This window comes from Fistularia commersonii, chromosome 14 (assembly GCF_037954325.1).
Source record: "Fistularia commersonii isolate RoL2024-O1a breed Wild chromosome 14, RoL_Fcom_v1.0, whole genome shotgun sequence".
Taxonomy (NCBI): domain Eukaryota; kingdom Metazoa; phylum Chordata; class Actinopteri; order Syngnathiformes; family Fistulariidae; genus Fistularia; species Fistularia commersonii.
The window spans coordinates 26,776-166,939 of NC_141297.1; the positions used below are offsets into that span (position 1 = coordinate 26,776).

At 48.0% G+C, this 140,164-nt stretch overlaps 9 protein-coding genes across 14 annotated transcripts; 3 read left to right on the forward strand and 6 right to left on the reverse strand.

Annotated features, from left to right (window-relative positions):
- Nucleotides 1–13,403: 13,403 nt before the first annotated feature.
- LOC147226750 (ephrin type-B receptor 2-like) lies at nt 13,404–48,520 on the reverse strand. 2 transcript variants are annotated; one of them, XM_086159289.1, is made up of 16 exons: nt 48,263–48,520; nt 29,952–30,016; nt 28,564–29,248; nt 25,058–25,213; nt 24,099–24,434; nt 23,900–24,024; nt 23,654–23,816; nt 20,564–20,672; nt 19,414–19,478; nt 18,467–18,589; nt 17,322–17,569; nt 16,111–16,326; nt 15,259–15,408; nt 14,295–14,488; nt 14,044–14,199; nt 13,404–13,654 (listed from the first exon to the last, which is right to left on the reverse strand). In XM_086159289.1, exons 1-16 carry the CDS (start codon nt 48,360–48,362, stop codon nt 13,546–13,548), a joined length of 3,000 nt encoding a protein of 999 aa, XP_086015415.1. In that variant the 5' UTR covers nt 48,363–48,520; the 3' UTR covers nt 13,404–13,545. The 2 variants fall into 2 exon arrangements, with proteins under 2 accessions (XP_086015415.1, XP_086015414.1); XM_086159288.1 differs by having other exon boundaries at nt 19,414–19,481.
- Nucleotides 48,521–56,084: 7,564 nt separating this feature from the next.
- LOC147226751 (beta-lactamase-like protein 1) lies at nt 56,085–63,510 on the forward strand. The gene is made up of 7 exons (XM_086159841.1): nt 56,085–56,512; nt 56,594–56,718; nt 57,609–57,712; nt 57,786–57,943; nt 58,298–58,506; nt 61,333–61,438; nt 61,914–63,510. Exons 2-7 carry the CDS (start codon nt 56,613–56,615, stop codon nt 62,890–62,892), a joined length of 1,662 nt encoding a protein of 553 aa, XP_086015967.1. The 5' UTR covers nt 56,085–56,512; nt 56,594–56,612; the 3' UTR covers nt 62,893–63,510.
- A 447-nt stretch (nt 63,511–63,957) lies between these two features.
- LOC147226752 (guanylin-like) lies at nt 63,958–66,563 on the forward strand. Its single transcript, XM_086159842.1, has 4 exons — nt 63,958–63,985; nt 64,931–65,058; nt 65,729–65,924; nt 66,356–66,563. The coding sequence occupies exons 1-4, from the start codon at nt 63,967–63,969 to the stop codon at nt 66,418–66,420; spliced, it is 408 nt and encodes a 135-aa protein (XP_086015968.1). The 5' UTR covers nt 63,958–63,966; the 3' UTR covers nt 66,421–66,563.
- A 550-nt stretch (nt 66,564–67,113) lies between these two features.
- Nucleotides 67,114–70,363, reverse strand: trappc6b (trafficking protein particle complex subunit 6B). Of its 2 annotated transcripts, none has more exons than XM_086159154.1 (6): nt 70,149–70,363; nt 69,990–70,057; nt 68,917–69,034; nt 68,764–68,829; nt 68,220–68,313; nt 67,114–67,646 (listed from the first exon to the last, which is right to left on the reverse strand). In XM_086159154.1, exons 1-6 carry the CDS (start codon nt 70,227–70,229, stop codon nt 67,615–67,617), a joined length of 459 nt encoding a protein of 152 aa, XP_086015280.1. In that variant the 5' UTR covers nt 70,230–70,363; the 3' UTR covers nt 67,114–67,614. The 2 variants fall into 2 exon arrangements, with proteins under 2 accessions (XP_086015280.1, XP_086015279.1); XM_086159153.1 differs by having other exon boundaries at nt 68,764–68,847.
- A 1,747-nt stretch (nt 70,364–72,110) lies between these two features.
- On the reverse strand, nt 72,111–89,393 carry foxp3b (forkhead box P3b). Of its 2 annotated transcripts, XM_086159224.1 has the most exons (12): nt 89,379–89,393; nt 89,068–89,215; nt 83,591–83,681; nt 82,462–82,630; nt 81,556–81,648; nt 80,953–81,040; nt 80,659–80,733; nt 79,457–79,616; nt 78,823–78,899; nt 73,806–73,907; nt 72,940–73,061; nt 72,111–72,301 (listed from the first exon to the last, which is right to left on the reverse strand). In XM_086159224.1, the coding sequence occupies exons 3-12, from the start codon at nt 83,667–83,669 to the stop codon at nt 72,244–72,246; spliced, it is 1,023 nt and encodes a 340-aa protein (XP_086015350.1). In that variant the 5' UTR covers nt 83,670–83,681; nt 89,068–89,215; nt 89,379–89,393; the 3' UTR covers nt 72,111–72,243. The 2 variants fall into 2 exon arrangements, with proteins under 2 accessions (XP_086015350.1, XP_086015349.1); XM_086159223.1 differs by lacking the exon at nt 72,111–72,301 and having other exon boundaries at nt 72,657–73,061.
- A 10,696-nt stretch (nt 89,394–100,089) lies between these two features.
- Nucleotides 100,090–108,623, forward strand: gpr173 (G protein-coupled receptor 173). Its single transcript, XM_086159553.1, has 2 exons — nt 100,090–100,638; nt 105,359–108,623. Exon 2 carries the CDS (start codon nt 105,533–105,535, stop codon nt 106,715–106,717), a length of 1,185 nt encoding a protein of 394 aa, XP_086015679.1. The 5' UTR covers nt 100,090–100,638; nt 105,359–105,532; the 3' UTR covers nt 106,718–108,623.
- Nucleotides 108,624–113,523: 4,900 nt separating this feature from the next.
- Nucleotides 113,524–122,120, reverse strand: LOC147226756 (histone-lysine N-methyltransferase SUV39H1-like). 2 transcript variants are annotated; one of them, XM_086159550.1, is made up of 6 exons: nt 122,058–122,120; nt 120,961–121,106; nt 119,549–120,208; nt 116,989–117,135; nt 114,274–114,403; nt 113,524–114,015 (listed from the first exon to the last, which is right to left on the reverse strand). In XM_086159550.1, exons 1-6 carry the CDS (start codon nt 122,074–122,076, stop codon nt 113,882–113,884), a joined length of 1,236 nt encoding a protein of 411 aa, XP_086015676.1. In that variant the 5' UTR covers nt 122,077–122,120; the 3' UTR covers nt 113,524–113,881. The 2 variants fall into 2 exon arrangements, with proteins under 2 accessions (XP_086015676.1, XP_086015677.1); XM_086159551.1 differs by lacking the exons at nt 113,524–114,015; nt 114,274–114,403 and adding an exon at nt 116,049–116,447.
- A 714-nt stretch (nt 122,121–122,834) lies between these two features.
- LOC147226757 (organic solute transporter subunit alpha) lies at nt 122,835–129,271 on the reverse strand. Its single transcript, XM_086159961.1, has 7 exons — nt 128,970–129,271; nt 126,673–126,824; nt 126,527–126,600; nt 126,304–126,462; nt 125,399–125,510; nt 123,574–123,826; nt 122,835–123,226 (listed from the first exon to the last, which is right to left on the reverse strand). Exons 1-7 carry the CDS (start codon nt 129,247–129,249, stop codon nt 122,835–122,837), a joined length of 1,422 nt encoding a protein of 473 aa, XP_086016087.1. The 5' UTR covers nt 129,250–129,271.
- A 1,557-nt stretch (nt 129,272–130,828) lies between these two features.
- Nucleotides 130,829–138,640, reverse strand: LOC147226758 (protein-serine O-palmitoleoyltransferase porcupine-like). Of its 2 annotated transcripts, none has more exons than XM_086159769.1 (13): nt 138,489–138,640; nt 136,924–137,066; nt 136,405–136,597; nt 134,794–134,837; nt 134,139–134,320; nt 133,934–134,064; nt 133,683–133,808; nt 133,454–133,554; nt 132,190–132,266; nt 131,994–132,057; nt 131,689–131,774; nt 131,289–131,399; nt 130,829–131,177 (listed from the first exon to the last, which is right to left on the reverse strand). In XM_086159769.1, the coding sequence occupies exons 2-13, from the start codon at nt 137,057–137,059 to the stop codon at nt 131,076–131,078; spliced, it is 1,353 nt and encodes a 450-aa protein (XP_086015895.1). In that variant the 5' UTR covers nt 137,060–137,066; nt 138,489–138,640; the 3' UTR covers nt 130,829–131,075. The 2 variants fall into 2 exon arrangements, with proteins under 2 accessions (XP_086015895.1, XP_086015894.1); XM_086159768.1 differs by having other exon boundaries at nt 138,473–138,611.
- Nucleotides 138,641–140,164: the final 1,524 nt, after the last annotated feature.

Here is a 140,164-nt window from a genome sequence, read left to right on the forward strand (position 1 = left end):
TATCTGTTTCGCCAACCTGTATAGAAAATTCTCACCCTCCATACTATCCAACCAAGCATACAAGTCATCATAAGCCCTTTGTTTTGCCTTTGCTACCTCTATCTTTACCTTTCGCCGCATCTCCCTGAACTCCTGTCTGTTCTCTTCAGTCCTCTCAGTATCCCACTTCTTCTTCGCTAACCGCTTTCTCTGTATACACTCCTTTCACTTCCTCATTCCACCACCAAGTCTCCTTATCTACTTTCCTTCCAGATGACACACCAAGTACTCTTCTACCTGTCTCCCTGATAACACAAGCTGTTGTTGTCCAATCATCTGGAAGCTCACCCTGACCACCCAGACCCTTTCTCAACTCCTCCCTGAAAACCATGCAACACTCCTCCCTTTTCAGCTTCCACCATTTTGTCCTCTGCTCTGCCTTTGTCCTCTTCATCTTCCTTGTCACCAGAGTCATCCTACAAACCAGCATCCTATGCTGTCTGGCTACACTCTCACCTACAACTACTTTGCAGTCACTGATCTCTTTCAGGTTACCTCGTCTATACAAGATGTAGTCTACCTGCGTGCTCCTACCTCCGCTGTTATTAGTTACCCTATGTTCCTGTTTTTTCTGGAAAAAGGTGTTCACTACAGCCATTTCCATCCTTTTTGCAAAATCTACCACCATGCCCTGCTGAACAGGAAGCTTCTGGACATGCAGGTAGATGCTCCACTCGCGGCCTGGATCAACAACTACCTCACAGGCCGGCCGCAGTACGTGAGGCTGGGGAACATCACGTCGGACACCATTGTGAGCAGCACGGGGGCGCCACAGGGGACAGTCCTGTCTCCCTTCCTGTTCACGCTCTACACCTCAGACTTCAGGTTCTCCTCGCAGTCCTGCCACCTGCAGAAATTCTCAGATGACTCTGCCATCGTGGGCTGCATCAACGGAGGCCAGGAGGAGGAGTACAGGAGCATGGTGGACAGGTTTGTGGAGTGGTGTGGACTGAACCACCTCCAGCTCAATGTCACAAAGACAAAGGAGCTGGTGGTGGATTTCAGGAAACAGAGGACCCATCCGACCCCAGTCACCATCAGGGGTACAGAGGTGGACATTGTGGACAGTTATAAGTACCTGGGTGTCCACTTGGACAATAAACTGGACTGGACTATTAACACCAACACCTGCTTCAAGAAGGGTCAGAGCCGCCTGTTCTTCCTCAGGAGGCTCAGATCTTTCAACGTCTGCAGGACCATGCTGCAGATGTTCTACCACTCGGTGGTGTCCAGCGTCATCTTCTACGCTGTTGTGTGCTGGGGCAGCAGGCTCAAGACAGCTGATGCGAACAGACTCAACAAGCTCATCAGGAGAGCTGGGTCTGTCCTGGGCGTGGAGCTGGAGTCTGTGGTGCAGGTGTCAGAGAGGAGGATGCTGAAGAAGCTCCTCAGCATCATGGACAACATCCATCACCCCCTGCATGCCACACTGACGTCCTGTAAGAGCTCTTTCAGCCGTAGACTGATACCACCGAGGAGCTCCACTGAACGCCACAGGAGGTCTTTCCTCCCCGAGGCGATCAGACTTTTTAATTCCTCTCCATTCAGCCGCCGGCAACCATAACAACCTATCTTTAACTTAAAAACAAACAAAAATGTGCAATATCTCATTTCTGTGCAATATTCAGAAACTGTGCATTATTTCATCTCATAACAGCTACACTGTGCAATATTTCATCTCATCCCATAACTGCTACATTATAATGTTAAGACACTTATAGGTTTATCACTGCTAACTAAGACACTTTATAGTTTCACTGAAACACTTTATAGTTTATAGTTTATTTTTATTTCTAATTCTGCCTTTCTTTTATTATTTATTACTGTTTTATATTCTGTAACTCTGGCACTGCAATTTCCTTCGGGATTAATAAAGTTGTTCTTATTCTTATTCTTATCTGTCCCTCTGCGTTCCTATCCTGGATACCAAATCTGCCCATCACTTCTTCATCCCCTCTATTGCCTTCACCCACATGTCCATTGAAGTCTGCACCAATTATCACTCTCTCATTTCTGGGAATATTCTGCATTATTTCATCTAACTCATTCCAGAACTTCTCCTTCTCTTCAGATTCACATCCCACCTGTGGGGCATAGCCACTAACAACATTGAGCATCACACCTTCAATTTCCAGTTTCAGACTCATAAGTCTATCTGACATTCTTTTCACCTCTAGGACGTTCCTTATGAACTCCTCCTTCAAGATAACTCCGACTCCATGTATCTTCTTGTCAGTACCATAGTAGTACAATTTAAAGCCTGCTCCTGAGCTTCTCGCCTTACTACCTTTCCACCTGGTCTCCTGGACACACAGTATATCCACCTTTCTACTCTGCATCGTGTCGACCAACTCTCTACCTTTTCCTGTCATAGTCCCAATATTCAAAGTCCCTACTCTCAGTTCCAGACTCTTTCCTTTCCTCCTCTCTCTCTGCTTCCGAACACGCACTCCTCCTCTTCTTCTTGTCCTTGTTCTTCGACCCACAGTAGCCCAATTTCCATTAGTACCCTGTAGGTCATCAGTACCAATGGCGGTCGTTGTTAACCCGGTCCGCGACCAATCCGGTATGGTATAGTTTTGGTTGACTCCCAGGTTTGGTTTTGGCAAAAGTTTTACGCCAGATGCCCTTCCTGACGCAACCCTCTGCATTTATCCGGGCTTGGGACCGGCACAGGGAGACACTGCTCCGTGCCCCCCAAAGGCAGGCTTGGAGAGACATGGGCCAGTGCCGCCCTGAGGCTTCATTTTTGGTCAAAATCTTAATGACTATAAATATTTTTCAAATTCTGCCAATTTTTAAACTTTTCCCAATATATTTAACTCGTTTAATATTTTCGTCATACTTTATAGTTTTCAAAATTTTATCTAATTTGATGACCTGTGACAGTTTTTTTCAAAATTTTCATGAATATACACATATCACATTTTGCCAATTTTTTAGTTTTTCTAATAGTTTTTACATTTTAAATATTTATTTCCAAACTTAATGGTTTTCATGTTTTTTTCCAAATTTACTGACGTTTGACTTTTTGTAAAAAATGTTATGAATATCCACAGTATATTGTCACATTTTGCCACTTTTCCCAATATTTTCACTTTGTCAACCATTTTTTCAATACTTTATGATTTTCACATTTTTTCCAACATTAGTGACCTTTGACATTTTTGGTCAAAATTATCATAAATACATATATCCCTAACCCATATATCTGCCAATTTTTAAACTTTTCCCAATTTATTTTCACTTTGTCTTCAATTTTCGTCGTACTAAAATTTTCCCATTTTTTCCAATTTGCTGACCTTTGACATTTTTTGTCAAAATTTTCATGAATATACATATTTTGACTTTTTTCCAATTTTTTGTTTTTCCCAATACTTTTCACTTACAATTTTTTCAATACTTAATTGTTTTCACATTTTTTGCAATTTCACTTACCTTTGATATTTTTTGTCAAAATGTTCATGAATATATTTCTACATTTTAGCAATTTTTCATTTTTCCCAATATTTTTCACTTTATCAACAATTTTCATCATACTTTACAATTTTTGCATTTTTTCCAATGCTACTGATCTTTGACCTTATTGGTTAAAAATTTCACGAATATATTTAGTGTGACATTTTGCCAATTTTTCACTTTTCGCAATACTTTTTCACTTTGTCAACAACTTTCATCATACTTTATAATTTTCAAATTTTTTCTAATGTTACTGATCTTTGACATTTTTTGTTAAAAATTTCATGAATATCTATATTGTCTATAGTTTTTCAATACTTTATAGTTTTAACATTTTTTCCCCAAATTGCTGGCCTTTGACATTTTTGTCAAAATTATTCTGAATACATCTATATATATATATATATATATATATATATATATATATATATAGATTATTGCTGGCCTGGAATAGGCCAGCAACAATGCACTAAATAACAAACTAACCCCTAACCCTCGGGACTACATTTACCCAAATATTTACTTGAACATTTTTAAAGAGTGCGGTTCAGACCTGCTCTACATGGAAAGTGTCACAAGACACTTTGACGCTCTCTAAATAAAATCTGACTTGACATGACGAAAAAACAAAATATCATGTCTTTCCTTTGTTTTAGTGTAAAGAAGTACAAGAACTTTTGGAAAATCTTGAAATTTAATGAACAATCCTTTTACAAAACATTTCATGAAACACCTCATATATTTCCTTAGACAAGCGTGCAATTTACTTTTATCATTCACATGTTTGCATTGTAACTGATCCCACTGATCGTATAAAGGCACAAACCTTTAACAAGTAATTGGTATTGAAAAATATAGTAATGCACTTTAAGATTAAATGAGACTTATAAAGAAAGGGATTTTTAAACCATTTACACATTTGCATATAAAATCTGAATTGAATCCCTGCCTACACCTTACAAACTAAAGAGAGTGCTATTAAATGTGTAAGGAAGAAAGTATTCACCTGTCCTGTAAATGTGTAAACTTCATACATGAAACATGCAAACACATACATTAATACTGGAATGTATGGAGTTGCATGAACAGTAGAATTCCACTCAGCTCTTTTATAGTGAAGCTGGTGACTGACATTAAATTGCACATATTTGTTAGCAATTAGCTAGCTGGCTTTTACCGCTGCTTCACTGGGTGAAAGTGAACGCTGTTTCCTCAGACCCGCCAGTGATTTGCTGATCTTATCTCTTCTCAGTTTCTTTGCAAGCTGTCATATTTTTCACTCTGATGAGTCTCGTAGTGGCGCCGAATATTATATTCCTTAAATACCAAAACTTGTTGCAAACACACCAAGCACAAAGGCTTCCCGTGCGTCTCCGTAAATAAATAGGACGTAGTCCATTTTTCTTTGAAAATTCTACACTCTTTCTCTACTTTTCTCTGTTTGATAACGACATTTTGGCTAATAAGTAGAGGGGAGGTAGAGAATAGGGTGCGCCTTATATAAGGTTCAATACTGAGCCGCAAGAGGTCTCGCAACTACAGGAAGCAGCCGCCGACTACATTTTCTCCCATGGAAGAAGTAGCGTGCAGTGCATGCTGGTGTGTGTCCATTTGTGTGTGTGTGTGTGTGTGTGTATGTGTGTGTACGTGTGTGTGTGTGTGTGTGTGTGTGTGTGTGTGTGTGTGTGTGTAAAGACCCCAAAACAGCTCCTTTCAAGAGACAGGCTTACAATGCAGAGTTTAAACTTAAGGCTATCAGTCATGCAGTAGCGCACGGGTACAGAGCAGCAGCAAGAGAATTCAACATTAACAAATCAATGGAGCAGAAGTCGAGGAAGCAACAAGATGACCGGCGCCAAGAAAAGAAGACCAAACAGAGTTTCCAAGGGATCAAAACGAGATGGCAACAGTAAGAGGACAAACTTGAACAGTGGGTTGTTGAACAGAGAGCAGCAAATAGTAGTGTCACCCCAGTCACTATTCAAATAAAGGCAACAGTGCTAGCATACGAACTTAACATCAATGAACTTGGAGGCAATCCCTCTTGGTGCTTTCGTTTTATTAAGAGCTTTGAACTGTGACAAATGGAGTTGGAAATGCATTGTTTTCAATGAAGGCGGCGCAAATATCGATAACAGCTACCGGTACGTACGGTGCCGTATTGTGAATGCACCCACTTGTTTTGGGAGTGAACGGAGTTGTCAGAACGTTGGTTTGTATTCTATTAATAAAGTTTGACTGACTTATCTGACTGTTTTGTTGGCATTCCCTTTAATGCAGCTTCATCTCGTGCAGGGTTCGGCAACCCGCAGCTCCGGAGCAGTATGCGGCGCTTTCATCCTTACACTGCGGCTCCGAGTGGCTTGGGAAAAGAAATTATAAGTATTTAATTGAAGTGTTTCTTTATTTGTGTTAGTTCCTTTTTTAAATTCTAGTTCTAAATTGGAAGATTGTTGTGATCTTGAAATATTAAAATGAAATTCTATTTATTATTTTTCTACGCTTAAAACACACAGTGTCAATTGATCAAGACTTTAAACCACAGGTAGTCAAAATATGAAAAAGCGATACATACAGTGGTACCCTTATTTTAGACATCAAAAAGTAACTGCGGCTCCCAGTGTTTCCTTTGCGTGGAAACCGGGTCCAAATGGCTCTTTGGGTGTTAAAGGTTGCCGACCCTGATCTAGTGGATATATAACACAACCCAAGCCACTACTGTAGCTTCTCTTCTTTGCGCCATATAAAGTGGTGCGCCTTATATATGAAAAAAGTTTTAAAAAAGGCCACTCATTGAAGGTCCGTCTTATAAACCAGTGCGCCTTATTGTGTGGTTTGGTTTGGTTAAGTTAGGCCCATGACACCTCAAGAAGGCAAGACAACCCTGCCTTAGCTACCTCCCTAGCTACCACGCTTCCTCCTTAACAACAACCACTCATTTGCTCATTGTGCTGCCAGAGGCATGTTGCTGACTGCAAGATTCAGGCTCAAGCTGAATGCCCAACTCAGTTTGTAGGTCAATTACAGACTTTGCCACAAAACCACTGCAGCCTGCCTCTATAGGCCGCACTAAAGCCCTCCTACTTTGCTGATCTACAACTGCTGCCATTTCAGCATACCCAGCTCAACTCGATCCTCCCAGGGGACAATAAGTTTGATAAAACAGACTATCCATTCTACCCCAGAGCAGAGTAACATATCTGACTGCAGCCGGGTGCTAACTGTATGTAACTATTCTCCCTCACAAACAAATTTCATTTGTCTCGCCTCCTGACTAGCAATTACAGAATTTACCTCTTCATGTTTTTCCTCAACTGCTGCTGGCAAACATTTTAGCAACTGGTTATGACGCCAAGTGTACCACCCCCAGTACCTTTCATGCTGACATTATATGCTTATAAGTGTGCAAACACCAAACACAATGGAAAGGCGGTATCCTCGCCAACCACTAATTAAGGTTCAGGGGAGACGGTAGCACATAAGTGTACCCAATGATAAATCTGATTCTATTAGTCTCCATACTCCCTGCTCCCCGCTCCACTTCAACTTTCCTTTCTCTGCATTCTCCCAGTTCACCCACTGTCCTTGCTTTGCCTGCAACACTGCCTTAGTACAGCTTACTGCCTCCTCTTGCCTATGGTGCAAAATCATGCTGGTGAGCTCTAAGCATCTGGAGAAGCTGGGAATTAAAAAACTTTACCTGGTAACTGATGAGCAAGTACAGAAAATCATTATGAACTTTTGGAGCAGAGATACTGATCTATTCCGCCACATGTACACCTATCTTCTGTAATAACTTAATAAAATAAAATAAAAACAAATATTTAGTTTAATCATTATCTCATTGCATAATTTTTGATGTACAGTCAAAATGTCCCAATGAGACTGTTGGAATCTGTAGCATCTTCCCAGTTTCTATTTACTGAGGCATTTGAAAAGTACAATCAATCATTATAAGTTAAGGAAAAAAGCTGTCTTTCTCCATCGCTTCCAATGGTTTGTTATGAACCATACCTGGACACCAGCATGTTTTCTTCATTGGTCTTGCAGAGAGGACGGAGCAGAAATTAATTGGTAAATGGAGACCAGTGGTACAAAAATGTGTTGCTTTTCTCTCTCTTTGTCTTTTTATCGGCCACACATATTTAATCATTTTATTTTATTTTTTTTAATTTTTTTACAAAATAAACTGATAACAGTATAACAAATATTTCAAAATGGCACGCCATTCACAAGTATACAACAAATATACATTTATACAAGAATAACAAAAGCCTGACAGAAAAAAAAAATTGTGATGACTGGCTAGGACGGAGCACAAGTGTCCAGCAGTCAGAACCCGTACCATCAGCCGAAGGGCTCTTGTCCTGTTCTTAATGGAAAAACCTTCCAATACATGCCTTCTGACGAATCGTCTTTTCAGTTAAGAGGTCAAGTAATTGATGACACTGTAGTCTCCTTGTGTGTGTGTGTGTGTGTCTGTGTGTGTGTATGTGTGTGTGTGGGTGGGTGTGTGAGGGCGGGGGGTTATTATTTGCATGAAACACAGACTTTGGTTTGTTAAGCATCTTTAATTGTCATAAAAGAGTTTGCCACAGTCATGGAAGTAAGCTGAGGTCTAAAATTCCAACATCTCGGGCTATTTTTCTGCTGCAGTTAAAAGCCCCTCATCAGAAGCAAGAGATGGACTCAATCAGTGGGTAGAAACCAGTGAATATGGTGTGAATAATTTCGAATTCTATTTATGTTTTCATTGTTTGGGTCTTGTTCACCACTCATGCATGTAATATTAGATTAGAAGTCGTGTTGTCAAGTCCTTCCCGTGTTGAACTGCATCATTACACGTGGAAGACAAACCGTGGAAGTCTAAAATATATGAAAGCAGGGCGGCACAGTGGCGGGCGCTTCGGCCTCACAGCACAAGAACACTGGTTTGGTTCTGTCAGGGGGGGTCCCTCCCGGTCCTCCTCCCACAGTCCATGAACAGGCAGCGGGTTAATTGGAAAACCTTGGGAAAATTGCCCCGAATGAGTGAGTGAATGGTTGACTGGATCCGTGGCCCTGCCGCCGACTGGCGACCAGTCAAGGGTGAACCCCGCCTCTCGTCCCATGTTTGCTGGGATGGGCTCCGGCATCCCCCACCACCCGAGTGCAGGATGAGCGGCAGGCGATCGACGGATGGACTTTGAAAGTCCAGACATGCATGTTTTGCTTGCACCACTTTGGATTCAGCTGTGGACTGATTTCAGAATTGTGGGTCTTCACTGATGATTTAAAAACCGGACAGTTGAAAAAAGATCATACAAATATGAATATAGAAAAATATCAACCAATATCCCCTGACACCTACTGGGGAGTCTGATTCAGTTCCAGTATCTTCCATTAGCCTATATGTTGAGGAACATTTTCAACTTTACCAGAAAAAAACAAAAAACAAGGGGAGACTAATTTCTGGTAGATGTTGGTGCTGTGGCTACAAAAACTTTCTGAAAACACTCCTACACATTTTACCAATACCTTATCATGTATGAGAGAAACACACCGTCCCATGTGCTTTTAATGAAAATCTAAAACCGTAAGCATTTAGAATTTCTGTAAAACATAAGATTTGATAAGAAGTTTTCCATGGCACCTTCCTACCACCATTGGTCTATAAGATCTACAGTTGTCATGCGCTGTATCACAGCACAGTGGCTCAGGACGGAGAGTGGGCGTGTTTTCTCAGGGTTATTGGTTTGATCTCCAGCTCTGGCATACCCAATGTCACAATGACCTTGAGCAAGATGCTGAAGCCCCTGACGACGCCTGAGTCTATGTGTAAAAGTAATAATAAAGCCGGCCCACTGCAAACGGGTATGAACTTGTGTGTTAACGTGAGAACATTGCAGTGCTGTAAAAGTGCTTTGGGTAGCCAATCGACCAAAAGAAAGCACAGAAAAATGTGAAAAAATGGCACGGGTCAGTGTCTAAAAAGCGAGACCGGACAACATCCTCGGATACCACAAGTGAAAGAGGGATTGGAAGATAAGATAGGTGGAGGCTATGCAAATCCACAGAGCGACACACAGATTACACCCACAAAGTGCATGAGGAGTAATGCCCAGTGGGCATATGGAATCCATTCAAACAGAAACACGGGTCAATATTGTACAAGAAAAGCGTCTCGATGCACCCCTGTGTCCGTACAAATCCCCGATGTCTTCACGGGGAGAAAAAGCTGGTAGTCTTTGCCTCATTGTCGGCATGTTAGACACATGAAATCAACAGTTACAAAAGTGCTCGCTGTCAAGACAGGTTTGTTTGGTACTTAAAAAAACAAACAGATCATAAAGAAGCATAGTAACCCGCATAAAAAGCAAGGAAGAGATTAATTCTGTCCTTTCTGAAACAGCTTAGAGTTACAAAACACCACCTGTCAACAGGAGGAACAGTTGATGGGTCCGAAGTGCTTCAGGGCACAGTAAGAAAATCAGGAGTGTTTTAGCCCCTGTGAAGTCAAGTCACTCTGAGTGTACAAACAAGTCCATGGTGAAACGTACACACTACAGTAACAGCATGAGTGCTTCAGTGCAGTAGAAGGAAGATTTACAACATGCCAAACATCCCCGTGCTCAAGAGCGCCTCGGACTACACGTGATCCCATCAGTGAGGTAAAAAGGATTTTCATTAAAAGTATATATTTATCAAAATTCACATTGAAAAAACAAATATAGATTTCTGACATTTATTTTCTTAGACTTTGTTTGAGTGTTTTATCTATTTTTATGTTTTGTTTTTTGTGTGTCCAAAAATATAATGTTCCCTTTGATAAGCCACCTGCAGGAACAGCTTGTGCGATCGGGGTTGGAGTCTGCACAGTGCAACCAGTCAGACGGCCTCCCTTGGCTCCGCTGGAGCAAAAGACTCCAGTAAACAGACCTTTCATGAATAGCGGCAGTACAAGTCTCATATACTGTATACCGAGTGCAGGAACAACGCTTGTAATGGAGTGAAATCTGAAGTGGTGACTTACATTGTTTCAGACAGTGACAGTCATCACCATGAAAATTAGTGAAGTGTTTTAAGTAAACTTAGCAGGGGAGTCTTGTTACAAGTGAATTAATTCTTTCAAAATTGCCCGGTTTGTCTTAAACATACAGAAAAATTTGATGACACTGCACAAGAGTCAAACCTGAACCCTAACCCTGACCCTAGACCAATGTTTTCAGTCAGTAAAGACACCGTAATGCAAGGGGCGTAAGCACCACAGAGTAAAGTAAAATGGTAAAAAACTACTCTTGTTCAATAAGTTTAGTCTCGACTTAATTTGCAATGTTTGTCACTGGGGTCGATACACATTAGCTGCAGACCGTATGCTGCATTGTACATGTGCTGTTTGCTTTAAAACACTTGGGGAATTTAACACAGCAGTATCTACATCTGTTGGGGTGGTCGATGCTCCATCACAAGAAGGTATCCCTGCCCAAACCAGACTTGTGTCCCTCTTAGAGAATAATCGAGGCATCTGGTTACCTTTTAGAACTCCCCCCCCCCCCCCCCCCCCCCCACAGTCAGGCAAGAAGTATCTACTGAGTGGATACTCAAAAGATTAATAAGATGACACCTTTGAAAACTATCAAAAGAACTATCTCATGGACTCACGTCCCCAACACACACACACACACACACACACACACACACACACACACACACACATACACACACACACACACACACACACACACACACAAAGCACACACACACACACACACACAAAGCAACTCAAGGGTTATACCACAAAATAGAAAAATAGGGCACCTGCCTTTTTTTTACTGCTGGCATTTTAAAAAACACTTGCACCTTGACTTTTTTTTGGACTTCACGATAACCTTGTAACCTCATCATAACTTGCTGTCGAATGTGATATTATTTATAATTTTTGTACTTCTACACTGTGGGGCTTACAGAAACGCTATCTCAATCCTCTGTTTGTGTGAAACATTGGGTAGTACTGACAATAAAGTTGAGTTTGACTTTGACTTTAGGGTTTTAAACTTTTCCATCAAATCTTTTGTGACGTTTGCTTTTAATTCTAAAAAAAGCTGATTTTCCTTGAAATCTGCTATAATAAATCCTGTGGCATGATGAGGAAGCTTGCAAATAAGAAATAATTAATAGCAATAGCCGCTGTGATCTGTTTTATTTTTGTAACAAAGTACAAAAATTATGTTTGTTTGTGATTGAGATCTTTCAAATTCCCAAGTCGGACTTTATACTGGGACAATGGTGAGTGAGCAACAGAGCATCTTTGCGATCCTTCCTTTCATGCCTTGAAGGAATATATTTTCAAAATCATTTTGTTTTGTTCTGCCTTGTTTTGTTCTGCGTTGTTTTGTTTTGTTTTGTTTTGTTTTGTTGTATATCAGCCACTAGATTTGGTCGCACGAAGGTTATGGTGTTGGAATGTTGTGCTGACGGCTTCCGCTTTTCTCATGAGAACAACTGGAGGCTCCAGAGAGCAGTGCCCTGACAGCATAGTGCCATATTTCCATCGTGCCATAGGCCACAAGGGTTTCCTCTTTTTTTAACGTCATGGTAATTTTCTGTTTTTGCTGTAGTTGGCTTTATTCTATTTTCAAGTATTGGCTATTTGTCCAGTGTGGAATGCAATTCCATGGCCTACAGATATCCAATCAAATCAAATAACCTCTCAAAATATAGTCGATGACTAGCTTTGAGAAATATCTTTTGAACGTCGCTCCTTTTCCTACTTTTATACTTGGACTCGCTCAGCTGGTTTGAGCTGGACTCCCCTCCCCTCTGGAGAACAGTAATAGCAGCAACAGTCCCACTGAGACAAACCGTGGCAGCCTCTTAGGAATAAGGTGCCGATGGGTGTCACGTTGCATCGAGCTGGACTCACGTCTTACACTGTATATGTAATATACATATGTACACATATATATTATGTATATATGTTTGAACAAATAAAGTGTTTGCGACGGTACCACAGAAAGTAGCGTAAACACTGCAGAGGGTTTTTTTTTTGAAATCCCATGTTTCTCCTGAGGCATCAGGTAGTCAGACCCACACGCAGATCCCACTCCGTTTTGTCCATGTGAGGGTTTTTTATGAACGATGAAAAATGTTTGTTCCAATATTGATTGTTTGTTTGCAAGTGCTGACCAGATTGTCCAAAATCAAAACCTGATACTACTTCCATCACTTCTCAATTGATTATTTCCTGCCTGACCTCTGACCCACGCTGGGTTGAGGGAACCTGAGGAAACCTGCACCGCACTCAAACCAAAAATCAACACTACAGGAGACAGCTGCCCACCTTTATCCGTTACCGTTCTGTCTCCCGAGGTATCGGGAGGTGAGATTTCCTAACTACAACCGGGTGTAGTTCGGAAACTCGGGTGTTTTTGCCGAAAAGGTGTGAGGAGAGGCAAGGTATTATTTTGCCTGTCAATGCTTTGTTTCCGAGCAGGCGTGGTTCAGGATGAGGGTCTTCTTGAGTTAAATGGGACGAGTGCTTGTGAGAACAGATGAAGACAGTTGTTCAACCTTGCACACAACATCCTCCTGATTCATTGATAGACGAGTGACATCACTTAGGGAGAAATTGGAAGAAAATTACCTTTCATTCAACCCCTATGCCCAACCTCCCTCTTGTGTTCCAAAATTTCTTCAGTGCAATGCTGTGTGTGTGTGTGGGTGGGTGGCTGGGTGGGGGGGGGGGGGTATTTTTCATACTCCAAAAAATACTTTTAAAGGAAGCACCTTCTGGACAAGGATGGAATACAGAGTAGTTTTGGCTGAAGGCATCGTCCTACTCTGTGCATGTGTGTGTTACCTGAAAACACAGCAGTTTTACAAGACCACTGACAAGGACTTCCTGCTGCACCGCAGACTTATGGAAGCCTCCTGACAGCGTCGGAGGGAGGAGGTATGAAGCTGAGGGTGGAGAGTGTATGTCGATCATTAGCTCTTCTTGTAATTTCCAGGAGAACGCAGGGTGGGAAAGACTGCCGGGGTTCCCACAGGAGGCAGGGCTTGTGTGCTTCACACCTCCACTGAAGTGATCTGGTTCATCTGTGCCCTCATGGATTGGATGCTGTTGAGAATTTTCTTCTGGTGACCGGCCAACATCACTCCCACTCTGAGGATATCCCTGGAAAGGCACAGCGCCCGTTAACCTGATAACACTTGAAGCCCTTTATTTTTAGGAGTAATAGTTTTGTTTGTCCAGCTAATCTCCAGCACACTGTAAATGTCATTATTGCTCTCTCTCTTGATATCATATGTGTATATACAACTAGACAGAGAGATATATGTATCCATCCATCCATCAATTATCTGCAGCTTCTCCTACAGCAAGGGTGGCAGCTTTCTATCCAGATGTCATTGGGCGAGAGGCAGGGTTCGCTCTGGGTCGATCACAGGGCCGCAAAGTGAGGCATACAAGCGTTCAGCCTCTCCTTCAACTGTCTGACCAATGCGGGTCTACGTTTAACCTTGTGTGGTTTTGGACTGTGGTGGGAATGTCACGTTGGTACTTACTCCGTGGTCATTTGAGACACCACATCAAAGCTGGTGAAGCCTTCATTTGCAAAGTTCTCCTTGTACTGTTCCATCTTAATGGCGTCCAGCCACTCATCCACTGTGGTGAAGGAGGAGAAGTCTGGAGTGCTGCGGTCCAGCAGAGGTAAGTGGATGCTGAACAGAAGACGAGACAAGGCCATAACAGTGAGCGAGCCTAGACTTGAGGAGTAACGGCATGAAGAAGAGGAGAAGAAGGATGTTGTAATCACCTCGATGACAGGGGCGTCATGGCCTTGAGGCTGCTGGGGTTGCGTATCATCTTGTCTAGAGTGCTTACAATCTGGCTGAACTTGGGCCGGTTGTTGCGGTCCTTCTGCCAGCAGTCCAGCATCAGCTGATGCAGGGAGCTGGGGCAGTCCATGGGAGGGGGCAACCTGTAGTCCTGCTCTATGGCATTGATCACCTACAAGAATCGACAGTCTATGAAACATGTGGATGAAGGCTGGAGCAGCTCGCCAGTAGTAAGATCTGAAGACATTTTCTTTTTAGGAAAAGAGGGCAGCGTCAAAAGCACCTACAGCAAACAAGAACTTTTTTGGTTACATTTCCCTTTTTACATCCCAAGTCTTGAAAATGTCATTTTCATTTCTCCGACAACTGTGGTTGTAGGTCATTATTGTTTCTCATTTGAGTTAAAGTCTGCATGAAGTTCAAACTCCAAATGTTTAAAAAAAGTATCCTAAAGGTCGATGGCATTTTTAGTTTGTTTTAATCTTAACAATAAATGGACCTGCAGCTAAAGGGAATACATGTCAGCGTGGCCACAGCCGTTCCATGAAATGTGTTGAGAGGATTTAATAACACTGGCTTAACATTTCCTGCAGGCCAACTTCAGGGCCTCTGTTTGTGGGTCTGAGACGTTTAATATATTTCATCCTGTAGTTGTGAAGCCCATAGCTGGTCGGTTACACATGAGGCCGTGAGGTGGATGCAATGCTGTCAACACAACACAACGCAACGCAACACAACGCAACACAACACAACGAAACGCAATGCAACACAACACAACGCAATACAACACAACACAACGCAACGCAATGCAACACAACACAACACAACACAACACAACACAACACAACATAATACAACGCCACACAACTCATATATAATACTAAAATCCCGTCACTACATGCAAGGGGACAAAATCTTTGAATTTAAGATCATTTTGCTCACATCTTGATTGCTCATGTCCCAATAGGGTCTCTCTCCATAAGACATGACTTCCCACATGACAATGCCATAACTCCAGCAGTCACTGGAGGAGGTGAACTTCCTGTACTGGATGGCCTCGGGGGCTGTCCACCGAATGGGAATCTTCCCTCCCTGCAAAAAAATGTATACATGAGGATGACAGTTGCACTGCGGATGGAGATGCTTCAAGTTGTAAAGCTCAACACTGGTCCACCAATGAAGAGTCAGCCATTTGGAACAGATTGACAAACATTTAGAGATATCCCAGCATTTTGTGGCTGGGTGACCTAAATAATCGATTTTGGTCCTCTCAACTGAGGAAGTTGACAGTGAGAAAGGAAGTTTCTGGTCAACGTTTTGCAGAATATGTTCTTCTCCTTCACCACGTTACTGACATTCACTGAGCCATGGCCCCAATCTGAAGACCTTCTGCTTGGCTGTGGCATCAAAATCCATCAAAATGTATTCAATTTTTCCACTCAAAAAATGCTCATGCAACACCAGGTATCTTAAGGTTCTCAGTCCAGCAGGTCGGTCAACTGTTGTCATCTCTCCTCCTGGCAACGGCACTCTCCTTGAAGATGTGTCACCTCTAATTCTGATGCGTCTCCAGTTCCTCAGAACTGGAGAAGTGTCTTCATGGAGAAAAACTAAGTCACAATAGCATTTGACAATGACCGTCCAACTCCTTCTTCATAGAAAGCTAAGATTTGTTTGTTATGTTTTCAGTCCAAATATAAACGTGAAAGAGGCGGATTAATAACAGGATTGTTCAACTCAAGGTTACTCTGTCTAAACCCCCCAAAATAAAAGAAGGGTTCACCGTTGACTAACCAAAGCGCTTGTGTATGTCGGGTCTGAAGTATCGTCCTCCAGAAAGCGTGAAAGGCCAAAGTCGGACACTTTGCAGACCAGGTTGCTGTTAACCAGGATGTTCCTTGCTGCCAGGTCCCGGTGGACGTAGTTCATGTCACACAGATACTTCATGCCTGCTGCGATGCCCCTCAGCATCCCCACCAGCTGGATCACCGTGAACTGCCCGTCATTTTGCTTCGAATAAAAAAGACACAGATTGGAATCACGTTTTTTTTTTTCCCAAATTACAGTTTTGGATCAAGTTTGACGTCATTTGACGTCCATTTTTGCTCGAAAAACAGGAAAGTTAATTCCCAGTATTATGAGAAAAAAGACAAGTTTAGATTGATGTAGAAAGCTCTGGGTAATCTGTGAATCTCATCAAAGATTCCCCACCAGCTCTATTTGTTAACGATAGTCAATGCTATTTGTTCTTCTTTGCGGATAGAAAATCAGATAAAATGATTTGCCATTGACTTTTAGATGTATTGATTTTTCAATCTTTGTTCGACATTAATGGAGTTCTTTCATTATCTATGACGCTTATTCCCCAGTCAGTGTTGTGAAGGGTGGAGCCTCCCAGCTGTGATTGGGCGGGAGGCAGGTTCACGCTGGACCAACTGCAGGCCCCGTAGGGACATACAACCGCTCACCCTCTCAATCACACATCTGCACGATGTAGGGTCTCCGGCAAAGCTCCTGCATGTGTTTGGACTGTGTTTGGCCACGGTTTCTGACCAAATGTCAATTTTGAACAGAATTTTTCCCAATTTTGCAAATAAAATGCTCTCCTTGTGTTATTTTGTGAATATTGTATAAATACAACTAGTCTGAGACAAGAACTGTTTCTGTGGTTACTGAGTCAGACGTGAATCAGTTCCAATGTTTCCAATCAGGTCTGACGTACGCAATCCATATGTGGATATATATATGTGGATATATATGGCATTGATTGAGGGCAAAACTTCTGATGGCCTCCAACATCAGCATGATGGATTAGCAACGGGGCTGAGGACCGATTTGTAGCAGAACTTTCTGGAAAAGACATTGATTCCAGCAAGGACATTTAGAGACAGTTGTTTCAGTCATGACATTTTCAAAGAATTCTGTGTTCTGGCAAAAGCATTGTCTTAAGCCGTTTAATCTGGTGATACATTTGATGAAACCGGTTCCTACTGATGCTGCCTTACCCTGAGGAAGGAGTCCAGCGATCCATTCTCCATGTACTCAGTGATGATCATCACAGGGCTGCTCTTGGTCATCACCCCCTCCAGGTGGATGATATTGGGATGGTCAAACTGGCCCATGATGGACGCCTCACTCAAGAAGTCTCTCCTCTGGCGCTCAGTATAGCCGGCTTTTAGCGTCTTAATGGCCACCAGGATCTCTCTCTTCCCAGGGAGCCGGAGGTTCCCACTGCATACCTCGCCAAACTCACCTGACAGGGGTTCTTATGATGATTAGTCTTTTCATTTTTCTTTTTGAAAGACAATTAAGATTATTAGCTCTAAATTCAGAGCCAATTTTCCTTAATTATACTAAAAATGACTGTGTATGTCAATTTTCGCATCTTCGATCCGTTGGAAAAGGTACATCACGGGGGCCGTGTGGCGCAGGAGGTAGCGCAACCTTCATTGGAACCGCAGGTTCCTTGTCGATTCCCAGCTCCTCCTAGTGTGTCCAAGTGTTGTTGAGCGAGACACTGAACCCACTGAACCCAGTCACTGCTCATGGTTCATCCAGGATGGGTTCATTGCAGGTAATGAATTTCCCCACGGGGAATAATAAATGATTATACTTATTATCTACTCTGGCTTTAAACCGTGCTCTGTACGACCTTGGCCACAATGAAAATCATTGAATGGGGTCTTCTTACCTTTACATTCAGTTAATCTATAATTTTCCACAGTTTATGTGTCAAATATTACCCAACCTTGATATTTGATTCAGGTCTTGTGAATGACAACATGGAGTCAGAGTCAGCAGCTGGATCTTAGAGTCACTTCTAGTGAGACACCTCCTTCGCCTTCCGTGCTCCTCTTCAGCAACGACACCAAAGAGTGACCGTCCATCTGCTTCAGCGCTCAGACACATTTTCAGAGCATTCTCAGACCAAGGTAATGGGGTTGCAGCACGAGCCGCTTTGAGGGAAAATTAAAGGTGCCTTTTACAGCTCAACCTTTTGTGGGTGTGTAAAATAAATGTATGCACACGAGCAGTTTCACGATTTAGACCCCGCAGAGATGTTTGTCAGTGCCTGCTCTGTTCTCAACATTTAAGAAGACATTACGGATAAAGTTCTCATCTCAGAAGAATGACAGCCATATTCCTTTACCTGCACCGATCACTTGTTCAATCTTTACACAAGATATATCAATCTCCTTGGCAAACTCTCTCACAGCTTCATTGGGATCTTCATAGGTGAACGGGTCAATGTAGATCTTCATTCCTGGTGACACTTCAACAGAGAGACAGAAGAGACAGCAACAGCTATACACACACACACACACACACACACACACACACACACACACACACACACACACAACCAGTATACAGTGCTTATCCCTGGCCTGAGTTCTGGCAGGCTGTTGCCTAGCAGGTCGGTCCAGATCACCTTTAAAGCAGCAGCTCTGTAAATAAAATGCTTTGAGGGGGCAACAATCAGTCCTCTTGATATATAGATGGTTTGGATGCGTAGATTGTTAAGCTGTATAGATTATTTGGATCTACTGATGGTTTTGGATGTGCAGATGGTTTAAATCATTACATTACATTAAATTACATTACATTTGGCAGACGCTTTTATCCAAAGCGACTTCATTGGATATCATTGGATATCACAAATCATTGGATAGATGCATTGTGTTTCTCCCGACAGGCGGTCAGCAGCTTCAGTCATTTAAACGAGTGGAATATTTTTGACCCGCTTTCTCAAATTAAAACAATGTTGTCAAAAATAAAACATGTCATTCAGGAGCCACTTGTTCAGCACATCTGTGGGATTTTGTTTGTGGAGGATCCGTCGGATCCGTCCTGTCAGTCGAGTTGGTGGTGTAAAATAAATCCCCGGAACTGAATTTTTTGCAGTGTTTTTGACTGCTGGTATGACAACGGTTTTGGACGCCCCCCCAAGTGAAGCGGAAAACATTTTTTTTCTTTGTTTTTTTTCTTTTGTATCACATCGTCACTCAAACTAAAGCCAGAAACATCAGTCTCCTGAGTCTGAGTGAGTCTTCACTGAGACCTCGTGGTAATCTGCACGTGCATAATCTGACTTACTGTGACCACTGGTGTACTGCTGGAGTTTGTCAGTGTACTCGGAGTCCGGTCTGTCTGAACTCCTCCTGCTGAACACACAAGCACACAGCATTCAAAGCCCGTGGCGCCTGATGAAGGCCCTTTGACTTCATCTCAGAGGACCTGAAATGCTGAGAAGCACTGGATCCAATGTCCATTTGGTTTTGCTTGGATTTGTTTGGTCTGTGTTGCTTCAAAAAATATCCTCAATGTTTCCTATACAAACTGGACACGGCTTCGTTTCCCTTTGTTCAATTCAAAGTCAATTCTTATGAGTTTGCGGAAATGTTATGGTAATTCTCTGCTTATTTCAATGCCATTTCAAGTACGATTTGCACTGAGGGTACCTTACAATGTACACAATAGGGAACAGTATCAGTGCTGCTGTATCTGGTGTCTTGTATTGATACGCTTGTGAAAGGCATCTGAACAGTGGAGGCCAATGACCTTCTGTGTTCTTCACTGTGTCTGACCTCATGTTCAGTAAGAGTCCTTTTGCATGTGTGAAAGATCCAAACCAGGATTATTATCCGCTTGGGATTACAAGCTTCCAGCAACAATCAGCGGACCGCCCTGGTATTACCATTTGATGTATTCATTTATCTATATATTTTAATTGCATCTAGAATGAATCCCCCGTGTTTTCAAAGGGGAATATGACTAAGAAATAAAACCTGCAACCTTACAGAGCAATCGTGAGCACACAATGAAGGCGGAGCCTGTGGAGCTGAGGGTGAAATCTCAGTGAAAACTCACTGAAATCTGACCTCAACAAGAGGACACACCATGTCTGAGCATATCAGGGGGAAGGTTGTGTCAGTGTTAAACATAACTTTATGAAAAGACAGTGGGAAGTAAATCAAGGAACAAAAGGAAAAATAGTAAATAATATTAAATGATATCGCTAAAAGAATCCAAGAAAACATTCTGTGCCTGTTCTCTCATTGTACCAGCGGTCCAGTCCTCCAGAAGAACAGCAGGTTTCCTTCAAACTTCTTACTGGCAGACTGAGAGAATCAAAATGTGGGAGTTTCTTTTCTATTCTTTTTTTTGGTTTTCTCTTGGACGACAGGCTAAAGGTGCCTGAGTGGGTAAGGGGATGAAACACAATCAGCCATAATCACTGGCTCACCTGTGGCAGATGACAATGATCACTATGACGGCAATGATGAAGATGAGTCCTGCAGCAGCTGAGCCAATGATAAGGGGGAGTTTCTCCTGAATACTGGAGTTATATTCTTCTGCAAGGCAAAACACGAGCAAAATGAAGACGTGACAGAGTGAACCTGGTGGAATGAACACAAAATGGTGAGAAAGCAGGTTTACATCTCAGCACAGTCACTGAATTCAAAGATCGGAGGCTTGGAATGTGACGGTTCTGTGTTCGTGACGAGTGAGCTGCTCGTTCTGACATGCAAATCCAAGAATGTAGATTTGTAACCTTCTTCTTCTTCTCCCTTGGGCTTTTCCCTTCAGGGGTCTCCATAGCATCTCCACCCTCTCCATCTAACCCTATCCTCTGGATCTTCCTCTCTTGCACCAACTACCCTCATATCCTCTCTCACTCTGTCCATCCATCTTCTCTTTGGTCTTCCACTAGACCTCCAATTCCAGCATCCGTCTACCAATATATTCACTGTCTCACCTCTGTACTCCTCTGACCCAACCATTTGCTCTAGTCTGGCTTCTCTGACCTTCTCTATGAAAACCTACCATGAGCCGTCCCTCTGATGGACTCATTCCTGATCCTGTCCATCCTGGTCACTCCCAAAGAGAACCTTAGCATCTTCATCTCTTCAAGCACCAGCTTGCAACAGCAACAGCATGGCTAGTCTCACTACTGTCACCTCCAGCTTTCCTTACATTCTGGCTGATAGTCTTCTATCTCAAAGTACCCCTGACACTTTTCTCCAGCCATTCCAACCTGCTCGAACCCATTTCTTTACCTAATGTCGATTTGTAACCAAGTTTCACAAATACGCACTCAGTAGGAAGGACCTATTTCATTAAGACGTCCAATACGCTGTTTTTTCGTGATCCATTCATTACAGCTGACCTTGGGTAGGAGGAGAGGTTTGACCCTGACTAGTTACCCGGTCAATAACAGGCCACTAAAGAGGGACATTTAATCGTTTACTATCTTTTTCTACGGACAACTTAAAAGTTAGAGAAAATGCAGTGCATGTGAAAACTCCACACTCCTCAAATCCAGTGGCTCCTGGAATGGAACAAAGGTTGTCTTGCTGTGAGGGGAGAGTTGGCCCATGGAAGCACCGTCCTCCTCGCCCAGTGCATGAACTGAAGCTCAATGGACACCCTGACCTTGGGCAGATTTAAGGTCACCTGTGTTTTATATGGTTACATGTGCTGTTCGTTGATACAAGTGACAGATACAGATAGATACAGATACAGTTACAGATAAAGAGTTACCAGTTCTGAAAATCCATTCACAAAAACATCCTGAAATTACTGAAAATTTGGTGATCAAGAATATATCTCTTCAATTGCTATTCTAGCATCTCAAGACAGGCTGTCTTCAGAATAGATGATCAGGAAACTTAGCATTACTGGCGTAATTCACAAAGTTACTGCTGCCTCACGGAAATTAAACACAATATTAAAATGCCATATTTCAACAGAATGTCATTTTGCTCTTGTGTGTAAGGGAAATAGGTGTTTGACAGAATCTAACTCAATCATTTGAATTTGTTTTTTAAAGCAAGCGACATCAACCATTGTTTTTTAAGACTAAAAGGAGAGGTATGGGGCTGCACTGTCTTTCATTCTGGAGTTGCCCCCATTGAGAGGTACCAACCCTAGCCCTTCCAACCAGCTGAAAATGATCTGCCTGTTGGCGCTGTTTTCTTCAAACCTAGTTCCAGTACGAAGCAGATAATGGAGTTGTTTTTGTTGAGAAGGACAGACTCAAATAATAAAAATGATTGGTTATTCCAGTCTGTGTCACCCGACATCAACAAATGCACGGAGGATATCGGCGTTGCAAAGACCATCCCCGTCTCGTCCAACCAAAAACCAAGACTGATGCTGTACTCAAAATGCACGAGGCACCGAACTCAGCCTTCAAATGTGGCTCTGAGAGGAGCTCGAGGAAAGCTGAACCGTGCCATCAGACAAGCAAAGACCACTCAGAGTCAAAAGATCCAGGACTTTTGAGTGACACCGTTACACCAGGTATATCTGGCAAGGCATACGGGCCATCTCGAATTCGAGGACAGCCCCTCCTGCATGTGATGATCATGTGCAACACCTAATTAACTCAATGATTTCATTGGGTGGCTTGAGGCATTAAATAGCACACGTGTGGAGATGGTTGTTCCTCATCCGAATGAGAAGGCAGTCTGTCTCAACACAGTCCATGAGCAGAAGACTCTGAGGAGGGTCAGTGCTCAGAAGGTCCCACGATAACCACGCCACTGGTCAGGGGGGGACAGCAACATCTGCACCTCCTGAGCAGAATGAGGAGAGCCCACAGACGGCCCACAGAAAGCCTCCACAGATAGCCTCACTACACTCTACAGAAGTACAATCCACAGGCTCCTGAACAACTGCATCTCAGTGAGGTGTGGAGGTTGAAGTGTCTCTGAGCGGAGGAGCGTGAGGAGACAGTGCTGAGGACAGTGGAGGAAATCATCAGGACCTCTCTGCCCTTCATGCAAGACATCGTACCCTGACCGTGCATGTCCTGAGGAGGGAGTATCATGGTCGTCTGCTCCCTTTCCCAAAGAAGGACGTTGCTCCCTGTTGGCCTCTGGAGAGAGGTTCTGCAGCTTCTCATGCAGGACCATCAGGTACTGATTCAAGACGCCATGTTCTTGTGCTGGATGTCTTATCATGTGACATCATCTCTAGCTATACAAACACTTTTTGAACTTCTGTTAACTCCACAGGTCACTTTCTCCACTGCACTTTATGATACTTGGCTGCTGTATATTTTTGATAAAAAACACATTTAGTTCTGTGTGCTGAGCCATGTTCCATGAAATTTCATTCTGCGTATTCTTGTTGGACGCTGAATGACAACAAAGCCTGTATAAGTCAATGAAATACCAATTTATAAATAATGCACTGCATCTTCTGTAGGAAAATTCCACACAAAACACTGCAATACCAGTTTTATTCCAATTACAACCAGCCCCACTGTTTCTGCATTCTGCACTTCCGTCTCCTGTGCTTGGTGTTAAATAAAGGCTGCTACCCTTACCTTCAGTCATAGTTTGGAAATACATTTTTCCACTGAAGCGCCCAAATCCAGCGACCGTCCTGGCACGGACCTGAAAGACGTAGATAGTTCCCGGCTTCAGTCCTCTGACCACGGCTGTGTTCGTCTGACTCCTGGTTGAGGATGAGTTCCACTCGGCCTGGTTCTGAAACACACGCATCGCAGAGAACTGAGTGCCAAAAGGCTTTTCTAAGAGTAAGGTGCACTTGAACAGTAATGCTGCTTTACTTTCTCATAGTACTGAAGTTCATAGTCCAGGATAACTCCATTCGGCTTATCAGGCTGGGACCAGGACAAGGTGATGCTGGTCGGGTTTCTGCTGACCTGGTGTATGATGGAGACTGCCGATGGCGCTGAGAAGGACACGCGGAGGTTAGAGGCTGCTGATAAAGGGAAGCGAGAAGACCACTGGAATGAGAAGTCTTACCAGCTTGGTTGGTGGTGATGTTTACAGATGAGAAGTGTGGGGAGTAAGGACTCTGGTCAGACACTCCATTGACAGCTTGGATTTCAAAGGTGTACTGGGTGTGAGCCAGAAGGTCACTGATGTTAACTTGATTGCCGGTCAACCCAAGCTGACGGGGTACAAACTGCACATTGTCTCCACAGCGGGTGCAGCCACCTCGTCCACTGCCACAGCTCTTGCAGATGATGTTGTAGACAACATCATCACGACCGCCGGCGTCCTGCGGCGGGCTCCACTCCAGCCTCAGGGAGGTTTCATTCACAATGGAGATGACATTTTGTGGAGTTGATGGAATAGCTTAGAGGCAAAAAATAATAAGAAAATAATGGAATTGGAGCAAAGACCAATGGGAGTTGCGGAAACAGTTGAACACACTTGACCGTCATCCGATGCAACTGACGCTCCGACACTAGAGATCAAGGTCTCAGCAAAGGGTTGCATGAAAGGAATGACAGGCTACCCAACCTCAACCAGTCAGCTATCAATAAAAGGACCACATGTGGCAATGTCCGTCCACTGACTCTCAGAGAATTTAGTCCTTCACTACCCTGCTATGTTTTTGTATTTGTTTGTTTGTTTTTCTTCTGTTCCTTTTTTCCCCTTCAAGGGGGATCGTGGAGGAAGATGGAAATCTCAGAACAACCTTGCATATTCATGCTATGTGTGTACCTGCCCATCTGCTGTTCATCCTGTTCCTTGCTGTTGAGCAAGGCCTCCACTGGAAACAGCAGACATGGGAATTTAACACTGACCCCGCACTGCAAAAGCAGTTGGTATTTACAGTATCTGGACATTATATTTCACGGCTGAGTGCATCTGTCTGACATAGACATGACCGGTGTCATTCATTTTAGCGGAGAAAGGGTTCATCAGATTTCATTTCAGTGACTTTGCTGCTCGATCATCTGATTGGTACATACTTGTGCACGGCATCTGGGCTGGGTCAGAGTCTGTGCGGTAATAGCCAATGCGGCAGACGCAATTAGTGGCTCCCTCGTTGGTCGTTCTGCTGTTGATCGGGCACTGCAGACATCTGTGGTCTCCTTGTTCAGCCTTGAAGTAGCCAGATGCACAAGCTGAAAGAGGGGAGGGATGTGAGGGTGCAGAACGTAGAAAGAGAATGTGAACAATAAGCTGAGGGAGAAAAGTCATGCTGTGCAGGAAAACCCACGTGAGAAACTTGGTTTTTTATTCGATGGTTTTGTGCCGGAAGCTTACTGAGAATAACAAATAACTCGAATTACTCAGATCCTAAAAATACAGAGTCTGAGCTCTTTGGCGGTTCCACCTCCTGGCACATTTCAACTTATGTTTAGTCATGATTGTAGGGATGTCTGAAAGTCATAAAGCTCAGCTCATTGAAGTGACATGTACTGGGGCTCCATCAGATGCTGTCACTTCTCGTTCCCACAAGGACACGGAATATGAGAGAGGACTGCTGTGCTCTATTAGCTCACGACAATCTAAGTCATGATATACCTGATTGGCTGAGGGGAGGTTTGCCTGAAGCTAAAACCCACCCAGCGAATAGCTGTTTCTGTATAGATAGAGGGTCCATCCTCCAACACAATCCATCCCACTCATTTAGATGTTTACTACCGCCTTTTCCACCGCGTTTCCAGGATTGTGCAGACATTAAACTAGGTTTATGATGAGTGCTTGCACATACTCCTTACATTTAGCAAACTGGTTTCATGACATTTAAGGTGGGTTAAGGTGAGATCATAAATTATAGTGATGTAGATTTCAACCATTTTGAGAAATTAGATATTCTAACGACAGGGTTATGAATATTTAAATATATATATATATGTATATATCTGTGGAGGTTATCAGTCATCTAAGTCATGTTGTGGCAACCCAAGATTTTGACAAGAACATATATATATATATATATATATATATATATATATATATATATATATATGTATATATACACACACATATATATATGTATATATACACACACACACACACATGCACACACACACACACACACATATAAAAGCATGTTTGTTCAGTACACATAAAACTTGAATTCAGTTGAAAAATATAAATCTATGAGTAAGTCACATTAGCAATGAACTTGTTGCTGCAGTGCATCAGCATCAGTGACACTCCTTGCAGTTGGTAAGTAGGTCATGTTTTTGCTTCCATGGTTCCGTAATAGGTCAAAGTCAGCTCATCAAACAACATTTTACCGAAATGTCTTCAAGAAGAAACACGGAGTCCAGTTGCCACGATAAAAGATTGAAAATGATTGACCAGGACGCAGGACCTTGATGACAGCGAACCCTCAGGCGCTATATTAGTGTTCGACGCCCAAATATATGTGAAACACAGTTTTTCAAACTCCTTCAAGCTCAAAACATACATGAAACTATGATGTAAAAGTAATGGGATGAAAGAAGCTGAAAAGCAACACTTCCCTGCACCTCTTCTTCATAAGACGAAGCCTGTTAGAAGCTCAGCCACTGGGACATGAATCGCCACACCTCGGCATTATTTCCTGGGGCAGTGAAAGAAGCCCCACACTGACCGGCCATGAGATGGTGCCATGGAGCAAAGCTGTGTAGAAGCATCAGCTTAAAGGCCTCCCTACTTTAACGCAGCTGTATGGCTGGAATATACCTTCCTGAATGAATGAATGAATGAATGAATGAATGAATGAATGAATGTCCACTGGCTTGATGTTTGTTTGCAAAGCTTCTCGTCTCACCATAACCTTTCCAAAAAAGTGGTCTCTACAGGGTGGAAGGGGGGCCAAAAGCTCCGCCTGGACGTCCTCTTTTTCTTTCGGCTTTGGACTATTATAGCATATTAGCCCTGGACTAACATATATGAATAAGAAGATCTAATCTCCAATGATTGCATCCTTGCTTGGATAGTTTGTGATGTTCTTCTGCAGAGCGATGAGAGGGCAGAGCCAGCAGTTACCAGGCAGAATTCAGTAATTCAGTGTTTCTGATTCCGTGAACCGACCAAACCTACTAAAACTCTAAGCTCTAGTCATTTGGCTGCTTGGAAGACTGGTGATTGTAGCTCTTCAATTCTAACAGACTCTTTGGTGAGACAGATCAAGGCTGAGTATCCATCCATCCATCTTCTACTTCTCATGCAGGCTGGGATCTGCAGCCTGAGCGGAGAGGACCACACTTCCCTCTCCCCGTCCACTTGGTCCAGCTCTTCCAGGGGAATCCCAGGGTGTTCCCAGTCCAGTAGAAGGACGTGTCCCCGAGGCCGGACTTTTCTTCTGGGCCTCATCTTCCATGCAGGGCAGATCTGGAACAACTCACTAGGGAGGCATCCAGGAGACATCCTGACCTGATGTTCCCTCCTCATCTGGAGCTCTACTTTGAGTTCCTCCTGGCTGAGTTAGTCTTCCTCACGCCATCTGTTAGGGAGAGCTTGAAGACCCTGAGGAGGAAAACTCATTTCGGCCTCTTGTCTCCGTAATCTGGTTCTTTGGATCTCCACCGAAAGCTGGTTACCAGAGGTGAGGGAAGGAGCATATATACACCGGTAAATCAAGAGCCTCTGCTTTCTGCTCAGCTTCTTCTTCACCACGATGGGCCGATGCGGTCTTGATCAGTCTTTATCTCAACTAACATTGAGACTAAAGTGACATTAATTAAAAAAAAAAAAAAGCATGAAATAGGAGAGAGATTGAATATATTGTCATCTTGAAAGATGAAGATCATAAATATCCATGTCATACACACTTGATAAAGAAGTTCCATGAAATTGAATTAGCCTTAAGACTAAAGATAGCAGAGAATCATTTCTTTCAATCATCTCATCTAAACCAAGGTTCAAATGCACTCGTTTGCAGTAACCTTGTAGACTTTGTCCAGAACGCTGAGTGGTGTGTCGGGGACCCTTATCCAATATGATAAGTGGTGCTCCATTGCTCTGGAAGTGAGAGCCATCATCTCTCAGTGTCAGCCAGAATTCCTGATTTGAGCTTGTCCTAGCCTGCCTTAGCATCACTGAGCAACTTCCTCGAACCCCAACCTCTCCCGGCGCTGCTCAGCAGCTGCACCCGAACAGGGTCCATCCGTGACCGGCTCAAATGAAATTGCAGTGGCAAATTTCCCGCAATGGCTTCATCAAATATCCACAATACATGGCCCACATCTACAGACATTTAAATGTGATGTAAAGTCATGCAGTCAGCAAACAGCAGTTATGTTGCTTAGCTTGTCTTCCCTGTAGCCATGTCAGTAGTTTGGCTTGAACAGTTGCAAATATTTTTTAAACAACACGCAACTTTTTTTGCATTTGTGCTATTTGCATCCTGCACAAGACAAAAATGCCATCCACTAAGCTAGCACATATTAGCACATCCATACTAACCCTAACCCTGCTTGATGAGGCATTGTTGAACAGAAGAAAAACTCTGCAAGCACCAAAGACGAGATCTTACCTCTGCAGACCGTTCCATTGTCCACAGCCTCATGTCCAGCTTTGCACATGCATCGGCCTATCGGTACCATCCATTCTCCGTCTCCGTTGCAGTAGAGTTTGATGGGGACGTCTACCTCCTCCCCGTTAGGTACACATACGCCTCTGGCTGCCACCAGGGAGGTGCTCTCTGCTCCGGAAAGAGTCTCGGCGAAGATGGCGCCATTTTGGATTACGCTAGGACATTTTCGATAGAAGACTCGGACAGCTATTATTGACATGCAGGCACCGTAATCCTGGAAAGCAAGATAGAAGCCGTTCCGTGAAATAGGTCCGAAACTCCTGACTTCAGAGTTGATCTTCATGATGCGGCCACCAAGGTCAACCTGAGAGAAGCTCTCATCTGCTGCTATGGTGTCCACTTTTACCCAGGGATTCTCCATCCATGCGGGGGAGGTTTTGGTGGCTATGTCAGAGTCAGATTCATAGTAGTACAGATTGAAGGTCTCTTTGCAGGAGCCAGGTACATAAGGAATGGAGTTACAGTTCCGGACCGAGAACTTCATCTGTACATGGATGCGTTGAGCACCGTGGCGGCGGATGTACTTGGTGCGTACCCAGTTGTTCTGGTTACCGTCAAAGACATTACACACCTGATATGTCCGGATGGTGTTCATGTTTTCATCATAGCCACTGACCTCTTCCCACTAAAACAAACACAAGTGAGGGATGTTGATTCAGAAGCATGCATCTCATTCTCCAGCAGGAATACACCAGAAACTTCTGAAGGAGGAACAAAGTCAAGCTGCCACCATAAGACTCAACTGCAATTCCTTCAGAAACGCAAGGCAACCCTTACAGGCGTACAGCTAAAATGCTGCAGCCAGGTTACAGATTATCTGCCCATGAAATGACCCAGCCGACTCCCATTTCATCTTATTACGTTTGAACTTCTGTATCACATATTTCTATACGTCCAGCCATTCTGCCATAATTGATCTAAAAATCAACACAATCACAATAACATGAAATCATAGGTATGGATTAAACGGTGGGTGATGACATTAAATGATTATCATTAGTATATACAGGACTGTCTCAGAAAATTAGGATATGGTGATAAAGTTCTTTATCTTTTGTAATGCAATTACAAAAAAAAAAATGTCATACATTCTGGATTCATTACAAATCAAATGAAATATTGCAAGCCTTTTATTATTTCAATATTGCTGATTAGGGCTTACATCTTAAGAAAACTCAAAAATCCTATCTCAAAATATTAGAATATCATGAAAATGTAATTTTTGTTTTTTTAATTGCATTACAGAAGATAAAGAACGTTATCACAATATTCTAATTTTCTGAGACAGTCCTGTATAAATAAACTTGCATCATGGATGTCGGACTTACCCCTTGAGGTGGGTGGATGGTCCAACCTAGTTCTGCTGTTGCTGTCGTGGAATCCATCAGAACCTCTGAAACATCAAAAACGAAACGTTCTTGGTAGCTCGGTGACATGGGGACTTACAGGCGCTGATGAATCGTGCAAATCGTTATTAAACAAGCCATAAAAGGTTTCAAAAGACATATTTTACAAATATAATTACTTGTCAAGATGGTCACCAGACATGCTGTTCCAATAAAGTCTGTTTTTATAATCATGTTTTTGTAACAGCTGATTGAGACTTCAAAATATACAAAGGCATGTATGTCTACAAAATATGTTGGTGAGAAGCTTTGATGAAAGATATGGATTAAGACACACACACACACACACACACACACACACACACACACACACACACACACACACACACACACGTAAACCTAAGACTTTTCACCTCATCTTATGAAATAGAGTCATGGGGAAAGCAAACTTAGTGATGGGAGCAGGAAGAGATGAGGGCAGGCTCTTAATCCTGGTTTTACTTGCAAGTATTAGTTAAAGCTACGATATGAAACTTAATGCTCCTCGAGTCCTCTTCTAAAGGTAAATCCAAAAGTGGACATAAGTGGACGGACCCATTGTAGATTAAGACATTGAATGTTTTGGACTTGTGGAATTGTGGCTTCATTAGATAAAACAGCCACAGAGCATCACCTTAGAAGAACTACAACTTTGGAAGCAAAGATCTGGTCTTAGTCTGGAGCAACCACAAGAACTTTACATTCAAATGTATTCACCTTGATGCTGTGGAAATAGTTAAAATAAGGTGACGCTTACACAAATATGCTAAAAAAACAGCTGAGCTGTCTATGCACCAGTAGACAGTTTAGCAGAACAGAGCAGAACCTTATAAACAATAGAAAATACATAATCACACCCAGAAAGTGCTGACGCATCAAGACAAGTACATGCAGGAAGAGGACCCTCGACGGAAGCTGGCGTTTCTGAATTGGATGAAGAAGCAACAAAACCTCGCCAGATGACCCAGAACCAATGAATATTGCAGAGAATACTAAAACAAAATGTACATCTGTTTTGTTATGTTTCTCCACTCGACATACAGGGGCGCGTCCTGTCAGACGGCTGCTTAAGAACCACATGTGTATTCAGGATTGCAACTGTGCCCGAATGCTAACCAAACTGAAGTCTGGGTCTGATTCAACTGCCAAGTGTCTTCCCTTGAGAACTGAACGACACAACAACTCGGTGACCCCGACATGATATCGGGGAGACCGGAGGGTCCGACCCGCATCTTCGATCCGCTGGATAGGCAGAAATCTGTTCTTCTGCACAGTGGAAACACTGAGGTCAAGTCAGAGGGCTTTTATGACCCCTTCAATGATTCCCCTCGTGACCGACTCCAGAAAACAACGCCATTTTCTTCTGACCTTCGAAAATCCGACATCAATAATATTGATTTCTGCGTATAATTATTTAAATCCAGACTCTAAGACCTCCAGGTTTTCCATCGATGTCATATCAATGCAGCTTTTACTCACCTGACCGTCTCTGGGTAAGGATCAATGAGCAATCATCGTTGAACTTAAAGTTCCTGGTTCAATTCCCAAGCTCCTCCTAGCTTCTTGGTGTGCTCTTGAACAAGGAACTGCTCCCAGTGACTACCCACGGCCCAAGCTTTGTCCATGATCGGTTAAATGCAGATATTTAACAATGTCCTGCAAGGGATGAATATCAATAAAGTTCAAAAAAAAAAAAATTGGCATAGGAGCGTGCTGTGCCTTATTACACTTTTGGGTAAAAGAAAATAGAAAATAAAAGGTTTAGCCAGGTTGCTGGCGAGTAGCTTGCAGCTGATCATCAAACACACTCAACTTAAACGTGCACACCTGCCACTGGTGTTAACACTTCTGTGTATCTTTACATGTCCCTCCACTATTACATCAGGGGACAGAAGAATGTTTATTATTATCTATTTATGACACTTATCTGGATACGCTGTGGGCGGCAAGGTAAGAATTTAATTGTACAGGGAAACACATTTCCAGACTGTAAATATAACAAAAACAGTTTGAAGCTTGAATCTTGAAACATGGAATTCAGGATGGATATTATAGATTCCACCCCAGCTCACAGCGCTGGTCCACAGTCATGCAGTGGGCCATCTCTCTCTGCCCACCATCCATGACAGATGGCTGGCATATGCAGGGGGTTTCCAAACTATTGCCCGCAGTCCACTATTAAATTCTATGAATGAAATAGAATATGGACCGCGCTTGAAACTTCCTCCCGATTGTGTTGCACTTCTTAACACAAAGGGAAAGCTACTGTTGAGCAAGGCAGCTGCTCTGAAGAAAAGAAAGAATCACGAAAAAAAAGACCACAAGTTTGCAAACATGGCAGAGCAGAAGAAAGAAAAATATTCAAAAATAGAAAGCATTTCAGTTTGATTTGCAATGCAACTGTGGCAGTGATGAAAGTCAGTTATGAGGTCATCCCACGACATGCCAAGCCTTTCTCAGATGGAGAAAGGTATAAAAAGGTGCCTCATTAAAGTCCATGAAATAATGTGCCCAGAAAAAGTGCAGGACTTCAACAATGCGTTGTGCGACGCAGCGACAGATGTCAATAATGCGTAACATCGCTTCTGTCACCACCCCCTTCCTGCACAGCGCTTTCCTACATGTGCGTTTGTTGTGCACACACCAGTTCCCATCTCTGTCCACAAATAAAAATCAGCTGATGACAACTTTCCCTCATGTGAGGGACCTTAGATCACTTTTTTGGCACGAGTGGCATCGGCTCAGCCACCGCAGCTGGACGGTTAGCACCGCGACCGATTTAAATACCCGTCCTAGTAATTCAAATAACAAGCTTGAAATGCTCTCATCCCATTTCCCACTTTATCGTCCTTTCTCTGTTGTGACACTGTACTGTCTCTGTAAAGAAATCTGAGGCTGCTGTTCTGAGAATGAACTCCCAACCCCTTTCCTGAATAAATCCCTAAAAATCCATTCGTGCATTGAAAATCCATTAATTTTGTTCTGACTTTAATACACTAAAGGTGAGACTATGTGCTTCACCTCACGTAAGCTGCCCGGCCCCTCCTATATTTTTCTGTATGTAGCCCTCGGCCAAAAAGGTGTGGACACCCCTGGCATATGCTAAACTGAAGTAATGTTCTGTCGACCTGGAGGATGTGCAGAGCCTCGTCCCTTTAGCTGTTGTGTAGAAGAACGAGACACGGGGTCGTCGTTGTTTCAGCCATCTGTCTCTGCACAGCCTTTGGGAACTGGAGAACTTGTAATGCATGAGCAGATTCTGCATTTACATTCATACACTTTGAAGGCCAACACCAAAAGAGGTGAGCACATTGTTCCAAACAAAACCAAAATGTGATGTGATAGTGTTCAGCATAGGGTGGTTGGTCAGCACACGCTGCAGTAAATATACCTCTTCACCAAGCACTACTCTACTGATCGCACTTAGTCTCCAACCCCCCCCGGAAAAAATAAAAATAACCTGAAATGAATGTATGTATGTATATGGTTCTGAGATGGCTATTTGGTTGAGTGGTCGCTTCTAACTTCTGACTACTAGTACTTCGGATCTTTGGTGACTGAATTGCACTTTTTTCAAGTCGCTTTGGATAAAAACGTCTGCCAAATGACTGTAATGTCATGTAATGTAATGTAATGTCATGTAATGTAATGTCATGTAATGTAAAAGATTGAGTCCATCCAGCAAACTGCATTGCTCTTATGGTTCCTCTCTGGAAGGACGGCTGCAGATCCTGAGATTCTCTTCCTTCTCATCATCGAGAAAGAATGAGAACATCGATGTGATATTTACTGTCTGAGAGCCCCGGAAATTCACCAGGGAAAATCTTCTGCATCATCGTCGTCGTTGTCATCGTCAATGCCATACATTCATTCATTAACTGGGAACTCGGAGCTCAAAACTACTTTCTAACGAGACACAAAAGCCATTACTGCGTGATTATTTCACAACTAGGTCATCAGAATTAATTACCAAACTGCTTCTGTGTGCTCACATTTCACCGCTGCACGTGCTGAGGTTTCCATCCACGCATCATCATCGGACTCACGCAGTCTGGACTAGATTATCACATGAGTTCTCACTTGCCCATCCAATGTTGTGGACAAGATTAGCACCTCCAGGCTCGTTCTGCCCGAGTGACTTACTCAGATATCACACCAACACACACACACACACACACACACACACACACACACACACACACACACACACACACACATACGCTATAGACATAATGACAAGGTGGGACCCACAGCAGCCCCATGCTCTCATGATTGCTGCCTTGATGAAGATAACACAGATGGGCTGGTATCTGCGGCACAGCGAAATGGGGGCACGGTGGGCTGATGGCTCTGGGCGTGGCTGCGATGCGATTCTCTTTTTGACAAGACCTCAGTCATGGCAGCTTCTCGGGCACAACGTCCTGCAGAGCTTGCAGCCGAAAAGCACTTGACTAGAAAGAGTCGCTGATAAAATGGATTTGATAAATGTTGCAGGTCTCAAGGTTTGAGATTTGGAGAGGGCTGCATGATTGTATTTGGATTTAATATGTATGGGTGCAATTTATATTTCTGAAAAACTTGTACTTCCTTTTTTTATTGAATACTTCATGAATGTGTGTGTGTGTGTGAGTGTGCATGCGTGCGTGCATGTGTGTGTGTGTGTGTCCTTTCTCTGCAGGATTTAATAGAAAGTAGGGCAAAGAGGAGGAGAGGGTAACATACATAATCCTTGCCGGCGATGCGACGCTGTACACGACGTTGGATTAGACCCGTACCAACAAAACTCTCTTCATGGTATTCAAAGCAGTCACTTCTTCCGCTGAAAATTAAACGTGTGCTACTTTAACTGCAAAGCAGATTTCAGCCATCACACCCCGTCCACACGGTGGATCTCTGACGACATGATTCACCAGACAAAGTGGGCGAGTGTCCATTTAATCAGGTCACGATGAGTTGTCGCCGGATTCCGTGATGCATTATTGAATGTCATTATCGAATTTTAAATATGCTTGTGCAACTGTCTCGGACCTTTAGCCTTATTTAACTCGACCGCCGGTCTGTGAAAATGATTACAAAGAATAATGATGTAAAATGGCGCAGTGATTTTTTGGCTGTACTGTTTGATAAGAGTTCTTCAAAGAACCCGTGGAGAACCCCGCGTCCATGCCTCCAGAAGACCAAACCTTGTCTTTGTTCTCAGAGACAAAAACATAAAACAGACCTGACAGATGTTAATTTCGGCCGAACCGCTCGGCATTTAACATAGCTTGTCTCTTTTCTCGTTAAAACGATTTTATTCCCGACATTAATATACCAAGCAAAGTTATTTTCCAAATCTGCTTAAATCAAACCCTCGAGGTTCTCGGACCAGAGAATTATCGGATGTGTCCTATCTTCTCTGTGTTCATCTCATTATGCAGCTAAAATACTTCTGTAAACACGGTCACAACCGTGCAGCCTAACCTTCCTGTTTACAGGAATTTGACACGAAAACAGACGTTAGAAACCAAGGATAACCCAAAGAGCAAGGCTTGGCCTGCCGGCCTGGTCACTGCTTTCTGTGCCAGGATGAGAAGGTGCAACCACATAAGCCAAGTGCGGCCGTATTAGACACAAATCGGGATTTTCAGAAACCAGGAAATGAACTGTGGAGACAAATTAAAAGCACTTCAATCTCATTACACAAATGTGTGCAGCAAGAAGTAGGCGCTGGTCAGGATGGAGACGACCACCCTTTTCACATGCTGGTTAGAGCCTCCATGGTCAACACCTACTGTATGTCCAAACAAGCCGCCCAAATCACTTGGAAGGCTTTTGCACCTCCAAGCCAAAAGAAAAGGAAAGCTTCTCTCTTAAAATCAGCTCGGACATCTTTGAGCGAAGAAGAAGGTGTGCCTTCGCCAGAATATCGGAACATCTCACACAGGCGGTTTTCAGGAGAGGCCAAATGGCTTTTGCGCCTGGTGTAAAAAAAAACAAAACAGAAAGAGATACATAGGTTCTCTGAGCTGTTTTGCGACCTTGGTCCATGCGAGGTTGCAGGGTTGATGCCAAAGCAAAGTTTGGATCAACCAAGAGCGACGTTCTAACATTCTGAAACTATGAACATCAGCATTCACCACTGCAGGCTGGCTATACTTGTTTAGAGACTCATCAGCTCGTGGAATCAATCACATACATCGTTCTTCAGTGACAATCCAACCCCTTCACATGTTCCTCTTTTTTTTTCCTTTTTTCGTTCTGTTCGGTCAATAAAGATTTGAGATTCAAGACAAAACACGCAAGGCCATGTCGGCATCAGGTTCAGGTTTGCTAAAAATCACACTGTCGGGTTGCTGCTCATAACGGATTTTATGTGGGATTCCAGATGGATCCTGGCTGAAGGCACAACCTGAAAGCCACCAAGGTCTCAAAGGATACTCTCACAACTGTCTCACGGCAGTCGGCATCTTGTCGAAGGAAGCATAGCACATTGAACGATATTAAATATGATGCCGTTTTCCTTTGAACGATGTGAATTTGCATGCGTTTCCCTGTTGTGACGAGGAAATGATCAACTCATCCTCTCCTAAAAGAAAATGTTTCCCCTCAAAGTGAGATGACTGTTGCCTTTTTCCAGTTCTGCAGTGCAGCCACGGGTGTCACAGTCTGTCAGAGACAGAGACATCTGGTAAATGCAAGTCCCGAATGAGAAAAGATCTACCCCGTGCATCTCCTGCACCGTTATCTTAACCTAGACATAAGCAAGAGTGGTGAAACGTGTCCCACTCGCCTCCGTCAGAAGGGTGAGAGAAGGACTAGCACCGCCTGCTTTCTCTATACATCATGTCATTACTTCCACAAACGCCTCCAAAAAAGAAAAAAACATAAAGCGGTGCTTTGCCCCACCAAACTGTCGGCCGTCATCGAGATCTGCAGGGGAAAGGGATGTGCTTCGGTGGTTTCTGGTCTACAAGTTGTACTTCAGCGGGTTCACTGAAGCACAACTCACGATCATAATATATTCATTCGGAGGACTTGAGCCTGTTACCTTTGGGGAAAGTAATGCAGCCTCCCACCTACGGCACAAAGTGTTGTGACTGAGGTAGAGAGGCTTGGAATTGTCCTCCCCTCACGGATTCCCTAATAGAATGCGCGGTGCCGCCTGAATCTCGACCGAGACGCATATTTCCAGCCTTTTAAAAAATGCCCACTGATGACGAACGGGCCTGGCAGAGGCAGCTGAGGATATCGACTGCTGTTCGGAGGTAAATACAGTAGAAAAGCAAACTGATTAGCGCAGACATGGTGGTTTCCTGAGGCAGGGAACGCGCTGTGCTTTCATGTTTCAAGAACAGCTGGAATCATAAACATGGACATTGAATGACAAGATTCCCCAAAGCCTCCATTAGCATTACTCTGTGAGGAGACAGCGCCCATATGTTACACTGAAGATCCAATGAAGTAGTCGCGCCTCCACTTGGCTGTGATGGGAAAACTTCCAGTCAGGTCTGGACAAAAAGCTTCCTGAAGAATTAGTGACTGTAGGGTCTCTCTTTATTCAGTTGTCTCGTGATATCAGCTGGCGTTTCTCACTTTGTTTAAAAAACGTCTCACTTCCCAGGCTTGCAACAAAGTTTATAAGAAAGGGGTCTGCTTTGAGCTGTGAAGGTAAGACTTGCGAACCAAAAAGTAAGACAAACTGGGGTGATCTCGAATGAGGGATTCCAGAGTGATCATCATTATGGGGACCAATTGGGGACCAATTATGGGGACTAAGAGTTGAGTTTGTGGCAGCAAACGTCACTTAGGGAAGAACCTGACGGCCTGCTTTCAGCCTGCGCTGGTCAGAAGACTGGCCATCGATTGGATCAGAGTACTGACTCACACCGAGGGATGTCACAGAAGGACAGAAGGGTTCTGAAGCTCTCTTTGTGCCGGCTGACAAACACTGTGGCATGAAAGAGACAAAAGGTGCATTTCTATTGAAAATCCAGATAGGTCTCCAATTTCATGGAAATGGAACTTTTTTCACAATGCTTGTGTCAGTAAGCGTTTAAGGTGACGTCACAGATCACCTTCTGGATGGTGGAAGGTAGAAATGATTAAAATCTTCTTTTCCTCTTGGCTACTCCCTTCGGGAGTCAAAACAGCAAATCAACCTCCTCCATATGGCCCTGTTCTCTATATTATCTTCTCTTAACTGGAAATATTCTAATAATCGTGTAATTGATTTTCCAGAACCGTCTGCATTGACATGTCAAAAAGTCTGCATTGACAAAGAAATGATGGACCATATCAGTGTCAGGCAGCGGTCCCTAAACTCGTAGTTCCTTCAGCTTCCTTCAAGTAAATTCCACTTTCCCTACCACTGCTCACATTTACCAGTCATTCTATTCCATGGTAATCGCATTACATGTCAACTATACGGACAATAAGCGTCCCTAAAAACACGTGCTATAAAAACACAGAATAATCAGATAACCAGATCCCAATCATAATTAGTCACAGAATCCTGTTAAGCAGTGACCATCTACAAACAGATGTGTCTGCCTCAGAGTTATCGTAGATTCTATCAAAAACATCCAATAATACCAGGTCTTTGGATTTTAATTTTTCTGTAGCTCAGTCCATTGTAAATAGATGACCCGTTTTCATATTTAACAGAGGATTTAAAGGGATTTAAGGAGATGACGGTGCCCTCAAATAAGCCAAACAGGTATTTCTCAGTATTGCAATTGAAATTTGATTCTTGTCAGGGAAATATGCTGTAGATATTTCATGAGTTCAGTGGGAGGCATGTGGAGTCCTGGCAACTATAGAGGAATAAAGCTGATGAGCCTCACAATGAAGCTACGGGAAAGAGTAGCAGAAACTAGACTGCGATCAGGAGTCAGCATTTGTGAGCAGCAGAATGGTTTCATGCCAAAAACGAGTACTGCAGATGTAGAATTTAAAGAATACTAGACGTAGTATTTGCCTTTAAAGAATACTACAGATGTAGTATTTGCCTTTAAAGAATACCATTGATGCAGTATTTGATAATGTTGATAGAGATGTATAGAGACGGTCAGAGGAGCTGCAGTGTGCTTTTTTAGATCTAGAAAAAAAAACATACGACAGGTTGTGCCAAGAGAGGAACTATAGTTATATGAGTAAGTCTGGAGTGACAGAGCAGTATGTTAGATTGGGGCAGGACATGTATGCTCGCTGTGAGACAGTGGTGAATGTGACATGGGGGTGAGAGAAGAGTTCGAGGTGGAGGTGGCGAGCCCCTTCTTGTTTGCAGTGGTGATGGACAGGCTGACAGATGAGGCTAGACAGGAACCTCCATGGGCAAAGATGTTTGCAGATGACATTGTGATCTGCAGTGAGAGCAGGGGGTAGGGGGAGGGACGTCTACAGAGGTGGAAGTATGCTCTAGAAAGGAAAGAAATTAAGGTTAGGATGAAGGTTGCAGCACAAAAGAATACGTGTGGGAATGAGAGGAAAGCATGTGGAACGGCAAGGCTACAGGGGGTGGAGATCAAGAAGGTGAAGGATTTTAAGCACTAAAGATCACCAGTCCAGAGCAAAGGAGAGGGTGGAGAAGATGTAGAGAAACGAGAAACATGTGAACATAGGTTGGGATGGGGGAAGAAAAGTATTAGGGGTGATAAAAGAGCATCTGCCATAATACAAGGAAAGGTGTAGAAGACAGAGGTGGGAGCAGGCATGGTGTCTGGTTTGGAGACACTGAGAAGAAGACAGGAGCAGAGCTGGAGATAGCAGAGATGGAGATGTGGAGGTCCCTCTTTGGGAGTAAGGTGGATGGACAGGACCGGGAATGGGTCCATTACAAGCACAGCACAAGAAAGATACTCTGGGGATAAAGTCAGACTGAGATAGTTTGGATATGGACAGAGATGGTGAAGCTCTGGGTAGAAGACGCTAAGGTTAGAGCTTCCAGGCAGGAGATCTAGAGGAAAACCAGAGAAGAGGTTTATGGATGATGGGAGAAAGGACATGAAGTTAGTTGGTGTGAGAGGAGAGGATGCAGAGAACAGAGTTAGATGGTGGCAGGTGATTGGCTGTGGAGACCCATAAAAGCAAAAACAAAGCTGTTAGAAGTCAAGAGTAAAACGTCTAACTCCCATGTCTTTATCAAATCACTCGATTTAGAGATGTGACGATTTGAGTTGATGATGAATAAAGATAAAGTAGCGACAGTTTTATCAAAAATAAGCAAAGTTGTAAGAAACTGACACTATGGGCCCACGAGGGGAGCATGAAAACCCCCACGAACCCCCTGTCCTTGTCACGATCATGTTTGTTTAAGAACAACTCCCTTAAAAATTGATCTGGCAGCCTTTTCAGCATTTGCTGAGGAGTCAGGGTAAAAGACTTGATTTAAACACTTGAATGTGAGTCTAGGACATGTCTACATATCTATATGTATACATACATGCCTCTATACATAGATATATGTATAGATTTATCTATACATGTATTGGGGGCAGCGTGGTGAAGAGCGATCGTCTTTGGAACCGAACATCCCTGGTTCCATTCCTGGCTTCTCCTAGTGTTGTTGAGCAAGACACTGAAGCCCTTACTGCTCCCTTGGCGCTGGTCAATGGCAGCCTCCTGCTCATGTTGCATCCATGATGGGTTCATTGCAGAGAACCAATTTCCCCACAGGGATTAATGACGAAGAAAATTATGTATACATACATACATGTTTATTAATCATTTCTAATGTGTTTCTTCTGCCAGCACTTTGCCCTTGAAGGTGGCTTTTTTTGGGATTTATGTTCCACAAGCAAAACCCTGTGGCTTATTTCCTCCCTTCCCTTCCTCTGCTGTCCTGTGCCTTAATGGCAAAGAACACAGATGATTCATGCTGTCCTCTATCCCTCTGCCTCCATGAGCCTCCATCCTCCTCCCCTTACCCTAGATACACATTAACATGCAAACGTAATCCCCGCTGACTTGGGCAGTTACTGCACCCCGACACCGATAATGTCACAGAGTTACATCAACTTGCGCAGGCAACCGTGGTCACTCTCTTCAGGTTCAGCCCTCTTGATCACCCAACGGTACAGTATTGGTCATATTGAACAAATTATGCACTTTATCAGAATGTAAATGTACAATTTCAATCACGTTTAAATCGTCATGTCCAATTGTATGATGTACTGCCTCTTACTCATTACTTAAAACATTTAGGTCAGACATTAGTCCATCCCTGACTATCCATCTAGATGTACATTTTCTGGAACTAGTGGTGGAAAAGAATAGAAATATTTGAAGAAACTCTGGGTTTGTACGAAAGATGCTAAATTCTATGACTGACCTTATTAACAGATGGTCCTTTGTCAAAAATTGATCAAAGAATCTTGACTTTATCCTTTATTATTCCCATGGGGAAATTCTTTCATTGCAATTAACTCAACATGGATGAACCATGAGCAGTAGGCTGCCGTCCACCAGCGCCAAGGGAGGAGTGTATTGCACTCTACACTTCGACACCCTGGGGGGAGGCGGGAATCCAACCAAAGACGAGTGATCTGCCTCCTCTACCACGTCAACCTGAACAGCAGATGCCACCTAGAGTCTCCTCTGTCCTGTTTGACAGTAGTCAGTGTCAAACTGTCAAAAAGTTAACTGAAAGCTGAGGTAGTTTTTGTTCACTTCTTTCAGGACAATTGGAGTATCACCACCCACCAAGGCATGACAGGGACATCTAAGATCACGAGGCATCCCTTTGCACTTTCAGAGAGCCCTGTGGGTTTGGTTCATCAATGGCCTTCCATCTAGTTCAGCATCAATATCAGAGGTGTTCTTCCAGTGTGCCCACCCCTCTTTTGGCCTGGCAGGGCTCAGATTGGGCTGCTTGCTAGGTTTGTCTCACCTTGAGAAGTGCAAGAGCGCTGTGAGAATCATAACCTTTGATTTCTCCTGTGTTTTCAACTGGTAACAACTCTGACTTCCCGCTCATGAGAGTCAAGGTGGAATATTACGGGGTCGCCCTCTTCTTCACGTCCTGGATTTTGGACTATGTGAGATCACAGCTCTACATCTCCATTAAAGCTATCTGGAGTTTTGGCGTGCATCGGGTACGTCTCAACACCTCGTAAGACAGGGTGCGAGGAGCTGCCATGCTTATTAAATTGTTCTACAGCAAATCTGCTCTGAAATAGACCTAACTAATGTAAAATGGCAAGCGTCGTCCTGAGGTGTCCCTTTGAATGACTGGCATGTGGAACCTTGGTGCCAACGCCAATGGTGCAGGCAATAGGCTACTAGAGGAGAGCAACTGCCGCCACTCTATCGTATCAGCTGAGGCCCTGAAGTTTTCACTGAGAGCAAGAATCCCATCTCTATATCCTCATAAACAGAGGAACAAAGACGTTTTAGAAGATGTATTTTCTTAATCTTTGTTGCTGGAATGTCAAACATTTTGAGGGAAAAATGTTCAATCGATAGAGAGTGGACTGTTGGCAACAACTGTCTGACTGCTTGTTGTGTGAGTGTTTTGCTGTGCGAGTGTGTATTGATCTCGTATGTGAATGCAAATAAGTTGTCTTGGCTCGTCCAGCTCTTCAGTCATTGAACCGTCCTGGATTTCACAGCAAGTATCCTCCTTCCAAAACCTTCTAACTTCATTTTCCATTTTCGATGTGCGTTTTGTGTCCATATCATGTGCTCAGTTGTATAAAGTGGATTTATGGTATGTGTAATATTGTAGATATTCTGTGCATTTGCTCGAAATCCTACTCATTGCAAAAAATGTTGACTTATTGGTCCACTTTGGATTCTCTTGCCTTGCAGTTATGGTCTTTCCTCCTGCCGCTGCAGGGACTGTGACCTCTTTGTTTTAATGCCATGCTCCTCATGACCAGACAGAGGTGAAGTAGAGCGGGTGCAGGTACAAAACTGAAAGAAGCCGCACCAAAGAGGTTTCCTCTGCAGGCTTTCAGAGTGGCCTGTCTGTACCCACAGAAAAGGGGGAGTGCAGCCCATATTTCAACCCCAGTTCATCAAACGAGAACCCGCTCGAGTGAAAGTGTAAAAGCTGCTGAGCCACGGCTACAAAGAACTCCTCAGCCAGGGAAGACCGGTGTAACATTTGAGCTGAGTCTGTCCGGGGGGGTGTGTGACGCAGGCAGAGGGAGGCTGACCTTTCACCACAAGCAGGGAGAAGAGAATGACCTGAGAGGAGGTGCACGTGAAGCAGGGACAGCCAAAGGTCCTTGGACTGCTTCCACACATGTTTTGGTGGACTAATGTATGCACGAGTGCAGCGGTCAGCAACCTATGGCTGGCAAGCCACACACGGCTCTTCTGGTGGGTTAGGGTTAGGGTTAGGGTTAGGGTTAGGGTTAGGGGGCTCCCAGACAATTTTGAGTTGAGAAAAAAATTCGTTTGGATCTGATTTTGAAATACTTGTGATATTTCTTCATAATACTGTGTCATTTTAGTAAGTAAACAGAAATTAGTTTTGAAGATAAATGTCACGGGTCACCCATTGGTCGGGTCGGGAACCAGTGGCTTCCGGGTCATCGTAAAGGTGAGGAAATCAATTTTATCAGATAGCCAACTAGTTTATCCGCTTCAACCCTTGTAACAGAAAAGATGGCGAAAAGAAAAAAAGGCAATGACGACCGTGCATTCCGGCCTGCGTGGACAGAGGAATTTGCTTTTGAGGAGGGAGAAGAATCAGCGGTATGTCTAATATTCCCCAAGTGAGTACGAAATAAAATTTCTCCTGTCCTGCCGGGACGGCGTCCTTTTCACGGGAAGATTCTTCTGTTCTTAACACTGTAACCTGAACCCCCCACGGTCCTGGCACGCTACCGCTTCAAAATTAGGGTTTCACAAGGATAAAGTTGCATCGATCTTCTTCTTCTTCTTCTTTCGGCTTTTCCCGTCAGGGGTCGCCACAGCCAGTCAACTTTCTCCATCTAACCCTATCAAATATAAAGCGGCACTTCAAGCAAAACCATGCAGCACCAGAGATTGCATTAAAAGAAAAATATATTTAATTTATTATATGTTAAAAATACTATATGGCTCTTTATGAAATATATTTAGAAATCTTTGAGTTTTACGGCTCTCCCAGTCAAAAAGGTCCCTTACCCCTGCACTAGTGGAACATCATACTAATAATATCCTGGACCACCGTTTAGCAGTAAAGCAACAGAGCTGTTGTCAACACGACAATGGACACTCGATCCAGATCTGTGACATTCTCCTTCCATCAAAACCAAACCGTCACCAGTGTGGGTTTAAATCCAGGATTCAGGAAGGGCTTCAGGACAACGTGCACAAACTGACATCGTCAAGGCTGAAAAACAGCCATCAGAGAAGAACTTGAGACAAAACGCTGGAGTCTCCTGGTCTTATTTCTGCTGCACCCAGAACAGGACGGCCTTCCCTGACCAGTATCTCTACCTTCACATAAACTCCTGTGCCCGTAAGCTTTGGCAATTTACCTGCTCCAAGAGCCTCGCTGACTCAAACGGAAATATGCAAGATTCTAAATGATGAGCATTTACATCGTGGAGAAAAGACCTTCTGAGGACGTGATAACGATGAACACAGAATCAGTAGTTTGTCCACACAGAGCCACACTTTCAGTCACATCTGTGGAACGAGGGCTCCCGGTGATGTTCCCGGGGTCACTGGGGTGAAACTCCTAGTGGACACTGCAGTAGATTTCTCAAATCAGGACTCTGCACTAGTTCGTACAGAATTTTTCTTCAAAAGGGTAAAAGCCCAAGTCTTCTCCAGAGATTGCAACATGTCCACACAATAGATCATAAACATATCTTTCCTCCATCTCATCGATGGAGCAAACCTGTTAACTTCACCAAATAGCTTTATCTGTTCCACAGCAGCAGGCACTCAGAACTGTGTGTACCAGTGACGGCATTAAGGGCCACGGTGTGTGTGTGTGTGTGTGTGTGTGTGTGTGTGTGTGTGTGTGTGTGTGTGTGTGTGTGTGTGTGTGTGTGTGTGTGTGTTGCTGCTGCTGGTGGCCGTCTCTCTGGATAAAATGGAGATCCTGTGGGGGCTGTGAGAGCACGTTCTGCTGTCTTTTCTAGATGGTGGGTTATTTGCTCTAGAACTTGGACTCCAGGATCTTATCCACAGATTTCCTTGTCTGTTCCTTGAAACCAAAGCGACTCCGATCGGAGGCGAGATGATGCGGGATCACGCCGAGCTGGCAGCGCAGCTCGCAGAGAAGATCACGGGAAAACACGGATTTATATTTGGACATGAACATGCATTTAAAATGTGATCTTTCCACCAACTACACGGCTACCAAGATGGCTCGCCAATCAATCCGGCCAAAATAAATACACAAATAATTTGGTGCATCTATAATTAGGTCAGGGAACTAATAACATCAATATGAGCAAAATCTGATAAGGCGACCGATCGCTCGACTTATTCTGATCCAACGGGCAAGCAAAGATGCAGAACAACCACGAGCTCCGGCATCGGAGCTGAAAACAGGTTGAGGCTTCCACAGTCATTTAGGTCCATCGGAGGACCACATCCCCATGGTAACAGAAATGACGAGAATCACAGCCTGGCCCATAACCCTCGGCTGATGATGACGATGAGGAGGAGGAGGAGGTGGAGGAGGAGGAGGAGGAGGAGGAGGAAGAGGAGGACACAACAGCAGCAGTAAGGGAAGAGGCTATTTAGCAACAAGGGAATTTGGGCAAAGCAAGTCTGCAGCCTGGAACTGAATAAAGCTAGGGGAACGGAATGGGTTAGTTAAATAAAGGTATGAGAGCAGAATGGTTTAGTTAAGTAAAGGTACAGGAGCAGAATGGGTTAGTTAAATAAAGGTACAGGAGCAGAATGGTTTAGTTAAATAAAGGTACAGGAGCAGAATGGGTTAGTTAAATAGAAAGGAACTGAAGATATGCACCACTGGGGTCTGAAGGATGAATTACTAAATCCCAGATTTTGGTGAAATGTACAGTGGGGCAAAGTGTTCAGTCAGCCACCAATTGTGCAAGTTGTCCCACTAAAAAGATGAGCGAGGCCTGTAATTTTCATCATCGGTGCACTTCAAGTATGAGAGACAGAATGGGGGCAAAGAATCCAGGAAATCACCTTGTAGGATTTTTAATGGCTAAGGACTTTTTTGCCCCATTTGGGTGTTTTAAAGTAATCATAAACTGGCTTTTGTCCATTTACAAATACAATGTATTTATTATAATTATAAAGTTTTGATTGTTATAAAGTTATCAATGAAAACAGTTTTTGGGGTCGGTGTCCAAGTGTTGTTGATGGACACGCCGAAGCCCTCGCCCCTGCGGCCTCCTGCTCATGTTCATCCATGACGGCTTGATTGCAGAGAACCGACTTCCCCTCGAGGGATTAACAAAGGATGCATAATTATTCATTATATCATCAGTAGTATATGTGTCTTTTGTTCACAAGCTTTTCTACAAAGTTTGTCTGATTGTGTTTGACACCAGCAGCTCCTCCAGGAGTTCATCTCCAGTCTGACTGTGGAGATTCAGTCATCCAGGTCTTCTTGTCGTAGCAACCAAACCTGAAGTTCTTCACTTGAAAAAGTGACTCCGCAGTCTGGGTTTAGGACTCGGACCTGGACTTCTGCTTTTGTTTCTCAAACGTTTTCAAACATTTACTGGTCCTGATATCAGCACATGCTACTAGTTAAGCCTCTCCAACTCAACTTAACCAAAGACCGATTATGAATGAGACGTGAAGGCCGGCAGGACTTGAGCATCACGGAGGTTGGAACCGGAAGCAGGAGAGACGAGGCGGAGCGTGAGTGGGATCACGACGAGAAAAGAGAGCGAGTTAGAGTGGAGTGAACAAAGGGAGTGAAAGCAGGAAAGGATCGAGGAAAAAAACCAAGAGAATAAAACGATGTAAACGGTAAACTGAGTAGAAAGGCTGAGTGAAGTGAGCAAAGAGAGTAAAGGGGGCTCCTCCGGTTCTCATGTTGTTCCTCCAGCCTCAGAGACGTGCCTGATCCTGTGAGATGTCACCTCCTGAAAAGCTGCAAGGCAAAGTTCTGCCTCTGGGATGCAGTCTACCATCTTCTCCTTCCACCGCATTTCTAAAATAAAACTAGAATGTTTGGGTTCTTCTCAAGGTTCTACTAGTTCCTTCACTTCCTGCAAATCAAGCTGCCAATTAAGTTGATCAACGAGTGGCAATAAATGAAAGTCTGCAGGGTTGTCATGACAACGTGACATGTTGTGATAAGTGGTTATTGGTTATTCCTTTTGTTCATTGATTTTTGACCTCTTAAGACCTGTTGTCCACTCATGAGGACATAACATACTTCTAAGACCTGCTGTCCACAAGTGAGGACATCACAATATGAGATGTCTGTGTGCAAATACACAGCCCCGTATCTGTCAGCAGCTACCTCCGGTCCAGAGAAGACAGCTGGTTTTAGCTAGCAAGTCCAAATGAGCTCCAAGAACAGCAAGAAAACACATAAAACAAGCGCTGTGGCCTCCAAATGTGAAAGGCACTTGAATGCATCGTGAGATTTTCTTTTTGTTCTTGGGAATGCTGTCAGTGATTCAGTGTGTGTGTGTGTGTGTGTGTGTGTGTGTGCATGTCCTTGAACCTCTGTGTCTGTATCCATGTGTCGCCTCTTCTTTAAAACAGGGATCCATTCATGCAAAAATGCACGCTATCCTTTCTTCGGTTACATTTTAGAGCAGAACGGCAATTATGGATGGTTTTTATATGCGTTGACATGTAAATGGCTTTTTTGCTGTGTTAAATCATTATATATATATGTGTGTGTGTGTGTGTGTGTAGAGTAGTAAATGGCGTATGTGTGGGGTGATGAACTCTTACATATACACGTCGGGTTACGCACGTTGATGGTCAGAAGCCTCCGTGTCCGTCCACAGAGTGGCTGCCTTGGAGATCCCTCTCCTACTGCGCGTCACCGTGAGACAAAGCCGCTCTCCAAAGAGCAGGTCAGTCATTTACTCTTGACAAGAGAGGACCCTCTGCAGGTCCTTCACAGACCTTGAACCGGCACCGGTCACCGGGGGAAGAGGAGCCGGTCTGCCTGTGAGGAGCCCCCCCGGGACCCGGGGGTCCAGGGCCCGCGGGGCCGCGGCGTTCTGGGCGACCCGCTGCCTTGAAGGACGCGGTGAAGACCAGAAGCTGCCGCTCTGATATCCCCGCCTCACCTCCAGACGCGCAGGCGCGCCGGGGCTTCCCGTGGAACCGTCACGCACAGACCGGGACCCGCAGGTGCGGGGCGCACTCACCTTCGACCGCGCACACCGCCGGCAGCATCCACAGGAGGCCCCAGATGTCCTTCATCCTCGGAAAGCCTGGAAAACGGGCGGGAGAAGCCAGAGCCTTCATGGCGGGGCAGCCCTCCAGGAGCGGACGCGTTCAGGCGAAGAGCAGCAGCATCCTCACCCTCCTCATCCTCCTCACCCTCCTCATCCTCCTCACCCTCCTCATCTTCAGCAGCAGCGGCGCACAACACCGGGCTGGCGGCGAGCACTGGCCGGACGAAACCAAGCGGGTGGGGGGGCGGGGGGACTGCTAGGAGTGTCAGGGCGAAACCAAGAGGCAAAGGGGGGGCGGGAAGATGAAGATCCACACATGAAGATGAAGCGTGCGCTGCTATGAACGCAGATGGAATATGTAGGCCTACATACAATGTGTGTTTATATGTCTAATGTGCATGTAGACAGTCAACATATGAACTGTGTGTATATACAAATATGTAAATAACATGTATGTTTTTATGTGTATATGTGAGATGTATGTATATATATTTGTACATCCGTACACGTGATGTACAGATGTACATATGATGTGACGTAGATATGTGATGTTTAAAGGATTTCACTTAAGAGTAAGAAGTGCAGACATCTCAATAAAACAACTCACTAAATCCAACCAAACAAAAGAGTCTTTAACAAAGGAGTCTTTAACCATCAAACCATTTGACTAACAAGTCCTCAACTTGAGGAATAAATAAAATCAGGGGTTAAAAAAAACAGCTTTTGTTCCTAATTGTCTTTTGTCACTTCATCAAAAAGATCAATTTCGATCTTTACTTTTGGTTCGAAAAGGTTTAGATTTTTAAATGAATTCAGTCGTCGTGATTATTTTCAGCGTGAGATGAAGAAGCTGCCGGTCAGCCGGGAGAAATATTTTCAGACTGGAAGTGGGTGGGTTTTATCTTGGCTTCAGAGGAAGCAGACGGTAAAAGGTTTGAATTTACATGAATGAAACGGGTCTGAAGGTCCTCACCAGCAGGGCACGTCCGGTCTCTGCACCTGAACTTCAGCAGGAGACTGCGGATTGGACTGGGCTGCGGTTTGAAGAGCTGAGACCTGACATGAACTCTCCTCCAGGGGAGGTTCATCATCCTGCTCTGGGGTTCATCATCCTGCTCTGGGGTTCCGTCACCTGGGAATTTATTCTTCGGCGACAACATCGATCATTTGCCAGACGCCAATCAGTCACCGCCTTATCAAGTCATACCTTTCACCTTCATTTCATTTTACTGGAGTTGTTCCTCATGACTGAATCCCGCCCCCCTCCATGGAGAGGACCGTGTCTGAAGCTCTCAGCTCCACAAAACACTCCTGCTAAGCTATTTCATAACACCAAGCCTGCAGAGGACAAGAAACAACGAGAAAGAGAGAGAGGGCAGCTAATATTGGCTGGGAGAGTGAGACTGTGTGCCTTTGTGTGTGTGTGTGTGTGTGTGTGTGTATTCAAACGCATGTGTGCGTGTGTATGCATGTGTGCGTGTGTGTGTGTATTCATACGCATGTGTGCGTGTGTGTGCGTGTGTATGCATGTGTGTGTGTGTGTGTGTGTGTGTGTGTGTGTGTGTGTGTGTGTGTGTGTGTGTGTGTGTGTGTAGAGAGACGGAGAGTGGGAGCGGGAGCTCAGTGAGGAAATAGAGCAGAAGAATATGGGCCTGACAAAAAGGAATCCAGCCTGCCTCCAGATGAGTGAGGGCTGCACAACAACAGATTAGAGAAGCCCAGGGCTTGTTACCATGGAAACCTTTGACCAGGGAGTTGGCGACGAAAATGCGGCGGATTGTAGGTCAGATGCACCGTCAGCGGCCCGACCAGACGTGATAGGTCTTGACTCGCGGGTCAAAGATCGAGCAGAAAGCCGGTGCCTTTCCGCGGACGCTCTCACCGTCGGCGTCCCGGCCAACAGACGAGGACGGCGTCTGCGACCGCCGAAGGAGAGCTCAGCTGGAGGCCGGAGACAATTGTCGTTTCAAGCCCGCTTCACCTGAAGAGCTTGACCTCCAGTACGACAGCTGAGAACATGAACCTCCAGTAGTCCCTGGATCCAACTGCAGCCAGCTGTGGCCGGCTGACATCACCAAGGGCTCAGCAGGAGGAATCTTCTACCATTTACTATCTACCATCTACCATCTACCTTCCACCTTCTGTTATCTACCTTCTACCTTCTACCATCTACCATCTACCTTCTATCATCTACCATCTACCTTCTATCATCTACCTTCTACCTCCTACCTTCTATCATCTACCGTCTACCTTCTATCATCTACCATCCACCTTCTGTCATCAACCATCTACCTTCTACTTTCCACCTTCTATCATCTACCTTCTACCTTCTACCATCTACCATCTACCTTCTACCTTGTATCATCTACCATCTACCTTCTACCTTCTACCTTGTATCATCTACCATCTTTCTTCTATCATCTACCTTCTACCTTCTACCATTTACCATCTACCATCAACCAACTACCGACGCCTAGCGGTGCAGTTGCCAGGTGTTGGGGGTGTTTAACCAGAAGGAAAGGAGACTTCACCTGGAAGCTGATCCAAGGCAGGTCCACAGCCCAGGTGGACTCTGGAAGAATCCTTCTGATGGATGGTCTACAGAACTGGCCTTTTGCCTTGAATGTTCTTATACTATTCAAGGACTCAAGGATCTGTAAGCTGTGGCTTATCTTCCCTTTGGTGTCAGAATTCGCCTCAATCGGTTCCGGGAACGGATGAAGGGTTCATGTGTTCATATCAGGCGTGATCCCACACAGGGGAACCCGAAGTGGCAAAATTCCAACACAAACACACAAACATTGCGAGGCGGCTTTGTGATTTACATCCAGGATGTTCGAAAATCACACCAACACTTTAACCACTTCCCGACATCATCACGTGCCCTGAAAGAAAGAGGCCTCGATCTCCATATCGGAAAAGACCTCCTGGATTTCTCGTCCTGCTCTGAGGTCTCAGCAGAGAAGGTCCCATCACCTTCTCTGAGCGCACGTAAAATAAAATATAAAATAGCGCTGATCACAGTCACTGTTACATCTGCGTTTGAAAGAGGTTCTGCATTTAACAGCTCCTTAACAGCTCCTCGCTGCCCGTTGGAACGTCTCTGAGTTTGAATTCCATCCACTTTTCCTTTTTCATTTCAATTCTAGTGAGTTATTCAAAATACATATTTAAATACAGGCCCAGGAAGCACAAACTGGGTCAGTTGCAGAGCAGCTAAAATAAGGACTTACACCTTCTGACACCAGGATAACGTCTCCCCAGGGGCACAAGTCTGGGTTCCCCTCGTCGGTCCCTGTGTGATAAGACCTTGATGATCCCCATAGGGGGAATCTTTTGTGGATACGTCGTGTCAAGAAGGCCATTCCATGAAGAACCTGTGGCTAATCCAACTGATGGCTGTCACGTGGGATGGGTCGAGGCCCGGGTCAACAACGACGGCCGTCAGGAATGACAGGAAACGCACGATGATGAGAAAGAAGGCGGAGATACTGTGTGTCCAGGAGACCAGGCGGAAATGTAGTAAGGCTAGAAGCTTCGGAGCAGGTTTGAAGTTGTACTATCGTGGTACTGACAGTAGCAGGAGTTATCTGGAAGGAGGAGTGTCAGATAGACAAATGAGTCTGAAGATGGACACTCCATGCTGTTAGTGGCTAAGCCCCACGGGCGTGACGTGAGTGAGAAGAGAAGAAGAACTTCTGGAATGAGTTCGATGGGCTGGTGCAGAATATTCCTCGAGGTGAGAGGGAGGTCATCCAGGCAGACTTCAGTGACATGTTGGCGCAGGAAATGGAGGTGATGGCGAAGTGATGGGCAGGACAACTGCTGCACATGCAGGGAGACGGGTAGGAGCAACTGGAAGGACAGTGTTCGGTTTTTAATGGGTTTCTGTGCTGAGAGAGAGACACCAGTCCCAGTTTGTAACTACATTTTTACTTATTATTCAGCTGATGAGACATAGACCTGGATGGAAAAGGGCAAAGCGACTGAAGTTGGCACATTTGGGAGTTCAGTGTGTGAGTGTGCAGCCTTGGACACCAAAGAGGTGCTCGGAACCTCATCCCTCGGCTCATTATGGAATAGTTTTGACGGCAGCGGCGATCTAATTCTGTGCCAAACACAAGTGTGAAGTGATAAGTGTCTCCTGGCGAGATAGTTAATCGCTAATAGCTTGTGAGGCCGCGCCATCAGTGTGTAATCAAATGCTAAGATGTGTGTTGCGTGAGAGCATCTGTTTACCTCCTAAAAGCCCAGCACTGGTAGGACTCTGTGGTTACATGAATGCCAAATACCTGATGTGCTACCTATGAGAAACACTTGAAACTAAGCGGCATTTCAGATGAAGGATAAATGGGTGAAATGGCAGGGACATCCTTTTTGTATCACGGTCGTGGCTCATGATGCAGGACTTCCTCAAGGCTACGTCATCATCTGCCTAAAAAGTATTCATTTTGTCAGCTGGTTTAAAATGTAGGCATAGCCTAAAGCTTGTTTTTTACTTCTGCATCTGTTCAGCCTGGACTTTGTGCTGAAACTGTCAAAGGGAGCAGGCATTTGCATTTCTGTGCAGCTGAGCTGTCCTACTATGCTTGCATCCATGCACAGTGTTTGGCACCACGTATTGCCACTTTGAAACACTGGCACGGCGCAGTTCAGCAAATGAAACAGACGCTGTTCTGCTGTTTAAGCTAATGAGTATTGAATATTTTGCATCGGTCGAAATTGCTGATGCAGTCCAAAAACCCCCAGGCCCCTAGAGATCAACGTGCGTGGGGAATTTGGTATTGCCGAACGGACCGGTCCACCGCTACGGCTCGACGTCAGCCCGACAGCGATGAGCGGAGAAGCCCCGCCGCGACAAACAGTACATTGACTCCTGGTGGGTGTTGCAACATTGGAGCTCCAGGAAAGGCTGTACGGTGAACACTCACACTGTCCATGTTCACAGTCCATCCCAGCTGCAGACGTGAAAGAAGGGGCCTGAACAAACAGGCCCCTGGGGATTAGAAACTATTGTAACCAGTTTCCATTTGACAAGATCGATTTGTCTTTTTTTGGTAACTTTGGAGTATGAGATGCGGATCAGACCCGAGTTGCACACAAAGCCTCTGCACAGGATTGAACTCTGATCTGAGTCACTGCGTAAGTGAGTATAAAACGTCATCTAGTGGCCAGCTGGTGCCAAATGTCTTTCCACGGCTACAGGGCGTGGACTTGCGTCAAGCGTGCTCCTACGCAGGCTACCGTCACAGAGTTATACATTGCCTTAAAGGTGCCACCTCTGACGGCTTGATGGAACTTTTTGCAGAGTGTCTAGGTACTGGGATTATGAAACGATCTCAAAGACAGCTCAAGGAACTTACTTTGAATTCATCACAATTCATGACATTCAGCTCGACGCAGTGAATTTCAAAGATTTTAGGCTTTGTGACGAACAACGGGGATGTTCAGGCCCAAAACGTGACCGTATTAATCCCTGCAGTGGGTATTTTATCTTCTTGCTTTGAGCAGTCCCGTGAACTCATTCTGTGACTTTCAAGGTATCTAACTTGTACTTTTGGCACATTGTGTGCCGTTTTCAATGTCCCCAACTGCGATACACCCGGATAAAATCAACATTTCTGCATCTTTTGATGAAACACACAATATTCATGTATCATGTTCATATTTAGAAAATTCCGAAAATCAAGGAAATATTTTTGGCAGTCTTATTTCAGTTGAAAAAGAACAGCCGCTTTAACACCACAACTGCGTTTTCTGACAGAGAAGATTTTAGTGTTTCCATGGAATCTTCCAGAAACAAACATCTCCTCTGGCAGACCTGGAGGTGGACCATAAAGGTGCCGCCGTAAAGCGCTTCTGAGAGGACTGTGAACTCACCACTTTGCAAAGGATCCTCATTCTGGTGTCTGGAGCAGCGTTGAGCTTCTGCGAGGCCAGAGGACGATGAAGGTCTGGAAAATGGTTGGAGACCAGGGGCCTAAACTCACAGCTGCTGCAGATTCATTCCTAAAGCAATTCCTCTGTTGATGCACATGGCATAGATTCTTTTATTTTAGAAGCCCTGATGGATCTTTTAAGACATGCAAGATTAGCCTCTAGTTTCCCAGCTTTGTCAAAAAACAGACCAGGAATGAAGAAGCACAAAGGATCACTCAGCAGGCTCACCTTGTGGTTTCTGTCGGCGGCAGTAAAAGCATTTTGCCACATGGTGGTAGCACACCACTGCTGAGCTCAAACACCGACGCCCGAGGACCAGCTGAAGACATCCGGGAGAGATTTCTGCCAACGTCTCGCTTGTGGAGTTCTGCTGCACCTGGGTCTGTTGCAGGTATATTATTGGCTATTTATTCATCGCCTTTGTGCATGAATTTCACTCAACCCAAAAGGGCTCATGTTACACCTCTGTTCATCCAGTGGCACTGGCTACCAGTAGCTGCCAGGATCAAGCGCAAGGCCCTGACCCTGGCCTTCAAAACCACCTCAGGAACAGGTCCAGCATATCTGAACCAAATGATAAGACCTTATGATCCCGGCAGAGAGCTGCGTTCCTCTAATACAAACCTACTAGCAGTACCTTCTGCTCGCTCTAAGCGATCTCAGACAAAACTGTTCTCAGTTCTACGACCTCAGTGGTGGAACAAACTCCCAGAAGCAACAAGACTAGCATCATCTCTCTCAACCTTCGAGAAACAGGAAAAAACTGTTCTCTTTCAGGACTTTTTACTGCGCTGATGCCCCAGATCAGGTTGGCAGCAAGTAAGGCTATGCAGTGTGTGTGTGTGTGTGTGTGTGTGTGTGTACGTTTGTGTATGTCTTTGTCAAAAAAAAAAAAAAAAAAAAACTCACTAACCCAAGCTTACTGTTCTGTATATTTCCTGTGCATCGTGTATTTGCAAGCGTATTTGCAGTCCTTATGTCCTCTATTGTAAGTCGCTTTGGATAAAAGCGTCTGCCAAATGCAATGTAATGTGATGTAATGAATTCTACAGCAAAATGCTCCATATTCACCTCAAACAGAGCACAGAAATCTGGGAAGTCAGAAGTCCTCGCCATCAGAGTCCTGCAGCAAACTGTGGAAGAGCACCGTGAAACCCACGTGCTACTCACATACTGCCTGTCGCGGTCCTGTCCGTGGACCTGCAGCAGGAACCAGTGTCTGGACTGCAGTTCTCCATGTCATACAGTCAGGAAACGACTGTATGGAAATAGTTAGTTCTGACATGTGTCTGGCTCAGCGAGGCTTGTGATTTGACAGGAAGACTTCTGTTACGCTGGGCAACATGGTCACTCTCATCCCCCGACAAGATGTCCAGTGGCTCTGGACGCTGTGGAGGCTGCAGGCTGGCCGGACCTCCGCCCGCCAGAGATCTGAAGGACGACCACACCGGACGACAAACAACCACGGAAAATCGTCAATTTAGATTCTGTTATCATGATAGTTATTATTAGTCGTAGCTGTAGAATGTTTGTCTGATTGGAGTAGACATGTGGGCGCCATCCGTTGGAGAGATGAAGAGAGACCCCTTCCCTGAGTCGCCTCCAACTTTTGTCCCTCGGTTAAACATTTTGTTTGTGCCATTGTGGTGAAAAGGAAGAGGTGACGTTCCCGGCACAGGCTCCCCCTTTGACTTGGGCTGGACAAAAAGCTGCATTTAGCTATCAATATATGTTGTTTTAGTCTCAAATGCTGATTCTTCCAAGGTGTGGAGGAAATTTCATCATCTACTTCTTGAGGCTCTCTCTTCATGGGTCTCCCAGGTGAGCTTTGAGCCTCTGTGAACGTGTTGGACGTCGCTCCGGATGTTTGCTCCTGGATGCCTGGCCAGCTGACAGCTGCGGTGCTATACTGCAGAGAGCGGTATATTGCAGAATAGCCCTGGAGGGCATTAGACGAGATGATGTATGGACTTAACCCTGGAGGTTACGAGATGTTTTGAGCCTGCAGGATGAGTGCTTTGTGGGATTCCTTCTGGCATCCGGTCCTGTGGCTGAATCTCCCCACAGATTATGATGTCACAGGGTGGGGAAGAGAATCCGTGCTTCTGGGATCACAGTCAGGATTAAGTGCATCTAGCTGGAGGTTTGCGTCGACTGCTCAAGAACAGTTCGTTTGGCTTCTCCCATGTGGACTCCGGAGCAAAATAATGAGGATATCTGTTCTTCAAAGATCAAGAGAGGCACCAAGATCATGAGGTGCTGAGACGGCGTCGCCTTTCGGTAAGCCCGCCCACCGCGACTCTTCCACAGAGTCACGATTTGGTCGACGGCAAAAACCTGTTTGACCGAGGCTTCTTTCAGAATACGAGCCGCCAACAACATGAAGGTGAAATGGACCACGCTGGGAATGGTGGTGTTCTTCTTGCTCTCTGTGGTCATGACCTGCTGCTTCATCTGGCAGTACCGGTTGCCAAAGCTGACGGCGGGTAGGTTTCATTTCTAAAACTCGGATTTTCGGCTCGGCAAAGTTGACGCTTTTGACACGCAACGCCAGAACTGGCTTTGGGACCGTCCCGCCTTTGCCCCTCTGGTGTAATTGCTAGTTTGCAAGGACAGCGACAGGATTACATAAAGCTGGTTCAGAGGGATTACCAGCAGAAATTAACCAGTGTGGGGGCGGGAGAGGGACGTACCTGCATGAAAATAAACACACTCTACATTCTTTGCTTTATGTGCAACATAAAATTCCCTGACTTACAGGCCAGACCTCCACATCAGTCAAACATCCAATGAATCGTGAAGTTACGTTGTAAAGAACCCAACTTTACGACCCGCGGGCCGTGGGAAAGCAGAGGCTTGCTGACGTTTTTATCCTTTTTGAATTTTTATAACTTGAACTATTGTGGAAGAGCGACGGCTGTTTGTTTCTTGGGTCTCAGTTCCGCTGTGGAACGGTCCACTTCCCTTTTTCCACAGAGGAGTGGCTGTTTTTCTGACTGTGGGCTGCAGACATCTCACAACGAGATGTCTGGAGGCTGGTCATGGTCAGGAACAAGAACCATTCAGGGTTTGCACAGAACTAAAGTACAGTCAATAAACACCACACAGAAAAAAATGTTTGACAAAGTGCAAATCAGGAGTCGTGTAAACCGATCTTTCCACATTGTTTGTGCGCTGATAAAAGAATGTTTGAAGAGAGGGGGAACTAGACATGAAGAAGTGATGATTTAATGTTTGTAGAACGGGGTGATTGTTTAATCCATGATGTAAAGTCGGAGCTGGCGGTTTGTTGGTGTGTCCACGGAGCTCAGAGGCTCTCAGATGTTTCATCTATGAACGCGTCACATCGGACGACCTTGTTTTCTTCTTTCTGCAGAGAAGACCGCAAAAGAGCAAGCAGTGGAGGAGATGTGTCCCCGCTTCCCGGAGCCCGTCGCCCTTAAACATCCGATCACGTCTCTGAGGGTGGCTTTGGAACAAGTATGTTTCAATCATTCTGACATCTAATGTCGAGCAGGGGCTTGTGGTGGACCGCTTGACTTTCTCCGCACAGATCGATCTACTTCTGAGGACGAGCGTCGACGAGACCAAGCTGCCGGCCCTGTCGGCCATCGTGGTTTTGAACGACTCTGTTCTGTGGAACGGAAACTTTGGAAAGAGGAACTGCAGCGACCCGGCGTCCCCTGCGCCGACCGAGTACACGGTTTACAGGTGGGACCGGACGCGTCTTCTCAAAGTCATAGACCTGGTCGGGCAGAGAAACAAACGGAAGGGAAACGCAGATTTATTTGAACGGTAGACAAGCAGTTATTAACGTTATCACCGTGAAAGCGGGTCAGCGGCTCCATTTGATTAATGATGGATGAGGACGAGGGAGATGGATTTGGCATGTGATCTGAGGATTAGAGCCAGACCTGGAGGCGTGGCTGCATGGAGGTGAACTTCATGGAGAGGCTGATCGATGACACTGAATCATCCTCTAAATGAAGGTCTCCCATCTGTGCAGCAACAAGGATAAAGACTGTGAATTCGTTAAAATACACATTATAATCACTGCAATTGCAGGATTGCCAGCCTCTCCAAGATCTTCCCCACCGTGATGCTGTACAAGCTGTGGCAGGACGGTGTGGTGGCCTCTCTGGACGACCCTCTGGAGAAGTATGTGGATGGGTTTACCATCAAAAACCCACTGGGGAGAAATGGGGAGCAGGCAAAGAGCTCCGGAAGACCCACGTCTGGCCTCACCCTGCGCAGGATGGCCAGTCAGCTCTCCGGTAACGCCCTCTCCAAAACATCTACAGCCTTGATTCAGACTCGGGGTTCCCCTCGGACAGGTTCTTCACGACGAACACGAACCACAAGGGGACGCGTCACCTTGTCGTCTCAGACAGGACCAGCTCCGATCGTGTTTCCAGAGAAGTTCAACCTTAACGTCCTCTCTTTGGCCCCGCTAACTTAACGCAGCTAACATGTCGGTGCAGCGTTTGACTCTGTCGTCACCATCTTTCCTTCAGACTCTTCTGAGAACCTCTCTGCTTCTCTAGCCTTTCAGGCTTTCAGAAAACCCTTGGAGAGATTTCTTTTCTTTCTTAGGCCCTCCTGGTGATTTTCTGCTGACTGTGTTCTGGGTCTGGCATCGGACTCCCACCTCCGTCTCTCTTGGTCGACATATGTACACACTCTGATCTGGTAGATGCCGCTGCTGTCAAACATCCTGTGGTGAGAGGAACCTTGGTAACGCCTTCATATTGAGAAACAACTGTACACAGCCGCCATCTCATCTTGACATTCTCCACCTCTTGACCTACTATCAGCCCTCAACTGTAGAGATGAAGACCCTCTTCTCGAGGTGTGCCAGCCCCAATCCTTCAATATAAACCCTCTGAATCTGGGATCTGGGTCATCAAAAGTGGACGACTCTGTTTCATGTTTAAAGGGTCCGTGCTCTGCATGCTGCTGTGGATCCAAACCGTGCAAAGTTCGCTAATCAGAGGAGGAACGGTCGCACCTAACCCTAACCCACGTCTTCATTTCAGTCCTGTGTCGCCGACGCCAGGCCTGATTTTCGGCTTCTGTGTTTGTTCAGAAACAGTAGAGTAAGCGCACACTGTAACTCTTTGTGTGCATCGATACACATGGCAAAAGTGTATTTAAGACCCCGCGGAAAACCCGGGTGATTTGGGTCTAGTTTGCATTTTCAGAAGCTCCTAGAGGGCTGAAAAATTCCATTTCGATTCAATATTTGATTAGTTTTTATCGGGCGCGATAAGCTTAGGAATGACAGGTTTAGGGCGTTTTCCACCGCAGGCTGAGGGGTCTCAGCTTGGTTCCAGCCAGCGGGCAGCCTTGTCAGACCATCCGACGGCGGCGTGCTAATCTGGAAATGCTGGATGGATTAGGGAGGTGTAGGGAGGGAGTCTTCTCAGGGCAAAATCAGGTCTACAAGAGAGAAAAAGCTAACCTTGAATTCTGAGCATCATTGGACATCTGTGATTTTTTTTTTTTTTTCTCCATTTCTTCATACAATCCAAAGGTCATGCCAAAGACGAAGCTTCTCGAAAGAGGCGCTTCCCTGTATTAACACTCATGCAGAAGAGAGGCGGCGTGAGGTCCTCGCTGAGAGCCTCCCATCAGGACGCAGCTTCACTATGGACCGTCCGCTGCGGCCCAGTCCGTCACCTAACCTCGTTTTAACACACTAAGTAGCTAAAATTAGCCGAGCCGTGTCCGCAGATCGCTAATCAGCTCTGCGCCCTCAGAATGGAAAAGAAGGATGAAGCTAAGGGGAAGCCCTGCTGAAGGGGAAGTCTATTTGAGGACACGGACTCGAGCTGCCGGCGAGTAGAAGAGAGGAAGGCCGCCGTGCGATCGGGGACGCCGTGCAGAAGAAGTGGAGGACGAACTGAAGCAGTATCCTCGTGCGTTACAAACACATGTGAAGGATTAATAAAGTCATTTTATACTTTCCTGGTTTGGCTGCTGAGCTGGAACCCCAGTGACAGCTGGGATAGTCTTTATCTCCGCAACCTTGTGTTGCTGCTCCAAGTGAGCGCATCACTCCGAGGACCACATCTTCCAGGGCCGCTCCCTGAGACCCTGGTATTTCTCCAGTTTCTCCAGCGCTTGCTTCCTGACGTTACTGTCACTTTGGATTGCTACATCCACTATTGCTGTCTTCTGCACAGGATCTTGGAACGGTTGTTCTGGATCACCGATGAAGGTGTCTTCCACCTCGACCCTGGGACCTGGGACCTCCATGGGTGACCACAACAACCCAGAATGTATAGATGTTCCTTCTGAAGGATGCTCACCAAAGTGTTGACGCTTCATGTACGCCTCTCCTTCGAGCTTCTTGCACCCTGCTCATGTATGCTGGACTACCTCTGGGGCGTCTTTGCCCAGCCTGCGCCTGAGGGCTGGTCTGGTGGGGTCAACCTGGCCTCATCCACCTTGTGTTCAAGGCTTGCTCTTGTACAGCCATGATTAAAACCTCTGTGCTGTATAAATACACACACACACATATGCGGATCCAAATACATGGGTATATGCCCATGATATATGCCTAACCCTAACCCTCGCCCGTAAGATCTAAGCATTTCACTTGTGTTTCTTCATATTTGTCCACCTACCCGGTGCCAGTTACTGCTTGTTTCTGATATTATTTTACCTTTTTAGTCGATGATGAAATAGTAATTAACATTCAGAAAACACATCGGTGAGGAAACAGCTTACCTCCAGAAGCTGGTGAATCCTGGGGAGCCTTTTCTCCCCACAACCTGATGAAGGTTCAGATGGGCGTCAGTCTGAGGGCGAAGGGCAGCCCGGGTGGCTCCGACACCTGGGAAGGCGTGGACTCGTGTTACATTATATTGCATTACAGTCATTTGGCAGACGCTTTTATCCAACTTACAAAAAACGACTTCATTCGTGTTTGGACGAATGAAGGATATTTCCAGTGCTTATTGAAAGCTGAGTCAGTTTAGTGCTGTAACACACATTGACAAATGAAGGTTGCAGAAACCTCACAGTCACTTCATTCAGGAGTATTTCGGAAGGCTGCTCACAGAACTAATCACCCAGGTGATCTGACGTGGTTTTAGGGCTACCCAGAAGATTAAGGTCGACTAATCTGCTTTGGAACGGAGACACGCAGACGGCCCTGAATTTGCTCCAGGATGACGTTCTTGTGGCAGATCCAGGGACCAGGTAAGACTCCTGGGAGTGGTTTGTTTCTGTTTTTTCAGTGAGGAACAACTGGCGCGTCAGGTTGCCCCCTGACAACTGGTCCCCGGTGACCTCCAAGCTTTTGGAGAAGCTAGTTGACTAACCAAAGCATCACGATGGGTTTGGACAGGACGTCGGGAGTCAAGTGAGCACGGTGCTCCTTCTTGACAAACACTGAATATCATCATCCCTAAAATATTACTTTTGATGACAAACTGAGAACAAAGACTTGAAACATGAAGGTGACAGTGAATCACTTCTGACAGGAACATTTCAGTCTCCTCACATCTGATTCCACCAAAACCTGTGATGATCTGTGATGGTGTTACCGCACTGACCAGCGTAACGACGTTTCTGATTGAATAATGAGTTTGCTGTGCGGGGCAGCACTTCAGCTAATGTTTTTACCCTCGGGGAACTTTCAAAAATGTTCATCGTGACTTTCTCCTCCCCTCAGATGCCACTACAGCAACGTTGCCTTCTCCTTGCTGGCCAACATCCTGGCCCAGAAGGTGACGGGCGCTGACTTTGAGAAGTGGGTTTCTGACAACGTTCTGCAGCGGCTCGGGATGGATGACACCGGTTTCGACATAACACCGACCATTCAGAGGCAGATGGCCGTCGGCGTTTACAGCAGCGGCCGACCGGCTCCTCTGTATGACCTCGGATGGTATCGCCCGGCGGGCCAGATGTATTCGACGACCGCTGACATGACGAAGCTGATGATCGGTCTCCTGGGAGCGAGCAGCAGAATGCCCCTCCGCCAGGACACCTTGACCACCATGCTGACCCCGGTAAGGAAATGCAACAGCGGCTACTTCGCCAACTCCACCGGCACACCGTGGGAGATCAACGAGCAGCTGGGTTACGACGTGGTGAGGAAGGACGGTGACCTGGACGGTTTCGCGGCGACCCTCTCTCTGGTGCCGCGGCTCAAGCTGGGAATGGTGATCCTGATGGCTGGGGTTCGGCCCGCGGGCAAGGATCTCGTGCGGCAGGCCTACAACTATCTCATCCCTGCAGTGGTGAACGCTTTCAGGGAAGCGAGGCCAACTGTCAGAGCGCCACAGGACCCGGCTCCATACGTGGGTTTCTTCACCTACAGGAACATGACTTTCTATGAGATTAAGGTGGGCTCCGATGGGGTGCTGGTGATGCAGCAATTCGGACCACAGGTGGACTCCAACGTGCCATTCAAATACCGGACTATTCAGCTGGACTACCTTGAGGACCGAGTGTTCAGGGTGGTGTTTGAGAGCCCTTACCCTTGCAAGCTAAAAGTGAGCAGTGCCTCGGTCTCCCTGGAGACACAGAACAGACAGCTCTTCAACTTTTACCCCCTTAATAAGAAAGGAGTGTCCCCGGGTTTCGATGCCCCGGGACTCAACACTTACAGGGTAACGAGGATCGCTGGCAAGCCGTATTTCACCGCATAAAACGACAGGAATTCTATCACATTTGAACCAGCAGGTCATGTCCGAGACATAAATGTAATGCAAAATATGAACTCTGAATCAACCAATGTCAATGTGATACTACTTATGAGTCAGTTTTGTAAGTTAGCCTCCCAGGGAACCTCCTCTGGGAGATATTTGCTAGACTATCAGCAGAGAAAAGCCCCTCGGTATCTGTCAAATCGTGCTCCTACTACAATTTGCATTAGGTTTGGCACGGAACTAAAGAAATGTAACAATAAATGCAACGATAATGGTAACAGCCTGGACATTCCCAGTCTTTCAGGTGATCCGAAAACTGGCGACTTTCCTCTCCAGAAGGACCAGAGGGGTTGTATCACAGGGCTCCATCCTAATCTGTAAAGCAGTCTATGCAGCAGATCTCCTTGGATTTACGAAAAAGCAGAAGCAACTGCTAGAACAATACAGGACAGATAGCCGGAAATGACTTCTCACATACTTATATTGACTTCTGTCGGACGCAACAACTGTCATCCCTACGAGAGGTTTGATTACACACCCGATCGATTTAAGATCGGCAAGATCGATTGAATCCCATCCAAGTTGATCCAATAAACTCCTGGTTCATCAACACAGAAATTGGATTTTTGTCTAATTTTTTTTATACTTAGTAACTTACACAGAGAACTTAAGTACAAAATATCAACTGTGCAAGTGTGTGTGTGTGTGTGTGTGTGTGTGTGTGTGTGTGTGTGTTAGCGTGTGTGTGTGTCCTACCCATGATGCATTCAATATCTCGGCTGAATAATAACATTAAACTTTAGAAAAGCTATAGTGAGTTTGACAGAATTTGTATTTTCTTGGCGGGACTAATGTTTCCGTCTCTGTTGCCATGGGAACAGCTTTGGCTATCACACACACACACACACACACACACACACACACACACACACACACACACACACACAAACACACACACACATGCGCAGGAGGGTCAGAGTCCGTGGAGGTCGGTGGCGCGACGCTACTTTTAGAACAAGTTTATTCTCTTACAAACTTTAAGGTTTATTCTTTCCAGACCTCCATCCTCTGGTCATGGCGAGTGACCAGCGAGGTATTTGTGTATTCACTTCATTTCTTATTTGTCTGTTTATTCACTTTATAATCTATTTCTTAATCACTTTATTATTTGATACTTTATGACATAATTTATTTGCTTATTCATTTTATTTGATTTTTTCTTTATGGTATGATTTATTTGTTGATTTGTTTTATTATTTGTTTCTCTATATGTGTTGTTATTTATTCGTTTTATTTGTTTAGTTGTCATCCATTCGTAAATTCCAGATCTATTCGTTTCTATTGATTGATGTCCATTCCTGAAAGGAAGTTCAGGTCAGGATGGAGAGCCGGGTAATAATGATAATAATGTTAACAACGATAAGTTAGTTAAAGATCAGATTCATAAATATCTAGATATTCTTTCCTTTATGAATCAAATTCACTTGATCTCCTTTAAACATCTGGAATATACAATCAATCAATCAATCAATCAATTATGAAATGTTATAAAAAGAAAATGATGGACATCAGGTAAGGAACTAATAAACAAAATGATTTGATTGAAGCTGATGTTAAGCCCATCATTTGGTTAGCATCCAAAATACACACACACACACACACAGTTCCGTTCACATTGACAGTTCAGGGAAGTGCAAATGTTTTAGGTGCGCACACACACACACACACACACACACACACACACACACACACACACACACACACACACACACACACACACACACACACACACACAGTTCCGTTCACATTGACAGTTCAGGGAAGTGCAAATGTTTTAGGTGAGAACCACAAACCAAACCAATGACCCAATATTTCATGTGAGCCTGTCAGAGGATGTAAAGAAGTGTCATAAACACTTCATGTTGTTTATCAGTAACCACGCACGCACGCACACACACACACACACACACACACACACACACACACACACACACACACACACACACACACACACACACACACTGACTCTGGCCCACAGCTCTTTATAAAGGCACCGCTGAGAGGCAGAGTCCAGACACTCACAGAAGCAGCAAGATGAAGATGATCCTGGCCACCTCCGTCCTCCTGGCAGCTGCGCTCCATCTGTCAGCCGCTGTGATGGTTCAGGTAAGAAGGCATCTCGCCCACCTGACTGACCGCACAAACTCCTTCCCTTCATCCACAGCCTGAGCAGCTCCAGCTCCTGGATCCGTCCCGCCCAGACCTGTTGTGAGGAGAATGTACAGTTTAAAACCATTGCATTGCTGAAACGTGTACGTTCTTCGTACGTCAGACAGTTAATCACTGTATTTGAACTGACTAAACGTGTGTGTGTGTGTGTGTGTGTGTGTGTGTGTGTGTGTGTGTGTGTTCTGGAGGAGCAAAGCCGAAGTGTAGCAGCTTTGTAATTCAATAAGTATCTAAGAACAAAGTGAGTCCTTTAAACACATTAGACAATGATGGTGAGATTATTTGATGGGAATAAAAACAGAAACAATTAAAGGGCATTTAAAAGTAAGCATTCCTCCTCTTTAGGTTGGTTTTATGTGTTTGACTCGTGTGTGTGTGTGTGTGTGTGTGTGTGTGTGACTGAATTCATCCTTTTCAGTGATGCTCTGAGGAAAAGAGGCCGGGCTGGAATCCCACTCAGAAATCAGCAGATGAATTAATGAATGAAAGAAAGGATGAATTTGGACATGAAGGGATGTGCATCGTGTCTCCATCCCTGCCAAGGAGTAAAGAAGGCCTCCATAACGTGCATGTGTGTGTGCGTGTGTGTGTGTGTCTGCATCTGAAGGAGGGAGAATATCAGTTCCCCCTGGAGTCGGTCAAGGTCCTCGGGGCTCTGATGGCCGCAGGAGACTCTGAGGCCGTCAGGGATCTGCAGCCTCCGGAGGTCCGGGCCAGCGCAGTGTGCCTCCACCCCGGGCTGCCCCAGGTCTTCAGGCCTCTGTGTCGGAGCCGGGACGCCGGAGCGGCTCTGGCCAGGCTGGGTAAGGTTCTTCTGTGAGGCCGAGCCGTGAGAAGCCGCTGTCTGACGGGTCGTCGCGGGGGTCCGCTTTCCCCGTCGGAGGGACCCGTGAGTGCGGCGTGGCTGGCCCGAGGGTCGGGTCAGATGCCGCAGATAGGAGCCTGCAGATGCAGAAGAACATCCACGGCTCTCCGTCCGTCCTGAGAACCGCCGGCTCGAGATGATGGTCTCCAGTGAGCTCCTTTGCAGCACACAGGAGATCAACTCCTGCAGGGCCATAGCCTTCCAGGTTTTAGTCACAAAGTCCGCCCGGACACAGGATCTTCATTTTAATTGGTGTATCCTCCGGGTCCTGACCGGAGGAGCTCCTCGCACCGATCCTCGGATCCGTCCGGGTTCCAGACATGTGAATCACAGAGTACAGAAGAGTGAAATATCTTTCTTTTGGTGCAGCTTTGGTGGCGTCAAACGCCGACTCCTGCGACATCTGCGAATACGCCGCCTGCACCGGCTGCTGAGAGACCAGAGGCCCTCAGGCCTCCACCTCCATGACATGGAGACGGAGGTTCCTCGCAGTGACCGGTTCTTCATCTTCTCTTGGTCACAGCTGCAGGACATCCCAACCCACTGTGGATTGAAGAGAAACCTGAAAGCTCATTAAAATACCTGTAAAGATACAAAGGCCTGGACTTAGTTCTTCTGATCCGTGTGTGTGTGTGTGTGTGTGTGAAGCTGGTCCGCTGTGAGCTGACGCTCTCGTGTGTCTTCAGACCCTTCGCACCTTAAACTCTGGGGACTCACCAGGTTAGACCAGGTGTGACGGCCACAGGCTCCGCCCCCGGCGGCCATGAACGTGTTGATTGACAGCTGGAATGAGGTCACAGTACTCAAACCAGCTCCACCAGATGTTCACCATCTCACTCTCCTTCTGAAGACTATCTTTGTGTCTGGGCTTGCTTTGGTGCAGAGATGACGTTGAGCGTCTCCAGCGAACAGCAGGTAGATGATTCTAGTTCTTCAGAAGATCTGGATCATTTCAGAAGATCCGGATGTGTTAGCCTCCGGGTTCCCCCGGCCTCTGGCGGCAGGTCGGCCGGGGTTCGGACCCCGAAGCCGTCTGAGGTGGACCTCCTCAGTCTCCGCTGCTGTCAGGATGCTTCAGAAGACAAAACACAGTGAACCTTCAAAGCAGCCGAAGGATGAGATGCAGGTTGTTTTCACACCTCCGTTTATTAGACGATTTCATGAGAGACAATCCATTCCGAAGACAAATGAGAAGATGAGATGTTCTGATTCCCTTGAGAAGGACCATCGGTGCTGGACCTCCTGCTTTAGTGACTCATGGATCTTCAGCATCCTGCAAACCCATTTAATCAAGATAATCTTCACGATCAGCGTTTCATTTTACATGCAGCAGCAGTCAAATCGAAGACTAAGATGACTATTAACTCAAGAGAAAACCATCTGAAGGTTCAGCGTGGTGCTCTCAGCTCATCCAAACATGACAAGACTGTGTTCAGAAGACTAGGTTAGAACATGCTCTCCAGTCATGAGGTCAGTTGTTGAATCATGAAGGCATCAGTGCAGAAGGTCCTCAGAAAGTGGACAGAAGAAAACACAGCGAGCCAAGATCAACGTCCCTTTGACGACCAGAAGCCAAAGATGGAAACATCTGAAGGAGTGGACATTCCAGGAGGTCTCCGGTGGAGCAGCTACCCCTTCTGGATCATTACCTGGATCTTACCTGCAGGAACACAAACCACAGGAGGACCAGAGAACATAAGTGGTCCTCATATATTCAAACAAAAGACATAAAGAACAACTTGTCCATGTTCTTTCTTCTCGGGGACCTTCTGGGAACATCTCCATCATTGGTCCCTCTTCTAGCCAGTAAAAACACCAACTCATGTTTTTCTCTTTTTCATGCTGGGTGTTGTTTTAAAGCCAGGTTGATTTACAAAGATCTTCTGGCTTTCGATAAAGTCCTCCTGATGTTTCGAAGAGTCCCCGTGTACATTAGGACACAAGCAGTGAAGGCCATGTCCTCCTGCGTGACACATCCTGAGACTGGAGAATTCACAACACGCAATCATGACATCCCGCAACAGAAGAATACGAGGGGATTCCTGTGCCTGACACCGTCATCCTTTCCAAGCTGAACAACCTCAGAAGGTCCTCAGACCAGCAGCTGGCAGCCGAGTCATCTCCACCTGCCCGCCCACCCTGAGCCTGATCGGAGCGGAGGTGCTTGAAGCACCGCTAGAAGAAGTCACGGAGCGTGCCGTCGCTGGTCGCACGTGAATGCAACCACACTTACATGCAGGCATGAGGGACACCTCGGCCGTCACGATGCTCTTCACCCCCAGGTTGGCCAGAGCTCCTCTCACCAGCCCGCAGGAAAAGGCCAGGTACTGCAGAGACACACAGGAGTCTGTAGGACCTGCTGAGCTTCAGAGCTTCAGTTCAGAGGATCACCTCCAGCAAACGAGCGTACCCAAAGGAAACCGAACCACAATTCAGATCCGGAACCTGCAGGAGGAGAACGAGCCGGCGGACAGGCGGAGGTCAGAGCTGAAAGAAGGCTGGAGGTTCAGGGAGAACGTCGCCTGAATGAACACCTTTGAGTGCAGACTGCACCTACGGTGACCTTGTTTGGATAAGGTCTTCTACATCCATGTTGGACTCTAGAGAAGCCAGTCAGCTTGGTGGCCCTCTTTGGTATTGTACCTTCAAGAGTGTGCACGTTCTGCTCCTCAGTAGGTTCAGATGTTACAGCGGACGAGCCTTTTTTCCAGTAGGATTCCAACCTAAGGTGGGAAATGGCCTTTTTTTTGGAGGCATGATTCAGGAGGTGACCTCACCTTGGGGGCGTCCTCCAGATACTGCTTCCCAGCAGACAGCTGGCTCAGCAGCTGGAAGCGGTTGTCCTGCAGAACGTAGATCCCCTGGTGAACACACAGCAGGTCACACACGGCGGCCAGCCTGGGCAGGAGAACATCTGGGAGGAGCTCTACCTGGTGGTTGGTCCGCAGGTTGTCGATCTGCTTCTTGAAGACACAGGTCCAGAAGTCTTTGCAGATGAACTTCATGATGTCCAGCTCGTCTTTGAAGCGAGCCGTATCTTTGGTCAACCTGCGAGGAACAAGGAGGCAGTACTCACTTCTGTTGGTTCTGCGGACGAGTACTGCATACAAGTACATACCCTCTCACACCAAATAACTTCATATCCTCTCTCACTACGTCCACATATCTTCTCTTTGGTCTTCCTCTAGATTCCTTCAATTCCTCCAATTCCAGCATCCGTCTTCCAATATATTCACTATCCTTCCTCTGAGCATCAGCGTGAGGTGCGGCAGCACCACCACTCTGGACCGCAGACGCCTGCAGAGAGGATCACCAGAACCTCGCTGCCTTCTCTGCAGAGCATCGACCACCACAGAGTCCACAGGAGACCCAGGACCAACACGTTCAGGCTCCTGCCCTCCGGCCGGAGGTACAGCAGTGTGAAATGTAGAAGGACACGTTAAAGAACTGGTTCTACCCGACTGCCATCGGACCCTGGTTCTCCTTGTAAAGTCTCCTGACACTTAAAGTGCTCTCATCCTCGCACCAGTGCTGGGTGAGTTGCACCCCAAGCTGCACACAAACATCTCACCGCACTGACACCTTCTACTGCACTGCTCGTACTCGTATCCGTGATCCCGTAGACTCTCTTCTACCGGCGCGTTTCCCAATGCACTGCTGACAGCAAGGTAGGACTTTCACCTTTACAGGGAAACTCACTTCTCCACTGTTTGTGACAACAAACGCTTTGAATCTCTTGAATGTGTCCATGACCAAACATCTCAGTCCGGCTTCTCTGACCTTCTTTCCAAAACATGGCTCTTCTGGAGATGGTGGACACCATCGCAGAAGGTTTCGGACATCTCACACTGAGGCTGCTCCGCCGGTCCCTATGTTGTGACCACATCTTCTGGTCTGGACCAGAATGCGGGGTCCAGGGTCCTGTCCTCCTTGCTGTACCCCGAGTGTCGGACACGCACCTCCTTCCCCAGGGTTGGACCTCTGAGGAGCTCTGGGACCTCACCTCTCGATCAGACCTTGGCCCACTCTGAACCCCATGTTCTCCAGCTTGGTGATGTTCCTCCCGTTGTCCTGCTCCGGTTAAGAAGAGCAGACAGAGCGAGCCAGGTGAGCGGGGGTCCGGTTCGGTGTCCGTACCGGAGGTCCGAGCGGCGGCTCCTACCGTGTCTCCGCGCTCCGCGGCCCCGTAGACGTACCGCACCACCTCGGTGTGCAGGAGATGGAAAGGAGCTTCGTCCGCCATGATCTTCTTTCCTCCCGGGCAGCGGCGTCGGTCACGGTGACGGTTCTGCGGGCCGTTCGGTTCGGTTCATTCCACCGGCAGCGACCGGCCGCCGCACCGACAACACGGACCGCCGCGACTCGCCGGTTACTGCGCATGCGTCGACGGCGAAGCGCGCCGCTACCGCCCCCTTGTGGCCGGAGGCTGAAGCGGGCCTTCAGTGAGGAGGAGGACCGGACTTGTCTGAGAAGGAGCCACAACGTGTCCTTCTCAGCCCCGAGGAAGGAAAGCAGCCGATCTTTCCTCTGCGATTGTTCGTTTTGTCCAAATGAACCTTTGCGGTGAAGGTTCCCCTCCTCAGCGTCGGAAGCCCACAGCCAGAAGGTCAACGTCCGCTGAACCGTGAGCCGGTTCTCAGTGGCTCATCGAGGGCTGTTTGTTTAGCCTGCAGGACCTCAGCCATCTTGCGTTGTGGTCTACGGACATGTCTTCATCTGCTCCCACTGAACGTTCCTATGAAAACCTCTGGGATGCAGGAACTGCTAGTGAGGGCCCTCCAGCGGCCTGCATCCAGACCCTTCTGGTTCCAGCAGACTTCTTCCAGGGTAACCCTCGACCAACCCTCTGGAAGACCAAACCGCTGGAACTACTGCAACTCCCTCCTTGCCGGTGCCTAAGCGGTGACCATCAGGCCTCTGGAGCTTCTTCAGAAACCAGCAGCCCGCCTGGTGTTCAACCGTCCCAAATTCTCCCACACACTTCCCTTCTTATGTCCCTTCACCGACTCCTGGTAGCATCAAGTCCAAGGCCCTGGTGCTCGTCTACCGGCCGGTGAATGGGACGGCCTTGTCTTATCTCCAGGATATGGTCCAGCCACACGTCCCTACCCGTCCCCTCCGATCCGCCCCGTCCACCCGTCACTCAGAGCCCCGGCTGCAGGTCCAACCGGTATCAGCTCTTCTCTGTCTCGGCTCCTCAGCGGTGGAACAAACTCCCGGAAAAGGTCAGAACAGTGGCATCGCTGCCCATCTTCTGCCGTGAGCTGAAAACGTACCTCTTCACTTAGCACTACCCCACTAATCGCACTTAGACCCCCCTAAAAAAACACAAAGAAATGAATGTTTGTATGTATGTGGTTCTAAGATGGTTATTTGGTAGAGTGGTGACTTCTGAATAACGACTACTGGTACTTTGGATTTTCGGTTAATGAATTGCAATTTTTGTAAGTCGCTTTGGATAAAAGCGTCTGCTGAATGACTGGCAAGTGATGCAACATAATGGAAGACCAAACATCTTGGGGTTGGACACAGGTGGAATGTGCACTAAGTACCATGACAACCACCAGGCCGGTGGTGCTTTGAAATTTCATATCTGGAGTGAGAAACAGATTCCATCCATCAAATTCAGCTTCTTCTTTGAACTGAAGCAAGAAACGCAGAAGCGAACGCAGAATCCCCGACACGTGACCTGCCCTGAGAGCGCCCGCAGAAGGTGTCCCTTGACCTGCAGCCGCTGTGGTTCCACTCAGCTCGGACTCTGTTCATGCAGGTTCTTTCTTCTGGACGGGTTTCAGATCGGACCTTTAGCCTGCGGATCCAACCTTTGACCTTCGCCCCTCAGAGCTCAGAAGTGGGATCTCATTCGGCCGTCTTTCCTGGAATCGATGGCGATCACTGACGAGTGGGTCCGGTCCACGGCGGATCCCGCACGGGCCGTCCGAAGACCCGACCTGGAAGCGAGGCTGGTCTGCTGTTCTGACATCCTGCAGGTGACCAACCAGAACATGATCCTCTTCAGGTTCCTTTGTCCAACTCCAGACAAAGATTCTGCTGCTGAACGCTGAGCGCAGAACCTCGGACCTTCAGTCAGTCAACAGGCAAAAATTCACTGAGGGTTCTCTTTATTCACCAGGTGTAAAGTGGACTTCACACATGAGACGCGTGAAGGTCGTTAGCAAATGACCTTCTGACCTTCGCAGACACACAACCTTCTCAATGTCCAGACACTGATGCGGCTCAGTGTTGCCACCTGCTGCTCAGGCCTCCTCCGGACAGAAGTGATTGAAGAACGAGAGCCACTTGACGGGGCAATCCCTGGAGTCACACACACACACACACACACACACACACACACACGCACATCCTTTTATTAGTTTTGATGATGCAAACAGCAGCAACTACTGTAAGATAGTCGAGGCTTGTCCTCCTCCCTTCATCCCTTCATCCATTCATCCCTTCATCCATACATTCTCCTTCCTGTCGTCCTGTAACTCCATTCTTTCCTTTCTTCCTATTCTCTCTCCTGCTCTCTGGAAAAGTCATGGATCTTCTTTTCTTTTCTATACTGGACTGTCTCAGAAAATTAGAATATTGTTATGAAGTTCTTTATCTTCTGTAATGCAATTACAAAAACAACAATGTCATACATTCTGGATTCATTACAAATCAATTGAAATATTTCAAGCCTTTTATTATTTTAATATTGCTGATTATGGCTTACATCTTAAGAAAACTCAAAAATCCTATCTCACAATATTAGAATGTCATGAAAAAGTCATTTTTGTTTTTTAAATTGCATTACAGAAGATAAAGAACTTAATATTCTAATTTTCAGAGACAGTCCTGTACATCTCCTCTCCTCTGTCCCCTGGTCTCCTCAGGTCTATTCCCTGCAGACCTCCACCGCACAGGTATCTCCAGAGCCCATCAGGACCTCCCGAGGCGGCCGGTACCTGTGATACTTCTGCCCTTTCCTCCTCTGGAACTCCTTTTCGTCCACGGTCCACACGGCCCCCTTCCCGCCCTCCACCCGCACGAAGCACTTGTGCAGGCTGAGGTTGTGGCGCACAGCGTTCTGTGGGAAGAGGAAGGAGTGACTCTGGGTCTGCGGAGTCAGACCTTCAGCCGTCCACCGGAGGATCCAGCCGACACCTTCAACGTGACTGACAAGAGCAGCTCCTGATCATTTCGTTTAACCCGGATGAGGCTTCTTCGGGTCTGATCTGGGAGGAGCAAACCTGGCGGGTCCCACGGGTCGCAGAGTGAAAACCCAAGTATAATAATAATGATAAGTAAATCATTTATACTATATTAATCCCCGTGGGGAGATTGGTTCTCTGCATTGAAGCCATCATGGATGACTCGTGAGCAGCAGGCCGCCAGGGGAGCAGCTGAGGCTTCGGTGTGTTGCTCGACAACACTTGGACACTCGAGGAGAAGCCGGGGATCCGACCAGGAATGTTCGGTTCCAAAGACGATTGCTGGACCTCCTGCGCCACGCCGCCCCGTATATACAAGGACATACATGTACATACATGTAATAAATGTGCGTATGTCCGTGTGCGCGTGCGTCCGTGTGTGTGTGTGTGTGTGTGTGTGTGTGTGTGTGTGTGTGTGTGCGTGCGTGCATGCGCTGGTTAGGGTTAGCGGTGTGTTATTGTTATTATTATTCAGATCACAAAGTGTAAAGGACTTTTATGTGTTGAAATCTCGCCCGTTTTAATCCTCAGGACAAACAGGAAGCATCTCTGACGTGTTGCCTGGTTCCTCGTCTGAGCGGCTTTCCAAAGCAGCCTGAGTGGCCTTGAGGGTTTCCTACCTTCCAGGTGGCCGTGTTGTGTCTGAAGTAGTAGAACATGCTGGTGAACCAGGTGTAGATCTCGTTCAGGGTGCGCTGCTTCTCCGGAGACTCCATGATGGACTGAAAAGAGCCAAGGAACACGGTTATCTCAGTCACCAGCCTCCTTCTGTGGAGCTCAGCAGCAGGACGCTCCCTGTGCGACACATCGGCTGGGGACAATCCTGTATAGACCGACTGTATGTAGATAAAGTGTATGTCGATTCACTGAATATGGCAAAGTGTATAGAACAAGCTATACAGACATACTGTACTGTATGTATGTAGACTATATACAGAGATGCTGTGGGTACATGTAGTGTAATGCAGCCTCGGGGCAGCACATTCAAGTGCCTCCCATTTCTCCAAGTCTGGAGAAATGTAGAAGGTTGCGTCAGGAAGGCCATCCGGCGTAAAAACTTGTGCCAAAACCAAATATGCGAATCAAACCTAAGAATCTCATAGCGGATCAGTCGAGGCCCGGTTTAACAACAAGCGCCATCGGTGCCGATAACCAACAGGTTACCAGGAGAGGAGGAAAGTGTGTTTGGAAGCAGAGAGAAGAGGAAAGGCAAGAGTCTGAGACTGAGAGGAGGGACTTTGATGACGGGAAAAGCTAGAGAATGGGTTGACATGATGCAGGAAAGGAAGGTGGAGTTACTGTGTGTCCAGGGGACCAGGTGGAAAGGTAGTGAGGCCATCTTCAAGAAGGGTCAGATACACCTGTTCCTCCTCAGGAGGCTCAGATCTTTCACATCTGCAGGACCATCCTGCACTTGTTTTACCACTCGGTGGTGTCCAGCGTCATCTTCTATGATGTTGTGTGCTGGGCAGCAGGCTCAAGACACCTGACGCTAACAGACTCAACAAGCTCATCAGTAGAGCTGGATCTGTCCTGGGAGTGGAGCTGGACTCTGTGGTGCAGGTGTCAGAGAAGCTCCTCAGCATCATGGACAACGTCCATCACCCCCTGCATGACACTGACGTTCTGTCAGAGCTCTGTCAGTCGTAGATTGATACCACCAAGGAGCTCCACTGAACGCCACAGGAGGTCTTTCCTACCTGAGGCTATCAGACTTTTTAATTCCCCTTCCTTCAGCCACAGGGAATCTTAAAAAAATAAAAAATCTCACCCACGTACTGTAAATTGTCATGATTTATCTGTATAGATATGTTCCTAACTGCAATATTTCACTTCATAACAACTGCATGTGCAATATTTTTCATACTCTTGTTATTGTTATTGTTATTGTTATTGTTATTGTTATTGTTATGTTTTTCTTGTAACTCTGGCACAACAATTTCCTCCGGGATAAATAAAGTTGTTCTTGTTCTTGTTCTTGTTCTTGTTCTTGTTCTTAGAAGCTTGGGAGCAGGTTTGAAGTTGTGCAGTGATGGTGCTGACAGGAAGAGACATGGAGTAGGATTATCCTGAAGGAGGAGTTTGTGAGGAATGTTCTGGGGGTTAAAAGACAGTTAAAAGATAGACTGATGAGGCTGAAACTGGAAACTGAAGGTGTGATGCTCAATGTTGAGATAGCGGTAGCAAAGGCAAAATGTAGGATGACTTGTATACTCGGTTGGATAGTAAGAAGGGAGAGAATGATTTATACAGGTTGGCAAAACAGAGAGATAGAGATGGAAAGGATGTACAACAGGTCCGGGTGATTAAGGATAGAGAGGGAAATGTCTTGACAGATGCTACAAAAGTGATGGGAAGATGGAAAGAGTACTCTAAGAGCTGATGAATGAGGGAAATGAAAGAGAGGCAAGGGTAGAAGAGGGACTATCGCAGACAAAGTAGCAAAGATGAGTAAAAGTGAAGTGAGGAAGGCATTGAAGAGGATGAAGGGTGGGAAGGCAGATGGTCCTGCTAACATACCTGTGAAGGTATGGAAGTGTCTCAGAGAGGCAGCGGTAGAGTTTCTGACTTGTTTATTCAACAGGATCTTTGACAGTGATCAGTGAGAAGATGCCTGAAGAATAGAGATGTTGCCCACTTTTAAGAATGAGGGGGATGTGCAGAATTGCAGCAATTATAGAGGTATAGAGTTGAGCCATACAATAAAGTGATGGGAAAGAGTAGTGGACACAAAACTGAGAGCAGCAATCAGCATTTGTGAGAAGCAGTATGGCTTCATGCCTAGAGAGTCCTACAGATGCAGTATTTGCTTTGACAATGCTAATAGAGAATTACAGAGAAGGCCAGAGGGAGCTACAATGCACTTTTGTAGACTTAGAAAAAGCATAAGGTCAGGGTGCCGAAAAAAGAACTCTGGTATTGTAAAAGGAAGTCTGGATTGGCGGAGAAGTATGTTAGACTGGTGCAGGACATGTATGCTAACTGTGAGACAGTGGTACGGTGTGCTGTAGGGGTAACAGAGAAGTTTAAGGTGGAGGTGGGACTCCATCAGGGATCAGCTCTGAGCCCCTTCTTGTTCGCAATGGTGATGGACAGGCTGACAGATGAGGTTAAACAGGAACCTCCATGGACCATGATGTTTGGAGATGACATTGTGATCTGTAGTGAGAACAGGGAACAGGTGGAGGAAACTCCTGAGAGGTGGAGGTATGCTCTGGTGAGAAAAAGAATGAAGATTAGTCGCAGCAAGACAGAATATATACGTGTGAGTGAGAGGAATCCGGGTGTAACAGTGAGGCTACAGGGAGTGGAGATCAAGAAATTGGAGGATTTCAGCTGCTTGGGGTCAACAGTCCAGAGCGTAGGAGAGTGTGGAAAAGAGGTGAAGAGACGGGTTCAAGCAGGTTGGAATGGGTGGAGAAAAGTGTCAAGGGTGCCAAGTGATAGAAGACTTTCAGCCAGAATAAAAGGAAAGCTGGACAAGACAGTGGTGAGACCAGCGATGATGTTTGGACTAGAAACTGTTACAATGACCAAAAGACAGCAGGCAGAACTAGAGGTTGCAGAGATGAAGATGTTGAGGTTCTCTTTGGGAGTGACCAGGATGGAGAGGATCAGGAATGAGTCCATCAGAGGAACAGCACATGTTTGATGTGTTGGAGAGAAGGTCAGAGAAGCCAGACTGAGATGGTTCAGTACGGAGGAGGGATTGTGAACATATTGATAGATGGATGCTGGAATTTGAGCTGCCAGGCAGGAGGTCTGGAGGAAGACCAAAGAGAAGATTTATGGATGTAGTGAGAGAAGATTTGACGTTAGTTGGTGTGAGAGAGGAGGATGCAGAGAATAGGGTTAGATGGAGAAGGTGGACGCGCTGTAGTGACCCCTGAAGGGAAAAGCCCAAAGGAAAAGAAGAAGTCGGTATATGCAGTGTATATAGATAAACTGATCGTAGACATACCGTATGGAGACAAACTCTTTATACATACACTGTATACTTACGCATTGTTTGTTGACATACTGTCCTTTTGCGTACTGTATGTAGATGTACTGCATATTGACAAACTGTATGTAAACAATTATAGAGACATGCTCTATATTGACAGAATGTATGTAGCCATAGTGTATAGAGATAAAATGTATGTAGATGTGCGGTATATATACACATACTGATTATAGACAGCATGTATTTAGACATACTATTCATAGACTTACTGTATATAAACATACTCCATATAGATAAAATGTGTATTTTGCTTTCTGGCAAAAGCAGCTGGAATAACCTTGTTTGAAATGAACCCCTTCAATTCTGTCTTGTCTCTGTTAGTAGATTAAAATGAGTCGGCGTAAAACTTGTACCAAAACCAAATATGCACAGCAAACCTACGCCTCTCATACTGAATGGGGGGAGGCCCGGGCTAGCAACAATAACCTACAGGGTACCAGTGGAAACTGGGCTACTGTGGGTGGAAGGAGGAGAGGAGGAAAGCATGTCTGAAAGCAGAGAGAAGGTGAAGTCTGGGACAGAGAGTAAGGACTGAATGTTGGGACGATGACAGGAAAAACCAAAGAGTTGGTCGACATGATGCAGAGAAGGAACATGGAGATACTGTATGTCCAGGAGACCAGGTGGAAAGGTAGTAAGGCTAGAAGCTTAAGAGCACGTTTGAAGTTGTACAATGATGGTATCGACAGGAAGAGACAAGTAGGAGGAGTTATCTTGGAGGAAGAGTTTGTGAGGAATGTTCTGGAGGTTAAAAGGCTGTCAGATAGACTGATGAGGCTGAAACTGGAAACTGAAGGTGTGATGCTCAATGTTGTTAGTGGCTATGAACCACAGGTGGGATGTGAGTGAAGGAGAAGTTCCGGAGTGAGTCAGATGAAGTGATGCAGAGTATCCTCAGAGATGAGAGAGTGGAAATTGGGTTAGGGTTAGGGTTAGGGTTAGGGTTAGACTTCAATGGACATGTTGGTGAAGGCAATAGAGGGGATGAAGAAGAGATGGGCAGGTTTGGTCTCCACGATAGGAACCCAGTAAAGACAGGAAGCAGAGCTAGAGGCAGCAGAAATGAAGATGTTGAGGTTCTCTTCGGGAGTGACCAGGATGGATAGGATCGGAAATGAGTCCATCATGTTAGATGTTTTTAAGAGAAGATCAGAGAAGTCAGACTGAGATGGCCAGAGGAGGGATAGTTCCTGTCAAAATCCGAGAGGCTTCTTCAGGGCACACTGAAGAAGCCTCTTGGATGAGAGGTGAAGACACTTTTCATCCCTTCTTCAAGGGAAGAAAGCCAAGTCCAGTTGCTATGAGAAGAAGATTTTTTCAAGAACTTCCACAGACACAAGGAGGGATAGTGAATACATTGGTAGAAGGATGCTGGGATTGGAGCTGCCAGGCAGGAGGTCTGCAGGAATACCTGAGAGAAGATTGATGGATGTAGAGAAAGAGGACATGAAGCTAGTGCATGTGAGAGAAGAGGATACAGAGAACAGGGTTAGATGGAAGGGCCAGATTCACTGTGGAGACCCCTGAAGGGAAATGGCAAAAGAAAAAGAAGAAAAGCATTTCTTGTGGATCAGGACTCAGAGTATCCATGACTGTGAATAAAGTGATCAGAAGAAGAGAGGGAAACTCACCCATCTGATGAGGTTGGCATAGGTGTACGGAGGTCTGATGTTGTTGTACTTGTAGCACTCGATGCTGGGGACCACGTCTGCAAAACAGCCCACACCTTCTCAGTCAACAACTGTGGAGGAAACATATACTTTCACGGGACAAACTGTGAGCGAGAAAAATGTGTGGATCAGCAACCAAACAAGACCTTCTCCATCCAGAGCACCAAAACAAGTGGCGCTGAGGCTCAGAACCACGTTCACGTCCGTTTTGGAGTCAACAAGTACGTGGACCTGGCAGCTTCAGCAGCCTTCACCCTCACGCGTCTTCATGGAGGTGTCTGGACATCAGACCCGACAAGAGCTGCTGCTGAAAGCTGTGTATGCCTCAATGAATCAGCAGCAGCTCCAACTCAAGGTCAGAAGGATCCAGAAGGTTTGACCCAGCTGCTGGCTTATCTTCATTGTCTCCATACCACCCCCACCCCCCCACCCCCCCCCCACACACACACACACGCAGACACTGAACGGTCAGATGTTTCGGCGGTGACCGCCCTCCTCAGACCCTGACCTCAGCAGAGCTTCTGAGGCTCTGAGCTCCACCCTGATAAGTGGACCAGGAGGACGTGGAACGCTCCACGCCATCCATGAAGGTTACCTGGCAGCAGGTGGGCCGAACCGCTGGCTGTGAACCAGTGCTGATGGAACTCCTCCAGCTGCCTCCCCCCGACAGCCGGCGGCGGGGTCCAGTCCGCCAGGGGTCCCTGAGGCCGGGGCAGGAACAGGAAGAGGCTGTACGGCCATGGAGATGCCTTCTTCTGCAAGGAGGGACATGCAGACATGAGCGTTCGCTTTCTGCAGATCGGAGGGTTTTATTTTTTGGTTTCGGTCCGGATAAACCGTGGCTACGTTTGGGGGTCCCGCTGAGGGGGACACCTCGTCGGGGGACGTGGCCTCTGTTTTATCAACTCATCGTGATGATCGTTAATCAATAAACTCCTGCTGTTTGTTGTCAGTTGTTTGGGGTCCACGATTATTTGTCCGCATCACAGAAGATGTTCTGGGATCGCAAACAAGAGCGGCGTCGCCGAACGCATCCCGTGGCTGAAGCCCACCACGGGCAACGCCTCGGTCCAACCAGGCCGGGATGGTCCACAGACACCAGGCTGAAGCTCCTTTGTGCCCACAGCCTTCAGACTTGCAGTAGCAGGCTGGTGGACGCCACACAACTCTGACTGGCCCGAGTGCACCTGTGCTGCTTCACCCATTCACAGCTTCACCCATTCTAGTCTTCATCCATCCACGTCTTCATCCATCCACGTCATGCCTAAACTCTGCTGTCTTTTTGATCCTCGTGCGTCCCAGCCCGCACACATCCTGCCTGTTTTCTGTTTATTTATTTTCTTCTTGTCACTCTCTTTATATTGTAGTTGAGTCCTGGTTGTGTATTTTTCACCCTCACAGTTCCTTCATGTTGTCCATTCTTATCCCTGATGTTGTTGTGGATGTTGTTGCTATTATCTACTTATTTATGGATGTCTTGCTGTCTTATGTCTTCTGTCTCTCCATGAATATTTATAATCATATATATTTTACTTTTTTATTTTATTGACATAACTGGAATTTCCCCAATGGGGATCAATAAAGTTTATCTTATCTTATCTTATCTTATCTTATCTTATCTTATCTTATCTTATCTTATCTTATCTTATCTTGTCTTATCTTATCTTATCTTATCTTATCTTATCTTATCTTATCTTCTCTTATCTTATCTTGACAAACAGGCCCTCCAGCAACCGTGTCCTCTGAGGTTGCGTACAAACAGGAGTGTCAGGAGTCGAGCCGTCGAGGGAAACTTACCGAGTCTGTGCGTCTTTGGTCGGACAGGTGCAGGTGGACCTGCATGGCCAGCAGCTTCTGTTTTTCCACCACGAGCTGAAAAGGAAAGAGAACTTAAGTCCAAGTGTCAAGTGCTCCGAAGGTTCATCCCCGGAGAATCCGAGCCTCCGGCTTCGGGTCCCGCGGGGACGGAGGAGGACACCCGGAGAAGAACCGGGCCTCTGACAGCCTTGCGGGATCTTCCTGAAACCGTATGGAACTCGATGTGCCTTGCAATCTGAGTAATCTGAGGGAAAAGCTACGTTCTGGTCCCACCTGGTTCTCCATGTAGTGGACGACGTCCTGCTGGACTCTCCACTGGGCCAGGCTTCTGTCCCCGTGGCTGTGTTCGGATTGCAGATGCCTGGAGGACACGGTGGATCATCATCCACAGAGCAGAAGTCACACAGGGGCCTCAGGTGGGTCCATCTCCATCCCACTGACTACAATAATGTCTTTATTTGATTAAATATTGATTTTGTCGGTTCAAGAACTTTCTCATTCAATGTCGTTGTTTGAAATGGGAAATGAAATTTGTCAGCAATGCATGAATGAGCAGCTCTGATTAAGATACTGATCCTGAAAATCAGCAGGAACATCTGAGATTATGGCTTCAGAGGATCCTCAAATGCCAGAAACACCTGATTCTAGCGACACAAATACCAGCAGAGGACAAGAACAGCTGGATATTCCCATGCTTTCAAGAAGCACCTGAATGCAGCTTTCAGCTCTGCCTGCGATTTCATTACTTTCTATGAAACTTTCATTCTCTGAATGACATGAGGTTTGCTCCTCCTCCGCGTGGCTCTGCCTTTGGAAATAACCAGGAAGGCGTCCGTGGAGCCGCTGCAGTTCCGAGTCCTCGGAGGGTCGGCTTACTTCAGAAAGCTGGGGAAGTCCTCCGCCTCGGCGCTGCAGCCGGGCCAGCGGCAAAGCCCGCTGCCAAAGATTGCGCTGGACTCCTCTGGGGGGCTGGGAGGGGGGGCAGCACAGGGGCAGCACAGGGGCAGAACAGGGGCAGAACAGGGGCAGCACAAGGGCAGCACAGGGGCAGAACAGGGGGCAGAACAGGGGGCAGAACAGGGGCAGCACAGGGGCAGCACAGGGGCAAAACAGGGGCAGAACAGGGGGGCAAATGGACACTGAAGTTACCAAAACAAAACAAGTAACAGAAATTAGATTTAAAATCCCTTGCTGTGCCTGCCTTCTCATTAGGAACGCACAACTCATCGAAACTCTCAGACACAAACCAGCGTCTATCCAGGACAAAGACTCACTGCTGTCCTTCACACAAGCAGTGTGTGTGTGTGTGTGTGTGTGTGTGTGTGTGTGTGTGTGTGTGTGTGTGTGTGTGTGAGTGTGCATGTGTGTGTGTGTGTGTGCATGTGTTTGTATCCTCCATATTTTAGGTATTTTGCTCGTTCCTACAGGTTTCTGGTGACCGGTGTGTGGGGACACCGCAGTTCCTTGTTGCCGGGGTAACCAGGTACCTGTGCCGTGCAGGCCGAGGTGGGGCAGGTTTGTATGAAAGTATATGAATAATTAAAAGACATTCTTTTACTTCGAGCCTCTGGAACTCTAATAAATGCATGAATATTAAAATGCTTTCCATGTTGTATCGCTGTTGCGTTGCAGAGTCACCAAAGGACCGGCTGTTTCTATGTTCTTGTTCCCTCAGAAGGACGGCCATGATGACGACATCCGGCCGCGCTCTTCTACTCAAACAGCTCAGATTCAGAAGTTGTGTCCGAAGCATCGAATCATCATTAGTTCTCATCCACTCACCTGCCCCTGGCGTCGGCCTCGGCGGAGCTCCGCTCTGCGCCGTCCCTTCTTCTCAGAGCCAGGAGGTGGTGGAGCTGCGCGGGGGGGTCGGGCCGGCGGGGCAAGGAGGTCTGGGACGGATGGTCTGCTTCACGCTTGTCCTTGGAGACGCCCTCGCCTGGGCTTTTCGCTTCAATTTGAAAGAGACCTCGGTTTTTATCCAGCAGCCCTGCATTAGTTCACTGATTGAATCCCCACCGCTTGCAGGTGTCGTATCGTATCTACAAGGGTACAGATGTTTCAGGAGAACCCGCCCTTTCCTTCAGGTCGAGTAAAGCGTGTTGGGAGAGACAGTCTGCTGCACAGCTGGGTCTGATGTCAGTGACAGTTATGAAGGACAAACTGACTCGGCATGGATGGAACGGTGAGCCAGGAAAAGGGTTTCTGCGGTCGGATCGACCGATCGCTTCTCCACACTCACCCATGGAAGGGGAGCTTCGCTCCTCTCAGAAGCGATCACCGATAGCCTCAGTGTTCGCTTCCATCCAGCGTCCGTGAATGAATACAAAATGGAAAAAGACGCTTTGCCCTCGCTTTATGACAGCAGCATGTAAAGGGATTGGTCCCTACAACTAAAAGCTACAATTTAACTTGGAAAACGTGTTTCCCCAAAACATCCGAAAAATCGCGATCAGTCCTCCAAAGATAAAAATGAATCGTGATATTTTTGAGGATTTTGAAACTATGTCAGAACGCAGATAAAATGCTCACTTGTTCGCTGACCCAGACAGAAGGGTGGGGGCCTCCTGAACCTCACAACAGATCACGCAACGAATCAAACAAATAAAGAATCAATGAATAACCAAACAGGTCACTCGATGAATCACTCAGCGAATCCTATGACAAATCGCACGATGAATCACACGACAATCGCATGATGGATCACACAATGAATGACAACGTTGTAATTACCGGGCTCAGAATTCACCGCTGTAATTAAATCAAGTGTGAAGATGTTTCTGTATATTACATGTATGCTTCACAGAAATTAGCTCTCAGTCTACAGCCTGATGTGTATCGCCGATCCGTCCCTGAGAAGGAGCCTGTCAGCTCCGATGACGCTCACGCAGCTGCGACACGACAAATGTACCGTGTTGCTGTCGGGCAGCTGTGTGGCTGCTGTGACGCAGCACAGAAGGTCTCTGGTGCTTCTGCTTCACGGCGTCCATCCTGGTCCGGCTCTGGGAAAAACAAGACAATGATTAGATGTACCGACGTTCAAACTCCTCCACCTCTTCTCCACAAACATCTGATCCAAATGGCTGCAAAGTCTGCGCTGCACAGACGGCCTTCGGTCCGACACACACAGCACGCCTGACCATTACCTTCCGGTCAGGATGGACACGCCATCCTTCTGCAGAGAAGATATGTGTTTCCCAGCTCAGTCCAAGAGGCAGTGTGTGTGTGTGTGTGTGTGTGTGTGTGTGTGTGTGTGTGTGTGTGTGTCTGCTTGTCCGGACCTCCCGTCTGGTTAGGGTATCAGCAGACCTTCTGTCCTCCTCTCAGGCCCGACAAAGGTGTTCCCTAATTCAGTTTTACCTTGCTGACTTGTCAGCAGTAATCTAGAATTTTGACATTTGGGAGGATGAGAAGATGGCAGAGGACAGGACCGTCACCTTCTGGGTTCCACAGAAACACACCCTAAGCTAGAAGCCACTAATCCAGCCTCCCTCACCCTGGGTACGGAACCCCTCGATGATGCGTCCTGGGTTCGGTCCGTGTCTGTTGTGTGAAGCCCGAGGAGGACTTGGCTTTCAGCAGGCAGAGTCTGGCAGGCCGAGGGAGGAGGAGAGACGGGGGCCGTAAATATATTCATTATTGTTGCTGCGGTTGTTTTGTCACTACGAAGCCACGCAGGCACGGGGAGAACATGAGGCCTCCACACAGGAAGCCCACATTCAACCCGTGGTGGAGGAACGTCGGTCCTTCTTGCCCTGAGATGAAGCTGCTGCTGCAGAACATCTGCGTCACCAGGGGGGAGAAACTCCAGGACTAATGTGGGAGGTGGAAGAGGAGCGGGGGGGCGAGGCTGGCTACAAGAGTCCGGGGCTTTCAGCCGGACCACGACGACCCGCGGGTGCCGCTGCCTCTGAGGCTGACGTACCTCCTCTCCGCCGAACCGGAGCCCGTGTGTCTCTGGCAGCATCTCGTCATCAAACCACAGCACGTTGGCCGTCTGACAGAAGTAAAAGCCAAAAGAGGCGGCAGGAGCAAACGTCTGAGATGGGACTCGGCACAAACATCCCAGGGTTCTCGCAGACCGAGTTACAGTAAACGGTTTAGTGTCTGGCCTTGTTTTTTGAGGAGGGTTTTGTTCACTGTGTCAGTTAAAGAACGTCGGCCAGGAAACAGGCATGAAGAAGGTGAGTGAACCGGGTCGTGCATAAACAGAACACATCGCTGGCCATCGCAGCTCCTTCCACAGAAGAAGGTCAAGCTTCTGTGGAATTGAGATCCTGTCCTCAGAAATAGAACATCAGGAGCTCCTGAGAAGGACAGGGAGCAAATGTGCCAAGCAAGGATCTGAGGCCTTCACCGGCCGAAGAGTCTGGTGGACACACGAACATGCATGTCCACGTGAATCCAGACACTGAACGCCTGCAGGGGGGTCGTATTCATAAGGTCATCCGGTGGCCTACCTTGGAGAAGATAAGGAACTGACCGAAAACCTCAAGACCGAGCCGGCGACCATGAAGTCCAACGGGACAAAGACGAATCATTCTGAGGTTTAAGGTTCATGTTTGGACTGGAACGATACGTCTGCACCACCGTCACCGATTCTACATGATCAAAGGGTTCTGGATGTTCAAAGCTCAAACTTTGAGATGTTTGAGATGCAATCTGTGCCTCAGAGCTCCTGGATTCAGAGCAGCTCTCACAGGCTGAGAACATCCAGAGTCACAGAGCAGATCACAGATGCAGGATGCATCTTCAGTGACGAGTGCGGTTAAAGCAAGAGGTGAAGGCTTTCCTGTAACACAGCAAATGCACCTGTGCACAACCACACACACACACACACACACACCACACACACACACACACACACACACACACACACACACACACACACACATGCACACACACACACATACACACACATGTATATACAAACACACACACACACACGTGCATACACATACATACACACACACACACACACATGTATATACAAACACACACACGCACACGTGCATACACATACATACACACACACACACATACACACACACACACACAAACACACACACATACACACACACACACACATGCATATACAAACACACACACACACACATACAAACACACACACACACATGCATATACAAACACACAAACACATGTGCATATACAAACACACACACACACAGATAAGATCGCTGGCAGCCTACCCTACAGAAGTATCTCCAGGTGCACCTCAGCTCTGCTGCTGCTGCTCTGATCCAAGCAGCTCCAGTTTCTGCTGAAGAGGCCTGGAATGTTGCTGCTGTGATCATTATTATTCTTATAATTTCCCAAAGCTCCTCACATGCCATCCCTCAGATTCAGGTGTCAGATTTGAGGGATTTTTTGGTCCATTTCGAGATATGTGTGATGAATGTTGAGATGTTTGACTCTCTCTGACGGCGGAGGTGTGGTTCTTCCTTATGAAGATGGTCATGCGTGGACGGGGGTTTCGGTCCCCGGCAGTGACCGCCGGAGCGGCGGGGCTGCAAACACCTGGATCAGAGAAGACCCCGACCCACCCGAGACCTCTTCGGTCCAGGGGAGACGTCTCATCACCTCATTGGGTGTGTGATCGCTCCACGCAGAAGCGACGTCTCTGTTCAGTCCACGTCTGGCCTTTCTGGCCCGGCTTCCTGCGCCTCCAGAGGCCGCCGAGGCGCCGGCGTGATCTTTGCCTGCCGAGCGCCGGGAAGCTTCGCTGAACGGAAGGTTTGTGGAGTCGACGTGTGAAAGGTTCCTCAGGCTGCAGCTCTCGATGCAAGTCAGCGGGAAACGCACACCCACACAAACCAGGGGGGGGGGGCATGTGTGTGTGTGTGTGTGTGTGTGTGTGTGTGTGTGTGGCTTCTCGCTGTCGTTCTTCTGCTACCTTCACCCTCCTCACCCTTCTCACCCTCCTCACCCTCCTCACCCTCCTCACCCTCCTCACCCTTCTCACCCTCCTCACCCACTACTGTGAAGTGCAAGAGACACCATGGATCCACCGTGGCTGCCCGTCTCCATGTTGTCGGGGTCGGAGGCTCTCCGGGCACAACAGATGGGATCGTGGAGAAATTCATCGAGTCCGTGAAGATCGGGTCTCAGAGGAAGCATTTCCTTCTGGTATATCGTAATCAGCCACATGACAGTGTGGAAGGTTGCAGATGCCTCATACTGGTACTAGAGGCGGGTGTGTGTTATTACTCACACACTTCACTATATCATATTACCCAACCCGCTGGCAGACGCCGGAGCTCCAACATCAAATTCAGCTCCTCAGGGTTTGAGTGGAAGCTCCACCGATCTTCAACTGTCTCTGCTCTTAAAGGGATGCAAACCCACGTCGGGCCCGTCTGGAACTGAACACCGTGGAAGGTGATGTTTCCCTCGGAGGCCTGAGCCCTTCACGGCCGGGCGCTCAGCGCCGTGCACCCGCTCATCCAACGCTGGACGCTACAGCTCAGCCACAAGCACCAGGAGATTATCTGACTTTGGTTCTTTAACCCGGACTGAGGCCGTCACAAATGATTAGCCTGAGTTATAAATGTATTTGTTCAAAAGAATTATTGTCATGAGTTATAGATGTATTTGTTACTACTAATTATTGTCATAAGTTATAAATGTATTTGTTACGACTATTTATTGTCATATTGAGTTAGAAATATGTTTGTTAAAAGTAATTATTGTCATATTGAGTTATAAATGTATTTGTTAAAACTAATTTATTATCATTAGTTATAAATATATTTGTTAAAACAAATTTATTATCATTAGTTATAAATATATTTGTTAAAAGTAATTATTGTCATGAGTTATAAATATATTTGCTAAAACTAATTATTGTCATTGAGTTATAAATATATTTGTTAAAACTAAGTATTGTCATGAGTTATAAATGTATTTGTTAGAACTAATTTATTATCATTAGTTATAAATATATTTGTTAAAAGTAATTATTGTCATTGAGTTATAAATATATTTGTTAAAACTAATTATTGTCATGAGTTATAAATGTATTTGTTAAAACTAATTTATTATCATTAGTTATAAATATATTTGTTAAAACTAATTATTGTCATATTGAGTTACAAATGTATTTGTTAAAACTAATTATTGGCATGAGTTGTAAATGTATTTGTTAAAACTAATTTATTATCGTTAGTTGTGATTACATTTGTTAAAATTAATTATTGTCATATTGAGTTTTAAATGTATTTGTTAAAACTAACAATTGTCATGAGTTATGACTTTATTTGTTAAAACTAATTCTTGCCATATTGAGTTGTAAATATATTTGTTGAAACTAATTATTGTCACATTGCATTCTAAATGTATTTTTTAATACAAATTACTGTAATATTGAGTCCTGCATGTCATGATGGTGGTCATATGGAGTGTTATCTCCCGTGTCTTGCTGCCGTTTCCTGGACCAGCAGCGGTAAAATGTGTTGAAAATGTGTATTTGCTGAATGTGAAGCGTAGCGTTCTTGTCGTCTCGGCGCCGCTCAATCTTTCCCCCCCACCTCCACCGGCCCTTCGGCATGAGACTGCATCGTCACAAGACATCTGAGTCATCGCCGTCAATATCGGGGCTTCTGGAAATTCTGCGTGTATGTGTGTATGTGTGTGTGTGTGTGTGTGTGTGTGTGTGTGTGTAGTGGGTGATTGTAACGACTAGAGCTTTACATTTTTTTGTATTTTTTGACACAAATTAGCGTCTGATTGGACAGCAGCTAAGAGCAACATGTCACAATAATAATAAGGACCATAAAATATAACATCAGTCATATGAATAATATAACATAATAATACAATATAATGTAATATGCTATCACGTACTAAAGTAATTTGAGCGCCGCCAAAACGGCGTGAACGTCAGAAGCTGCGACAGCAGGAGGCTCCGAAACAAGAGAGGAGCAGAAAGTGAGTAGAAAGCGCGATATCAGAAAAAGGAGGCGAGCCGAGCGATCGGCACTGAATGAAGATGTCGAGGTGACCATGGGATGGACAGCTGACATCTCAGGAGACCTCAGAGGCCGACCCAGAGACCAGAGGTTGAGGGGATCTCCTGGCGGTGGAGGCCGGCCAACCAATTCTCAATAACGCCGTCGCGGTGGAGCACAAGTGCAACAGGAATCGGTCGGATTTGAAAGAACGGAGAAGCTGCGGGACGTGAGATCTTCTCCAGCGACCGCGTTCGCACACATTTCTGAGTGTGTGATCTCAGATCTTTTTTTAGAAACGACCGGCTTCTCCGAGCTTCTCGTCTCCCAGCCGCGGTTCCTGGCTATCGGCCGTCGGTCTACCTCGACCCCGAGGAGGTCCGGAGTCCGAAGGTGTTCACGGAGAGAGCGTTGTACTCACCGTCCTGCTGAAGCTCCAGCTGCCTCTGTCTCTGGGGTTCTTTGAAGGAGATATTCCACAGGAAATGTGCTTTTCAGCACTGAGGTGTCTTCTCTTCTGAAACGTGAGGCAGCCTCAAGTGACGGCGCCGCTACAGGCTGGAGAACATCTGCAAAGCCACGGCGGGAAGTCAGAACCTCTGCTTTCTGGAGAAAAAACACGTGTCTGAAGGAAACGTCAGGTTGGGGGTTCGAGAAGGTTTGCAACACAAAAGGGAGGTTCCACAATGCATACGGAGAGTCTCCAGGTCCCCGGAGAAGATGCTTGCTCACCTGACACGCTGACGCTCGCAGAGGAAGAGGTGGCTCTCACCCTTCCACATTTATACCCACGCTGGGAGATGAAGCCCAACCAACTGTGCTCAAGTGTGTTGAGAAGGTTGGAGGCTGGAGAGCCTAACCCTAACCCTAACCACCGACAGAACGTCGGTCCAAATCCGTCTCAGGAAAGCAGAAGTTTGATGAACCTGATGCCGGAGGAAAAAACACACGCGAGATGGACACGTTCATGAATATGGAAATTAATGGATACGTAAATGAGGTTACATTTAGAAACCGCTGACCCGATGCTTTTCATCACAGGCCTGGAAAGAACATTTACAAAGGCTTTTGGCATGATTCCATAATCAATCAATCGGTCGATCAATCAATCAATCAATGTCATGGGGCCACTGAAGAGGACGGGATTTTCTTAAAGTGGTTCAGTTTTATTTTGTGACTTTTGGTTCACAATCACCTGTCTTTATTTTGAACTAATGGATAATTATCTAAAATGCATTATTTGGTAAACTAATAAACATGAACTCAGTGTTTAAGGTATTGTCTTTAGTGTCACTGTATCTTAATGGTTGGGTAAGTTTACTAGTTTGCTTGGGTTAGGGTAAGATAAGATAAGATAAGATAAGATAAGATAAGGTAAGATAAGATGAGATGAGATGAGATGAGATAAGATAAGATAAGATAAGATAAGATAAGATAAGATAAGATAAGATAAGATAAGATAAGATAAGATAAGATGAGATGAGATGAGATAAACTTTATTGATTATTTTGTGAGTGTAAAGAACAAATCTGACTATGAATGTAAATAGAAGAGACATCCAGGACTGAGCAGCAACAACATCAGGGATCAGGATGGACAGGATGGAACAGGAAGGGAGGAAAGGTTTACTGGTTTGCTTGGATCAGGAGTAGTTTACAAATAGAGGATAGCGTTAGTTTACCAGTTGGGGTTAGGGTTAGTTTATCAGTTTAGTCGATAAGGGTTAGTTTACCAGTTTGTTTCGGTTAGGAGTAGTTTACTCACCGGGGTAAGGGTTAGTTTATTTGTAGGGGTTAGGTTTACTTTACTAGTTGGGGTTGGAGTTAGATTACCAGTAGGGGTTAGGGTGATTTTAGATGTTGGGATTAGCTTTAGTTAGTGGTTCAGTTTAATAGTCGGGTTAGGTTTGGTTCATAAGTTGGGTTTGGTTTACTTTACTATTTGGGGTAAGGGTCAGATTACTAGTAGGGGTTAGGGCTAGTTTACAAGTTGGGGCAAGGGTTAGTTGATCAGTTTAGCGGATAAACAAACTAGTTTGTTGTTTTGGGGTTTAACCCAAACCTGGTTTCTTGTGAATGTCGGCGTCTGCTTCGGTGAAGTTCTGCCTCCATCAGCCACAGCGACCAGTCTGCCGCTTCTCCTGCTCAGCGATACTCGCACTTCATCCCAGGAACCCATGGAGATACAGGGAGAAGATGAAGAACACAGTTTTGAGCACCGGATCAGAGGTCATAGGTCAGCGGAGCTCAGTGGTCTGCCGAGACCACAGACGTCTCCACGGCCTCACAACTCGCGGTCTCTTTCTGGAGGCCGGGAGCGCTGAGGAGCTTCATGTCGTGGGACATTTGTCCTGCCAGTATTCTCACCAGGTGTTCGACTCTTTCTCATGGAACCATCAGTGGAGCACTTCATTCCTCTACCGACACCAGCTTGGACTCTCAGTCTAAGATGGAGGCCCGGGTGAAGACCAGATCAAGGCCAGGTGAGGACTAGGTGAAGACCAGATGAAGGCCAGGTGAAGACCAGGTGAAGACCAGGTGAAGGCCAGATGAAGACCAGGTGAAGACCAGGGGACGACCAGATGAGGACCGGGTGAAAACCAGGTGAAAACCAGGTGAAGGCCAGGGGAAGACCGGGCAAAGAGATCAGAGCAGATTGAGAGATCATCGCCAGGGACCTCAGAGTCTTCTAGGTATTCAAATAGATGTGTAGAGGCTGACGTACCTGCAGAGGCTGGATCTAGGAGGGAACATCTGTCCAACAGACAGCTGGTCCAGAGATCAGCAGAACAGAGATGGAGCCTCGCTCTTTACTTGAGGAAGTCGACCAGACCTTCGATGACAATCGTTCACCAGAAGGCATCAAATGACTGAGGAAACACACGAAACTTCCCGTTGGTCTTTTTCCAGGAGCCGAGGATGAGACTCGGTGCAGGTTACAGTCCCTTGTGGTCTCAGAGGGCAGGAACCTGGACTCTTGGTGCTGCTGCCGCCTTCAGCCCGAGCTGAGCGCTTCCAGCTGCAGCCCAGGAGGCCTCTGGCCTGGACGGGACGTCCTGTCTTTTCCATTCAGGGTGCTGGAACATCTGCAATGATGTTTCCAAAATCAAAGACAAAGAAAGTTAAACATGGAGGTGGTTTGTCTTCGGTGGCCGTTGTCTGATGGCGAAGCAAACATCTACTTCCTTCCACCGTTCACGGGGTTTGCAGCGTTGGATCCATTTGGAGCATCATTGATGCACATAACTGTCTCTGCTTCACAACCCGAGACATCTGACACTCGTCCTCATCACAATGTCTATCAAACCCGTCAAACCACCGCCACCTGTTGGTGTCTGCTATCTGCGGCCCTGTTGTTTCTCTTTTTGCTGCTGTTTTCAGGTTTTGTGTGACAGAGAAGGAGGCGTTGGGAACCTTTGGTTGCACGGTGAAGAACAAACATCGATCTACACACTGAATGGAAATACCAAGGCTTCACGGTATCATTGAATGCTGGTCATTGGCGGCGGTGAGTCCTGGTCTTCCGGTCCCCTTCGCTGCTCGAACCCACGCGGTGGAGATCTGAGATCAGGACCGTGAGTTGAACCCATGAAACAGAAACGAGAACAGAACGTACTCGGATACTCGGATGCGGTGCCAAGTTTTTGCGAAGATATCCTGAGTGCCGGTAATCGTTCTGCCTGTGACGAAGTGTAAGCTGGGTTCGGAAAACATACTTTCACTTGCTGAGAACATTTCTGAGAAGCGCTGGAGTTTCTGCCTTTGTTGGTGTCCAGCCCTGCTGAGGTGAGAAGTAGGGCAAGCAGTGCACTTGTTTAGGTTCCTGTCGGTACGGGACACTGTACATGATGCGGGTGATTCAGAGCGAGAATCTCACGGTCGTATTGCCAGTGATTCACCGCTTCCCTCGCCTAACGTGAGGGCTGACTTCGCCAGTTTGCTCTAAAGTGGGCGTGGGAATTTGCCTCATTCAAGGATGACATTCTGTAGCGAAAGTCCTGAATTCAGATTTTCCAGCAGCAGCGGCCGCCAGGGACGGGCATGTGAATTTTATACCTCGCAGCACGCAGAGAAAACACGCAAAGCCCAAAACCTCACCTCAATCTCGAGGCCGTTGGACCAGGAGTCACCCAACAGAAATACCGAGAATAAAACGCCCATTTATGCAGCGATCGGGTGCTGGGACCGTGGGACCGTTGTCTCTCGTCCACAACATGGAGGAGCTGCCCAAAGTTTCCTGTCTGACTGGTCGACGGCAGGGCCTGTCTCTACCGGTCAGGGTAAAAAAGGGAGACAAAGAGGGAGGGAGAGGGAGGCAGCGGTGGTATGAGGGTCGGAAAGGACGGGCACTGATGCGCATGCATCTACTCACAGCTACATGCTGTAGCTACATGATACAGTCATAACTTGAATATAAATCTTGGCGATGGCAACGGTGGATGCCTGGTAGGACACTGCAGTTGACCAGTAGATCACACCACTGCAGTAGATCAGCAGATCACACCACCGGAGTAGACCAGCAGATCACACCACTGGAGTAGACCAGCAGATCACACCACCGGAGTAGACCAGCAGATCACACCACTGCAGTAGACCAGCAGATCGGACCGATGCGGCAGAACAAGCCCAAGTGAGCCCGAGGAGGTTCTAACCCCATCGACGTGCACCGATGATGGGACGTTCGTGTGAGGAAGGAGAGAGGTGCATCTTGGGATGTTCCCCAGCAGCGTAAGTCCCTTGCAGCACAACTAGAGGCTAAGCTAGGGCAAGCTATGGGACGGTTTGAGGCCTGTTCTTTAACAAAGAGAGGTTGTCCATCCTCCGGACGGAGATTGGGAGACGGTTCAACAGAAACTGAATCTTCCGCCACCAGTTCTTTAGGACCATAAAGACCAGCTCTAAGGACCACAGAAGAGGGACAGAACAAATGGAAACCACAGACACTCGAGGTGAGTATGCCTTCCACCACCCCCACACTATTGTACACTTTCCTCCTGTCACTGAAATAGACGAGCGACGAGTGCAGAATGACTCGACCTGTGTTTTCACTGTTGTTGAAAGGCTGTGCGTTGGAAATGATGCTGTGACTCAACCAGGAGATAACCACCTCAGCTGATGGCCTCGTGCCGCTTTCAAACTTGGACGAGCACAAATTCATTCACTTTCATTAAATGACTTTGATACACAGATAACATGAATTTGTCTATTTTCTCAGTAACAATCTGAGGTGTGACAGAGAAGGCTTGTGTCTTCCTTCACTTCCAACAAACAAAATCCGTGTCGTTGACCTCCTCAGCTTTGACTGTGGAAGCTCATGGACAACACCGACGCTGACTCTAAACCAGACAACGTGGCTGCTTTCACCTCCGTCGCCTTTCCTCTCATGCTGACTGATGCTTTCATCACCCCTGACACTTTTCTCCACCCGTTCCAACCTGCTCGCACACGTTTCTTCACCTCCAAACAAAAGCTTTATAGAAATGTTCCCCGAATGTACCTTACCCGAATCCATCCTGCCGTTATTGTGCTTTGGAGGTTGTCAATGGGTCACCTTCAGTGACGTGAGGTTCACGGCTGCTGAGGCACTGACGTCATCACAGTCACATTTACAAACATATGAACCTACAGAGCAACTTAGTCACCATTTTATTGGCAGCATTTGACGTGTTTTGTTTAAAATAGCATATCGGCATTCTTTACATGTACAAACTGTAGCATAGAAAAAAAAATCACATAAAAAAAACCTTATTATCTCTTGTCTTTACTTATAAATTAAGTCCTTCTGAAGCATCAGTAACCTGCTTGTAGAAGTCTTCCTTATCTTTCTTCTGTTTTAAAAGTCTCTCTGTCTCAATAGAAATCACTGCCAGTGAAAACAGTCGTCCTTGATCGGTTCTGTTCCCACTGTATGTTTTGAGTCTTTTCGGCGCCGAGAACGAGCGCTCCGCCGATGCTGTCGTAGCCTGATCGGTGACCACCGGCCGGAGAAACTTTGTCTTCTCAGTAGCAGTTTGAATGAGATCCTTCTGGGCCAAAAAGTGGAGAAGCTGCCCAGGAGATTTACATTCATCCCTCAGCGTTGGTGAGCTATACAGACCCATGACATCGGCAAAAAACAACTGGATGGCCGCACTTGACTTGCTAACTGTTTACTGTAGCTTGCTAATGCTAATTCTATTATCCTGTAGCCGAGTAGTAAGAAGGATCCCTGGGATCAGCGGCGCCCCCTACCATGAGGCACCGTCACTGCCTGCCTCACTTCATGTCTCTTCACACTCGCTTTATGATTACGAGAAACACGAGAAACAAGTTACAGTTGTTTACGAAAAACATTTGACACATCAGCTAAACTGTGGAAATTTAGTTCACATATTAAGTGTTTTTCTAATAGTGACATCCACAGAGACAGCAATACGGTCTCAGAGCATAGCATGCTAGCACAGTTAGCAGAATCATTGTGCAATCCATCAGCTCAGCTGGTTGCCGCGTCACCGCACGTCACTTCTTCATATGCGAATGGCAAATGTGAAAATTTTTAGTGATTTTGACAAAAAAATAACTAAAAAGGGTGAAGCCACATGGAAAATAACTTTATAGTACAAATCACTAAATAAATATAACCATTACATTTATTTTTTCATTTTACATTTTTTTCTTTCCATGATGCAGGTGAGGCCCGGCCTCCCCTGCCTCTGCTGACTGCACCTCACTGGTCACCTTGCATGTTCTAATGGTGTCACATTTGTTCTGGAGCCTTCTTAATTCCACCCGATGCCGCCGTTGTATGTGAAGAAACGTCCTGCGTATCTCTGAAGACTTAACATGGCTCGTTACGGTTGTTATTTTTATTGTGATTTTGGGTGTGAAATACATACCATGTGTACGACGGAGAGCAATAAGCACTTCATCTTGTCTTCGGACCAAAGTGCCTGTTTTTGGAGCAGATCACCGGTCTTCTTCTTCTTCTTCTGCTCATGCTGCGGCGTAAGGGATGCAGCAGCTTTCTGTGTCTTTTCCTTGTTTCACTCTGCTAGAAGAAGTCCAATGTAGGACTACCGGTCAGTTACATCAGGAACATCCTCCCTTCGATGTCCAGTCTAAAAGACAAGTAGCAAATGAACACTCAAGGTTTGTTTTTTTGAAAATGATTTCCCATCTTGATCTGGGTTTTCATCCTCACATGCCTCGGTGCGTTGGGGTGAACAGAATGTGACGCCCAGCACAAGGTGTGAGAGAACGGCGCTTAAACCTCGGTTGGACGTGAAGCATGTGTTTACCTGCAGCGCCGAGGTTCCGACAGAGTTTCGGGGCTGAGTGTGGACGGGCACATAAAGACGCAAAGTGTAAACGCAGCCCATGAGTGCCAGTCACACGTCGACAACACACTGAGTGTGTGTGCAGACATCAGACACGCTCAAACCTCACCAGAAGTGTGAATTTGAGAATGTGTTTTGTTCTGCGAGGCCCTGTCAGTGTGGAGAAATTCTGTCACTTTTTTACCGTGTAAGCACACACTTTCAGTAATTTTCAGAGTCAACAACCTCAAATGTTAAACTAATACGGAATTGAAGAGGAAGTATTAGCGGCAGTAAGCTGGGGGGAAGCCCAGTGTCAGGCTGGATGACATTCTAGCAGATGTCAACAGCTCACTCTGAGGTTACTTTTTGTCTCGACAAAGGTCATCTCGTCTGCTCGCACACCACCGAGGCACAGCGGAAGCCTCAAATGTTTTCAATCTCAATTTCCTTGAAAAGCGATTTCCGCTATTTTTCGCCTTATTAGGTAAAGACGGTTATTAGGATTCCGTCCGATGGACCGCGCCTTTGGCGGCTTCAGGGGGCCGTCTGGCTCCGTTGGACCTTCTTGTTCTTAGGTGACCCTCTGAAACACGCGTCTTGTGTGTCGAAGCCGTCCTTCGAAAAGTACCGAGAACATCAACATCACACGGAGCCAAACCACGCCACGGCCGAGACGTCGAGTAAACCCGACTCCCGTCACCGGGCGATGGAGGAGGCCTCGCGTACGTAAACCGTAGTCTGGTCACCGGAGCCTGAGCGATTACGAGCAGCTTCGGGTTCGGGGCTCCGTCCTCGGATGAGAATGCAAACACGAGGTTTCAGAGAACTCAGAGGAGCGTTTCTTCTGATTGGATCAGGGGCGGTCGAGGCTGCACCATCAGCAGGAGATCAGTTTCCGTGACGGTGCTTCACGGGAACAAACATGTTGTTGAACGGCAGCTGGCGCTGGCGTGTTTTCCCCCGTCAGTGTTCGTACCCCCAAGGCCTGCGTCCGCGCCGACCGCAGTACGACCGGCTGCTCTTCTTCTTCTTCTTCAGTCTGAAAGGGCCACGTGCGAAGCTAACAGAAGATGAGGAAGTGACGCGGGGACGAATCTCGTCGCAGCAGACACGTTCTCCTCGAGATCTGCCTCGGGCGAAGAGCAGAACGTCATCCATCTTGGCAGAAGAAGAAGATGGAAGATCCGGTTGCAAAACTCATGACGATGACGATGGTAGTTATGATCAAGATCATGACGAAAATAAAGATGACGATGACGTCGTTACCGACGGCGATGGGATGACGATGACGAAGATGGTGGTTCACCAACACCGGCATCTAAAGCAGACACACACTGTAACAGCTGATGTTTCACACAAACAGAAAAGTGGGATTGATCTTAAAATCTTTGTTATGAAACAACATTTGCTTCCTTTGATAGTTCAGAATGAAAAGACGAAAATGAATGATAAGATTTCTGATGAGGATGAAAACCGACACGTTGGACTTTGTTTGTTTGTTTGTTTGTTTAGAAGTTTATTAGGACAGTGTACAAATACATGAAGCGCAGAGGCAGAGATGTTTGTACCAGATTGTAGCTCATAGCTAATTTCCATCTGTAGTCCTGGACAATACAAATATAAAACTGTATAAAATAGACATTATATATAAAGTATACAGATAGGCAATAAAATAACTATACAATATCTAAACAGGCAATAAAATATGTATTTAGCAGGTTGAAAGTGCTATTGTTGTGATATTGTAGTGATATAGTTACTTTGGTCATCTGGTTACCCAGAAGGGTAACATCTGACTTCTTCCCCAGTCCAGGTGTTTCCGTTGACCGGCGTTGTCGTCCCTCCTCTGCCCGGTCCGGGTCTGGGAGGCTCTTCTTCGCCTCGGTGCGCGGCGGCCCCTCCTCCTCCTCCGGCAGCTTTTCGGTTCCCGGCGTCCGACGGCGCAGACATCTGTCCGGGCCGTCAGAACAGCGCCGGCCAGCTGTGCGGCGGGCGCCGTTCCAGGCCGTAATGGGAAGCTTGTCACGCCGCATTCGCAGAGGATCTGCTGACTGCAGCAGCGGCGGCAGGTTCCTCTCACGTCCACAGGAGGGCAGACGGACCGCCGCTTCCAACGGCCGCTCCACGGCACAGGGGAGGTGTTCATGTGCCTGTGGTTCTTCTAGATCTGAGAGACCGTCAACAAGGATATTCAAGATATCCGACAGAAAACGTCCTCAATGTAAGTTGAGAATGAAGAGAGTGGCCTCTCTTCTTCTCGTCGACCAAGACTCGACTTTTGGCGAAGTTTTTATGGTTTCCAGCATGAAAGAAGGAACGGCGTGTTTGAAAGACAGTGCGATGACTGAAACAAAGGGGTGTTTGAAGCCGAAGAGAAGGACTGTGTCACAGAAAAGCCCTGATGTGGCAGAAAGGTCTGAGCACGACGGTTCCGTCGGTCGTGGTCGCCTCTGACGGCGCGCATCTCGGCTTATTTGACATTCAGTTTCTTTAGTTGATGTGGAAACGTCCCGGAGACAAGGAGACAATGAAAACTCAGATGCCAGAGGTGTTCGGGCAACATCTGCGGGGTCTTCGGCCTCTTCCGGCTGGGCCTGGCGGGCGCCGCCGAGGATTCATCCGCCCATGGAGGGCAAAGATTCCCTCAAGTAAGAAGTTTGGAGAGCTCTCTTGGAAGCGCTGCCTCCCTGTGCTGTGAAAGACAAGCGGTTTTCAAATAGGCCTTCTTCTCGAAGGGACGCATTGCAGGAGTTCTGCTTAGGCTGCGCCGGATGACCGCCTCCCCCAAAGTACACCTGGTTCTCCAAGGCCACCGCGGACAATGTCCTCGTCTCCTCCATCACCGTACGGTCACTCGGCGCCGAACGGACCGGAACATGCGGCGCCGACGGGCTCAGACGTGGTGAACAAGAACCTATGAGTGTTCTGTACCAGATCCAGACAGCAGGCGAGAAGGATGTCACGGCCGGCTCGCTGCCTGCTCACGACCACCAGCTCCCTCGGGACCTGAACCCCCGGACGTTCAAACACTTGCTTCCCCGCAGGCCACCTCCCTCCTCAACAAATCCCAAGAGTCCCCCACCATTCCCAAAGACACTGGTCCTCCTCATCGTGAATCTATCCAACTTAAATTGGATAGATTTTCAAAGCACTGCCTGTGTTTTTTATTGCACATTTCTTATATCTCATCTTTCCTGCTCTCGGTTGCTGTCCTACCGTGACAGATTCCTGTGTGCGTCGCACATTTGGCAAATAAAAAGATTCTGATTCAATTCCGTGTCCTGAAATATTTGGCCCAAAAACTACATGAGGCTGCTGGTCGACTTTGTTCCCTGTCTCGAGTCTCGGCCGTCCTCGCGTACGCACAGGTTCTCTCCAGGTCGTCCCCATACAGTACCGGTGCAGGTTCTCCGCAGGCTATACTAATGCTCACCTTGGTCCTCTCCAAGTTCTCCCCATGCCCGGTGATGCGATGGTTCCCCTCACGTTCTCCGCGTTCCTCTCGGTCAGTGGACAACACTGTCCTCAGGTGTGAGTGAGAGGGCAGATGGTGGGATGGTCTCCATGGCGCCCGTGGTGACGGTCCAGGCAGACGAAGCCCCGCCTCTTGCCCAGGTTGAACTGGCTTTGCTTTGGATACAAGCCCACCAGCCCTGTTGTCCACTCCCAGCATTGGTATTAGTATCGTAGCGAGTCACCAATGTTGGGGTTTATGTTGATGCTTGTTTTCCATGTGATTTTTTTGGGTCGCTGGGAATTTTGTCGGTGTGGTTTGTGGTGCAAGGAATTCTGTTTTTTTATTCACCCTGGATTGATCGCGGGCTGGCGTGGCGTGGCTGTGGCCAACAACAGCTACTGCTTATTAAATGGACGTTTTACCATCAACCATGGGTTTTCCCTGCCTACAGTATTGTTGTTCCTACTGTTTTATTATTGCGATTTTCTGATCATTATTATGATAATGACCCCCCCCCCCCCCCGTGGCCCGCGGCCCCCGCAGAGGTTTCCTCCGCCCGTGTCGGTCCATCCCCGGCGGCCCCAGCGGCTGTGGATGCTGCGTTCACTGACGCTCCGGAAAAAAAAGCATCTTCCCTCGGAGCTCCGACGGCGCCGCGCAGGCGTATCACCGCGGACGGACGCTCGCCTGACCGACACCGGGACCGGCCGCCGACGGATCGCGGCGGAGGGGGGGATGAGGGTCGGACCCTTCGGCCGGGGGCCCCCCGGCCCCGGAGCGGGACTCTGGTGACGGACACTCCCCGGTCCCCAGCCGGCGAGGCTCCGGGATGACAGAGGCTGATCCGTCGGTGCTCTCGGACGGACCGATGCCGGAGGCCGCTCGACTGCGGGAGCTGGCGGGGATCCGTCCCCCCCCGCGGGAGTCCAGCTCAACGACGCCTCGGTAGGACGAAGCACACCGCGGAGCCCGGAGGACCGGGTGGACCTGTCCTGATACCGGGACCGGGAGGGCGTCATGATCTGCACCGGGAGGGACCTGGAGCTTTGTTTGTTTTAATCCGCAACAGGCTTCACTGCGCCCCCCCAACACACACACACACACACACACACACACCCGCTCCCCCTCGCCGCTGCCGCCGCAGACCCAGACCCAGATCCAGATCCAGATCCAGATCCAGATCCAGACCCCCGCCTGCAGAGGAGCCTCCATCGGACCCCCGTCCAGGTGCAGAGGAGGTAAGACGCGAAACGCCAACACCATTTTTTTTTTTTTTTGCCGGCAGGTTGTCGTTGCGCCCCGTGTGTGTGTTTGTGTGTGTGTGTGTGTGTGTGTGTGTGTGTGTGTGTGTGTGTCGGGATGCTCGGGTGTCGTGCGGGCCCTGAGTAAAGGGTGGGTTCGGCCTGATGCTTTGACTGGGAGGGGGATCGGAACCGGGCCTGGCCGCCCCCCCTCCCCCGCCGTGCAGCCGGAGCGGCGGCTGCTGTTGCTACCCGGCTCCTCGCAGTGACTGCCCTCCCCGCCAACCAGCTGGCAGCATCCAGAAGCTCCTCCTCCAGCAGGACTCCTCCTGAGAGGCTGCAAATCCCAGTCATCATCTGATTGAAAACATTTTATTAATGCGTAATTGGCACGTCCAGTAATGATTTAACGTGCCTCCCCTCCAGAAGAACCCAATAACAACAGAAAGCATCAGCAGATGCGCTGCGGCTTCACGCCGGCGATTCTCCGAAGGGCCATTTGAGATGTTTCTCCTGAGGCCGCCGTCCGGCCGAACTCCGTCTCCCCTTCGCTCCCGTCGATCGAGCGAGGCCTCGGCCGAGAACCGCCGCGTCCGTGGGGCGCCTTCGCCCCGGAAGGTGCCGATCTTCGCCGCGACCCTCGGTGAGGCTCGGACCGGCCCGGGCGAGGCCGCAGAGACAGAAGCCGGAAGGAAGTTGAGATTCCACCTGCGAGAAGGAGAACATCACCCAACGATAAGGCAAAGCTTTCACAGCCGGCACGATCTGGAGGGACTCGATGTTCTCCACGACATCTTTGGCCGGACAGACGTGTACTCGCAGTACAAACTGAGCCGTGTACTTGGAGTACAAACTGAGCCGTGTACTCGGAGTACAAACTGAGCCGTGTACTCGGAGTACAAACTCTGAGTACATACAGAGATGAATACTCTGAGCACAAATACATCCACACAGTAGTAATGTGGGTACTTTATTTCATTTATATTATTTTCTTCTCGGCTTTGTTGCTTAACAAACATCACAGGAGGTTTTTGCAGGAGGTGGTGATCCTGAACCTTTTTTTTGGAGGGGGAGCGATACTACAGGCTACAGATACAATACTAGAGGCTAAACACACGATACTACAGGCTACAGATACAATACTAGAGGCTAAACACACGATACTACAGGCTACAGATACAATACTAGAGGCTAAACACACGATACTACAGGCTACAGATACAATACTAGAGGCTAAAGATACAGTAATACAGGCTAAACACACAATACTGCAGGCTAAAGACACAATACTACAGGTTAAAGATACAATACTACAGGCTAAAGACACAATACTGCAGGCGAAAGACACAATACTGCAGGCTAAAGACAAAAATACTACAGGTTAAAGATACAATACTACAAGCTAAAGATTCAATAATTCAGGCTAAAGATACAATGCCAGGGGTGACGGATACATTACTACAGGTTAAAGATACACTACTACATGTTTAAGATACACTACTACATGTTTAAGATACAGTACTACATGTTTAAGATACACTACTACATGTTTAAGATACACTACTACAGGTTTTAAGATACACTACTACATGTTTAAGATACACTACTACATGTTTAAGATACAGTACTACAGGTTTTAAGATACACTACTACATGTTTAAGATACACTACTACATGTTTAAGATACAGTACTACAGGTTTTAAGATACACTACTACATGTTTAAGATACAGTACAACAGGTTTTAAGATACAGTACTACAGGTTTTAAGATACAGTACAACAGGTTTTAAGATACAGTACTACAGGTTTTAAGATACACTACTACATGTTTAAGATACAGTACTACAGGTTTTAAGATACAGTACAACAGGTTTTAAGATACAGTACTACAGGTTTTAAGATACAGTACTACAGGTTTTAAGATACACTACTACAGGTTTTAAGATACAGTACTACAGGTTTTAAGATACAGTACTACAGGTTTTAAGATACAGCACTACAAGCTAAAGACACAGTACACTGAGCTGAAGACCCAGTACTACAACTTAAGGGCACAGTACTTCGGTCTGAAGACACAGTACTGTTTAGGAGTGATGCAGAAGCCATGAAGATGATATCATCATCATCATCACCAGACGATATCTGTGATGTAAAACAGGACCTGGTGTCTTTCAGAGAAGCTCCAGCGCACCTGGCGATTTTAAGAACGACTCTGCGTGGCAGGTTATGAGTGTATGTTTCTTCAGGACAGTCTAAGAAGGCAGTAAGGTTTGCAGGTGTCCTCAGGTACCGGAGCAGCCGCAGGTCCTCCGTTCACTCGTCCTCTCGCTTCTCAGCCCGTCGACACCTTTCACTGTCCACGGTTGAGGATCACGCCGGTGGATCTTCAGGGCCTTCAGCGCCGCACGCCAGGGAGCGGGTTTCAAGGATCTGGTGTGACTTCATTTGTTTCTCAGCGTCTCTTCGGGTCGCAGACATTTGACTGGAGTAAAATTAAGCTCCCGATCGCCAAGTCCGCCGAAAGAGGATCCGGTTCCTCCTGGGGTCCAACTTTTGCCATCAGTTCAGACGGTTTTCTTAACGAATAAAGGGAGTTTGATTTGGTGTTCCACGCCCTGCTACTCGGTGATGACGATGAACGTCGGTCCAGATCCTGCCCCGTCAGGAAAGCATGGTCAGAGAGCAGAGAACGGTCTGGTTCTTCTGATTGGTTTGGAGATGAACGCTACATCGATGTCGGTTGCTCATCTCTCCTCTACCATGTACTCGGACTCCGCGTGACTTTGTGGAGAGAAGATCAGCTTCTGCCCTAAGTGGAGCTCAAAGAGGCTGAAAGAAAAAAACATTTCTCAAAATGTCACCGCGGGAGTCCGCAGAGATCCTGGCCAATGATGAGACAATCGGGACGCTCTGCGTTGAACTCGGAAGTGAAGACAGAGGTGCTTCTCGTGAAAGTGCTGACAAGGCTGTGCTGTTCGCCTCAGAACAGGAAGTGGTGCCTACTCTGGCGGCAGGCAGTAATATAAACAGGAAACTGGGTGTCAGCCATCCGGTAGAGGATACACGTGTCAGGTTGTCCATTTGCAAACGGGATTGTCCGGTCAGTCCGGCGATGCTGAACTTGTTTTGATGGGGTTTTTGGGGTCGAAAGTAAAAAAGGCCTCTTTGGCCTCCAATTTAGAATTCAGGTAAGAGCTGGAAACTCCAAGCGACTCCAAGCACGGATGCAGAGACCTGAGCATCTGAAAGGTTGGGTCCCACTGGGGTTCCCAAAGGTCCTGATCATCAGAATCACCATGAAATCCTCTGATGATGTCTACTGAGCACACCATCTTTCCTGCCCTTGTTCCCAAGTACTAATTTGAACAAATGTATTGATGAGCCTCCTCTCTTTTAGCAAACATTTCCGTTTTTCTTGGTTCTGTGAGAAAAGTTCTGGTTGAGAAGAAGTCAGTAGCCTGATGGCCCCTTCAAATCGACCACATTTGTCAGCGAGCTCAGTGAATCGGTGCTCTTTGGATGCTTTCCCACCAGCATCAGTTCACCCTTCCTCCAGATGAGGCCAGTGGCTGTGAGCAAGAGTCCATCAGTTTTGGATCAAGGATCCACAAATGAAGAAACGGTTATGTAGCCGAGACGACTGAGAGAACGACTAACATAAAGTCGGAGCGCCTGTTTGCTTATTAGTGATCATGAATTTGTTAGCTATTGAATGCAAGCATGGCGCCAGGTTTTAATTAACTATCTATAATTTCTTTCTTCCTCTTCTTCTTTTCTTTTGAGCTCTTCCCCTCAGGGGTCTCCACAGCGGATCGACCCTTTCCATCTAACCCTATTCTCTGTATCCTCTCTCACACCAGCTACCTTCATCGACTCGCTGAGTGATGCACTTCGAAAATATCACGGCCCTGTATATTGTCACTATAGGTTTAGATGAGGTTGTTTGTAATTCCCATTATTAAGGACTTGATTATTGTCAGGGTTGGTGATATTACATGCATCAACACAAGACACAGGGTTTGTGGATGTACTCAATTGTTGTTTGCTTAATATCTGGGAACAACTCTCAAGGGCTCGATTCAAAGATGTGAAAGCTACCATCGGCCTTCCTCAGACCTCCACCCTGCATGGTGCGCTTACTGGCGGTTTGACCTGCACTACGACATTTCTGTCTGGATCAGGAAAACCGCTTTTAATTTGGTTTGGTTTTCAACTATCCATTTACCTGAAACAGTATATCGGGAAGAATTTGAATCACAAAAGTGCAAGATGAGCCCCGGAGCGGGATCTTTGTCAGTCCTGGTCTATCTGCGGGTGGAAGTCCGAGCTGGAGGTCAGGGTGTCCCGCCGCGATCGGCAAGGTTTGCAGAAGGCCGACAAACTGGGTCAGAGTCAGATGGAACGCACTCGGAGTGAGAGCCCGAAGCACCGAAGCGTCGGCCTTGGCCGCAGTCATGATTTCAAACATACAGCATGTTCACCATTGGGTTTTTGAAAACCTGCGCATATTATTGTTATTATTAGTCTTCAGAGTGCAAGTAAGAGGAGTCGAAGTCCCACGACGGCGGGACTAAATAAGCGCACCGTGTCCGGAGAGGACGGCATTGAGACGATTGCGAAAAGAAAGCCAGCATACCGAGCTGGAGCTGACATCCGGTGTGGACCTGACAAAGATCGGTGAAATCCTGACTCTGTGTCTCTGGCGACTGCTTTCAGGCTCTCGGACCGAACCAGGTGGCGACTGCGGGATCACAATGGAGCGATGCGGATCGGGCTTTTCCTGTTGCTTGTGAGCCACGGAAGGGAAGCAACCACGAAGACGAAGGACAAGCTAGAAGACCGAGGAGGCGGCGGAGGAAGGGCCGCTTCGCCGTTCGGGGCAGAGGCGGTATGGGTGGGCAAGCCTTTGAAATGCCTCATGGAAACGACAGCAGCGAGGGGCCCATGGGGCCCCTGGCCCCAGAGGTCGCTCCCACGGGAGCCGTGGCCACCGAGAGCCCCGCCTCCAGTGCTTCTACCTATATTAAATTGGTGCTGCTGGGCCTGATCATCTGCGTCAGCTTGGTAGGCAACCTGGTGGTGTCCCTGCTGGTGTTGCGAGACCGTGCCCTGCACAAGACGCCGTACTACTTCCTGTTGGACCTGTGCCTGGCAGACACCATCCGCTCGACCATCTGTTTCCCCTTCGTGCTGGTGTCAATAAAGAACGGCTCGGCGTGGACCTACAGCGTGTTGAGTTGTAAGGTGGTGGCCTTCATGGCCGTTCTCTTCTGCTTCCATACCGCCTTTATGCTGTTCTGTATCAGCGTCACGCGCTACATGGCCATCGCGCACCATCGTTTCTATTCGAAGCGCATGACATTCTGGACCTGTGTGGCCGTGGTGTGCATGGTGTGGACTCTGTCCGTCGCCATGGCTTTCCCACCCGTTTTTGATGTGGGCACCTACAAGTTCATTCGCGAGGAGGACCAGTGCATCTTTGAGCATCGCTACTTCAAGGCTAACGATACACTCGGCTTCATGCTAATGCTGGCCGTACTCATTCTGGCCACACACGTCGTCTACCTGAAGTTACTCCTCTTTGAGTACAAGCATCGCAAGATGAAGCCAGTTCAGATGGTGCCAGCCATCAGTCAGAACTGGACCTTCCACGGGCCGGGGGCGACCGGGCAGGCGGCGGCCAACTGGATCGCCGGCTTTGGCAGGGGTCCCATGCCACCCACTCTGCTGGGAATCCGACAGAACTTGCACAACCAGAACCGTCGTCTCCTGGGCATGGAAGAGTTCAAAGCTGAGAAGCAGCTCGGCAGGATGTTTTACGTGATCACCCTGCTTTTCCTGGTGCTCTGGTCTCCTTACATAGTGGCTTGCTATTGGAGGGTGTTTGTGAAGGCTTGCACAATACCGCATCGGTACTTGTCCACCACGGTGTGGATGAGTTTTGCCCAAGCTGGCGTCAACCCTATCGTCTGTTTCTTCCTCAACAAAGACTTGAAGAAAGGGCTCCTTTCCCATTTACCAGCCTGCTGCAGGACTAAACCTCATCTGCCACGAGAGCCTTATTGTGTCATGTAAGCACATGTGACGATCAAAACGGGGGTCCGGGGGGCGGCGATGTGATTTTGGAGCCATTGCTTGAGGAACGGTGGCGTTTGATTGAGCGCAGTAGGTGAGACCCGGTGTCATCGCGAAGACTCTGCAATCAGAAGCATGTTTTTCCACGGGCGACTCCCTTTCACTGACAGCAGCAGTTTGTGCAGCCAGACCTCCGCGAGCCCGGGGCCGATAACAAACAACACATCCGAGTGCTACTGCGGTCCTTCTAACAGCGGGATAGACGGACAAAACAAATCTTATAAGCAGTTTGGAAAAGAGGGTCGGTGTGACAGAAGGCTCTGGTTGAAATTTCGTCTACATTCTTGAAACGTGCCGGACGATGTCAGTTGAATTTGCTCTCGTCATCTCACCATGATTTTCTTCAGATGTACACAAACTTCGGATGGCGGCCACAGCCGTGTCTTACTTCTGTTGGCACGTTTGGCTTTTATGGGATGGTGACGTGACGTGGTGTGATCTAGGGAACCCAGCTTGGGCCGGTTCTGTCCAGGGGAACACAGGTCTCTGCAACCGTTACTTCATGTTTACCTGACAAGGTGCAGCTTGCCAGTCAGCGAAGAAGCCGGTGCTTCTAAAGCTCATAAGGAGCGGCTCCTTTGGCCCGAAGCAGCTCGTTCATTGACAGATTGTTGTTTCAAGGACCTGGCGGTTCAAACTGCAGAGTTGTAAGTGAAGAGTATTTGACCGCAGACATTATTTCTGTTGCGGGTAAATTCTGACTTGGAAAATCTGTCCCTTTTTCAGAGCGTCCCTTCACTCTTCTGTCAGAATAAAACCCGCCGACCCCGGGTCACAATCTGACTCCAAATACTGGCACTTTGAGGTCTCTTTGCTTGGTCTGGTGGAGACCGACAGTGACTGGTGTCTCCTGAAGTCACCTGCCAAGCCGTCCAGGCTATGTTCATTCTGACCAGTTAGCAGGGAAGAGCCGGGGTTCCCTCGAGAAATGAAGGAGGGGCAAGAATTACGTCGTCCTACCTGAAGCCGAGCGGCAGCGATGCATCCAGGATGAAAGAGCTGTAGAAGCTTCGCTGCCTGGCTGCCGTCTGCTGTGACGTTAGGGTGCAAAGGCTGTTTGGGCTCTTCGGGCCCGTCTCCAAAGGCCTCTACATCCTCCGTGAGAAGGGAGAACCTTCTCTGCTCCCGGGGCTGCAGGAACAAGGAACCGAGATCTTTCTGGCTTGAGGAGAAACTCCTCACCGGACCCCGGCCACACGCCACACACACCATGCATTCTGGGAAGTTGACAAAAACAGCGATGCGGCGACGGCAGAGCGAGACCGTGATGTCGGAGGTGGTTCCACGGAGCCGCCGCCGCTTCATCTCACTTCATCTCCACACACCGATTGGACTTTGAGAATATGCGGTGAAGGTATCTCCATCTGTAGCGCTCTCGGTGCACAACGTTCATCCCCTCTTTGCAAGAATCACTGGCCATCTGTGTGTCTCACTAGATGTTACAGAGATCTTCATATGGCATCCTTTCATACCCTCATCCTCCAAACTGTCCATCACTGTACAACCTCCGGCGCCAGAGGAAAGGCAGGGTAAACAACCCCTCTGCCTTTCCACAATCACCACACGCCTTCCAATTCCTGGCCAATCACACAGGAACGCTCAGACACCCTAAGAGGGAAAAACTGCTGAGATGACGTGTGAAGAACGAGCTGACAGAACAGAAGGACGTGGCCTGTGTCCTGGAGACCCTGGAGACCTGGAGACCCTGGAGACCCTGGAGACCCTGGAGAGAGCGCCGCTCCTGCTCCTGGCAGAGGATCTAGAGGCCTTAGTCACAACTCCATACACAGCGAGAACCTGCGAGCAGATCATTTAGCCAAAACCAAGGAACACGAGCCCCGAAAAAGAGCTGGTTAAGGAGATGGTGAAGGAGATGGTTAAGGAGATGGTTAAGGAACTGGTTAAGGAGCTGGTTATGGAGCTGGTTAAGGAGCTGGTTGAGGAGCTGGTTAAGGAGCTGGTGAAGAAGCTGGTGAAGGAGCCAGCGGTGGTCTGACTTGGCCCGGAGGGGGGGGGGGTTTAGTCACAAAGGGAGAATAAATACCGAGGGAGAAGCTGCCCTTTGCTGAGGACAAAAATGTGTGAGCTGTGGTTGTCAGTCTTATGACAAGGCTGCTTTGTGAGGCCCAGAAGAGACCAGAAAAGTCAGCATCTGTAAACGGAGGAGGAGCAGCAGGACGCTTGGCTTGTCTCACAACCATTCGGCTTCTGGGAACCGCAGCCGCCAGAAGACGAGAACGTCCGGAAGACCGAGAGTGGACAAAGTCAAAGAGCCTCTTTTCCAGATTCGTAACTCTAGAATGTCGGCGTGAGTCGTCGGGTCGGTGCGACGCCCTGGCACGCACCGCCTGTTTCCGGTCGGTGTGGTCGCCGTGGAAACAGAGGCCTCGTACAGGATCCTTTGCTGCGAGGACATCCGCGGTGGTCATCATTAATGCGTTAGAAAACATTTCTCATCACGATTTTCATTTGGAGAACGTCGGTCCAGTTTCAGTGACCGAGCTCAGCCTGGGCGTCCCCGCGGAATCCGGGATTTCAGGAGTTTACGTGGCGACCGTCGGTTGAGGAACATCTCACTCGCTCTGAAGCTTCTTCCGTCACCGGCTGCTGCTATGTGGTTCGTGGGAAACACCTCTCAAACACACGAGAGGTGCGATGGTTGAAATGAGGGAAGGGTTATTTCAGGATACCTGCAGAGGATCTCCTTGTCAGATGTCGTGATGCGTCTGACCTTTTGTGAACAGAACACAGGGTCCAACTTTGCAGACAGAAAAACACAGATGCAGTTAAAGTGACATGGTCTGGATCCAAAGAACACTAGAGTTTATCTTTATGAAGGTTTATCTCTCCTCCGGGGGGGGGATGACCCTCATTCATCGGCGGAAAGGATCCTCATGTTTCCGCGCTGATGTGTTTCTTGTTCCTCGGTCATGTTCCTCGGTCATTGACAGGAGGTCCCGTTCGCCGCATCTCCTCGTCCCTCTTATTTCCAAAACTCCACCACAGGTGGAAGAGCTGCTCAGCTCCAGCTCCTCCCCCGGCGGCTCAAGAGGGTTTCCCCTCTCGGTCAGCAGATGATTTTAAGTGTTTGACTTTCAGTTCGCCCGGCACGTGGCTGATGTTCCTGCTTCGAATGTATGTTTACGTCTTTGCGATGTAAATTCACTCTTTTCCAAAGTAACGGGGCCAACTCCATCTCCAGACCCTCACTTTTGAATGTGACGCCATCTTACAGACTGGCTGGGAGAAATAAAGCTGCATTCAAATGTCTGAGAAAAAGAAGACCATTGCATCCCTAAAACATCACCCCAACACTTCCATCCAGGAAAACAATTTCAATAAATAGATAAACAAATTGGTGTCGTCCGTGTTTTCGTCTTCCGCCGATGAGTAAGAGAACATGCAACAAAATGTGTCTTTTACAGAATAAAACTATCCAACGAGGCTTTTCCGTCCCCTTAGAGAAAGAATGCGGCGAAAGGAGATCCTTGTCGTCAGCGGCCGCCGTCTTCCAAAGAGAAACCCCTGAGAAGAAGAAGCCTGGAGCTTCATGATGAACGTCAGGATTCGAACCAGGAACGTCCATCACTTTGACCTGTCGGAGATCATTTGGATGTTGGGATCTGCTGCAGGTTCCATCCGTTTTGATAGGTGTGATTGTGTGCTGTTAAAACACACACACACACACACACACACACACACACACACACACACACACACACACACACACCTTCGAAGGGACTGATGCCCCTTGCTCCAGTCGAGGTTGTTTGAGGGAGTAATGTCCTGCTCTGCATTTGAACGTCCAACTATGGCCTTCTGAGCCACAAAAGCGTCTTTCATTTGCTTCGGATGGAGTCCAGCAGAGTAGGTGGATCCAGGTGGCTCCAGGTGGATCCAGGTGGCTCCAGGTGGCTCCAGGTGGATCCAGGTGGCTCCAGGTGGATCCAGGTGGATCCAGGTGGACCCAGACGCTTTCCAGGCTCAGGACAGGCTGGTAGTTGATGATATCCTGTCAAGATATTTCCTCACTAATGCTGCCTGAGAAAGTTCATTCCATGTTCTGGTGAAGAAGAACACCAATTGTCGACTGCATGTTTGTGGCCCGACGGAGGAAGCGAGTGTGTGTGCCGAGCAGAGGCCTTCGCTCTGCAACCTCCTCCAAGCCCACGTCACTTCGATGGCTTCCACACCACCGAGGACGAGTCCAGCTCAGGTGAGCTATCGAAAATGGATGGTGAAAGTATTTAAAGAAAAATGAATAGTAAGTTTTACTCCTATAAAAGCATTTTATTATTCTTAAGGATACTTACATACAATATAAGCCTTTCCAGCTGCTTGGTGGCTCTGGGTCCACTCGGCACGAGAACCTGAAACGTCATCATTCAAAACAAAAATGCACTGGTGTCAAAGAAGCACGTCTCTGGTGCAAAGAGAGGTTTTATGTGAAGACAAAGACGGTTCCTGGCTTGACACGTAAAGCTGTTAACAGCAGGCAGCTGTTGTTCAAAATACGGACTGATGCCGCCATCCAGGAGCTTTTCTCCAAGGGCTCCACATGTAATGTCTCTCTGCCCTTTGGGAGGACAGGAGCCTGTCGCCCTCAGAAGCTCCAAACATCTGCTCTTGGATCCCATGTTCCAAACCAAAGGAAAGGCTCCTGTCACCCTCACACCTGATGGAAGATAGTCCTCTGTGGGGGTGAGATGTACAGCTCCTTCTGTGCTGCAGCGCCATCTCCTGGCCTCCTGAGCCTCCTCCACCTTTTGGATCAGGTAGTCATTGCCCCCTACATGAAGGTCAAAACTGAGCAGCATCTCCATCTACATGCTGAACTGAACACGCTTTCCAGGGGTCACAGATAAGAAGAATGGATCCAGTCCAGGTTCTGTCAGCGTTCTGTGTTCCGGCTGGATCTTTAAGTGCTGGGAGGAGGTGGAGGATCTGAGAGGCTGAGTCGCTGTCGTGGGTTAGACATGCATCAGGAGAAAGGATCTCCTCACGTCCAGACACCAAGCAGAAGTAATGATAGCTCGTGGTGGGTCATTGTGCCCGTGGTAGGAAGGTGTTCATGCAGCACCTTTTTGAAATAAGCTCATGTGTCTGACCTGTGCGTGAAGTGAATGACCTCCTTCGGACGTGAGGAAAAGTGTTTGGAGAAGTGGCTGCATCAAAAACTGCTTGAGGCTTTGACTGCATGAGCAATTCTCTGCTTAAGGACACACAAGTTCTACGGCGGACAATGACAACGCTGATATTAAACAACGATACGACTGGTTCCTGGGTCTCTGAGACCTCTCGGCCTCCTGGGTCGTGTCCAACACCGAGATTCATTCCTTGCTGACGGCCAGGCCTCTCCAAGGGAAGTGTCCTGATTGATTCCACGATCGCCCTGCGGTGAGAGCGGGCCTCCAAGCGGGCCTCCAAACGGGCCTCCAAATCAGGCGGCGCCACGGCCGGTCCTTCAATGTACTTATGCATCCCCAGGTCCCGCCCTCAGCCCTCGTGCCAACAGGGGGTGCAACAACTTCTGCCCCTCCACCGGGAAAGGTCACGGCCAGAAAGTGAACCAGGGTCCAACGGCGAGCCCAGGTGTTTGAGGAAGCCATTCAGGACTTGACTCTGCGCCGATGTCTAATACACGGCTCACACATTACGATATTCAGTCTCAGACTTAAAACTGAAATCAGGAAAAAACCTTAAGAGTCTTATGGGACTCAATCTTTTCGCTGACGTAATACAATCGTCAACCAAGACGAGCTCACATAGAACCAGGAACAGGAGAAGTGGTAGACAAACAATCAGCATAGTGCTACCGGCAGCAGAGACGCCACGGATGAACGGAACAATGAAGGACGTCCCGATTAGCGGGGAGCGTCCACAAAGAGGCAGAACAGCCCGGGTGGTACGAGGTCGTACGAGGTCCACTCTCCAACGTATCACGAGCGTGGAGAAGGAAATAGCAGAGGCTCTGCAAACACCTGGTGAAAACATTGTGTGGCAGGAGATTATCGCTGAAAGGATCTAGTTTTCTATGAGTCTTTTTCAAATCTTTTCAGACGTACGGGTGGCATCACACATATAAGCTCATTTTTGGATGCGCTGTCAATTGATAGGAATTACACTCGCTTCAAGCTGACGCAACACACCGTTTACTCCAAAGCCAAAGGTCACAACGCAGGAGGAGCACCTGGCTTGAAGCCCGTGAGGCGTAGGAAGGACGGGAAAGGAAGCAGGGAAAGCATCGCGACCCCATACAACGACAAATGTAACAATCCAAGCCTGCGCCGGTGGGCCTGAGAGCGCTTATAATTTCATTATTATTGGTGTAAGTCTCATATATGTGAACGGGAGGATGAAGGGCTCGGCAGCGCTCGGGTGTCTGCATGTGCTGCTGACCGACCTGAAATACAACCGTTCAATGTCCCGAAGGAGCTTCGATAGAAGTACTCGGTACTCGGGTACCTGCACACACTTGACTCGCCTCCTGAGCACAGGCCAGGAGACGATACTCTCCGATTAGAAGCTCTTCATCCAGACGCTGCTGTGCGAGCGAAGGGTGGACGAGCCCTCCTTGTGGGCAGCCCAGCTCACAACACACCTCCCAGGTAAAGAGCTGCAGTGGGATCATCGCTCTGGAATCATCACGCTCCCTCATGGGAGACCGACTGCTACGGCGGGTTTGAGCTAGCTTATTGGCGGTCTACAAATTGGCTCTAGGTGCCCTCTTAAAATCGGGTCGGGGGTTTATTAGCTGTCAATCACACCATGTAAGGCAACAGCGTGCACAAATGCACGGCAGCACTTCCAACTCCCAGGTTGGGATACAAGGCAGTCATTTAAAATGGTACAAAGATATGGACAATGACAAGGGGACGGAAAGTTCAAATCCTGTAAACACAAAGCCACTGGTGCTTGATAGAAGCTCCGGAGGCTCCAAGTTCTCTCTGTGGCCATTCGGAGTTTCCATTTTGCAAGCTTTCCACTTTTAAAAATGAAAGGTATTTCACACAGTAGAAAAACAAAACAATAAAAGACTAAAGTTTCATTTAAAACATATCTACAGTGATCCACAGCCTGCGGTCTATTCCCTGCAGTCCTGCGTCAGAACAGGTATTTCCGGCAGAGGTCGGATCCACAGCGACACTCCACGCGGATCCTCTTCTTGGGGGAGCTGGGGAGTCCTGCCAGGCTGAAGCTGGTGTCCATCTTGGTGCTTTCTGTGTCCACAGGATCCACTGGAAGGGCAAGAGGAAACACTGGTTGGGAAGTAATCCAAACACAAATCAAACAACGCTCAATAGAAAGAATCCAATTTTTAACATCAAAAAAAGAAATTTAGCGGGGCCTTTGACTGCCCGGATGCTATCTCCACTTCTAATAGCGGTGTAGCCCGGCCTTCACAGCAGACGCACATGATTCCAGGTTCGCCAGCCTGCCGTTCCAAAGGTCTCCTGGTGTCTCTCCTGGAAAGCCACCAGTTGGTCTGCACTTACTTTGCATCTTGTAGTCAAACGTGAGCTCCTCCCCAGCCCGGATGGCCCGTGTGGAGAACAGAGCGATCCTGGGCAGCCTCTCGTCGATGTTTTCGATAAACACATTGTACACCTGCAGGTTGGGCGTGCACTGCGGAGAAACAAAAACAATTCTTTAGGGCGGTTATCCCTCGCCTCCGCGCTCCACCTGTTGTCTCCTGTGGGCTTCTGATGCCTCGCGTGGAGTCCGGCGGACACGAAACAAGGCTGATATTTGTATCACGTAGGATGATTGTTCAAATCCTCATAATCGTCCCAAATGGGACGCGGCATTAAGGCTGAGACTTCACGTATTGTCTAAAAGGCACTGCTTCTTGATTTGTCTCCCAGTTTTACCACCTTGTGTTTTTCTGTCTTTTAGCAGCTGCCCGGGGAGAGTTGTCATACTATGAATTTTCTACAGCAGCTGCAGTTCCACCATGAGATCTTCCACAGGTAGACCCTCAGACCACCATGCTAGGTACTTTAACATTACATACGAGTGTGTCGGTGGAGCATCCAAGTGTTGAAGGTGGGTTTATGAGTGGCCACCTCAAACGGCCTGACGGGCAAATTGAAGAGAGCACGGGATCCATTTCAAGCAAGCCGTCAGGTGCACACAGATGTCTGGATAAAGAGTGGATATGTTTCCAGTGGCAGCGGCCTGCAGTGAGGCACAGACTGTTTATGACGTTTTAATACAAAGCGTGAGATGTGGAATCTTAGGATAAAAGCAGCCGATTGAGTCGGTCTGGGCAGAAAAAAGGGACGAGAGGAAATGTTTCAAAACACGAGCAGCTTTCAGGGGGAAAAAAGACGAGGAAATGGGAACTAAATAAAAAGGCGTCTGCATTTTACGATTAAAATTTCTATATAAACCACCTGACCAACTTGACAATATGGTCAGTTTTGTACCGACAAGCCTTCATCACCAGGCGCACCTCAGTCCTAACCTGGAGGTCGTGTCAGGAAAAAAGACTTGAGTTTGACATGACAACATGCAAATTCAAAGGTACTCCATTTTCCTGCACTTCCTAACAACGGACTCAAATATCACTGCCATTGCTATGATTGTTATAGTAATTATATACAGTCTTCAGACCAGGCTCTAGCATCCCTGCAACTCTCAGTGCAGGAGAAGTGGTAAATACTAGATGTGTGAATGGATGGATGGATGGACATTTGTCAGACATATATTTCAAAACTGATATATATATATATATATATATATATATATATATAGGAAGTCTGGAGTGGCAGAGAAGTATGTTAGACTGGTGCAGGACATGTATGCTTGCTGTGAGACACTGGTAAGGTGTGCTGTAGGGGTAACAGAGAATTCAAGATGGAGGTGGGACTCCATCAGGGATCAGCTCTGAGCTCCTTCTTGATTGTAATGGTGATGGACAGGCTGACAGATGAGGTTAGACAGGAATCTCCATGGACCATGATGTTTGCGGATGACATTGTGATCTGTAGTGAGAGCAGACAACAGGTAGAGGAACATCTAGAGAGGTGGAGGTATGCTCTGGAATGGGGAGGAATGAAAGTTAGTCGCAGCAAGACAGAATATATGTGTGTGAATGAGAGGAACTCGGGTGGAACGGTGAGTCCACAGGGAGTGGAGATCAAGAAGCTGGAGGATTTCAGGTACTTGGAGTCAACAGTCCAGAGCGTAGGAGAGTGTGGAAAAGAGGTGAAGAGACGGGTCCAAGCAGGTTGGAATGGGTGGAGAAAAGTGTCAGGGTGCTAGGAGATAGAAGACTGTCGTCCAGAAGGAAAGGAAAGCTGGAGGAGACACTGGTGAGACCAGCAATGATGTATGGACTAGAAACTGTTCCAATGACCAAAAGACAGCAGGCAGAACTAGAGGTTGCAGAGATGAAGATGTTGAGGTTCTCTTTGGGAGTGACCAGGATGGAGAGGATCAGGAATGAGTCAATCAGAGGAACAGCACATGTTAGAGGTTTTGAAGAGAAGGTCAGAGAAGGTCATGGACAGAGGAGGGAGAGTGAGTATATTGGTAGACGGATGCTGTAATTGGAGCTGTCGGGCAGGAGGTCTTGAGGAAGACCAAAGAGAAGATTGATGGACGTCGTGAGAGGAGGATCCAGAGAATAGGGTTGGATGGAGAAGGTGGATTCACTGTGGAGACCCTGAAGGGAAAAAACCAAAGAAGATATACATATATATAGATACATATTTATATTGTAAAATATAAACATCTGTATATATACATTTTTATATATACATACACACACACACACACACAAACATATAAATATACACACACATATATATATACATAGATGTGTGTGTGTGTGTGTGTGTGTGTATGTATTTATATACATACTGTGACAATGTACCTGGCTCCTATTACAAATTAATGTAATTGATTAAGTAACTGATGAGTGGATGGTCTGATGATGGTCTGTCCATCCACTCATCTACCTATCTTCCCCTCCATCCATTCATCCATTCATCTGCTGAAGATGGTAGATTGCCCATCTTCCACTGGGAGTTCCAAACCTCTGGAGTTCAACCAAAGGTGTGGAACAAGCAGAGTGGTTCCCTGGTGTTCCTGCAGAAGGACAGGCTCATGGACCTGCTGGTCCAATGAGACCAACACTCCTTCCTAGTCATTTGGCCGCTACGAGCCCGAAGGACACGCTTGGTCGTGGGCTTCGTGGGACTCACGCTGTGGTTGACAAAGTGGGAGATGTTGCCTTGATGAGCTGCATCCACTGTGTAGACGTCTTCCACATAGTCCAAGTCAAAGAGGTACGTGGAGCCTTGTCGGTCGTATATGTGGCCTCTCCTCTCCGCCTCATCTGTTGTGATGATCTGGAGTCAAGATGGGACACGACACCAAGTTTTAGAATCACCCAGGCCAAGAAGGCACGGAGATCAGCCGGGCTGAATGCTACATCACAAGAACTGGAGGATTTCTCAGTTACCACGGTAACCGTACTTGGCAAGGCGGACCGGGATTCAAATCGCGAGCGAACCGGGTGAATTACAGCTACCAGGCTTGACATGATGAGGCAGTAAGAAGGCGAGGTTCTAACCACTGACTGAGCACTGACACCACTGGGACGCTCTGCGCCGCTAGCCTGCCGCCAGCTAACAGCGAGGACACCTGAGAGACAAGGGGAAGAAGCCATAGCCATGGACAGACTGGGCATGCGAGAAATTAAAAAGGTTACAGCTGGTGGAGCCTGAGGCTGCCAGAGCTGGAAACAAAAGCAACATTGTCCCTCACGTCAGAAGAACGTGGCTGGACTGAAGGCCATCAGACGGGGATGCCAGTGGAACAGCGTGGCTCTGAATCATGACCAGCTCTGATCCCATGAGAGGGCAGGAAAGGTCTCCTTCGTTGGACGGAGACACTGGACGGCAGGTTTCTGCACCAGACGAGCGCAGCTTTGAATACTCTCCAATGAAAGAAATAGTAATGGAGTCGCTGCAGTCACTCGCGGTATCATTCTTACAGTGTGGTGCGCAAGATCGAAGTTAATGTCTCTTGCGTGCACGGCTGAGCGTTCTCACAGAAGATTCATGATATGAATGTGTTCATGAGATACCGATGTATGTCACACCTCCAGCACAAATCACATGTTGGATACACAACTCAGACACCACGCCCGCTGCAGCTCTTTGCTCATGTAGTCACTGGAGTTGTCTGCAGTTTCTTCTCTGTGAACCACCTTTCGAGGTCAACAGAAAGTCTATAGGACTATAAAGGCTTCAGCCTCCAGACCTGCTGCCTCCATCAGCCCTCGGCTCACACTTGGTCCAGCGGAAACATCTCGCCTCTCGGATGTAAAACTGGGTTCTCCGGGTACCTGGACTTTATTGACAACGGCCAGAGCCAAGCCCTTGGATAGGAGGCTGACCAATGACCACAGGATGGAGGCAGGTGATTGGCTGTGGGTTAGATGGAGGTAGGTGATTGGCTGTGGGTTAGATGGAGGCAGGTGATTGGCTGTGGGTTAGATGGAGGCAGGTGATTGGCTCTGGGTTAGATGGAGGCCGGTGATTGGCTCTGGGTTAGATGGAGGCCGGTGATTGGCTGTTGGTTAAATGGAGGCAGGTGATTGGCTCTGGGTTAGATGAAGGCCGGTGATTGGCTGTTGGTTAGATGGAGGCAGGTGATTGGCTGTGGCGACCCTGATGTGAACAGCTGAAAGGAGGAGCGGGAGCTTTTCTTTTTCTGACCGAAATGACATTTGTTGTATTTTCCAAAAAGGACAAAGGCACAGGGAACTGGCTGGAGAAAATATACTGCTCAAAAAAATAAAGGGAACACTTGAACAACACAATGTAACTCCAAGTCAATCACACTTGTGTGAAATCATAGTGTCCACTCAGGAAGCAACACAGGTTCATTTTGACTTGTTTTAAGGACATTACATCAAAGTTGGAACAGCCTGGAGTTTGTTTTTACACTTTAATTTTGAGTGTGATTCTTATCCAGACCTCCACGGGTTGATACAATTGATTTCCATTGATCATTTTTGTGTGATTTTGTTGTCAGCACATTCAACTGTATAAAGAGCAAAGTATTTCATAGGAATATTTCATTCATTTAGATCTAGGATGTGTTTTTTAAGTGTTCCCTTTATTTTTTTGAGCAGTGTATATCAAACAGTAACATCATAGCTTATTGAATACTGGCAGCAACATCCACAACTGACCCGCTGGAGGAGGTAGGTGGTGAATTCTAAACGTCCCGACATTTTCATGTGAAAAGCAGAGGGAAATCACTTCTCCTCCTCTTTCCACAAATTCAGATTTGTTTTTGACGTCTTGTGATGGTTCAAACTCGCGTCTTCAGTCCCTGCGAGACTTAAAACTGCAAACATTAGACCTCACTGCAGATTGGCAGTGAGTGCTCTCCACCCCAAAAGCCTGTCACCTTTACACTTCCATGGCATTCTGAAACTGCACCTGAGTGAACTAAACTGCAGCCTGCAGAGTCTCAGCATCAACCGCCCAGCTCAGTGCCAGTCCTGGGAGGAACTCTACCTGGACTCGCTCCGCGGTCACAGAACCCCTTTTTGGATGTTAATTTCTTTCGAGAATCAGGGCTGCCGCCAGTTGTAGACGACCATTACATTTCTCATGACAACTGATGAAATGTAAGGAAGCTATGACCGACCGCACCTTGCTCTTGCAGGTCCGCCCGGCTCGGTCAAGCCGAGCAGCCGGTACGAGAGAAGGGCGCCTCCTTGAGGCCGACAGAGCTCGGTCTTACCTCCCCGACGTACTCCATGACGAAGGTATTCTTCTTGATGCGCTGCAGGGTGCGGACGCCCCAGCCACGCCCATTCTCTGTCTTGAATATGCACAGGTCGAATTGGATGCCCTTCTGCACCACTCTGTTGGGGCAGTTGGGTCCACAGCGACACTGGGAATTGCACTCGTATATGGGTTTTCCCGGCCGGATCCGGACTTGCCCGCGGCTGTTGTAGGCGATGCGATGCAGGGAGGCCCCGGGGCAACAGCCATTCACAGGCTCCTCCACACAGTTCTTACACTCACAGCCCACGGCCATTTCGTCCAGCACGATGCCCTGGCCCACTTTGTAACTGTTGATGTACGTGAAGTGTTTCGGTGGACCTTCAAAGTCCACCTCGTTGGCGACGAAGATGCGCCCGGGATGGTTGCGTGTTTCGTTTAAGTGGGCCTCCCAGCGCTGCAGGCTCTGACGCAGTTTGGCTTTCAGAACCAGAAAGGTCACGATGTCCTTATCCAGCTTTTTAGGGATGCAGCGTCTCTTCAGGCGCCGCAGCTCCTGATCCAAGTCATGGTGGAACTGTTTAATGGCTTTGGGGCATTTGAGGTGCTTCTTGGGTTCCCAAGTGTTCTCGGATTCTGGAAAGCTCCTCCATTTCACGAGGTAGAACTCCTCGTCCTGAAACACACAACGCAACAGTTAAGTCTCCCCAGACCCCCTTTATGTAGCACTGTTAGCCCTGAGGTGAACGCCGTGCAGTGAGTCCGGTCAAAACCTAAGATGACCTGCCTCGGTCTCAAACAGCAATACATCGAATCACGCTACTTGTGGTTAGCGGAGGCGTCCGATAGGAGGATGCTGAGAAAGCGTCTCAGTATCATGGAGACTCATGTATCGTGGCCTCGCACCCCTTGCACGCTGTACTGGAGTCCTTCCGTAGACCGAGACCACCGAGGAACCCCACAGAACATCACAGGAAGCCTTTCTTACCCGTGGCCATCAAACTACAGAACTCCTACCCTGTCTGCAGGAAGGAAACCCGAGACCACAGTAATAGCAATATCATGTTCAGCAGTGACTACTGTCATTTTGGAGCCTTCTGCCAAAATAATTTCCCTGGGATTCTATCTATAAAATATGCTAAAATAGAAGGGAAGAACTGTATCACGGCTGACAAGACGATACAAGAAAATAGGACGTATGCAAATCCAGCGGAGACAACGCACATCTTGGGATGCATACCGCCATATCTTCCCATTCCGGACCATCTTCTCTACAAACCGTTTAATTCCGTGTATTTTTCCCCAGATCTCAGAAGTGTCCCACCCGCCGGCGGAGGCCCTGAACACCAGCCGGTCGTGAGGTTGTGTCAGTGGATTGCTGTAGGGTCGGAGCCAGAGACAAAAGCAGACAGGTGCCTGGTCGCTTACCTTGGTCTTCCTGTAGTCACAGAGGAACTCCACTTCATATTCATTGACGTTGGATTTGGTGACCCCCAGCTCCGAGCAGCGGACCCTCTCTCTGCGACATATTTGCTCCAGGTCGTCCCAGGACATCATGCACGGAACACTGCAATCTAACACAGCACCACCCTTTATCTCTGTTTATACAGCTCCGCACTTCAAATTCAAAATGTTTGCCTCGGGTGCGAGACCGCGAGCTGCTCCTGCTTCCTGGATACTGAGGGGCAGAACGAGGCCCGGACATTCGGTGATTCCAGTTACTGGCAGAATCCTTCGAGCCTTCAGACGTCTGAGAGGAACGTCGACCGGCGCGCTCACAGACCTGCTTCTTCAACGTTTCATTTAGTGTCATCGGTGTGCATTTCAGCCAAACTGCTGTTCATCCATGGAATTAGTCTGATCATTTTTGGGTGACAACCAATACTGCAAAGCGCTCGGGAATATTTACTTTTGCTCAACAGATCATCGCCTCCATACTGCTATTCTGATCATTATCAGCCTTTCTATCATCTCAGGTGACCACATGTTGCCACTAAACGCAGTTTCTATACACACTCTCCATGCCTCTGGAGGTTGGCCCCTAGATGAAGGGCCCCTGAGGTGGTTGATGCTTCCACAGACCCGGGCTTTACAAAGTGTGTGTCTTTGAGTCACAAAGGGGATACAAAGGGGGGCAGCGGGTCAGCAGAAGCTGCCCGTCAACCCCCGCCTCTCAGTCGGCCCTGAACGCATCATCCCGGCCCCCCGCGAAGCAGCGCGGCTCCAGCCTCCCGCACGGATCCCAGCACCGCGCTCGTCCGCCGGAGGAGGCGGGGACCCGACGTCCCGTCGCCGGAGCGGCCGGTACGGGACCTCACCGGCGACCCCTCGGAGCCGCGCTGCGGGGAAGCCGCCCTCCGACGGCGGCGGGAGAGAACCGACTTCCTGTCGCCGCGGTGCTCCGGCCGAATGTCTCTACCGACCGCCCGTTCGCTGTGCCTTCGCGCGGCGAGCGCCGGCTGCGGAGCCGAACTCATTGACCCGACAGGCGGACGAACGTCGAGCGCGTCGCGCTGTTCGGTTACCTTTCAAATATTCCGCCATATTTTCCCGCACGGCCGCCAAAATCCAGATCGGCAGGAGTGTGGAGGAGGACGCGGGCGGGGCGGGGCTTCGCGGGGAGGGGCGGGGCTCCGCGGACCGCGGCGGCCGCTCACTGGACAGACGGACGGCCGCCGCTCGCTCATTGGTTCGCGGGGACCGGAAGCCCCATGTCGCGCAGGCGCAGTTCGCCCTCGTCTTCGGCGGTCTCGCCGCCCGTCGCAGGGGCGTCCAACGTATCTCCAGGGCCCAGGGGCGGTCGGCGCGGCGCCTCGGGGGGCCCCTCCCGGGGAGGCTCTCACTGGAGCTGAGATGTATCGTCTCAACTCTTGAACGGCACTCGCTAAAACCAATTCATGTGAGGTAGATGATCCACAAACCTGGAATGTAGAGTATTCACTATCTGGCATGGGTTCACGCTACCTCGTGAACAACATTTAGCGAACGACCTACAACACTACCCCCTGAAAGTGTTTTCATTTATTGTTTACAAAAAGAAATGTGCAGCTCCTGCTCAAACACCTGCCGCTTGCCGTGTCGAGCGGTGAGAATAAAGGCGGGAGATTCCCAGGGACAGCTGTCACAATCCTCATAGACACAATTCATTGAATCAGCGCATGAAAAAAGGACAACAGCAAAAAGAAAGCCCTAGAGGTGTGTGCTAAGGCAACGATGTAATTCACTAACACATATGTTGATGAGCGTGTTATAAGAACACCGTTGCATACGAATTAATGATCTCCACACACCGAGCGTATCCCTCAAACTACAGTGGCGTCCTTGGATTCCCGGTCGTCGATGACTACCGCGACAGTTCCGAGGTTCCTCTCCGACCCGGGCCGATCCGGGAGCTTCGGGGGGAAGGCGAAGCCCTCCATGGGCGTGTGCTCGATCCGACACAGGGTGTCTTCGCCGTCGCTGTAGGCGGGGTTGGAGATGTCCGCGCAGCAGCGGTCGGGCCAATCCCGAGCTGGCCGGCCGAGCCCGGAAGGGGCCGCCTCGGCGTCCTCCGTCTGAACGGCCCTCTCCGCCCGCCGTCCTCCGACCGTCGCCTCCTCGGCCTCCGCCGCCACAGGCTCCACCTTACGGAATGTGCACCTGGCGTACAGGCCGATGCAGAACATCTCCACGATCACACAGTAGTGGTAGATCACTGGCAAGACAGACAGCACGTTCCGGGAGTCACTCGGCGGTGGTTTACAGAGATGCAGAACTTTTACCGCTAATCTACCTGATATAGGCGGCGCTGCCTCATACTGAGGTCTCCCGTCAGTATTTGTGCTTTGAGGAGGGAAAGCCTGGGGTCACGAACCCGTCAGCAGCTTCCTCAGATCTCCGTTCAACTACCTCTTCTAATGGTTTGTAATTGACTTTCACATTTCTTGCTGTCAACGTGCGCAAAATATCATCTTTCAAAAACAAAATGCGCTGGTTTCAAACGTCCGACTTGTGTCAAACGTTGCTCCAAAGAGGAGGTGCGGAGGAGGAGGGCCGACTCACGCTGGGACCTGGCCAAGACGGAGAAAGGGGGCGTGCAGGGAATGACTTCCAGAGCCCCGACGGTCTCCAGCACGCCGCTCTGCACGCCGCACAGGACCAGCACCAGGATGATGCAGATGAACTTGGCTCGCAGGCCGTGGTGGCGCAGGGCGCCCTTCGTGGCCTTGTAGAAGAGGAGGTGGCCGTAGAAGGAGAGGAAGGTGGACACGCAGATGATCCCGTTCACGTACAGGTTGGGGTTGACCGAGTCCACCTGTCAGAAACACCGTGCTGTCAGAAACATGAACCGGCAGACCGTCATCTAAAAGAGGAATCTCCACACGTGTCAGTTTTGAATGGCGTTTCATGTTCTGATCAGGTTTGAAACAGCTTGTCTGTCCTAGGTTTTTTGGGGGGGCTGGAGAAACATCCTCATGTCCTTCCAGTCATTAGACTCTTTTAGAATCTTGTTCTTTAATTGATATTTTATCCCTGACAGACAGGAAGAGATTTCCTGAGAAACTGAAAAAGTCATTAAACAACGGTTTGCTTGTTTTTAATGACAGATTATTAACTGTGCATCTCATGATGTTTGTTTTAATTTGTTAGTCATTGAAAGAACTTTTTTATTCATTGATTGAATTTACCTGCATGTGTGTCTGAAAGGGCATTGCAGTCTCAGGGCGGCTCGGGCCGGTGTCTCCCCGAGCCGGTGCCAAACCCAGATAAATGCAAACTTTTGCCAAAACCAAACATGTGAATCCATCATAATAACCAGATCATACTGGATCGGTCGAAGTCCTGGTTAACAACGACCTCCATTGGTACCGATGACCTACAGGGAACCGAGGGAAACTGGGCGACTGTAGGTCGAAGAAGGAGAGGAGGAAGGTGTGTTCAGAAGCAGAGAGAGAAGAGGAAAGGAAAGAGTCTGGGACTGAGAGGAGGGACTCTGAATATCAGGACTATGACAGGAGAAGGTAGAGAGTTGGTGGACATGATGCAGAGAAGAAAGGTGGATATACTGTGTGTCCAGGAGACCAGGTGGAAAGGTAGTAAGGCTAGAAGCTTAGGAGCAGCTTTACGTTGTACTATTATGGTACTGACAAGAAGAGACATGGAGTAGGAGTTATCTTGAAGGAGGAGTTTGTTAGGAACGTCCTAGAGGTGAAAAGAATGTCAGATAGACTTATGAGTCCGAAACTGGAAATTGAAGATGTGATGCTCAATGTTGTTAGTGGCTATGAACCACAGGTGGGATGTGAATCTGAAGAGAAGGAGAAGTTCTGGAATGAGTTGGATGAAGTGATGCTGAATATTCCCAGAAATGAGAGAGTGGTCATTGGTGCAGACTTCTAAGGTTGCTAAGGTTCTCCTTGGGAGTGACCAGGATGGAGAGGATCAGGAATGAGTCCATCAGAGGAACAGCACATGTTAGATGTTTTGGAGAGAAGGTCAGAGAAGCCAGACTGAGATGGTTGGGTCATGCACAGAGGAGGGAGAGTCAATATTTTGGTTGACAGATGCTGAAATCAGAGCTGCTAGGCAGGAGGTCTCAAGGAAGACCAAAGAGAAGCTTTATGGATGTAGTGAGAGAGGATATGAAGGTAGTTGGTGTGAGAGACGAGGATACAGAGAAAAGGGTTGGATGGAGATGGCGGATTCACTGTGGCGACACCTGAAGGGAAAAGCCAAAGAAGAAGAAGAAGAAGAAGAAGAAGAAGAAGAAGAAGAAGAAGAAGAAGAAGAAGAAGAAGAAGAAGAAGAAGAAGAAGAAGAAGAAGAAGAAGACTCTTGGGGGCCCCCCTTCTCAGAGAAACCCCGGTAGAAGGTCTGGGGGACTCACGTCTCCATAGTCGTAGCGCTCATCGGTCCACAGCACCAGAGTGACGAAGAACAGGATGCTGCGGACGATGGAGAGCTGCAACACAGCCGCCATCATCCAGCATCTGCTGCTGCTGCACCCCAGAGGAGAAGAAACCCCGTTAGAATGGTGGCATCACCACACCTTTCACAGGTTCTCCTTGCAGCTCCAGGAGGAGGAGGACCCTCTCAGGTGTCTGAGACATGACCGCCAGCCCTACAGGGGACGCCCTTCCTGTGGCGGGGGGGCTGGAGTCTCCGAGGGGACCTCATCCCACCTCTGCAGCTCCATCCCCTCCCAGATGGATCCAGCCTCCCCAACAAAGCCTCAACAGCGTCCGGCTCCCTCAGAGCTCTGAGATGGTGCCGTACCTGGGATGGTGCCACACCAGAGAACAAGTCCCCCCAAGTTCTTCAGCCGATCCACCTGCTGTCCAGGGAATACAAGATCTCCTTCTCCTCCTCACCTGTAGATGCCTTCACACCTGCCCCACCTTCTCCACACTGCCACCCCACCACCCTCTGAAGACTTCAACCTGTGGTTGCCTCTGACGTCTTAGTATTATGGGATACAGAGCATCCAGAGGCTCTGTACCCCCACCCAGACATCAGTCCTGCTGGATCTCCTCCTCAGTTTAAGCCCAAACTCCAAACCATCTCCTCCAACCCGTCTCCTCCCAGCGATCTCCATCCCAGCCGTTGCAGATCTCCTATTCTGACGTCAGTAAGGTGACTCTGGGTTCGGAGAAGAGCCACAGATAAAATGGACCTTTGTGACGACGACGAATGAGCGCGACCGAGAGGTTTGTTCTCAAGTGCAGGAGGTCATGATGGAAGCAGAGATGATCCATCATCGGTGTGAGAAGGCGACTGTGGGCGCCAGTGTACCTGTTGATGTCCACCAGGGGCAGGCAGCAGCAGCAGCAGCAGCAGGGGAACGGGTCAGGAGAAACCTGCTGCCCCGACAGGGTCTCCAGCATTCGAGCTTTCCCCCCAAAGAAGTCAGTGATCAGGTCCATGAACTTCAGCAGGGTGAAGGAGTGGTACCTGCAGGGGGCAGAAGGTCAGCCGGCGGCCGGACACGTGCGCAGAAATTCGGCGGTGGACTCACAGCGAGGCGATGAAGTTACAGAGCGAGGAGGAGCGAGGCACGTACAGGGCTATGAGGGAGGTGAAGGCAAACACCTGAGGAGGACACAACCCACACTCAAACCCGAGGTTCTCCTCTGCAGCAGCGCCGTGGACGAGCGTCCTCACCGGGTACATCCCGAGGATCCACACGTACAGGCGCTGGCGGCGGGACGAGGGGAAGCGGCGCAGGAAGAACCCGACCTCCTCCAGGAAGATTCCCAGGAGAACCAGCGCCAGCGCAGCGGGGATGAGGAACAGCCACAGCTCGTTTCTGATGGCTTGGAGGAAACACACCGTCACGGCCGGGTGGAGCTCAGCGATCGTTAGCAGGGGTGACGGCAAAACGTTCGCCGAGGTACAGCCACATAAAAAGTCTTGTGGAAAACTTCTTGTCGTGGCAACTGGACTTGAACTTCTTCCCTTGAGGACATTTTAGCCGTCATCCCAGAGGCTTCTTCAGGTCTACGCACCTGTGGGGTGTGGGGGGTCCCCAGTAGAACTGCCAGGGTTGTGGGCGGGTCCAGGTTCTGGTGGCCTCTTCAGGAAACGGGAGAGGTGAAGGGCCGAAACTGGGTCGAAGGGGGTTGTCATGCTAGTGGGGTCGCTATGCTAATGAGATTGCTATGCTAATGTGGGTATCGTTCGTTGGAACTAAACTTTTCAGGGATTATCTGGAATGTGAAAAGGTGAAACCTGATGGATCTCTCAAGACTCCTCATTTATCCTTCATCATCCCCCTGGGGAAAGTGGTTCTCTGCCATGAACCCATCATGGATGAGAGATGAGATGAGAACAACTTTATTTACCCCGAAGGAAATTGTTGTGCCAGAGTTTCAAGTAAAAAACATAACAATAATAGATAATAGTAGGAAGGAGGGAGAATAAGAAATACAATGAAATATAAATTGTCTTAACTGTTAACTGTTAACTACAAAGATTTGAGGGAAGAGGAATTAAAAAGTCTGATAGCCTCAGGTAGGAAAGACCTCCTGTGGCGTTCAGTGGAGCTCCTTGGTGGTATCAGTCTACGACTGAAAGAGCTAGAAGTAAATAGAAAAATAGAAGTAGAAGATTTAGGAAAAAGAGACACTAAGGTGAGGAGAAACTCTGGCAGGCAGCCGCCCGAGGAGCGCCGGAGGTAGAACCTTTTAGATGATCCGTGAGCTGTAGGCCACCAGGGCAGCAGTTAGCGGCTCAGCGGCTCAGAGTCCAACCAGGAATGTTGGGTTTCAAAGACGATGCTCTGCCTCCTGATCCACGCCGTCCCCACATGATCATGGTTCTGGTGGAGGGTCTTTCCTGGTTGTTTGGAGGTGCCGAAGGTCTTTGGCCGTCTTGGTATTGATCCCAGTACGGCGTCAATGTGGACGTCCTCACACACTTCAGGGCCGGCGACAGCAGACACCATGTTCTCCATCTTCTGCCCGGGTGTTGCGGGGTTTGAAATGTACCGGTAAACGGTGTTGGTCGAACACCCTTCGGAGCTTCAACAAGCCGTCAACCAAAGGTACGATGATGTTCTTCCGTTCGTGGTCGTCCTCCTCCTGTTCCTGCGTTCTGGTGGTTTCTGATTCGATGAAGGCCCAGTTCGGGAAGCCACAGGATCTCCGGGCTTTCCTGAGGCGCTGTACCTCTGCGGTGGATGGGATGGGATGAAGCGATGTAAAAATGTTTGTCAGCTTCAACCAGGGTTCAGATACTTTGATTTCCACGGGCAGTTGCAGGACCACATTCTCCACCTGGCTGCCCTCCGTCTCCTCTTCTTCTTGTCTTCTGGGCTGTTCCTCCGGGAGTCTGCTTAGGGAATCCACCTCCTCCATTCACCCCTGCTCTTTGTGTCCTCTTCTCTCACACCAACTAACTTCATGTCTTCGTCCCCTCTGGCCATGAAACTTCTCTCTGGTCTTCCTCCAGACCTCCTGCCCTGCAGCTCTGGCCTCCAGCATCCTTCTACCAATATATTCACCGTCTCTCCTCTGTACGAGGCCCAACCATCTCTGACCTTTTCTCTGAAAACATCTACCATGTTCTGTCCCTCTGATGGACTCCTTCCTGATTCTCTCCATTCTCCTCACTCCCAAAGAAGAACCTCCACATCTTCATCTCTGCTGCGCCCTGTCTTCTCAGTGCCGCCGTCTCCAGGCCGCACAGCATCCCAACAGGAGAAGCGTCTCCGGGGGAAGATGATCCAGTTGCTACCATAAGAAGCTTCGACCAAGAACTGACCGTGACCCGGATGACCGAGAACCTCCACAGACAAGCTCTGGTTTGAAGTACCGCCCCGGTCCCGGTCCCGGTCCCGGTTCTGATCCGAGAGGCCCGTGGAAACCGGAGCAGTGCTCCTCGATCCTCGACACGAGAAGAACCGATCGTAACGCCGTTTATCACCGCTTCCCCCGGGGGAGGAAGAGAAACACACTCACCGCTGAAGATCTCGGAGGACAGAGGGATCTGAGGCCCGGTCCAGCTGCAGTTGTCCCCCCGACCCATGGTCCCGAGGCCCCGGACCCCCAGCAGAGCCCGCAGACGCCAGGAACCCGCCGGACGCTCGGATTCGCCACAGACGCTCAGGACGCCGCCTTTCCGGGTTGACCTGAGCCGGAGGGAATTAATGATTGACTGGAGCAGGTGAGACGGCGAGGAGGAGATCCAAGTCCATCCAGCTCCTCCCAGACCGCCCTGCTCCGGCGGCTGAGCCGACATCTGGTCAGTCCAGGGGCGGGAAAGAACGCCAGGGGTGAGGTCACTGCTCAGGTTCCTCAGGGGAGGAGAATGAGCAGGAGCTCCATCAAAATGTCTCCTCCAGAAGAGGAAACCAGAACTTCTCTGAGTTACAGTTTCATCTCATACGTGCAGGTGGTACATGTCAGGAAGTTGTGGTTCAACTTCAACCCTGGTTGTTCTTCACTGGGTTCCTGACCAGACCATCTCCTTCTGATGCTGCTGCTCCTGGAGGTCCCACAGAAGACCTCCGGTTAGGAGGAGATGAGGCCGTGGTTCTACCTCCAGTTGGTGATTTAATCATATGACAGAATAGCTCACAATCTTGTTCTCGTGATGAAGACATGAAAACGTCCTTCTCACTTGGACCTCTGACAAACATCTCCTGGAGACAAACTGACTGACTGACTGGGATCAGGAGGGAAATGGATTTGAAAGTTCACAGTTTACAATATGGGTTGATCTTTTAAGACCAAGACCAAGACGGGTTCCACCCGTGAGGCTCCGTGGAGGTGCCGGTTCTGTTCTGGGCTCTGGTGTTCTGTGGTGAAGAACCCGTCACGGACCTGGATGTGACTGGAGGAGCGTCCAGGACGGAGCACCGGTGCTCAGGTTCTGCCTGTCGGTTCAAACACCAGATTTGTGTCCCATAAGCGTGGAGATCATTAGACTGTAGTCCAGATCTTCTCCCCGCTCCCTGGACCCTCAGGAGAAGGAAGGCTGAGGGCCAGTCCAGCCTCTGATAAGACCTAACCGCCTGCCTCCACCCAGCTGCTTATCTGGGCCTACCATGCTAACCAGTGTGTGTGTGTGTGTATGTGTGTGTGTGTGTGTGTGTGTGTGTGTGTGTGTGTGTGTGTGTGTGTGTGTGTGTGTGCCAGAGCCACTCCTTTCCTCTGGTCTCCGTTTCTTCTCAGTTGTGTGTCCTCCTCCAAACAGACTCACTCCCAGGTAAACTACTGCAGAGAAACTAGTGCGGGGATAGGAGTGTGTGTGTGTGTGTGTGTGTGTGTGTGTGTGTACATATGTATGGATACGGGGATAAAAGGTATTGGACACCAGTGTAGAAGATTATTAGAACTTAAAAAAAGGCTTTCATAAAATCTTCTTGTTTCCATGGTTACGCTTTGATACTTCAGCCTTGATCTACTGGAGCCCGACCTTGGGCTGATGTTCTCAGAAGGTGTGAGTGAGAGGGTGAATGTTCTGCTGTGACGACCAGCTGACAGGCCCCGGATGAAACCCATTTCTCAGGGTTCTAGCGATAGATGGTACGGGCTTGATCCTGCACTCATCCCACAGCAGCTCTCTGCTCTGCAGATGATCTGAAGCTCTGCAGGCCTTCAACCGCAGGGGGACCGGACACCTTCACGCCGGTCACCTTCTTCCATCTCAGGAGGAGCTCCGACATCAGGATCGTCGTGTCCCTTTGGGTTGCAGAGATCTTAGACCACGCTTCCATGTGGCCTCTGAGCTACTGTAGGACCTTTGGTCCAGGGGTGTGAAGACACTGTCCAGAAGGCACTAGGCTTCTGATGGGACGCTGAAGAGAAACAGCGTGTTTGATATCAAAAGGCATTTAATGGAGGAATACAAAGGCACGGTAAAAAACAAGCGTGGAGGTGAACGGAGACTTGTGATGTTCACAGAGAAGAAAAGAGAGCAGAGGTGCGGCACCTCCTCCCGAGGGTCACCACTGATAGTCCACAATACATCTGGGATTCAGAGGGCGACAAGGTCCATCCCGGCTGGAGTCACAGAGGCGTGAAGATCCGGGCGGTCCACGGGTTCACCCACACGCCTGGACGTCACTGGATTAAACGGTAGAAGATCCAGCAGGCGGCGGCCAGCCAGTAGCTGGCCCAGCCCAGATCGGACCACCTCTGGAGGGTGTGGACCACGGAGTAACCCTGAAACATACCGGCGCCCTCTTTGAGGTCAAGCACCAAGCAGCTACTACTCTGTGTGTGTGTGTGTGCGTGTGTGTGTGTGGGAGCTGAGCATCTCCTCCAGGGTCTGACCTGCTCTGCCTCCTGCTCATTCACTCCAGGGTCAAACATGGAGCCCAGGAAGGTGAGGTGGAAGATGGTCAGAAGGCTGAAGAGGAGGTTGATCATCCTCACCCAGTACTCCTGTGGACCAACGCAGAGGAGAAGGGACCGTTTTCATTTTCAGCGAGTCTCAGTTTGGACCGAGGAGACGACCTCTTCGACGTGCAAGGATATTTAACACCGAGTTCTCCTGGACGAGTGCAGACTCCACAAAGGAAGCCCATCTCCATGAATTCAAGGTGCACACAGACGTTCGTTCTGGTCGGAGCTTTGAAAAGCGTCTCCAGCGGAGGAGACGCAGCTCCCGGTCTAACCGAGTCCCTCAGCTGCTCTGTGACGCTCTGAAGACGGAGAAGATCCAAAGCTCTACCTTCTTGTGTCGGTGGCAGCAGTCTGACGGGCACGGCCTGGACAGGATGCAGGCGCTGAGGATCACCGCCAGCCTCCTCCTCAGGACTGTGGATGGAGAAGACAATCACTGTCACGGCAGGTTGAGGAGGGCGTTCGGTAAAGAGCGGCAGGTGCAGGTGTCTCCTGCCGCCATCGGACATTAAGAACGACAGCGGCTGCAGAGAAGACGGCCGGCGATGTCGGTTCCATGCCGGAGAGGCCTCCGGGCCGAGGCGCCGCTGCCATGCTAAGCTAGCGGCGGCAGCGTCCAGGCTGCGTCCGTACCGTGCTCAATGTACGTGATGAAGCCCAGGGACAGAAGAACAGCTCCCAGGTGAAAACTCAGGCCCTGGAACAGCAGTCAGTGTTTCAGGCTCTCACTCTGTGGTCTGAAGATGGTTTAAAAGATGAACGTCCAGTCCTGAGGAGGTCAGGCTGGACACGGTGTGTGTGTGTGTGTGTGTGTGTGTGTGATGCTGACGTGCAGTAAGGCACTGGCAGTGTACGTCACAAGGATGGCTGGAAAGGTCCCCAACTTCATGGCATTTTTGAAGACGTCTGCGGAGAGGAAGGACAACACAGATCATCATCAAGTATGTGAAGGATGGAGAGGGATTCAAAAGAGTGTGTACGTGTGTGTGTGTGTGCACATCATTTAAACCATGCAAAAACACCAAATAAGAAAACCGATTCTATCCTAACCTATGTGAGGTCACAGACACACACTGAGGACCTCATCCTGGTCCATGTGACTGAGTGGACCTTCTAGTCCAGGGGTCGGCAACCCATGCGGCTCTTCCATCTTTACACTGCGGCTCTGAGTGTCTTGGGAAAATAAATTAAAAATATCTAATTGAAGTATATTTCATTTGTGTTGATTCCTTTTTTTAACTTTTAGTTCTAAGTTGGAATATTATTGTGATCTTGAAATATTAAATAAAATTATATTTATTATTTTTCGCCGCTCAAACTAAGCCGGTATACCCGCCAGCCGGTAAAGTCCCGATTTGCAGATGCTGCGCGCAGAAGTTCAGGAGCAGAAGTCCCATAAACCAGGTAAAAGAAATATTTATGAAGATATTTTGCAAAAAAAATATTTTTTATTGTTTACTGACACAGTGATTTTTTTCCTGATTTATTTTTGAAATTCAGGTCAAGGCTCCGCGACACGCTCTGAAAGCCCAAAGCTCAAAATGAGTTCATTACATAAATAAAATATAATTTTCTCCGTAATACTTTGAATTTCAGAAGCAACACACGACACCCTTGTTTATACAAAGTGTAAAGGTAATAAAAAGCAATATATACAGTGGTACCTTAATTTTAGACGTCAAAAAGTAATCGCGTCTCCCGGCGTTTTCTTTTACGAGGAAACCGGGTCCAAATGGCTCTTTGGGTGTTACGGGTTGCCGACCCCTGGACTAGGAGGAAAGGTCTCAACTGGACTTGGTTCATTTTTGGAACTGTTAAGCTTCTCCTCCAGAGCGCCTCCTCAGTCACAGGCCCTGCACCTCCATCGCCTGCCCCTCAAACCACCTGCTTCCTGGACACCCTCTAAGCCTACAGGGTGACCTTGGACTCTGCTCGGTCCCACTGGAGCACTGAGGGTTCACCACTGACCCCATTCCAGGCCTACCCCTGAAAGGTCCCATCGACCAGGATGAAGGCAAGACATCAACAAAGTCCAGCTGCAAAGACCGGACGATGGAGGAGAACCACGGCCCGAACGACACACTCCTACGCACAGGTTTTGAGCCAGCGTGACATGGGGACGTTCCAGGACTTCACTACCAGCACCATGGACCGAGGCATCTCCACATCCAGAGGGTGGACCACGTGCATGTCCCTGCAGAGAGAACCATCTTAAAACCTCCACCTTCAAACCCCGAGCGCGCCGCGTCAGAAGCGCCGCGAATCTCTTCGGATGCTTCGTAACGCCGACGGCCTCGGCGATGGATCGCGGTCTGATCTCACCACTTGGCGTTGTCCTTCTCCTGCGTGCAGCCGGCTCCGGCCGCCATGCTGGTGCCCTCGCTGAGGTGGCCCACGAAGTAGTTGCTGAAGTGGAAGGACAGGGCGTTCTCGTAGGCCAGCAGCCACCTGGGGACACCGACGCCCGTCAACTCGCCGTCCCATAGCCTCAACGTCCTCCGCGGCGGGGCGGCCGTCCATCGCGGAGGTTCGGAGGAGATGGTGCCGAGGGAGCGGGTGGAACGGCGGCTTACTTCTGTGCGCCGGTGTCTTCTGGGACGGGGATGAACAACAGGAAGAGGTAGGGAGCGACGCAGGTGGACACCAGCAAGCAGGCCTGGCTCTTCAGGAGGCTGAGGGAGGTCCCGCGAAGCCACGACCAGCTCTGAGGAGCACAGCACCATCTCAGCGGTGACGCCCCTGTACGTCGGCCAGATGGACACCGGAGCTTCCCCTCACCAGCTTGCTGCCTTCCACCGCCGCCATGTAGGTGTGGAAGCTGAGCCAGGGGCCGAACACCACCGAGCCCACGAAGAGCACGTAGCCCAGGAACCCGGCCAGCGAGGGGACGCTGCTCACAGAACCTCGGTCCAGGTCAAACCCCAGGGAGATGGCTTTCATTGCTACCACCATCTGAGAGCCTCTCTCACACACACACACACACACACACACACACACACACACACAAACACACAATCAAATCACTTGATCACACTCCAGCCTGGGACTGAAGGGATCCTGCAGGACTTTTTGAGGTCCTATTTGTTTGGGTGTGATTTCCATGAGCAGCCTTTCCAAAGCAGCTGAGAATCTTCTCACATTGACTCGACGGGTGTGTTTTTGGTGTTTGCGTTCTCCTCCCCAGACATTTAACTGCCAGAGGAGGGAGTGTGTCGGACTCGATCACAGTCAGGAACTCACGAGGAACCGACCGACTCAACTTTAAGACGCCGACGTGTCATCCTGACTCCGAGCGTTCGAGGAAGGCTGGTCACTAATATCTGTCCTCAGCCGCTCCTCCTCTGAAACGGGCCTGCAGGACTCATTCTGCTCTCTGGCATCACAGGTGGACGTGTAGAAGAACACGGTGGAGCGGCTCCTCCTGAAGACTCACCCCGTATCCTGTGCCAGGTCACCGTGTCAATCAGATGCAGTTCTCTGCAGGGAAGGTGGAGAACAATCAGATGACAGGGCCGAGGCTGGACGGACAAAGCGACCGACGAGCGGGAAGATGTCGGTAGGTCATCCGGTGAACGGTCAGACGTGCCGATACATAAAAAGTCAAACGGCACCAGGGACGAGGACGCCTCGCTACAGATAGAAGATCTTTGACCTTTGACTCGACAAAAAGATCCCTTCCAGGAGAGAAGGGGCGGCATGTCAAAGTATTGTTGAGCAAAACGCCGAACGTCTCCCGGCTCCCCGAGCCGCCTCCCGCTCACGGCTCGGCCACAGCGGCTTCCAGCGGTGAGGAATTTCACACAAAGAATTAGCCGAGTGTCATTTTAAAAAAAGGTGTTTTGAATAAACCGTCCTTCTGGAGGTTAGAAGGAACAGGAAGTTGAGAACCAGCGACGGTCGGTTCCTTCCCGGACACCTCGCTACACACTCAGACAGAGCCAGGTCTGCTGAAGAAGGTCCATCATTGGAAGGTACAAAATCAATGAAGAGAAATGACAAACCCTGTAGAAATGTCCCTTCTCCAAATGACAGGAAGCACCGACTTCCTCAGAGCAGGACTGAAGAAGTACTGAGGAAGTACTTCCTCTTCTTCTTCTTCTTCTTCTGGCTTTTCCCTTCAGGGGTCACCACAGAGAATCCACCTTCTCCATCTAACCCTATTCTCTGGATCCTCCTCTCTCACACCAACTACCTTCATATCTTCTCTCACTACGTCCATAAATCTTCTCTCTGGTCTTCCTCCAGACCTCCTGCCTGGCAGCTCCAATTCCAGCATCCGTCTACCAATATATTCTCTATCCCTCCTCTGTCCATGACCCAACCATCTCAGTCTGGCTTCTCTGACCTTCTCTCCATAACATCTATCATGTGCTGTTCCTCTGATAGACTCATTCCTGATCCTCTCCGTCCTGGTCACTCCCAAAGAGAACCTCAACATCTTCATCTCTGCAACCTCTAGTTCTGCCTGCTGTCTTTTGGTCATTGGAACAGTTTCTAGTCCAAACATCATCTCTGGTCTCACCACTGTCTTGTACACCTTTCCTTTTATTCTGGCTGATGTTCTTCTATCTCTTGGTACCCCTGACACTTTTCTCCACCCATTCCAACCTGCTTGGACCATCTCTTCACCAATTTTCCACACTCTCCTACGCTCTGGACTGTTGACCCTAAGTACCTGAAATCCTCCAGCTTCTTGATCTACTGAAGAAGTACTTCCACGGCGGAGGAAACACATCATCATATGAGGAGTCCTGCACCTCTTGAAGAGGACGGACTGTCTGGCAAACGGTCAAAGACTTTCTGCTTGCCGAGTTTGAACTGGATAACCTCGGGTGTGTTTGGAGAGCGTCCACGGTCGGTCCCCGGCCCTGTGAGATGCCTGTGGTGTCATGGAACCCCCTCTACACCAAACTAATGTCCCTTCTAGTGCCTGCTTCATATCAGGAGGTGGTGCTGAGAAACCACTGACTTGGTGACGCTCTCAGGTGCAGCCACCTGTTGCGGCGCAACCCAGGCTGGAGGCGCTCGGCGGGCGTTTACTCACCCAATCAGGACGTAAACCAGGACGGCACCGGAGACGAAGAGGCCGCGGCCGGCTGAGCTGGGGCTGAGCAGCAGGACCAGGTAGCAGAGGAAGCAGAGCAGCAGGACCCACAGCACGTTCAGTTCGAAGAACAGGAAGAGGCCGTACGTCCCCGCGAGCGAGGACGCCATGTGCTTGATCCAGCTCGCGCTGCCTGGGAAACAGTGCGGACACTTCAGCTTCCATTACCCACGGTTAGGCTAGCACAGGACAACACACACTCAGCCCGATCCTGGGTTTCCTCTCCGCTCCACGTCACACCTTCTCTGCAGACAAAGACCACTCTCTCTGCTGTGGACCAGGTACTCGTAACAGAGCCTGTCATTCTTTTGTCTGGTAAATCACCTTGTTCTTCTGTACGTTCACTTGAGTCATTTTGCTATCAGGCGCCTCGAGAACGAGCCGGGAAAGAGCCGCCGGCCGTCTGAGTTCTGTGAAATGATGATCCCGGTGTGAGGCTGCAGCTCCGCCTTTACTCACCCGTCCTGAAGCACAGCCTGCAGAGGAGGCAGAGCAGCAGCAGCTTCCAGATCTGCTCCAGGCCCTGCTGGACGGTGCTGAGACCACAGCCTTCTGCCAGCAGCCACCACATCTCCAGCCTGCTGGACACGTCCATCCTGCAGCTGCAAGTGTGTGTGTGTGTGTGTGCGCACACAAACATTGAGGATGAAATGTACACTCGCATGCAATGAGCACTGAGGTCTGTTCAATTCATGCAGTCAGGTACTGCAAGATTACACACTGCTTTCCTTCTCATGAAAATATTATAAGTACAAATTAAAATGTAGCTTTTGACCAAAATCATTCACTAGGATTGCTTTAAAATAAACAATGAAAAACGAATGACACTAAAATTGCCATAACGTCTTCAGTGACCGACACTCAACTACAACTTACATTAGATAGAGCATAACTTTGATGAAAATAAAATATCTATCAAAATAACAAGTCTATGCAGAGAAAAAGGAGATGAAAACCAAAGAAATAAAGAGTGAGCAGAAGAAGATGAATTACAGTAGAAGTACAGCTTTATGTGTGGTGCATATGTTTTGGTATGTATGTACAACTAGACACGTTACAGTGCAGGTTACATTGCACTTAATGAAAAAGTTAGATTGTACGTAGCAGCTGTTTACATGATCATTTTTAATCATTTCAAAGATTCAATACAAAGGTGGAACCCGGGACGATGGTACCGGTTTGAAATTCAATATTTACTGGGTTCTGCTACAAAAAGCCATTAAAAATCATTGAAATAAAACCGTTTGATCAATAATCTATGATCATTACAAGAGCAACAATCAACATCAATTAATGCAAATTCAAAACACAGGTGCCTCCGAAGTCCATTTTTATAGCGTGTCATAAGCCCTCCACTATATTAACGAAAGCGCAAATAAATTTGGTTTCATTCAAAATACTGTATATTCTTTAATAGTGCAGCAGTTTATTCCATACACAAAGAAAAAAATGGTTTTTTTCCATTGTATATCCCATTTTATTCGTGCACAGGTGAAATCTGTGCAGTCTCTGGATTGTCTCGCTCTGCTGTCTCACTGGTGCAGCATCTTGTAAATCTATGTTTACGTTTCTCCGTCTGACTTTACAGGGGACAGTTTATGATGCTTATACTTTTATTAACATTTGTATTGTGCTGCTCAGGGTTAATGAGCTCAATACAGCGCCATTCCCTTCAGGAGGTGCGCTAACAGCGGCTGTCTTTCAAACCCTGCACTCAGAGTCGGTGCAGCTCCTGTGCAGAGGAGAACTAGTCCCCGCGGAGGCACCGCACCGCACCGCACCGCACCGCACCGCACCCGACCACTGCCGGGGGCTTGAGGCTGGTATCCCTCCGCCACGGAGCGCGTCCGCTCATTAACACTAGAAGAAAGCTAAAGTCGCCCCGCCAACCTCCCGGCGTTTGTTTCTCGAGAAGGCCGTGCGTGTGCTGGGCTGCGCGGCCGCAGGTCCGAGTGGGAGCGGCTGCGTGGAGAAGCGGCTGCGTGGGGAGGACGCGGGACTTAGTTACCTGACAGTTAGCTAACCTGCGGCGCGGAGGGAAAGTGACGCCGCAGCGGAGTCTTCTTCTGCCCGCTACTTGGCGGGATCCATCCGGTCGGTCGAGTCCAGGAGATCTTCTCCTCAGCCGCCGACGGATCGCCTTGGTTTTGTCCTCCTTCCCGCTGCCGCCGTGGAGGTGGTCGGTGCGGTGCTGCCCCGCGCGGCTCGGAGCCGAGCGCAGGAGTCCCGCGTCTCTCGTCCGGTCCGGCTGCGCGGATCACGTGGTGTCTGCGAAGATCACGTGGCGTCTGCGAGGATCACGTGGTGTCTGCGCGGATCACGTGGTGTCTGCGATGATGACGTGTGCCGAGCTGGCGCTGCTGCCACAACATTGCTTTTTTGATCAAATTCTGATTTCAATCATCCAGGAGGATTCGGCCCGTTGTTTTCTTCAATTGTCCGTTCAATTTTTATTGTTATATAAGTCGGATGTCCTTGATATTGTTTTCCCGCTATAGGGGTTGCAGCTGATGGTATTCAGTATCTGGCCTGGGCATCTGGGGGTCCCTGGCAGCCACAGGGGGTCTGCGAGGACCTGGGGGTCTTGGGTGACTCACAGTCTATTGCCTCCTTGACATTTGAAGCCAATCGCCCGCTTCCATCTAACGTCTCCTCATTACATCACATTCCAGTCATTCAGCAGACGCTTTTATCCAAAGCGACTTACAAAAATTACAGTTCATTAACCGAAGATCCAAAGTACCAGTAGTCGTTATTCAGGAGTCACCACTCTGCCAAGTAACCATCTCAAAACCATATACATACATACATTCATTTCTTTGCTATTTTTAGGGGGGTCTAAGTGCAATTAGTGTGGTAGTGCTTGGTGAAGAGGTACGTTTTCAGCTCACGGCAGAAGATGGGCAGCGACCCTGCTGTTCTGACCTTTTCCGGGAGTTCGTTCCACCGCTGAGGAACTGAGACCGAGAAGAGCCGAGGCCGGTTGGACCTGCAGCCGGGGCTCTGAGTGACGGGTGGACGGTCGCCAAGAGGTGGCGGATCGGAGGGGACGGGTAGGGACGTGTGGCTGGACCATTTCCTGGAGATAAGACGGGGTCGTCCCATTCACCGCCTGGTAGACGAGCACCAGGGTCTTGGTCTTGATGCTGGCGGCCACCGGCCAGCCGGTGAAGGGACATAAGAACGGGAAGTGTGAGGGAGAATTGGGACGGTTGAACACCAGGCGGGCTGCTGCTTTCTGAAGAAGCTCCAGAGGCCTGATGGTCACCGCTGAGGCACCGGCAAGGAGGTCCTCTCACACCTCCTTCTCTCCATCCATCGCCTCGGCTCTGGCCATGCTCTTTGAAGAAATGGATGATTCAAGTGGTTTTGTTCTTTCTTGATTGTCCTGTAATACGACCGTATCAATCTTCTGACCCTCGTGTTCCAAGTCTTGGTGTCCAGGCTCCTTGGGCATCAATCACAACACACTTTGGTCTCCATCGCTTCTTCTCAGTTCTGCTGGTTTGGCCTGAGCGGCGCTTGAAGTGGAGCGACCTGAACACGTTTCCAAACACTCGACGTGATTGCATCGACATCGTCGATGTCACGGCAAGAGTGTTTTAAGGTCCGAGGCTAAGGTGAGGCGCCATGTTATTGGTGTTGCAGATGTAAACAAAGCTCTCGATGATGATTTGCGTGTCACTGGAGAGTTGGATTC

Excerpts from the sequence above, each read along its gene's own strand:
- LOC147226750 (XM_086159288.1), bottom strand. The coding sequence starts at position 48,362 with ATGAAGGCTCTGGCTTCTCCCGCCCGTTTTCCAGGCTTTCCGAGGATG. Across the intron at positions 29,249-29,951 it reads CCATCCACCCACCTCAAGGG|TGGGAAGAGGTCAGTGGCTA; the intron begins GTAAGTCCGACA and ends TGTTTGTTTTAG. Across the intron at positions 19,482-20,563 it reads ATCATTGTCATCTGCCACAG|CAGGAGGAGTTCAGACAGAC; the intron begins GTGAGCCAGTGA and ends TTGTGTGTTCAG.
- LOC147226751 (XM_086159841.1), top strand. The coding sequence starts at position 56,613 with ATGAAGGTGAAATGGACCACGCTGGGAATGGTGGTGTTCTTCTTGCTC. Across the intron at positions 57,944-58,297 it reads ACCGAGTACACGGTTTACAG|GATTGCCAGCCTCTCCAAGA; the intron begins GTGGGACCGGAC and ends CTGCAATTGCAG. Across the intron at positions 58,507-61,332 it reads GATGGCCAGTCAGCTCTCCG|GGCTACCCAGAAGATTAAGG; the intron begins GTAACGCCCTCT and ends ACGTGGTTTTAG.
- LOC147226752 (XM_086159842.1), top strand. Across the intron at positions 65,059-65,728 it reads CAGCCGCTGTGATGGTTCAG|GAGGGAGAATATCAGTTCCC; the intron begins GTAAGAAGGCAT and ends CTGCATCTGAAG. Across the intron at positions 65,925-66,355 it reads AGCGGCTCTGGCCAGGCTGG|CTTTGGTGGCGTCAAACGCC; the intron begins GTAAGGTTCTTC and ends CTTTTGGTGCAG.
- trappc6b (XM_086159153.1), bottom strand. The coding sequence starts at position 70,229 with ATGGCGGACGAAGCTCCTTTCCATCTCCTGCACACCGAGGTGGTGCGG. Across the intron at positions 69,035-69,989 it reads GGCCAAGGTCTGATCGAGAG|GTTGACCAAAGATACGGCTC; the intron begins GTGAGGTCCCAG and ends TGTTCCTCGCAG. Across the intron at positions 68,848-68,916 it reads ACCTGCGGACCAACCACCAG|GGGATCTACGTTCTGCAGGA; the intron begins GTAGAGCTCCTC and ends TGTGTTCACCAG.
- foxp3b (XM_086159223.1), bottom strand. The coding sequence starts at position 83,669 with ATGGACGCCGTGAAGCAGAAGCACCAGAGACCTTCTGTGCTGCGTCAC. Across the intron at positions 78,900-79,456 it reads TTCGGCCCACCTGCTGCCAG|ACGTGGTCCCCAGCATCGAG; the intron begins GTAACCTTCATG and ends GCTGTTTTGCAG. Across the intron at positions 73,062-73,805 it reads ACAACACGGCCACCTGGAAG|AACGCTGTGCGCCACAACCT; the intron begins GTAGGAAACCCT and ends CTCTTCCCACAG.
- gpr173 (XM_086159553.1), top strand. The coding sequence starts at position 105,533 with ATGGGTGGGCAAGCCTTTGAAATGCCTCATGGAAACGACAGCAGCGAG.
- LOC147226756 (XM_086159550.1), bottom strand. Across the intron at positions 117,136-119,548 it reads TCATGGAGTACGTCGGGGAG|ATCATCACAACAGATGAGGC; the intron begins GTAAGACCGAGC and ends TCTTGACTCCAG. Across the intron at positions 114,016-114,273 it reads GTTTGACTACAAGATGCAAA|TGGATCCTGTGGACACAGAA; the intron begins GTAAGTGCAGAC and ends TTGCCCTTCCAG.
- LOC147226757 (XM_086159961.1), bottom strand. The coding sequence starts at position 129,249 with ATGTCGGCTCAGCCGCCGGAGCAGGGCGGTCTGGGAGGAGCTGGATGG. Across the intron at positions 126,825-128,969 it reads GTCCTCCGAGATCTTCAGCG|CCATCAGAAACGAGCTGTGG; the intron begins GTGAGTGTGTTT and ends GTTTCCTCCAAG. Across the intron at positions 125,511-126,303 it reads CCCCTGGTGGACATCAACAG|CAGCAGCAGATGCTGGATGA; the intron begins GTACACTGGCGC and ends TCTGGGGTGCAG.
- LOC147226758 (XM_086159769.1), bottom strand. The coding sequence starts at position 137,059 with ATGGACGTGTCCAGCAGGCTGGAGATGTGGTGGCTGCTGGCAGAAGGC. Across the intron at positions 132,267-133,453 it reads GTCACGCTGGCTCAAAACCT|ACGTCTTCAAAAATGCCATG; the intron begins GTGCGTAGGAGT and ends TCCTCTCCGCAG. Across the intron at positions 131,178-131,288 it reads ATGAGCAGGAGGCAGAGCAG|GGTTACTCCGTGGTCCACAC; the intron begins GTCAGACCCTGG and ends GGTATGTTTCAG.